The sequence below is a fragment of the Episyrphus balteatus genome, chromosome 1 (genome assembly GCF_945859705.1).
Source record: "Episyrphus balteatus chromosome 1, idEpiBalt1.1, whole genome shotgun sequence".
Lineage (NCBI taxonomy): Eukaryota > Metazoa > Arthropoda > Insecta > Diptera > Syrphidae > Episyrphus > Episyrphus balteatus.
Window position 1 is genome coordinate 162729084 of NC_079134.1, and position 144179 is coordinate 162873262.

The 144179-nt window shown below is 31.5% G+C and overlaps 11 protein-coding genes across 20 annotated transcripts in view; 5 read left to right on the forward strand and 6 right to left on the reverse strand.

Moving 5' to 3' along the window:
- Positions 1-9444: 9444 nt before the first annotated feature.
- On the forward strand, positions 9445-9789 carry LOC129911776 (kunitz-type serine protease inhibitor textilinin-3). The gene has a single exon (XM_055989694.1). The coding sequence runs from the start codon at positions 9445-9447 to the stop codon at positions 9787-9789; it is 345 nt and encodes a 114-aa protein (XP_055845669.1).
- Positions 9790-10416: 627 nt separating this feature from the next.
- On the forward strand, positions 10417-16936 carry LOC129911784 (uncharacterized). Its single transcript, XM_055989706.1, has 2 exons — positions 10417-10462; positions 16362-16936. Exons 1-2 carry the CDS (start codon positions 10417-10419, stop codon positions 16934-16936), a joined length of 621 nt encoding a protein of 206 aa, XP_055845681.1.
- A 5710-nt stretch (positions 16937-22646) lies between these two features.
- On the reverse strand, positions 22647-29990 carry LOC129905773 (dymeclin). Its single transcript, XM_055981342.1, has 8 exons — positions 29566-29990; positions 29277-29423; positions 28907-29215; positions 28735-28839; positions 24261-24888; positions 23707-24204; positions 23524-23646; positions 22647-23466 (listed from the first exon to the last, which is right to left on the reverse strand). The coding sequence occupies exons 1-8, from the start codon at positions 29706-29708 to the stop codon at positions 23317-23319; spliced, it is 2103 nt and encodes a 700-aa protein (XP_055837317.1). The 5' UTR covers positions 29709-29990; the 3' UTR covers positions 22647-23316.
- Positions 29991-34835: 4845 nt separating this feature from the next.
- LOC129915413 (ATP-citrate synthase) lies at positions 34836-56808 on the reverse strand. Of its 6 annotated transcripts, XM_055994951.1 has the most exons (10): positions 47732-47775; positions 47439-47652; positions 47048-47238; positions 41120-41305; positions 40601-41050; positions 39939-40539; positions 37491-37674; positions 36190-37423; positions 35791-36131; positions 34836-35730 (listed from the first exon to the last, which is right to left on the reverse strand). In XM_055994951.1, exons 3-10 carry the CDS (start codon positions 47198-47200, stop codon positions 35562-35564), a joined length of 3318 nt encoding a protein of 1105 aa, XP_055850926.1. In that variant the 5' UTR covers positions 47201-47238; positions 47439-47652; positions 47732-47775; the 3' UTR covers positions 34836-35561. The 6 variants fall into 6 exon arrangements, with proteins under 6 accessions (XP_055850926.1, XP_055850933.1, XP_055850942.1 ...); XM_055994958.1 differs by lacking the exons at positions 47439-47652; positions 47732-47775 and adding an exon at positions 56567-56808; XM_055994967.1 differs by lacking the exon at positions 47732-47775 and having other exon boundaries at positions 47355-47695.
- Positions 56809-62877: 6069 nt separating this feature from the next.
- On the forward strand, positions 62878-72597 carry LOC129920536 (transmembrane protein 131 homolog). The gene is made up of 4 exons (XM_056001855.1): positions 62878-63879; positions 67801-69114; positions 69174-71814; positions 71870-72597. Exons 1-4 carry the CDS (start codon positions 63268-63270, stop codon positions 72304-72306), a joined length of 5004 nt encoding a protein of 1667 aa, XP_055857830.1. The 5' UTR covers positions 62878-63267; the 3' UTR covers positions 72307-72597.
- Positions 72598-76006: 3409 nt separating this feature from the next.
- LOC129905657 (ubiquitin-fold modifier-conjugating enzyme 1) lies at positions 76007-76892 on the reverse strand. Its single transcript, XM_055981186.1, has 4 exons — positions 76670-76892; positions 76477-76608; positions 76252-76419; positions 76007-76184 (listed from the first exon to the last, which is right to left on the reverse strand). The coding sequence occupies exons 1-4, from the start codon at positions 76790-76792 to the stop codon at positions 76104-76106; spliced, it is 504 nt and encodes a 167-aa protein (XP_055837161.1). The 5' UTR covers positions 76793-76892; the 3' UTR covers positions 76007-76103.
- A 2529-nt stretch (positions 76893-79421) lies between these two features.
- Positions 79422-96707, reverse strand: LOC129921284 (PTB domain-containing adapter protein ced-6). 4 transcript variants are annotated; one of them, XM_056003033.1, is made up of 7 exons: positions 96508-96707; positions 83554-83833; positions 83019-83458; positions 80306-80532; positions 79889-80236; positions 79715-79824; positions 79422-79649 (listed from the first exon to the last, which is right to left on the reverse strand). In XM_056003033.1, the coding sequence occupies exons 2-7, from the start codon at positions 83701-83703 to the stop codon at positions 79584-79586; spliced, it is 1341 nt and encodes a 446-aa protein (XP_055859008.1). In that variant the 5' UTR covers positions 83704-83833; positions 96508-96707; the 3' UTR covers positions 79422-79583. The 4 variants fall into 4 exon arrangements, with proteins under 4 accessions (XP_055859008.1, XP_055859012.1, XP_055859011.1 ...); XM_056003037.1 differs by lacking the exon at positions 96508-96707 and adding an exon at positions 96376-96443; XM_056003036.1 differs by lacking the exon at positions 96508-96707 and adding an exon at positions 95711-95967.
- Positions 96708-102293: 5586 nt separating this feature from the next.
- On the forward strand, positions 102294-119668 carry LOC129905749 (endoplasmic reticulum junction formation protein lunapark-A). 2 transcript variants are annotated; one of them, XM_055981310.1, is made up of 7 exons: positions 102294-102376; positions 115945-116174; positions 116243-116375; positions 116446-116515; positions 118607-119023; positions 119087-119275; positions 119340-119668. In XM_055981310.1, exons 1-7 carry the CDS (start codon positions 102317-102319, stop codon positions 119591-119593), a joined length of 1353 nt encoding a protein of 450 aa, XP_055837285.1. In that variant the 5' UTR covers positions 102294-102316; the 3' UTR covers positions 119594-119668. The 2 variants fall into 2 exon arrangements, with proteins under 2 accessions (XP_055837285.1, XP_055837286.1); XM_055981311.1 differs by lacking the exon at positions 102294-102376 and adding an exon at positions 108138-108458.
- A 3512-nt stretch (positions 119669-123180) lies between these two features.
- LOC129905596 (cuticle protein 1-like) lies at positions 123181-124159 on the reverse strand. The gene is made up of 2 exons (XM_055981110.1): positions 124004-124159; positions 123181-123931 (listed from the first exon to the last, which is right to left on the reverse strand). Exons 1-2 carry the CDS (start codon positions 124016-124018, stop codon positions 123449-123451), a joined length of 498 nt encoding a protein of 165 aa, XP_055837085.1. The 5' UTR covers positions 124019-124159; the 3' UTR covers positions 123181-123448.
- A 5138-nt stretch (positions 124160-129297) lies between these two features.
- On the reverse strand, positions 129298-130165 carry LOC129906412 (uncharacterized). The gene is made up of 2 exons (XM_055982174.1): positions 130076-130165; positions 129298-130020 (listed from the first exon to the last, which is right to left on the reverse strand). Exons 1-2 carry the CDS (start codon positions 130088-130090, stop codon positions 129439-129441), a joined length of 597 nt encoding a protein of 198 aa, XP_055838149.1. The 5' UTR covers positions 130091-130165; the 3' UTR covers positions 129298-129438.
- Positions 130166-143482: 13317 nt separating this feature from the next.
- LOC129905867 (glucose-6-phosphatase catalytic subunit 1) overlaps positions 143483-144179 on the forward strand; it is a 1539-nt gene continuing 842 nt past the window's right edge. Inside the window, exons 1-3 of the mRNA XM_055981490.1 lie at positions 143483-143690; positions 143782-143946; positions 144002-144179. The exon at positions 144002-144179 is cut by the window's right edge and continues 270 nt beyond it. Of these exons, the coding sequence (XP_055837465.1) occupies positions 143623-143690; positions 143782-143946; positions 144002-144179 (411 nt within the window). The 5' untranslated portion in view covers positions 143483-143622. The remainder of the gene's footprint in view (positions 143691-143781; positions 143947-144001) is intronic.

A 144179-nucleotide genomic window follows, 5' to 3' on the forward strand; every position in this document is an offset into this window, starting at 1 on the left:
GGCTCGCATATATTAAGCTTCTTGGTAGTCTGTGCGGAGGTTGAGTTTTTTGAGTTGGAGAGCATCATCGTATATCACAGTGTTTTGTGTTCAACTTTTGTGTGATACATGTAACCACACCATCGTTCTCATGGTGAATCAACAGGTTTGCCCGTTTGCCTTTCGTATCATCATCGTTTCACATTTTTGCAATATCTTTTGGAATCATCGTATCCTCAACCCCTCACCCTAACCATCCCGTATAAAATACAAACTTTTCACTATACCCACGTACCGTATATATTCTTCCGTTTTTGATTCACGTCCTTGTTGGATGTGTAAACTGAGTTGTCCTTGTCTAAAGCAAAAGACATTGTATGAATGTATGTGAGTATGTGGTTGGTGGTTTTATATTGACGATGACACTGCCAAAAAGGATGTTGTATTATATTAAATATCTGTAAATCTATTTTCAATTGTAAACTCTGCCTTTGGTTTTTGCCAATCCTTCTCTCGTTGTAAAAGTCGTTTCTCTTACAACAATATAATTTCCTTGTTGTGCTTTGAGTTGCCATTTAGAATGTGGCAAGATACATAGTAGGTACGTGCATAGAGGAAAAAAAAAACAAGACAAAACAAATAAAAGACTTTATAAAGATGTACAACTTGGTGTTTATAAGTTTATAGTTAACTTTGTTAAGTGTTAATTTAACTTTGGATAGATATTTTTTTTAACAAAGTTAAACGTATAACTTGGTTAGGTTTTTGTCATGGATATGTGTAAAAAGTACCTGTGTGTGTGGGTGTATTTAACCGAAATTTAATTTTCTTACTAATTTAATTCTTACCGTGATTTACTTTTCGAATAAGTTGATGTTTTGAGTTTAGTAACAATGAACATTCGTTTTTATTGAAATGTACCTATACATAAATGCAGATAGAAAATTGTCTGGACTGCCTTCTGCACCTACGCTCTATAATATCAAATCGATAAGCTGAGAAATATTGTTTTAACTTTTCAACGAATTTAAAAAGTGCGTGTTATACCTAAGACCTGTCCTAAGTTACAGAAGGGGGGTTCTGCTGCTCGAATAATAAGTTTGTTTTTTAATAACACACCTATGCAAAACTGATCTGTATCTGCTTAACTGAGTAAAAATAGAATTCCGCCGCACGGCTTTTTGACCGCCGCATTTTCCGTGTGGTGGAAAATTGCGCCGCACCACCGCCGCACTAATTCCGCACCATTTCATTTTTTTTTTATATGAAAAATTCGCCGCACCACGTCCGCACTATGATCAAAAATTCTATTCTCGTACCTATACAAATGTTTAAGTCGTCTTCAAAGCTTTTTTGACATAAGCTTGATTACCCAAGTGCCAAGTCAACCATTTTGGAAAGATAGGAGGTCTCCTTAAGACTATCTAGAAGTGTTTAGACGAAGCTTTGTAAATTTTAGTTAAAGAAGGCATTTGTAAGACCTTTTCAAACCGTTGTTCTAAGGAAGAATCCTATTTTCAAGTGACAGAAGGCCTCTATAAGTCCTGCTCCAAGAGGTTCTTTTAAGTATGCAATGTTATTATCTTTAAAGTATGCAATGTTTTTCACCTGTAAGTATGCAAAGATTTAATCCTGCAGATATGCAGTGTTTGTAACGCATTAAAAAAAAACATTGCATTTTAATGTGCGAGGCTTCAATTAGCTCCCAATTTTCCACTCATCTTTAATATTCGAGAATGGTCTACTGGTAAGGTGCTGGCTTGGTATGCAGAGGTACGTGGGATCAATACTTGGCCGGGCCATGTGAAAATAAAAAAATGTGTTCTTTTTCAATGAAAATAATATTCTCATCATCTCAGAAGTCAGAACAACAGAAAAAGCAGTGGAATGTCCAAAATAGGAGAAAAAACAAAATAGAAAAAAAAAACAAAAGAAAACAAAAATAATGAAATAAAATTCAATAAATTCTTTTTTGTATGCATAAATTCAACATCTTATAACAACTTCTATAAGGCCTTATTATAACATTCTACGCAAGTAATCCGGTTCGTGCATTAGATAAACCCTCTGCAGGAAGACATCCGTAAGGCAATTTAAAACTGTTTGTCACAAGCTATTACCTGTGAAGGAAAGTCCTATGCAATTTCGGTAAAATGCGCCAAAATGATTTGTATAAGACCTGTCCTTCTTCTAATGCAAGCCAAAAAATAGCTTGCATTGACCCTTATGAAAGCTAAATTGCTACTTGGGCAATAAGTTTATAATGCTCCAATGAGGTGATTTAGACTAAGAATACTCATGCGATTTTGGTCGCGCGATTATTCAGTCGCAAAATAGATCACAACGATATGTGTTTACAGGCATTGAAATCTTTGTGATCCATTTTTGCGACTTAATAATCGCGCGACCAAAATCGCATGTGTGTCCCTAGTCTTTATATCGCTTGTTAGAATGCGAATGAATGAATTCGCTATTATTTGGAAAATCATTATTTAAATATCTATGGTCTATAAAGAAAAGTCAATTTAGCAAGCAAAACTAGGCCTCGTATAAACGAAAGAGCTGAGCAGCGAACTTTATTTTATTTAATTAATTTTTTTTTTGCCGTGCTTTTCAGTATGCTGATTTCGAATTTAAAGTCAGAAAAATTTATTCTGCTCCCGTTTTTAATATATTAGTGCTAAAAAATGCAAAAACCAACCTTTTTTTACTACTTTTAGGTTAAAAATGATTTGTTGTTGAAAACAATTAGTAAAACTTTTTTGAAGGTTTTGGTGTATTGAACTCGATAAGGCAGTTAGAAATATTCTAACAGCTCCCTTTTTTTTAATTCTACTGTTAAAAAAATAATTCGAAGAAATTGTGTTTTCTATAAAAAAAATACCAAATTTTATATGAAATTATTTTAGTGATAACTTCGATGTTTCTGTTGTAAGGATCCAAAAACGAATGTGGTTTTGTAATCCAATAACGAATATTTTATTCGGTTAATTTAAATTATTTTATTATTTTATTATTATTTTTCGATGCAATTTTCATATTCAGTGGGATCAAATCTATCAAAATAGGAAACAAAATTTTTTTTAGTAAACTATTGTAGTGGAAGCTTTTTGGAGCGAGCAAAAGAATATGTTTTTTTTTTTGAAGAGTTTTTAAGAATGTAGCCAACGAAAAAAAAAAACAATCGAATGCAAGAATTAGCTTCCGAACATATTTCAGAATAAAATTATTTCTTTGATTTTGAATATATAAAGTTCGGTGCTCGGCTTTTTTGTTTCAACTTGCCTGTAAAGCCCAGTAATATGATATAAAATATATTTTTTGTGGAACAAGAACCTTATTGAAAATATTACATTTGCTTATAACGTGCTGCCAAACAACATCAAAATTGATGTTCAAAAACGAGTGCCATAGCTTGTAAGGTGTTGTATAATGTAAAATCTGAGAAACAGCCAACTGGTTAACTTAATTTTCACAAGAAAAAAACCTTGAAGCAAAATTCAACATGTATCATTAGATTTATAATTATTATTTAGGTACTTTTTCACATTGAAGAAAGCTATATAAACTTCCACGTTTTCCGTATTTTGTACTGCTTAATCGGCTTCAAATAATAAAAGTCTTAATTTATATTGTATGAAATTTTAGTGCATAGTAACCTTCGTTGTATCATTTTACGGAAAACGAACTTAGGTAAATAACATTTTTCTACCACAAAAATTCCATTTGAACAAAAAAAAGAGAATAAACAATAATTCTGTCTTTATGTTGCACTGAAGATATAGGTATAGCAAAATCTTTCGAGGCCAAAAAGCATCAGCAAAACCTAGAAGAAGACACGCCAAGACGTCATCCTTGCAGTGTCGTTACATTTGAAATAAACAATTTAACTGCATCATTTGGGAATATGTCCCATCCCTCTCTCTTTTTGGTATATCTTGACTGGTTTGCTGCAACATTAAGAGTCTGACTCTCTGTGTCTCTATGTGTCTGCAGCAAAAACGGACCAAAGGTGATATCTTTCCTGACGATGACTTCTTCAAAAATTCATGAAGGATCCTTTACTCCCACCACACGGCACAGAACAGCACAGGGAGAAACCAAACCGAACCGAAACCGAAAATTTTCATTTTGCACACGTATTTCGATTAAATTCTCATTTCGGCCATAATTTTTCCAGTTTTAGTACGGCACAGGTACTAAACCATCTGAAGCAACAGACACATCCCATACTCGACAAAAAAAAATATATATATATCTAAGATCCTTTCGAGCTGAAAAACTATTACATGATGAGTGTATTCCCCTGATGACTCCTGCAAAAAAAAATAAAGGAAGAAAGGATACAGAAGGAGCAAAGTGGTGGCAAATGATGATTTTCCTTCTTCGTTTTGTTTTTCTTTTATTTCACCGTGCCTCGGCGGGTGGTGATGGGAATGTGGATTCTTAGCTTCACCACAAGTGAATAGGTGCAGGATGGATAGAACAGAGGTTGCATATTCTTCTAAAACTTGCTACAGTCATTCTGTAGTGGTGGACATGTGTTTATAAATCATTCGGGGTCTTAAGTTTTCGAATTTTCTCGCTGATTTAGAAAGTTTCCGTTCCGAGTCCGTTTTGCGATTGTGATATTGCGATTGAGGAAATTTGTGCGTTTGTTCTCGTTTTTTTTTTTTTGTCTGTCGTTGGGTGTCGTTCGGGGGGACATTTATCTTCATGGAGACAGCGAAGTGTCGTATCTTCAGGTGGTGCGGTAGTATCCATTTCATGTGGCTTGTCATGCAGCCGAGGTCTGCAGCAATATTTTCCAATTTATTGGAATCATGTAGTTTACGATTTAGTCGGGGTGTGTGAATAGGAAAATAGTTGAAAAGAATCACACAAATTGAAATTCTTTCACTAGGGAATTTCTCAAAATTATTCCTCATATAGTGAAAAGATAAAAACAAACAAAGAAAAATTCTGTGTTTTTGTTGTTGTTCTTGTTAGGAATTACCCTTCTTAGAAAAGGTTTTAAAAGAGTATTTGATCGAGTATCGAAAACAATAAATCAATATTATCGTTTTCAATTATATCACATCTATATACTTTGGTCAACATCTTAACTTTGTACAGAGTTTAAATCGGTTGGGAATAGTTTTTTTGCTAAATTGCCACTTCTTTGCATTGGGGTTCCAAATAAATATTGGTATAATAATAAATAATATTCTTCTAGATTGGGGTTGCATGTTTTAGAAATTGGTGAAAAACAGTGCTCAATTTGTAATATAAACCTATTCTTACTCAGACATTGGTCTATACTCAACTTTCTTAACTAGAAAACAACATTTTTGAACAGGCATTGATGTTTTGCAGGGTTTACTTTCTAACCACGTAAATAAGAGTTTTGAAAAATATATGAGAATAATAATTACACCTTCAAATATTGGCACACACTTAGTTAAGTTCTCACCGCTACTTCAAAACAAAGTCTGCGATCTTATATAAAAAGGAATATAAAAAAGAATATAAAAAGGAATTACAAAAAAAATAATGTGTTGTAGGTACATATATAAAAATTTTGTATCATTTTCAAAAAAAAAAAATTGTAATGCCATTTTGAAGAAATAATTAACTAACACTTAAAAACGATATTTCAAAATATTTCACTTATCCGTTTTGAAATTCAAACTCAGATTTATTGAAACTTATTTTTTAATACAATATTGTTGTTATTTTTTAAATACATTGGTATTTTATTTTTAAATGCTGACTTAGAATATTTAAATTAATGCACTTGTTAATTCCATAATTAATACAGTAAAATAAGGTGAAAAAAGGGGTAAATCTCGGAATGAATGCTAATAGAAATTTTTTTTGCTCTATATCTTCGTTTTGGCATTCTATAACATACCTCAAAAGTCTAGAAAAATCTAATGTCCGCAAGTCGCGATTTTCAAGGTCAAAGCGCGAAAGGAGATTTTCAAAATTAGCAATAATAGACAATGGTATTATATACACATATGATACATGTCTTCGAGGTATTTTTTAATGTTGATGCCAAAAAAATCTAAAATCAAGACAATCTGACGTCTCTGAAAAAAGTTATACCAGTTTTTCATCTGTCAACCCATATTATTATAACAGTTGCAAACTTACTACCGAAAAACCCTTAAAAGTTATGGTAGAGGGACCAAATTTGGTATGAAGATTTTCATATCTATTATCATTAAGAATCAAAACAAAGCAATGAAAAAAACATTCGTATCTATGAAAAATTGGTATTTTTTGAGAAAAGGGAAAATTTTTATATGCACTAAAAACCATCCTGGTACAATCTTGGAATTAGTGCTAATAGGCTAATTTTTTTGTTTCTATCTTTTTTTGGATATTCTATAACTTACCTATGTCAAAAATCTTATAAAAATGTCATATCCGCAAGTCCTAATTTTCCTGGTTGCAGATTTTAAAAAATTAAAAAACAATTCTTCAGATATTTGTGTCAGATCAACATGAATAAGGTGCATTACTTTTTAGGGGTGTTCAGGTTGACTTATTGTGAGTTTTGTTGGAATAAGTGTTAAAAAATACCTTTAAATCATGCCGCTTATATTGGTATACATAGGTATACAAATTTAAAGTTTTCTTATACCTTTTTTTAAGTCTGTATCTAATTTAGTTTAACTTCCAAAATTAGGACTTTTTCAGAGACGTCAGATTGTCTTGATTTTAGATTTTTTGGAAACAGCATTAAAAAATACCCTGATATCATAAATCATATATTTATATAAGACCATTGTCTATTATTGTCTATTATTTCTAATTTCGAAAATCTCCATTTCGCGCTTTGATCGTGAAAATCGCGACTTGCGGACATGAGATTTTTCTAGACTTTTGAGATATGTTATAGAATGCCAAAACGAAGATAATGAGCAAAAAAAATTTCTGTTAGCATTCATTCCGAGGTGAAACCCTTATTTGACTGGATTATATATGTTTGGGTAAGAAAACTTATCCGTTTTCAAAAAATTGATTTTTGAAAAAAAAAATTTTGAAGTATTTTTTTTTAAATCCAAAAATGTGTTTTTTTGAAAATTTATATTACGCTTTTGAATAAAAATTTTAGTTGAAATCGGGTTAGTCGTGTAGGTACAAGATATTCAAAAACCAAAAAACCGGTTCTATGGCAGGTACCGTTAATAACTGTTCAAAAAATATTTATTTTTTTTTTTGTTTCAAAAGTTGAATCTTATTTGTGAAATCTCATACAAAAATTTTATTAAAAATCGTATTAAAAAACGGGTGTTTTTGAAAAAAAAAAATGCACTTTCCTATTTCCTTCATGTCGATTTTTTTTTTACGAATCCTTAACTTGCCCCATGGTACCTACAAACATTATGTATATCGCATGCAAAAAAACAAATAATATTCATAGAAAAAAATTATTTGTTTGAAAAAAAAAGTTTATAAAATTTCAATCACTTTAAACTTTAAAGCCAGTTGTTTTGTTTTAGCATGTTTAATTTTGTTTGCGCTTTATTTGCCCTGATAAATTGAAAACAAAAATTTGATATGCTACATTAATTCATTGAAATTAGATTCATTTTCGATTTTTTTTTTAATTGCTATTTATTTCTAATTGCTATTATCAAAAAAATCTATTAAACTACTTTTTAGACTTAAAAAAAATGTTTTTTTTTATACATGTAGGTACATTTCTATATAAATGTAGGTTATTCTAAATTTAATTTTGTTTAATGTTTCCAAAATTAAAAATTTAAATTTTTTTTTCCAATCATGCATTTAAATAATAGCTATTTATGTACCTACTGTTTTTTTTTTTTTTTGTTGATTTCCGCATGAATTGAATTCGCAAATATTAAAAAAAAACTAACAAATAAAAACCCAAACCGGATTCCAACAGCCAAAATACTCTCAACTCACAACAATAAACCGGAATTAAAAATTCAAACAAAAAATTCACAAAAAAAAAAAGTGGCGCCCAACAATACCTCACAAAACATAAAATCTAATTTATACCTAAAACCAATAAAATACCAGAAAAAAATAAAATTGATAAATCAATTTTTAAAATAAAACTCAAATAAATATGTGAGTGCCTACATATTCACGATATAATAATAATTTACTGAAACCTGTCACTTAAAGTTATCATAAGCATAAATAATCAACAATTTATTTTAAAACTTCCATAAACACTCAATCATAAAAAAAATAATGAGTTGTAATAAAAAAAATACGAAACAGAAAAACAAACAAACAAAAAATGTAACGTTTCATCTAAATGTCATGAAACTCCATTCATCCATCCAATTAATTTAAATGCTCTGTGTCTGTCCTGCCCTTTAATCATAAACAAATAAACATTTTTTGATGCAATTTTTTGGCTGAAGAAAAATTCTACCACATGTGTAAAAACAGATTAATGCAACATTACCATAATTTCATCCTTAAATGCATCCTTTTTGTCCACCAGAACACAAAAACTAACACCCTCTCTCTCATCTCTCATCCACAACATCCACCAACAAATAGAGCATAAATGCGTTAATTATTTATTAAATGCCCCCCCAACGACTGGTAAAAGATACCCACCACATCAATTCAATTAAACTAATTATTCATTTAATTAAAAAATGTCAACAACATAAAAAAAAAAATAAATCGCTCATATGGGTCGATATAAATAGGTAATTGAACCTTTATCTTTTTTTGCCTGTCATTTTATTTCCATATGACACATTGATATGGTAATAGGCATCAGCAGCTTCAACCTGTTGGTTACCTCATTAAATTGATGTGTGCTTTCCCGATGGCTTTGTGTATAGAAATAATAAAATGAAAAATGGTGATAGCCGGTCCCAAAGCTTGGCGTGGCGGCTTCGTGTGAAGTACCAGCCCACAGAAGCGCATATTTAATTGGTCTTGTTATTTACTATCCAGAGGATTTCTGCAGGCGGTCGACACGCGGCGGATCACAATGTCAACTTCGGTCGATGCACTTCGAAAATGTGCATCAATTTCCACGAAGACTGCAGATTTCAAAAGCTTGACATCATCCGTCAAGCTGAAGGCCATAAACGCCTCTGAGTGGTTTACCTGCAAGTCTGCATGCAGCAAGAGTTTAGAGCTTGCCATTCACGCATTGGGGTCGTGTTGTGAGTGTTTTCCCTGGCGGCCCGCATGTAAACACTAACCGACGAAACGTCATAAAACTACGCGGACTGAACGTCACTCTTTTTGCGTTTTGTTTGTCGTGCGTGTCGGAGTGGTTTTACCAGATGATGATGATGAGAAACTTCCAGACTTTGTGTCTTTCGTTTTTAACCAAACAACACTTTTGGGCTGATGTATATATAAAACCGGCTTAGCAGTAAGTCAAGCCATCAGAGTACGATCAGCTACGATCAAGTGAAGTTCAAAACTAAAAAGTCTCATCACACATAAATTTATATTCACTTCAAAATGAATAGCAAACAATATTTAACGGTATCCATCGCATTGTGCACTGTGATTTTGGCCATCACTGAGTTTACACAAGCAAAACCTCTTGATCTTTATGATGAAATGAGTGACCTGTTTGAGGAAATGGATTTGGATGATATTGCACCTAGGACATCAGCTCGTCATCAGCCGGAGAATTTTTGTAAGATGCCAGCTCGGAAAGGTGTTTGCAGAGCTTTAATTCCAAGGTGGAGTTATGACCCAGTTGCAAAGGAATGTCGTGAATTCAAGTTTGGCGGTTGTGATGGCAATGATAACAACTTTTCTAGTTACAAATTGTGCATGCAAACTTGTGGTGGTTACTAGAAGTTTCTGTTGATGCCGAAAAGTTGCTTTAAAGAAAACAAACTAGATTAAGCTAAAAAGTGTGATTGTTTTTAATTTAAATTTTGTGTGAATGCGAATTATGATGATTTAATTTATTTTACAAAGTAATTATTGTGTAAGCTGTTTATAAATAAAAGAAAAAAAAGTAGTTTCAATGTATAAACAAGTTGTTAAATTTTTTTTTTTGATTAAAAGTTAAAAATAGACTTTTAGTCTTTCGCAAGAGGGTTGGTGCTTTGAATAAAGTTTGAAGCTGAGTATTTCCTTATACGTATCAAACATTTGCAACAAGTTTTTGCAATGATGTACAAAAATGATAACTAATTTTGAAATCTTTGGGTTTGGAAATTTTAGCTTGTCTTGAAACCTTTTACAACTCAACTGAGAATAGTACCTAATGCAAAAATTATGATACTTGTCAGTGTATGTTGATGTGTTGATTAGCCATTTGAAATTAATTAATTTACAAACTATGAGTTAACTGCAAAAGTTAATCTTTATTTTGATTAATGAACAGTTAGACAGATAAATAAAAGTCAATGCTAAATATGGCGTTAACTCTTTGTTTTATTCACGAAAAGGTACTTAATTATAATTATGGCATAAATGAGTGTGAATCATATGAAACTGAAAGAATATACTGATGAACCACGTAAAGTAAGTGTAACTACGAATGGAATTCATAGCACTCAAGCAAGTTAACATTTCTCTCAAGCACACTTCTGAGAAAAATTTTCAGAGTTTTTGCTCAAGCATTTACTTGATGATTTCCTCAGTTAGTATTGCTTAAGCTATAGAAATGATTTGTTTGTTCTTCACGTAATAAGTAACTAAAGTGGCCAAACGCAAGAGAAAATCTTGAAAAAATTTTTAACTCGAGTAACGACATCATAATAAACTGAAACTTAAAATATAGTCAATATTGATGTTTAAATTGAATCATTTATTTTCAAAACATGATAAGTCCATGATTTCAAATTTTTCAGTAGAAGAAAAAAACGTTCTATTTTCTTTTGTTAAGTGTAGAAAAATGTATAAAAAATATATTTTGTAGAACTTTTACCTAGCTACAGAATATCGTTTGGTATTTACTTTTTGGACCGATTGTTTAAAAGATAAAAAATAAAAACGATTTTGGACTTATCATACTTTGAAAATAAACGAATGTGAAATTAGTTTTAAAATGAATATACAATTTTTTTATGACTTTTATGATGTTTTGACAATAAAAATTTTTTTCGCTTAGCTGTAAAATCGAATATAGACTGAGTAGATATGCTTCTTGTTTTGAAGGGAGGTGTGGTTATCCCCCAAGAACATATTCATTTAAAAAAAAGAATTTTGAAAAAAAAGTGGACTTATCATGTTTTGAAAATAAACGAATCAATTGTCAAAGTGAATTTTTCATTATCAACTTAAAAATGTCATAATGATATATCGTCGGTATCCTGCAAAAAGAGCTCAAGTCCATTTTTTGATTTTAGGACTTTATGAAAAGTAAAAATGTTCAGATTCATAGTTCATGTCGTGTGAAAATGGTTTCAAAACAATTAATTCCATCTTAAAAACAGCCCAAGTAGACTTGGGTCCTAGTAATTTGAAAATGTACTTGAGGTCTGATAATCATATCAAAATTGATATTTTAATTGTTGTTGTTAAAATAATGTAAAGTAGCGGTTAGCATTCTGTCGAAATAAAAATTCGATTCGCTATCGATCTGGCACTTAGTCTAAAACAAAGTTGACGAATGATATCTTTTTATCATGGACAAATAAAGACAACAATTTTCTCAAGTCAGATTACTTTAACACTCAGTGAAAAACCTCTCTTGGCTCAGAAATTTGAGAACAAACTACAGTAAAACCTGTTTAATTGGACCACCCTTGGGACCGAAGAAAAGTGGTCCGATTAGGAGGTGGTCCACTTATAGAGGTTCCTTTTTAATCGGACCGGTCCATTTAGAAAAAATTTTCTCTCATTCATTCCTCTAACCCACTTAAAAATGACAATAAATATAGGTACCAACAAATTTCAAAAGGCTTCCACAAAACAATCAACTTCAAAAACTCTATTGCACTGTCAAATTGTTTCCTTTGCCAAGAAACGAAAAATAAAATTAAACATTTTGAGGAATCCCCGCATATAACAAATTTAACTTTGCAAAATTGGCCAAGAAAAAAAATGGGATGCATATGTACATGAACATTGAACACACATGTTTCATATTTTTTACTTTTGGTCCAATTAAACAGGTAAAACAATAAGCAAAGAATGTTATAAAGGTGGTCCATGGTCCGATTAGCAGTTGTCCCGATTATAGAGGGAAATTTATATGAAAAATAGCAGGGAGAGCATTAAGTGCGGTCCGATTAGGAGGTGGTCCGATTATAGAGTGTCCCAATTAGCAGGTTTTAAAACTCCTCCGGGTATCGACAACAACGTTCAAGTCAAGTTACCCTTTATGCAATCAGCTAAAAGTTTTAAATTAAGTCAAGAACAAAACAGAAGAGAATTGGAATGAAATAAAAGATGATTTATTGACCAATTTAGAGAAGATTAAAATCTTGTATTCCTTTGGCTTTTTTTGCTCAAGTGCTGAGATGAGATCTGAAACTGCTTCGAAGCGCGGTCCATTCCAATTCTCGAAAAAAGTGGAGAAGATTAAAATCTTGTATACATTAACTAATACCTAGATTAAAGAATATAATAATAATAATTTTTAGTTCTTAATCCTAGTAGCATAGAACTTCTTAGAAGCTTAATAAAAACACTAGAAACCCGATTGAAAATAGATCTCTGCCTACATTCTGTAACTCTCATATTGAGAATTAATAGAGTAACTAAAGCTCTATAGGGCAAGTATTGGTTTCGTGTAGAAAAAAAAAATCGAGGTTTTAATCAAAACCAACATTACGATGATGGAGAAGATCAAAAAAGTGGTTTTCGTCATGCCGTCCGTCGGTCTGTGCGTCTGTGCGTGTGTGCGTCTGTGCGTCCATCTGTACATCGAGCTAGGGCCTAAACGTATGGATGGATTTGCTTGAAACTTGGTACAGATGATTTTTACGTAATTCCCTAGACCCGTTTTTTTAATTTTTTAATATCTCCATTTTAACGCATAGCTTCCATATAACGTTTTCGAGGTATTGCAAATTTCTCGAAAACGGCTCTAACGATTTCGATCAAATTTGGTGTGCGGAATACTCTTATTGATTCTCAAAAAATGCGGAGAACGGAAATATGGCGTTGCCGTTTTTCAAAAATTGACATATTTTTTAAGTTCATATATTTCATCAAAGCATTAGTTATTTTATTTAAAATTTACAGAGATCATTAAGTATAAAATGTTAAAAAAAAATATTTTTAAAAACATTTTTGAAAAAAAAAATTTTTTAATTTAATTTTTAAACTTTTGTTTTTTTTTTTTTTTATTTTTTTTTTTTCTACAAAATCTTAAATTTCCAATAGATATTTAAGATAAAGATACTGTGAACTACAAGAGCAAGTACGTGCGACCCAGTCGTGCATTTTATTTTTCAAACGTAGGTAATTAAAAATACTTTAAAGTCTATAGATTAAAAATTGCCAATGTTGCCGTATCGTTTTTTAAAATTAAAATTAAATTTTTTTTGAACAAAAATATTTTTTTTGATTAAATTTAATTTCATAAAACAAGTGATAGCAAAAGATTCTCTAGGTAATTTAAGGAAAAAAAATATAAAGGAGTAAGGGACAATCTTCCATCGTTTAAGCGATAAATGCAATTTTCTAAAATTCTGACTTCAAACACAAAAAAAAATATTTTGAAAACAACGGTAACACCTACAATATTTTAAAATACATTTTTAAAAAGCCAGAAGCTCATTCTTATCTCTTAAATTTAAATCCACTAAATTTAATTAATAGTTTTTGAAAAAATGGTCCTCAAACTCAGAATTAAAAAAAAAAATGTTATTAAAAAAATTTAAAATGACTTTTTTCCAAACTTTTTCTAATAAAATATGAATTTATTTAAAAAAAATTTTTGGCCATAAATATTATCAGTTGAATTCCGGAGCAGAAAAGGTAACATATATCACACTTTTGAAAAAAAAATTAAAAATTACTTCAATTTCAATGGGTTTTTTTTTTGGATAAAAACTGAATTTTTGCATTGACATAATTAATTTTCTCAAAGGCTTTGGTAAATAAGAACTTTAAATTTTTGCTATTTAACTTTCAACAGTAAGGGTTATTAAATGAATAAAAAATAATTTTATGTTTATATGTTGAACTTAAAAAAAAAAATAAGTTAAATTTTTTTTCAAAACTTTTATTAAATAAAGTTCTTCGAAAATGAAATACTTTTTAATTTTTTTCATAAACCGTAATACATATTGACATTTCCTTTTATAATTTGAAATCATAATAAATGCGGCCAAAATTTTTTTAAAATAAATGCATTTTATTTGCACGACATATTAAAATTTTTTCAATAATTTTTTTTTTCAAAAATCTGAGTTCAGTTACCATTATTTCAAAAGCCCTTATTTCAATTAACTTAATTTTAATTTTACAAATATGACTAGGCTTCTGGCTTTTTAAAAATGTATATTTGAATATTGTAGGTGTTGCCGTTGTGTTCAAATATTTTTTTTTGTATTTGAAGTCAATTAATAAGAAAATTGCATCTATCGCTTGAACGATGGAAGATTGTCCCTCACTCCCATATATTTTTTTCCTTGAATTTCCTAGACAATCTTTTGGCATCAATTAATTTATGAAATTTAAGAAAAATTTTTGAAAAATCAAATTTAAAAAATCAAAACGGCAACACCGGCAATTTTTAATATATAGACTTTGAAGTATTTTTAATTACCGACGGACGTTTGAAAAAAAAGATCATCAAAATCTAAGCTGTTCGGCCGGGTTCCCTAATATTGCCAATTTTTGAGCTTTAGTTACTCCACTAAATAGTGATGAGAAATATTGTGAATTAAAATGGAATTAATTTTTCTTTTATGAACTTCGTTTTGATTCAAAATGTTTCTTGAACAATTTTCTCATTGCTAGAATTATAGAATGTAGCCAATGTACTAATTTTAAAATCCTAAAAGCTTGCCTTTCTAATGGTCTAGATATCCCTCGTTCTACCTTGATTTTTCTAAACTACTGGTTTAAGAAAATGTTGGCTACTGGGAACGTTTCTAAATCCATGTTAAAAATAAATAAAAATAAATTGAACAACCCTCTTCACTTCTCATCTTTGCTGTTTCAAATAACCAACGTAGCACTTATCCGTAGATTTCAACACAGATCTTTATTTGAGATACTTGCTGAGTAGACTCATTTCTTGCTCCTATTATAAGCTTTTAGCTAATATCTAACAATGTTTGCTATGATTTATCCATTATCATTGTGACATCTCAGTACCCACAATTTGTACACTTTTCTTTAACTTTATTTCTTAATAATAAGGTAATTCAAATAGCATTAAAAAACAAAAAAAAAACAAAACAAAAATGAAAACATAACGAAAGCAATAAGTGATGCTCAGACTCTTTTCAATAGTTTCACTATGATACTTAACTTACATCTCCAAAGGCAGAGGTTAAGTTAAATAATAAATCGTTTTTACACTCCAACTCTAAAGTAAACATATTTAACAATAAAATTAAAAAAAAAAAAACTCAAAAAGTGTACACAGACATTATTCAAGATTCAAAACAATCATTATACGGTCCCTAAATAAACAAACAAAAACAAAAAAATAAACAAACAACAAATCATTATTGTGAAAGTTTGTTGACCTTTTTCTTGACTTAGGCAATGATTAATCATAGATAGTTGAGTTTGGTCCAAACTACATAAACATTACGTTATACCTCCTCTTACTATCTTTTGGTATTTAAATAAAATTAAAGAAGAGAGGCTTGTTTTGCTAAAATTTAAAATTTCACCATAACAAAGAAGAAAAATAATAATGATAAGTAGTAATTGTTATGCGATCATAATAATGAACCCCTCTGGAACTGACTCAGAGCTATCTTTCATAAATTTACAAACACAGCAATTTTTTTTAGCGAACATATTGTGTGTAGTACATTATAATACAAGAAATATGGAACCGCATGTGCGAAATACAGTAAAGCCTCTCTAGTCATAAATAGAAGATTGGATTATATAATCTTTTGAAGGTAGAAATTTGAGTAAAGATTACTGACGAATAAGAAAATTAATCCTGAAAATAACAAATCCTTTGACCCAGTTTTCAGAACCAAGATGATTAAAGTCAAACTTGTATCTAAAGTTCTTTGATAGAGAATGAATTTACAGGAACAGCCCAACCAACAATTTTGCTTCTATAAAGGATTACGGAAGTTAACGCCGTATTTGTAAAGCTTTGTAGACGCCAAATCGTTTGTTCGGATCAGTTTTAATCAGGCGTTTCACTTGGTTTTGAATTTATCCTTTGGAAACAAAATTTCGGTCTGACCGAGAAAAAATTAAAATTAATTTTAAAAGAATTAATATTTTTTGACCGCCGAATCACCACCGAAACACCACAAAAGCACCCCTGAGGCACCACCGAAGCACCACCGATGCACCACTGAAGCACCACCAAAGCACCACCAAAGCACCACCAAAGCACCACCAAAGCACCACCAAAGCACCACCAAAGCACCACCAAAGCACCACCAAAGCACCACCAAAGCACCACCAAAGCACCACCAAAGCACTACCGAAGCACCATCGAAGAACCACCGAAGCACCACCAAAGCACCACCAAAGCACCACCAAAGCACCACCAAAGCACCACCAAAGCACCACCAAAGCACCACCAAAGCACCACCAAAGCACCACCAAAGCACCACCAAAGCACTACGGAAGCACCACCGAAGCACCACCGAAGCACCACCGAAGCACCACCGAAACACCACTGAAGCACCACCGAAGCACCACCGAAGCACCAACGAAGCACCACCGAAGCACCACTGAAGCACAACCGAAGCACAACCGAAGCACCATCGAAGCACCACCTAAGCACCACAGAAGCACCACCGAAGCACCATCGAAGAACCACCGAAGCACCACCAAAGCACCACCGAAGCACCACCGAAGTACCACCGAAGCACCACCAAAGTAGGTCGATTTCCCTCAAGTTCCTGAAAAGGTTACTTATGTGCCATAGCGCCTGATGGATCTAATAGAACCAATGTTCATCTTAGTCCACGTTTCAGTCGCTCAGTTGCTCCATGTGGTGTTTGTTTATTTAATTTTGCATCATGCTGAAAAATGCAATTTCTTATCCGAATTAATGGCGCATTACTGTAAAACGGTTTATTCTGCATCATAATAATGACTCTTTGTATAAATATAACCCACAGAGGGAGTATAGTTTTTAATGGTCATGAAATCATGGAATAATATTTCGTCACGGAACTCCATATTATTGCAATTTCGGGATGCGCCTGTGCGTGCGTCTCTGCCAAAATGCATTTTAGCTACGTGACTTTCATCACCAAAAGGCTTCACTAAATATACTTCAGTACGACTAAATTGTGTACGGGAATCCCCGTAAATGGACTCGATATAATGTACATCAAACCAAAACAGTTAATGGAATTTCCATAGACTCCATGTTGAAATAAGTACGTACAAAAAAATTCGTCAAATCAACCATCACCATTCGGCCACCACAGCCGGACCAGAAAGAGGTGTGCAAAAAATATATATATATATAATTGGAAATTCCATAAGACATGGTCAAGAAAACAATGCCATCGGCTCACTGAGCTGCAAATCGATGATGACAACACTGACAAAGCGCCACACACCGGGCGCTCCTCATACAAAAACCCCAAAGGCACTCGTGCACAGAGCTGCTGCCTCGCTGCTCATCTCTGTCTCTGTTTACCGACCAGCGAGTGGCTGCAGCGGGCGGGCGGTAGAAACGCGGCAACTACAAAAGCCTACCTGGTGAATTTCACTTTCAATTTACGCCACACTTCATGAATCACACGGATTCGGAGTCAGAGTCGGAGAGTGCCCAATCGCTTTCGTGTCGTTGTCGTTGCTTTTGTAGGCTGTGTCGTAGAGTTGTGTCGTCGACAATGTAGTCCACACAAGCAAGTTTGCTGGTTGTACCTTTGCTTGCTGCCTATAAACCCACCTACACACGATATATAGAGGGTTCTTGTACCCTGACAGGTGGTGTCATTAATTATGATTGTAATCCGGTTCAGTGCATTCAGAAGTGTCTGCCTACACAGTTTCGTTTTTGGCGACTAAAAATGAGCCAGGCTTTTTTTGTGCGGGTGGTTGCTGGAGCTAATTAGCTACCATTAATTTTATTATTTAGGATGAAAGTGTATGCCTGAAAAAATCTGAAGAACTCACCCTTAAAACCCATATTTCTCTTCTGTGTGCATTTCAGCATAGAGCTTTGTAGGCATAGGCATCTCAGTGTTCGTTGCCGCCGCCTGCCTTATTTTTTTTTTCTGGTGGCAATAATTAGGTCATTAGACCATATTTCCGTAGGTAATTTAGGTTTATTTCCATTTGAACACCATGTGGGGTTTGTTTCATCGGAAAAAAAATATTATGCACATTATTCATTTATGTGGTATTATATGGAGAGAAGAAAGAGGTGTTTGTTTTTCGTTATTATTTATTATATTGTTGGTTTATCTGTTTCATTAAATATATTAATATGATGACATTATTTTTTATTTTATTGAAATTGAAAATGCTTAATTAGTGAGAATGTTTGTTAAAAGCATTTGTTGTCCACGGGGTTACAACTTTAGAAGACACATTTGACAATGAGAATATCAACTCATCAAACAACAGACGGATCTTTAATTTCTTATGCATTGAAGATAGTTTTTATTTTGTAAACTATAATCTTTTCCATAAACATCATAAAAAGTACGTATACGCCATAGTGGAGAACGAAGTTCACATTTTGTGTGTGTGTAAAATTTTTTATTTCTATTTTATATATGAATAAAGCAATTATGTCAATGAGTAAAAAAGCATCTGCTCATAAATATGAAATTTAAGAAATTGAAACAATTTATACTGTAGGTTTCAACTCAATGGTAAAAGAATTAGAAAAAGACTTGAAGACTCCTTCGGACCACTTTTATCTGCAACCTTGTCAATACAGGCAAGTCCCAGATTTTCGACTCGAAACTTGTCCCCGCAATTGGAATCATTGGTCTATTTCACCAAATACAAACAAAATCACAATCATCAATTAACGACTTTAGTCGACGACTTTTGTCGACGACTTTTGTCGACGACTTTTGTCGACGACTTTAGTCGACGACTTTAATCGACGACTTTAGTCGACGACTTTAGTCAACGACTTTAGTCAACGACTTTAGTCAACGACTTTAGTCAACGACTTTTGTCGACGACTTTTGTCGACGACTTTTGTCGACGACTTTTGTCGACGACTTTTGTCGACGACTTTTGTCGTCGACTTTTGTCGACGACTTTAATCGACGACTTTTGTCGACGACTTTAGTCAACGACTTTAGTCAACGACTGTTGTCGACGACTTTTGTCGACGACTTTTGTCAACGACTTTTGTCGACGACTTTTGTCGACGACTTTTGTCGACGACTTTTGTCGACGACTTTTGTCGACGACTTTTGTCGACGACTTTTGTCGACGACTTTAGTCGACGACTTTAGTCGACGACTTTTGTCGACGACTTTTGTCGACGACTTTTGTCGACGACTTTTGTCGACGACTTTTGTCGACGACTTTTGTCGACGACTTTTGTCGACGACTTTTGTCGACGACTTTAGTCGACGACTTTAGTCGACGACTTTAGTCGACGACTTTAGTCAACGACTTTAGTCAACGACTTTAGTCAACGACTTTTGTCGACGACTTTTGTCGACGACTTTAGTCAACGACTTTAGTCAACGACTTTAGTCAACGACTTTTGTCGACGACTTTTGTCGACGACTTTTGTCGACGACTTTAGTCGACGACTTTTGTCGACGTCTTTAGTCGACGACTTTAGTCAACGACTTTAGTCAACGACTTTAGTCAACGACTTTTGTCGACGACTTTTGTCGACGACTTTAGTCAACGACTTTAGTCAACGACTTTAGTCAACGACTTTAGTCAACGACTTTAGTCAACGACTTTTGTCGACGACTTTTGTCGACGACTTTTGTCGTCGACTTATGTCGTCGACTTTTGTCGTCGACTTTTGTAGTCGACTTTTGTCGTCGACTTTTGTCGTCGACTTCTGTCGTCGACTTTTCTCGTCGACTTTTCTCGTCGACCTTTGTCGTCGAATTTTTTCGTCGACTTTTGTCGTCGACTTTTGTCGTCGACTTTTGTCGAAGACTTTTGTCGAAGACTTTTGTCGTCGACTTTTGTCGTCGACTTTTGTTGTCGACTTTTGTCGTCGACTTTTGTCGTCGACTTTTGTCGTCGACTTTTGTCATCGACTTTTGTCGTCGACTTAGGTTAGGTTAGGTTAGGTAGAAATGGCTGTCAGGAAAACAACTGACACACTTAGACCATTTATTGGTCCGTTGTGATACCATGATTTTGTGAGGAAATTCCTCACTAATTAAACCAGTTGGAGCTTTTAATAAAGCGGTGTTTGTCGTCGACTTTTGTCGTCGACTTTTGTCGTCGACTTTTGTCGTCGACTTTTGTCGTCGACTTTTGTCGTCGACTTTTGTCGTCGACTTTTGTCGTCGACTTTTGTCGTCGACTTTTGTCGTCGACTTTTGTCGTCGACTTTTGTAGTCGACTTTTGTCGTCGACTTTTGTCGTCGACTTCTGTCGTCGACTTTTCTCGTCGACTTTTCTCGTCGACTTTTCTCGTCGACTTCTGTCGTCGACTTCTGTCGTCGACCTTTGTCGTCGAATTTTTTCGTCGACTTTTGTCGTCGACTTTTGTCGTCGACTTTTGTCGTCGTTTTTTGTCGAAGACTTTTGTCGAAGACTTTTGTAGAAGACTTTTGTAAGAGACTTTTATCGAAGACTTTTATCGAAGACTTTTATCGAAGACTTTTATCGAAGACTTTTATCGAAGACTTTTATCGAAGACTTTTATCGAAGACTTTTATCGAAGACTTTTATCGAAGACTTTTATCGAAGACTTTTATCGAAGACTTTTATCGAAGACTTTTATCGAAGACTTTTATCGAAGACTTTTATCGAAGACTTTTATCGAAGACTTTTATCGAAGACTTTTATCGAAGACTTTTATCGAAGACTTTTATCGAAGACTTTTATCGAAGACTTTTATCGAAGACTTTAGTCGAAGACTTTAGTCGAAGACTTTAGTCGAAGACTTTAGTCGAAGACTTTAGTCGAAGACTTTAGTCGAAGAATTTAGTCGAAGACTTTAGTCGAAGACTTTAGTCGAAGACTTTAGTCGAAGACTTTAGTCGAAGACTTTAGTCGAAGACTTTAGTCGAAGACTTTAGTCGAAGACTTTAGTCGAAGACTTTAGTCGAAGACTTTAGTCGAAGACTTTAGTCGAAGACTTTAGTCGAAGACTTTAGTTGAAGACTTTAGTCGAAGACTTTAGTCGACGACCTTAGTCGAAGACCTTAGTCGACGACTTTAGTCGACGACTTTAGTCGAAGACCTTAGTCGTCGACTTTAGTCTTTGACTTTTGTGGTCGACTTTTGTGGTCGACTTTTGTGGTCGACTTTTGTCGTCGACTTTTGTGGTCGACTTTTGTCGTCGACTTTTGTCGTCGACTTTTGTCGTCGACTTTTGTCGTCAACTTTTGTGGTCGACTTTTGTCGTCGACTTTTGTCGTCGACTTTTGTCGAAGACTTTTGTCGAAGACTTTTGTCGTCGACTTTTGTCGTCGACTTTTGTCGTCGACTTTTGTCGTCGACTTTTGTCGTCGACTTTTGTAGTCGACTTTAGTCGTCGACTTTAGTCGTCGACTTTAGTCGTCGACTTTAGTCGTTGACTTTAGTCGTCGACTTTAGTCGTCGACTTTAGTCGTCGACTTTAGTCGTCGACTTTAGTCGTCGACTTTAGTCGTCGACTTTAGTCGTCGACTTTAGTCGTCGAATTTAGTCGTCGACTTTAGTCGTCGACTTTAGTCGTCGACTTTAGTCGTCGACTTTAGTCGTCGACTTTAGTCGTCGACTTTAGTCGTCGACTTTAGTCGTCGACTTTAGTCGTCGACTTTAGTCGTCGACTTTAGTCGTCGAATTTAGTCGTCGAATTTAGTCGTCGACTTTAGTCGTCGACTTTAGTCGTCGACTTTAGTCGTCGACTTTAGTCGTCGATTTTAATCGTCGACTTTAATCGTCGACTTTAATCGTCGACTTTAATCGAAGACTTTCGTCGTCGACTTTAATCGCCGATTTTAAACGAAGATTTTAGACGAAGATTTTAGTCAAAGATTTTAGTCGAAGACTTGGAGAAAATGTTTCTTTACGTCTTGACCAGTGGAGATTGACCAATGAGAAAGATGCACCATGGGTTAAGCTGTAGATCAAGATATAAAGATAGACAAACACATACTCAAACAGACAGACAAAATTGCGACAGCCATTATACAAATACATACATGGTTACGGTTCGACATCGTAACTTCATGGAATAACCAGCAAGGGGTGATTTCTTTCCACTTATTAAATGTTTACATGAAGTTTTTAAAGAAAAAAAAAGCAAATAAAATATTTCGATTTCCAAAGCATTTTTTATTGTTTTGCTTATTCTTCATTTTTATATTTTTACAATTAAACATATTCATACGAGAAATATAATATTAATAATAATTATAATATTATAATAACAACACAAATAATTAAAAATTATTATCATAATTTTATTTATTTTTTATTTATTTTAAATAACATTTAAATCTGTATTGCCAATATTTTTGAATATAATAATAATCAATAATAATAATGTGTTTTGGTTTTGAAATAATTAGTTTTTTTATTATATTTTCTGGACATTAGAGGGGGATTAAATAATATTCTCGTACATATCTCTTTGTATGTACCATTTCTTTCTTTTTCATCGTAGCAAAATATTTTCTTTTGTCTTCTTATTTTTAATTTTATTGTTTTTTTTTTTTGTATTATTTTTGTCTTTAATTCGTTAGCAGGGTATTAATTTTAGAAAATCTTTTTTACCATTTATACCGAGGAACAAAAAAGGATGATCACCGGAAATATATATTTTAACAAATAGATAAAATTATTACACCAATTTGAAAGGGCAAATAAATTTAAAAAAACACAAAAATTAATAAATCGTTAGCTAAGGACTTAAATTAAAACATATATATTTATGTATATTATGTATGTAATGTGTGTGTTGTTGCATGTTTGCAGGGTGTGTTTTGTGTTTGAATGTAATAAAACTTCAGTCAAATATCACTCATTCATTCCATGCATTTCTTTAAGAATGTTTTTTTTTTTATTTTTATTATTTTGATTTTTCTTTGTTTTTTCATTTTTATTTTGTATCGTTTAGTTGTTTCTTTTTTATGCTATTTATTAATATTAGCAAATTATATCGGTCGTCACTCCTTTGATACTCTCCGAACTAAAGTGTACACATCCATATTTGCATACTAGCGTCCAAACGTAAGGAATGAAAAATTCTTCTGGTGCATCTTCCTCGACATATTTGAATTTAAGATCAGGGAATTTCTACAAAACAAAAAAAAGGTTAACGACAGTAAAAATAAATTGAGTTAGTTATTTTACCCTTAGACGATCGCTAGACCATTGACTAGCACCTTTCGATATAACTTCGAAAACTTCACTCACTCCAAGCTCCCCGCGTTGATCTTGAACCCTTTGCAGGCGAGATGAGAAGAATCCAACGACCTATGAATTAAAAAAATATTAAATATTGATCCAGTACCAAATTCATCATCCAATTCAAACCATATCAATATTCTGTATGATATCCTGGAAGGCATGATGACTTCGAAAAGCTTCAAAGACACTCCGTTTATAGAGCAACGTATAAACCAAATTCGGACAATAGACCAACTGATTTGACAGGCAGGAATTCAAAATCTCAAGAACCATTCGAAGAACTTCTTCCAAGACCGTTAGATCGGCAAGCATGTCTTCGGGTGTTGTTGCAACATTTACTGTCACAGATCCATTAACGGGTTCTTTGAGCTGAGCATCAACACGAGCATGTTTGCGGGCAAGGGTTTCAAATAAACTTATTAATCGTTGAGCCACATACGGATGCAATGATCGGAATTGTCCAGACATATTGGCCAAGGCTGCCAAACAATTTGTATGGAGATACTTATCTCGCATTTTAAGCATATTATATTGAATCGTTCGTATGACCACCAATATGAGAAGGCCACCAAGAGAAATTTCAGAAATTGTTCGCTCTGTATACCAACCAATGTTTTTAAGGAGCTATCAGAAGAAACAGTTAAATTTAAAGACTTTCATGGAACAGAAAAAATACTTACAATAGTGTGAACATTTTTATTGAAAGCATCATCTTCACTCAAAATCAAAAGGACAATCAGCGACATGTAAATATGATGAGACGTACTATCGGGAGCATTGTATAACGTCTGTAATATGGGCACCACTAAATGTTCCAAATCATTTTGTACCATCACAAATCTAAAGAATCTCTCATTTCTATGCAATAGCAAGTAGAGCAAAAGTGTTGCTTGATCAATTGTAACAATGCGACAAAGTGTATCGTAGACGGCGGTAAAGTCAATTTTAAATGTCGCTCCATCTTTGGGTGAGTCCTTCGAATCGGAACAGCCAAATAAACTAGTTCGGAATGGATTGTCTTTTGTGGTACAATGATTGGTTAGAATAAGTATTAGTAGAAGACTTTGATTCGCCAAAGGGTAGTGTTCTCGGAATTGTTGTGATAATTCAGCGCCAGCCAAGTTTGGTGCTAAAGCATCTTGGGGTTTACGGAAAGTAAATATCGACATCAATGATTCAGCAATGCCATAGACAAATGATCCAGAATGACCGGCACCAAACATTGTGCTAGGCACTTCGACCATGCGTGACACGAAATGAAGGAGAGCACTCATCAACACATTCGAATGTTGACATTTGAAAATTGTTCTGTAAGAGAAGGCAAATAAAATAACATTTCAAATAATGTAATTAAATATGGGCTAAATATTGAACTAAAAATTCATTCAAATCTGAAGTTTTCCCTGAGCCTGTAGACCCTAATATTTTAATTTATAACCAATAGAACTAAGGAACGGATCTTTTTTGTAGACTTTTTTGTTTAATTTTGTGGTTCGTTTGATACATTTTAAAACTCTCCCAGAAAATAGCGCATAGACCGTAAAATCTGGATTTTCAGAATTTGGCTATACTTTCATCCCCAAAATTAGCTATTGCTGGACTATTTTTTTTTTTTAATTTTTTTCAGTTTTTCCCAAGCCCGAGGTGTAAGCTTTTCTTATTTATTTAAATTTCAAAGTTTGAGTGATCCAAATTTTCCAACAGACAAAAGAGCTCTAAAAATAACTTAAAATTCCATATTACTTACGTTACTTCAGTCACTCTTTAAATATAAAAAAAAGAGCTTATCTATTGAAAATTTATTTTAAAAATTTTTTAAAAAGTTTTGTTCTCTCTATGCGTCCATCCATTCAACAGTATTAATACTGATTCTACTTCCATCAAAAAAACATAAGAGTGCTGCGATAAATATTTTCATATCCGGTGTTAAAGATGGGATGCACGCATAGAGAGAAAAAAACTTTTTAAAATTTGTTTTTAAATTAATTTTCAATAGACAAGCTCTTTTCATTTATATTTAAAGAGTGACTTAAGAATAAAGCGGAAATTTTTAAAAACTTTGTAGATAACATTTGTTTAACTATAATAAAGGCAGTTGTAAAATTTACCATAAAAAAGTAATTCAAACCGTAAGATTAGAAGACAACTAGGGCTATGTGCTAATTAGTTGAGAGCTGAATCTTTTACAATGTGCTTGCGTTTGTAAAATTTAGTAAAAGTTAACTAAGAAAATAATTAATTTAAATTAAATTACAGCATTAGATATTAATTCCTATGGAAAACTATACAAAATAAACCGCAGGTCTTTGATCTTAGAGATCAAGTTGATAAACTTTTTAAAAAGTTTTAAATCAGTAAGTAATTCATTTTTATTCTATTTTTCTTAGCATAGTTAACAAAAACAACATCTTCAATTAATAAGAGCTCTAAAAAATGTATGCAATTGGATTTTGTCTTCTTCTTGTTCGAGGTTATCCTCGATGAACTTGGATGTGTTTAGGCTCGTTATCCTGTTAAAATACGAGTCTTTCGCCAATCATTCATAGTCCACAGATCAAAGAGCTGTTATCGTCCAATATCGATTTTAAAGCCCCCTTGTTCATTCTATAAATGACTCGAGTCAAATTTCTCACTGAGCTTAAAGAGAATTAAACCCTTAGTTGAAGTGAAGATCGCAGAATATTTTGCAAATTCAAATTTTCTCATTTTGAACAAAATGAATCAACATAAGGCGTGTTTTTTGGCAAAGCTATCCGCAATAGGATTTCCCAAATATTAACACTTATATGCAGGCACCAAGAGAAAGGAAAACGTAAAGTTATACACTTCGTCAAAATTCTAACCGCAGCTTGGTTTAGTCTTTAGTTTCTATTCTAATCGGCAGCTGCGTGTTGTTTTTGTAATGCATGTAAACGTCAGCTGCGGATGCGGATAGTAATGGCAAAAAATCACAGATATAGTCATAGAAAAGTGCTTTATAAACAACCAAAGGTCGTAAACTTGTATCATGGCAAAAAAAAAAAAACTTTAATACATAGGATAAGCGATTTTTCGACATGATTTAAAAAAGCCCCTTTAAAAAAAATATATATGGAACCATATTCAGGTATTAAAATGACATGAAAAAAATCTCAATTCCATTTTCAAACTTAATACCAAATAGTAATATTTGGAAAAATCATATCTTCTCCTGAAAAATGTTTTTTTTTTTACACCCTTTAGCACATTTACACGAGTACCCAACTCATATTCTAGCTCCTTTTTACTTGCTCTATAGGGCAAGTATTGGTTTCGTGTAGAAAAAAAAATCGAGGTTTTAATCAAAACCAATATTACGATGATGGAGAAGACCAAAAAAGTAGTTTTCGTCATGCCGTCCGTCGGTCTGTGCGTCTGTGCGTCCATCTGTACATCGAGCTAGGGCCTAAACGGATGGACGGATTTGCTTGAAACTTGGTACAGATGATTTTTACGTAATTCCCTAGACCTGTTTTTTTAATTTTTTTAATATCACTTTTTTAACGCATATCTCCCATATAACGTTTTCGAGGTATTGCAACTTTCTCGAAAACGGCTCTAACGATTTCAATTAAATTTGGTGTACGTAATAATCTTATTGATTCTAACAAAACTGCGTTTTTAGTTTTTCCCAAAAAATTCGGAGAACGGAAATATGGCGTTGCCGTTTTTCAAAAATTGACATATTTTTTAAGTTCATACATATATTTCATCAAAGCATAACGTCGGTCTCACGAGAAAACCTCGTAACTCCCAAAATCAAAATTTTACAGGAGAGACGAAAGAGTAAACAAACAACAGAATAGTTGGGAAGAAACGCGCTGTGCAAAATTTGAATTTAAGTCTATTTAGAGCAGGCATGTCAAACTTGCGGCCCGCGGGCCGCATGCGGCCCACAACGCATAACTCTGCGGCCCAGTCCACATTTTTAATAATTTTGAGTTTAAGTTTATAATTTACAGTACCTTGCCATATTATTAGGGCCAAGCGAAAAAAATGCTAGGTATTTTTGTTTCATGTTGCTCAATTTTTAAAGTTTTTGTCGATTTTAAATTTTGATAAAAAATATCTTACAAAAGGGAATAAGCTGTAAACGACGTTATCCATGGATTTCATGACCGGAGAGTTTCCAGACCGATCCAATACTTTAATTTTTGTATTGAAGTATAACGTGACATTCTTAATTTTATGGCAAGGACCCAATTATGCACAAATAAAGAATCTTTGAGCCTCAAGCGTCAAGCCTATTCCGAAATCGTAGTATCAAAACGAAAATGTCTTTAAGAGCTTAATCTCTTTTACACGTTATTATTTATCGAAATTTATGAATTTTTTTTTTTTAAGTTAATCCGTATCTATCCTTATCGGTCGTATCAAAAATAATCCACAAAAAAGTATAAACTTTAATACTGAATATGAAAAAAGGCTTGCAGATTTATGTCTTTGAAAGACAAGTTCTCTTGATTTTCTTCGCTTTTTTCCTGTTAAATGTACCTGTTGATGCGAGTTGTTATTTAAGTCATTAAGAGGAATGAGTTACCTATAAGATACATCCTAACTATTCTTGGTCTTAGAAAAAACATGGTAAAAGGAATACATTAATGTTATCATTTTTCCTGTTTTTTCATAAATTTGTTTTATAAAAATTTTAGTTCTCCTTTTTTCTGCGGCCCATACAAATTTTGATTTCGCTGTTTTGGCCCTTCGTTACCATTGAGTTTGACATGCCTGATTTAGAGTTTTCGGAATGACCCCAAATTTTCTGGGTTGCTCCGCTGACATATTTTCTAAAGAATGGCATTCAAAAGTCATTTTTGAAAAAAAAAAAAACGACGATGAGTCAATTTTATTCAAAATTAACAGAAATCATTTTAAAGTGTCAAATGTAAAAAAAAAAAATAAAAAAGTTTTTGAAAAAAAATTTTTCTATAACGTTTTTGAAAAAAAAAAATTTTTTGACTTTCAATTTTTTTTTTTTCATTTGTTTCTCGACACTAAACAAAATCTTAAATTTCCAATAGATATTTAAGATAAAGATACTTTGAACTACAAGAGCAAGTTCGTGCGACCCAGTCGTGCATTTTATTTATTGTTATCTTCATTCAGCTCAAATCTAATTAAGTTTAAACTCCTTACCTGAAAACAACAGACTTCTCGACTGGTTGTGTCGAAAATAGATGCACCGACAGAAGTGTAATAATCACATTAACTGCTTCCAAATGCAAATGGTAGGTAAATTCCCTTAAAAGAAAAACAAGAAAAAAAAGTCAATTAAAAAAGAACTTTTTACTTAAATCTCACAACTCACTTGACTGGAATTACCACAATAATATTAACAATGGCATCAAAGAATGTCTCAAATTTAGAACCATCAATGGCAATCATAGCATTCGTTTTCTGTTGTTGTCCATGTGAATCGTCTTTAGCTTCAATTGCAATTGCTGTACTTTCAGTAGCAGAAGCATCTTCAACATTACCCTCGCCACTAAGTGTTTCTTGAGTTGGAACAGCTTCGAAATGCTGTAGCAACTGAAACTCAGATCCAGTTTCGTTGATATACTTAACCAACGATCGAATAATAAACAATGCATTAAAAGTTTGCCAAATGTGCATTGTACTAAAATCAAAAGAGATTATTTGAATTTTTCTTAATCAACAAAAGAAGAGGGTAATCTTACCTCTCTTGATCTGAGAGTGATAACAATTCGGTAACTTTGTCAAGAAATACCAAAATCAATGAACCAAAATTTCCCGTCTTCAAATTGTTGGCTAGAAAAGCTTGACATAGTGATTCTATGCGTGAATCTAGACTCAATTGATCTTGACTAAAAAGAATAGAAGACAAAAAATATTTAAGGTCAAATGGGATTTATCTTCAATAGAAACAAATTGACAAGAAACTGCCAACACAACACAACTCGCTTGTTGGGTGGCGACATTTCTTTAAGAAAACCCTTTAAAACTAACCTAGTCGTCGGAGTAATAATATTATAGTTTAGAATTCCATTCCAAAAAGTTAAATCATCTGTTGGAATATGTTGGCGACTGACGAATTTCTTGAGAAATTCATTTTCGCTTAGATCTTCGTGCCGACTTACGTTGATGCCCATTTTTTTTTTTTTGTATTCTTCCTGTGATGTCGTCGTCGTCAAAGTCGTGTCGTATCTGTTTTATAGGCCGGGTATATTTTTTATTGTGTCTGGATTTTTAGAATTTCATTGGATATCTTTCAAAATTTAATCAATTTAATAAAGTAAATATTATTGTATTGTTTAATAAACAAAATGCCAATGCATTTGTTGAATTTAATAGGAGAGAAAATTTGTATTTTTATGGTTTTAATTTTGTGTCTTTTCTTTTTTTCGTTTTTTTGTTGGAAAAAAGATAAATGAGAACGATAATAAAGAATTTTTTGACATATGAAACGTCATTTATAATAATTTTTCTCTCATGAGAGAAACAGCATTTTTGTATTTTTGTACAGCGGATGTTTTTTTTAGACCATTTGTAAAGTGACGTGTGAAATTGAATGCGTTCACGTACTCATCTTAAGGTATCCGGACACCTTTTTGTTATTGTAATCCCATGTATAATCACAGCTGATCATGAACCTGTGTTGAAAAGAAAAACAAAAACCAAAGGTATATACTAGGTGTGTTTTTTTGTTTATCTATAGGTGTGTTTTTTTGTTTATCTATATAGATTTTGTGCAAAAAAACGACATCGAGATTTTTGAAATCAAAACAATTTACGTGTTAAAAACAACAAAAACTTTATCTGTATAGATTTTTGAAAAATCCAGATAATTATCCAGATTTTACTTTCTCTCGATAAAAACAGTAGTGCCAAGGTACTTTATTAGTTGTGTTCATACAAAAATATCTGAAAATATTAACAAAAAAGAAAGCGGAGAAAACGAGGTTTGAAAAAAACTCTCATAGAAAAAAATAATCAAAAATTAGTTTGACATGGTTGCATTGAAATGTTAATATCTCGAGATATACGCAATGCACTTTTCAGATAAAAGTCTTAAATGGATCCTGATAAGATTGTTGAACAGATATGCATATAAAATTACCAAAGTTTTTTCGAAAAATTAGAAATAAAAATAAAAAAGTTTTCACATTTGATTTTTAAAAAATCGAAAAAAAATTCAATATGGCTACCTTTAAACGCTTATAACACAAGAACGACGCAACTAATGTTAATGGTCATCACAGTACACATAAAAAGGTAATATATTCCGAACTGACATTGGTCGCCAGATTGTCAAAACATGGCACTTTGGCGACCAATGTCAGCTACCGAATTCTTAATTGTTTAAAATACCGACGAAAAACGCACAAAAACCGATAAACCACGCACACCACTAATTTTTAAACAATTATTTATCATTTTCCGCGATGAAACACGAAGAAAATTTGTTATTTTTCAATTTATAATATTTTTAAATGACATTTTATAAATTAAAACAAAAACAAATTTCCTGTTTACTGCGATTGAAATATAAAAATTAAAGGCCGACCTGACAGATTGGTGCCCATTTTTGACAAACAAATTTTGACAACGTTCGGAATATATTACCTTATTAAGGCTTGGCCACACCGGAGGGTATGCGGTAGAGGTACGGGTAGCGGTAACGATATTTGTATGAACAAAATTCCACATCTGAACGTTGATATGTCAGTTTGGAATTTTTTTCATACAAGTACCGTTACCTCTACCCGTACCGCTACCGCATACCCTCCGGTGTGGCCAAGCCTTTATGTGTACTGTGAATGGTCATGGTCTTAAAATGTAGCTAAGAATATAGAGATAATTTTTGGTTTTTTGTGAAAAAACAATTTTTTTGAATACAACATGGATGCCATGGCCATATGAAAATTTTTGTTTGCAACCAACATGGATGTAATGGCCTTCCCACTTCGGAGTTAAAATAAAAAAAAAACAAAAGCAACATTTTTGACAGACAGCTGCCAAAGTATATGTACAGTGGTGCCAAATGTTTGCATGGATTTCAAAAATCCCGATGTCGTTTTTTTGCACAAAATCTATATAGATAAACAAAAAAACACAGCTTATATAGATTTTGTGCAAAAAAACGACATCGGGATTTATGTCTGTCAAAAATGTTGCTTTTGTTTTTTTTTTTTTATTTTAACTCCGAAGTGGGAAGGCCACATGGTATAAAAAGACAAGGTATGATCATTAGAGCCGCCATCTTACAAAATGGGGTAATAGTGTTTTGACGTTTGGCATTTGGCAAAGTCAAAAGCAACAACAATTTCCAAGACAAATTTGTTTACAACAACAATTTCAATGGGCTGGGCTGTCAAAACCTTAAGTAGCCATCTTTTTTTCTTTCATTTGACAGTTCTCGATACTGAGTTTTTTCTAATGATCATACCTTCTCTTCTTATACCATGGGAAGGCCATTACATCCATGTTGGATGCAAACAAAAGTTTTCATGGCATCCATGTTGGATTCAAAAAAATTGTTTTTTCACAAAAAACCAAAAATTATCTGTATATTCTTAGCTACATTTTAAGACCTGTTAAAATTAGTTCAAAAGTTGAAACTACAGGCTAGTAGTATGTGCTTCAATCGCCAATAGAAAATCACAATTGAGAACTTCCTGTAGTGGTCAGGAGTTGAACTGAGTTGCTAGAGCATACGATGCGAGAGCCTCCAGGCCTTCGGAGTACGGAAAATGTTTGGGTTACTTTTTGTATTTCTTAAAATGACATCCTTGTCATCCAAAATCCGCATCCGTCCTGACCTACGCAGTCTGGGAAAGCAAACAAAATAAAAATCAAAATGTCGGATGGCTTGACGTCCGTTGAAATTTCTCACAACAACGCGGCGGCGCAACCGAAGCGCATTTAAAGACGTTCCGAAAAGAAAAGTACAGATTTTTGCTGTTCATTGAGGTTGTCTGAAATAGTAGAATAGGATTTTCGTATCTTGCTTTTGAGTCAGAATACACTCAGAGAAAACAAATAGTCATAATAACTATTTTTTTTTTAATATTTCCATTGTTAAAATCGGGATAGTTTAAAATAGTTATTTGTGACTATTGAAATGTTTAGATGGAGGAACTTTATACAAAGCATTTTTAAAGCGGGAGGGCAAATTATATAAAAAAAACTTCTTAAAATGAAGAAATAGTTTATTAGTCTTTCTTTTTATTTTAAGTCATTTCTTATGCAGGGTGTCTCAAAAGGAATGGCTCAAACGAAATATGCTGAAAGGCTAATTGGCTAATTTAAGGGCTCTCAGAATTTGTTAGCTTGTTTATCCCAAATACTTACGGTTTTTGATTAAACGCAGTTTTTGTGATATTTCGAAAAAGGGATCGGGTCAAAATTCTGGCTTCAAAATTCTGCTTTTCAAAATTCTGCCTTTTTAGCGCGCGCTTTTTAACATTTTCCAAACCCTTTTTTAATTTTTTGCAGAATTTTGAAAAGCAGAATTTTGAAAGCAGAATTTTGATAAAAGAATTTTGACCCCGGCAGAATTTTGACCCCAACCCTTCGAAAAATTCCTAATTTGGAACAATTACACTGGTCTACAAAATTTAATATTTTTTTGGTGTGGACAATAAAATATACTTTTCTATAGGTTTTTGATGCGCTGATTTCGAATCTGAAGTCAGAAATATCCTATCAGCTCCCGTTTTTGAAATATTACCATTAGAAAGTTAAAAAATAATAGTTTTTGACTTATTTTGAAATTAACAAGATTTTCCCCACATGAATTAAAATATACTTTTCTATAAGTTTTTGGTGTGCTGAACTCGAATCTTAAATTAAAAATATTACCGTTAGAAAATGGAAAAATACCGTTTTTTACCACTTTTGATGTTATGCCTTAATTTGTAGAAGTTTTTTTTTAAATAAATAATAACAGTTTCTATAAGAACTATTTTCCTTCTTTCAAGACCTTAAAATAAAATAAATGTGTTTGGCTTAATTTATCAAAAAGGAGATGAAAACGTGATATTATTACAATAAGCCAAAAAACTGACGATATCTCGAAGAACAAAAAAGATATCGAAAAGATTTAAAAAGATCTTGAAAGAAGGAAAATAGTTCTTAAATAAACCGTTATAATTTATATTACAAAAAAAATGTCTTCACATAAAAGCATAACCTCAAAAGTAGTTTTTTTTTGCATCTTCTAACGGTAATATTTCAAAAATGGGAGCTGATAGGATATTTTTGACTTTGGATTCGAGTTTAACACACCGAAACCCTATAGAAAAGTATATCTTAGTCTCGGCACCAAAAAACCTTGTTGACCTGTGTTATCACTAAAACATTGGTTAATAATTAATTAGAAACTATTAATTAATCAAAACATTTTGTTTTTTCTTCGCCAATAATTCTTTAATTCTTTTTAAACAAAATCCCCAAATTTTTGTCCCACACGACTTCAAACTTGTACTCACGCTGGCTCATTTGCTTCTACAAAATATTTATTTGTAATAATACAAAATAGTTACTTTTAGCTTTTATGCTGTGACTATTATAATAGTTATTTCTAACTATAAAGCCTAGTATCTACGCAGCTGAAGCGAAATGAAAAATTTTTAAGTCTCCAAAGTCAACAGAGAACATAGCAAAGTAAAATAATAAAGGAAAAAATCAAAACATTCAAGAAAAAACATCTGAAAATAAGTTTTAAAGCAAAAACAAAACAAATTTAATTTCGTTCAAAATTTCGTTAACGAAATTTTGTATGGGAAATTTCGTTTCGCTTCAGCTGCGTACTAGGCTTAAGAATAATAGTTAATAATGAATATTGTAAAATTTTCAACTATTTTGTTGTGACTATTGTAATAGTCATTTTAACTATTTTGTAACTATTTTCTATTCAAAAAGTTCTATCAAGTGACCATGCAATTTTTTTCTTAACTCGCATTATCATAACCTCAGAGTTAAAAAAAAAAAACACTTTGCACACACATTTTTTAACGTAATATTACGATCTATGTATGTACTTGGTTTTGATAGAATTTGAGAATGTTATATGCCTGCCATAGCATCTTTCAATTGACTGGACCCCTTAGTTTCCATGTTTCCTCTTAGTCTTAGTCTTAGAATTCCTCTGTTCGGATGAAACGTTAACTTACTTTCGTTTAAGGCTACAGGTATTCTTTAATGCGTTCGAAAAAAAAGTTAAATTAAATCTCGTAATTCTTACAAAACAGAAGACAGAAAAAAACAAATTCAAATGTCTTTAAAAATCTCCAATCAAGGTGCTTTTTTTATTATTACATACTCTATTGTGCATTAAGAAGTATAATATTACTTTTTAACAAATCTTCTTACATCCTCGTTTTCTTTTTTAAATATACATACATGCAATCATTATTAATATTTTCTTCTTATTCGGTGTTAACAGAACAAATATTTTTCAACAGCAAAAGCTTTTTCGTATTTATTTTTGTATAAGACATAACTTATCCCAAGGATATAATAACGGCGGTTAAGCGATCAGTTATTTTTTGTTGTAGTTTTATACCGAGTGGCTGTAAAATCGCCAACATTTTTAAATAATTTATTGATTTTAATTTTAATTATTTAATAATTTTTTTTCTTAAATTTCACCCAAAAAAGATGGCATGCTTTTCACACTCAGTAAATATTGAAGGGAAAAAGGACAGCAGAGAGAGAAGATAGAAAACAAATTTTTAAAAAATTAATAAAAAATATTAAATGCAAATAAAAAAATAATAAAATAAAATCTGAAAACCAATTTTTTTATGTTTTCTTAAATATTATGGAGTGTAAGATTTTTTTTTTTAAATATAATTTTTTTTTACAGAGTAACAATGTTTTTCGGATTAACCCGAAATTAAGCAAAGAAAACTTACTCTTACTAAATACACAGATTAAGGTTTTTTTTTTAAATTTTTTGTTTTGATTTTTATAAATAAATATGAAAAGAAAGATGGAATTTAGTTAAACTGTTCTGGCATAACATAAGAGATATCGTCCCATGGATGGCGGTAGAGTCCTTGCTTGAGTCGTTTCTGATCCATGTAATGTCCAATAAAGCCTATGCTGCGACCGAGAACAAACAGTGAGTTGATGGCACCGATGTTGATGTACTCCTGTGCTTCCTCACTGAAATTCAAAAAAGGGAAAATTAATTTGGCTCCAAAAAATTCAAGGATTCTCAATTACCTTGTGAATGAACCAGAATTCTTCAACATATCGACAAAACTAGTAGCAATTACACCATCAACGTTCAAAATCAAATTGGGTTTCTTGCTTGTTGTGATTTTCTCAACTTCCAAAGCATATTTCAACAACGGGCAAGATGGGAAGTTTTCAATAACAAATTCCTTGATAATTTTCACTCGAACATCAGGATTGTTGATCGACTTGACACGATGTCCAATACCCATAATCAGTTGTCCCTTTTTACGCATTTGGTTGACAAACTCCATAGGATGCAGATTTGAGTCGTAAGCCTCAGAGAACTGTCTTGCAGCTCCATCCAAAGCTCCTCCAAATCGATCACCCTAAAATATTAAGATTCTCATTTTTTTGCAAACATTTTAAACAAAGAAAATCACTTACAATTGTCAGCAAACCGCTTACAACAGATGATACCAAATCCTTGCCAGCTCTCGCGCAAACAATTGTATTGTGAGCTCCCGATACAGCTGGTCCATGATCAGCAGTCACCATGAGACACATTTCGAAGAATTTACATACGTATGGTGGCAGACAGCGTTGGAACCACAACAGCGAAATAACACCTCCAATACCAACGTCTTTACTGAGAACTTCACTGATTGGCATGCCAGCATATCGCAGCTCTTGACCTCTTTCGTCACAGATCGATGTCATGAAACTGGCTGGTTTACGAATAAGTCCCAATTCACGGGCCCACGAGTAGTCCATTGGCACGGTTGGTGGTGGAACCTCTTCCTTTGGTACAATACGTCCCGATTTCACCAATTCATTGTAGACACTGCCAATCAAATCACCCAGTGAATCGAAGGAATCTGGAACATAAGCACCAGCTTCCCGTAGTGACTTATTCTTTGCGGTGGCAGTTTCTCGGTCAGAGTTGGCACACGAACCCGCATGGCCAAACTGTACCTCGGCGGTGAACATGCTAGCACAGGTTCCAATACACCAAGCAACCATTGGTTTTGTGATTCGGCCATCCTTAAGAGCTTTGCAAACATCATATTCCTCAGTTCCTCCGACTTCACCAAGCAACACAATCAATTTGATCTCTGGATCGGCTTGGTAACGCAAAATGTGATCCATAAATGTAGTTCCAGGGTAACGATCACCACCAATAGCAACTCCCTCTAGAACGCCATCTGTCGCCTTGGAGATAATATTGTTCAATTCGTTGGACATACCACCGGATCTTGAGACGTAGGCAACACTGCCGGGACGGTAGAGTTTCGAGTGGAGAATATTATCCAACATTCCTCCAGTGTTTCCGATCTTGAAACAACCTGGCTTAACACCTCCAACTGTTGCTGGGCCAATAATAGATACACCCTTCTTATTGGCTGCCAATATCATCTTCCTAGTCATGTTTTCTGGGATACCCTCGGCAATGATAGCAACTGTGCGAATTTGTGGGTACTCTAAAACTTCCATAGTCGAATCGTAGGCCGATCGCAACGAAGCAAAATTGACCAAGACATCGACATTTTTGTGCTTATTGACAGCATCTGACATATTCTTGTAAACTGGCACTAGGACCTCTTTGTGTCCCCAGTAGAATTTCTGCTTGTGATCACCAGTAAATGGATAGACCATGGCTACTACAGATGGTTCTTCACGTCTGCAAATTTGATATGTTGGCATATTACAAAAAGTTCATATTTTTGTGTACTTGTTGCCAATCTCACCTGCATATAAAGTCAAAGTCCATCATCGATTGCACTGCCCTTGCTTGCATACCCCAGACTATGGCAAAAGTTTTGTTCGAGAATAACGTCTTGGAGAGTGCTGCGGCTTGACCGCCATCAGCCTCATCGGCTTTCTGACAATCTGTCGAGATAGGGGGTAGTTTAATGGAGTGTTTCGTTGAACCTATAGTTTTTTTGTTTTCACACCAAATGCACACAAAATGATCGCGCCAAAGATGGTTTTGTTTGTATTTTATTTTTGTCAATCAAATTATTAATTTTCCAAACAAGCAATGCATTTTTATTTTTCATTACAGCATCCAAACAAAATTTATAAAAAATAAATGATATTGCAAAGCGATACATATAAGTATTTTTTGGTGTTTTTGTATGTATTTGTGTTTTTGATGCAAATTTTGTTGTTTTGTTGCCAATTTTTGTTTTTGGATTGGACGGAAACGAAACAATAACGTGGACACAAAACATAAATTATTCATGACGATGATACGTGACACATGCCAATACATGAAATACATTGAGAAAAAAGATGCAAAATAGTTATATATTTATAATTGATAAATTTTGATAAATGTATGTACAGTAAGATATAATTTATATATTTTTGTGTGTAATTGTGAATATAGTTGAGCTAGAGCCATGCATATTTTTTTTCCTCAACAAAAAAAAAATGAAAACTGAAGAACTATCAAAATATAAACAGATTTATACAACAACCAATAACTAATACGTCTTTCCTTAAAAAGATGATCTTATTTGGAATTGTCTATGCTTTCGCTCATGTTCCGCAATTCGATCGATTCAATTTCATGTGAATTTCAATCGATTGCGAAATTTTCGAAATTGCTTCGAATTCAATTTTGATAGAAAAACGAAGCAGCAGACCTAACACCATTTTACACCTCCGGAGTTGTGCATTTTGGATCAAGTTTCTTGCCTATAAAGATTAATCCGATTAATTATCGCTTCATCACTCGACAACAGGTAGTGAAAAATGGTGTGAGGTCTGTCTTTGTTTTCAGATGTTTTTCTTGGTATGGCGTTGGACTAATTCATTGTGTTAAGGGTAAACTGAACAGAGAAAAAATGCGCTGACATACTGAGCTCATAATTCTACCGTCAATCGAAAAAATATGCCGGTAATTCCGTCATTTCTACAAGATAATAACCCAAGTCTTACCGCGAAACTTAGAAAACAGATTTTTGAAAAGGATTTTAAGCAAGTAACTGACTGGCCATCGTCAAGTCCTGACCTCATCGAACATTTGTGGAAAGTCGTAAAAATGAAGATCATTTAAAAAAAATTCAAATCTGGAAACTTTGTTCGAAAGAGTGAAAGAAGCTTGGTGTTTGATTCCTGTGAAGAAATGCCAAGACTGAATCGAGTCTATGCAAATCCATTGTGGGCAGTATTGAAACACCAAGGGTTCACAGTCTATCATTCACCGTTTAAGAATATAAGACCCCAGTTAAAATACTTTTTGGTACGTCTTTCTAGATTTTTCTTTTGCGTTTCTAATTAGTTGTCTAAGTTTTTAGGTTAAGGTGAGCGTAAAACGATGATCTTTTTTGAAAAATGGATACGTTTTGTGGAAAAATATCGAACAAATATTAATTAATTTACTAACTAAAATTAATATTTGAAAATGATTAAGATACAGTAATTTTTTCTTGATACACAACGTCGTATATAATTCTGGCTTTTGAAAAAGTTATCATAAGAGTTGTAAGTGTTGCCGTTGTTTTTTAATATTTTTATATTTCGTCATTTTTTAGAAAATTGCCCCTCCCGCCTAAACGGGGGCAGATAGACTCCTTCCCATAGTAAAAATTATTGTATTGAACCTCTATACAAAAAAAAGTTATCAATTCTTGTCGCCTAATTAATCGTACTCGTGCTATTAGTTGAATTCATTTGAGAAACAGAACTCGTTTTATCATTTTGCAGTCCCCGGAATTTAAATAACGAAACTAATTTATTTATTTAGCTTATTGCAACCGGATAACTTAAGTTTTATGTGACCAACTAAAGTTTTACAAATTATTATTAAACAAAAACTAACTAACTAAACGTCTACTTCAAAAGTAAAGCCAACTTTATAGGTCAGAAGCCTAATAAGTATATAAAGAGTATGGGTTCTAAAACTATACGATAGGTTAATTTAGATAGCTCCTTTTGAACAATGAAACCAGTAGATTATTTAATCGATAAACTTGTTCACTTCAGATAAAACCCAGTATACAAATTTAAAAATGAAACACAAAACAAAAACCAACAAAATTCCACAAAATTCTTCCCAAAAGCTATTGCTCCAATAAACACATAATTCACACAAAACAAATGTTCAACAAATTGGCTGTTGCATATTTCACACAAAAAATCATAGCAAAACTAAGAAGAAAATAAAAACAAACACATATTTCTCTTACCGTTAGTTACTTCAGAATCTCCCAATTCTGGAGCCTTTGCACTTTTACTTTCAGAATCTTCTTGCTGTCCACCAGGTAACAAGAAATTAGCAGTTGAGAATTCAACATTGCATGATTTGGGAATTGGTCGCTTGCCCAATGCCATGCCACAAATAGCAGTCATGTGCGTTTCTGGGCCAAACACAAACAATGGAATACCCAATGAACTACCAATTTCTCGCATTTTCCGTAGACCTTCTTGATAATTTGGTCCAGCACGTCGAACATAAATGGAAACATTATGATCGACCAATTTTGGTTGGAATTCACGCAAAGCAGTAATGATTCCTCTAAATGTAGCTGCGACATTTGTAAAGTTGGCAATTCCTCCTCCAGTAATCAAAATCTTGCCATCTGGATGTTTTGGCGATGATGTCATCAAATTCAAAATTGTCTTTGCATATTCATAAGTCTGTTGCTCTGATGGAGCTCCACTGTATTCACCATAATTGGCCAATTCTTCTGAACCTCCCAAATCACAAATTGTATCGGAATAGATAACACTTGCACCACCCCCAGCTACCATTGTCCAAATTCTACCATTCCTATTCAAGATGGTTAACTAAAAATGTTGGGAACAAATGTCAGAAAAATATCAAACTTTTTTAACAAAAAATTCTTACCTTCAATGAAGCTCCACTCTTTGCATCCAAATCAGCAATATATGCTTCTTCGGGGTAAGCATCCCGACCGAATGGTGGTGGGTATTCAATTTCACCCCACTTTGGACGGCAAATGAAATCGGCTGTCGAGTCCAGCTTGGCAGCCAAATCAAGAATATACATACCATCATCGGTCACAACGAGTGGATTGATTTCAAGGTAAGTAAAGTACAAGTCCATGTAGGTTTGATAGAGAGCATAAACAAAATTGGCAATGCGATCTTTTTTCGCTGCTGTCACATTGACCAATAATTTTTGTTTGATTTCATCAACTGAAATATTTTGACCAACGGGAATATCAAGCTTAAGTGCTTTGGCATCAACATCGCCAATATCTACACCACCCTGATGATGGAATAATATCGTATCAGCACTACGATGTGAATAGATACACACATAAGCTTCTTCTTCCTAAATTATAGTTAAAAAATAAAACAATTTAAATGTCTGTTTAAAGTAACAAAACAAGAAAACTCTTACATCTTTGTGTGGAATAAATGGTTCGATAATGAAATTCTTTATCTTTCCACAAGCAGCTCCAATTTGCTGATCTTTGTTCATTCTCCCTTGGATCCATGCTATACACTCATCAATTGATTTGTTTACAGCGATAAGACCTAATTTACCACGACGCTTTATCAGTTGATCGGGTTTAACAACCAATTTCTGAAATTAAACAAATGAGCGATTAATTTATTACTGGAAAATTATTTAATTCTTAAAATGGAGAAAATTTCCGTAGTGAGAAAGATAAGATATATAAATTATAAATAAATTTGAATATAAGAAATTATCTTAACATTTAAAACTGTACTATAAGAACATACTTAAGTATATTTAGGTCAAAGAAAAAATGGCTCATAACTCCAACATTCTTACATGCATGCAATCAATATTAAAGAGTGCAGAAAACCTACAATTTACCGGCGACTCCGAATGACTAAAATAACAGAATTACATATTCATGAAAATGATACTCTTAGAGGCTATGTTTTGGGAAGGTTCCGCATAAGCGCGGTCTCTTAATCGATTTGAAAGTCGCCTATAATAGCTTAAGTAGACACCCAAACTATATAGAACCATGCCGCATTTCTGTCAAACTCGTACACTTGTGCAGAATGACCATGGAGACTTTAAGCATCACCGAAACATTTCGATTTCGAGAAAAATTTACAACAAGGCGATACGCTATCAAAATACGCCGACACGCCGTCAAAAAGAAGAAGGGTAGTACTGCTAAAACACAAGGAAATGCTAAAACACAAGCATTCAGTTGGCGTCAGAAATGGAACAATAAAAAACCGGAAGGCTTTTCACCGCTTTCTAATGTCAAAGCTTTGAATTGCACAAGAGTATCACTAGTGTTAGGCACTAGATTCTGTCGACGCACGTAAAGATCATAATAAGATCCGAATAAGAAAAATGAAGAATCAAATAATTTCTACTCTGATGGCTTAAGAACTGAGATTGAGTGTCTGCATGTTCTGGCGATCAAAAAAATACCGTACTAACTCAAAAAATCGGTAAAATCCAAACTTCGTTACTATCTGAAACTTTCGAACATATTTCATAGAAAAATTCATTGTTTTTTTTTTTGTGCAGAGATACATACAAATTCCGGAAAACTGTTTAGCCAACGAACTAGACTGGAAAGGAGATGTAACTATTAATTATGAAGTTTCAATGAGTTGCTAGAGCGCAAGAGACTCGGAACAAAAGCATTTGCGGTGTTATCAGTCCTATGGGTAAAGTTTAATAAAACTTAAAGAGGAAGCTAGCAAACTGCCTCGCTTTTCATTCTTGAAATAAAATTTTACAAATTTTGAATCAATAGGATTGACACGTTTTTTCCAAAGCTCTTATAATTTATTACTCTGATATACTCGGACAATAATGACAAGTAATTAGCGGAATCGGGACGCGTTAGTAAGTTAAAAGGTGCATAAGGGCAAAACCAAGCGTTATAAAGCTATCAGGAATTTTAACAAAAAAAAAATTAGCTAAACACTCAAAAGTAAGTGTAACTTTACTAATCGAAATTATACTATAGAGCGCAATGTCTAACTTGCATAACTCAATTTAAGACGTATTTTTCTTGATTTAATTTTTTTTAGAATTAAAATAAACAAATAAATTTTAAAAATTATATTTCATTTAAACTGAGCATTTGAATTGTCTTAAAATCAACAAATTATTAAACACTTTCTAAAGCTTCTATCTTACATATTCTTATCCCGACCACATTAATGCATTTGCAATTCAAATGAATTAAATATAAATAAAAGCTCTATTATGTATTTGGGAGTAAAGTGTGTGAGATATTTTGTTTGAGTTTGTCACGACCGACACAATGCGAATATGTTAATAAGAAAATTTAATGTCATCGAATCAAGAAAAAAAAAGGAACAATTAATTCAAGCTCCAGATGCAGTTTACATGTTAAATTTAACTTTTTTTTTGTTGACTCGTGAATAAAGTTCAAATTTTGAAGATCGATTGGATAATAGTCAAACCAGATAATCAAGATTTTGTTCAAGCAGCAGTGGAAGTAAGGAGAAAGTTATATTTTTTGCTCTCAATTTCAGTTCTGGTCATGGAATCTTTTTAAAAGTGAAAGGTCAACCTTTTATTTGTGGTTTTTGGAGGAAAACAAATAAATAAAAATTGTCAAGATAATATGAAATGGAATTCGTTTAAAATATTCAATTTTTTTTTGTCATTCTAATGTGAATTTGGAATGTAGTACGAGTAAGTGTTAGTATTTTATAAATAGGAATCAAAAGGTGAAATAGTTTCCTTAACTTCGACTTAAGTATTTTTCATTTCGGCTTAGTATATGCATATAAATTCCAATTGTTTACTTGGAGACTTTTTGCGTCATACCTTGTAGTTTCAATGGTACTATTCCATCTATTATATTGAATTTCTAGGTTGAATTTATTTTATTTTGAAATGTATTTTGTGTTAGTTCGACTTTGGTATATGACGTAAATATAAACAAAACGTGCACGGTGTTTTTAGAACTTTCGGTGATTTATTAAGCATTTTTGTCAACAAGGACATTATTATTAACTTCGTGCAAAAATCGATTTCGAACCTTTCGCTGAGGCTCTGATGATGAGCGCCAACAAAGCATTCGAAATGCATTCACGTTTAAGTTTTTATTTTGAAAATTTCCATAATTGTATTACAAATCGAAATGAACACATGAAAACAGTAACTGCCACACAAAATCAGAAGACCGTAATCACGTTTCAATAGACAAACACAACAAAATAAAAGGAATATTGAGATTGCCTGTGATGTAGTTAATATAGTGCTTGTTTGTTACTTGGAGATTGAAGCGATAATCCAGCGATAATAAAGCGAAATCCAGTTCAATTTCTGTTCATCTTACTACACACATCTCTGAGAGTTGCATTCAACAGACAGATCTCAGATTCAAATAGTTAAATAAAAATTAAAAAAGACAAAAGTTAAAATGAGTAGATATTTTTGAAAAAGTAAATTAGATGATATCAAAATTAGGGCCGGTTTGTTCACACTCGATTATCTTTTAATCAAGGATTTTTGTATGGAATAATCCTTGATTAAAAGATAATCGACTGTGAACAAACTGGCCCTTAGTCTCCAATAGAATCAATCCAAAACAATCGGTTTTGAATTCCCGCCTTTCAGAATTAATCAATCAAACTTAGAACAGAATGATTCAGACGATAATCAGTATAAATTTTCTTAGAGTGTATTTCACCTTGAAACAAAAGTGAAATCAAGAATGAATCAATATGAATAAGATATTTGTTGTGTTCAAATGAGAAATAATGAATATATCATATTCCCATCCAATTAAAAATGAGGGAGGGTGATCGAAGTTTTATTAGGTCAATCACACTTTCAGTTCACTCACTTGAAATTAAAACCAAATTAAGAATAGTATTGTAGGATTGGTGAGAAATATTATTCAGAAAGTAATTAAACTGTTCTCCGATTGAAAGTTTTTTTTTTATTGTTCCCTTCCAAAGTGGGTAATTTTAGCTTTTATACCGGTTGTAAAAATAAAATACTGTTTTATTAAAGCACCATTTATTATTTAAGTCTGAACTTGACAACAGATTGATGAAGAATGAAAATTAAAAGTTTTTACAAAACAAACATTGCGCACAAAATTCAATATAGAACTTAAGGTGATTTGACATGCAAATGAATAATTAAATAGAAAACTATCCACACTGATTTTGAAATTATGTATTTAATTATGCAAGTCATTTTTCAATTACACACATTTCTTGTCAACCTTAAGATTTCGCAATATTTTTATTACTTTGAATATTGTTTTTTTTTTCACAAAACTGAAAATGGTAAAAAGTCAACCAACAACATGTTCATCCCGCATTTATACGGTTTTCGATTAAATGCATTTATTTTGAAATTTCGAACAGTATTTTGTTTTCGCTGCCTATAATAGATTTTCGTTTTTTTTAAATTCTTTCACCAGAGACCCCATAAGATAAACTATTACCATGTCGATTCTTACTTAATTTAAATAACTTTATTTTAAACCAAAAGGCAAGAAAAAATTCTCGTTTATTAAAAACGTATGTTTTATTATTGTAGGTGTTACCGGTGTGTTCAAATATTTTTTTTTTTTGATTTTTGAGATAGTTGTTCTTGCCGCTAAACTGATGGAAAATGATCTGTACCTTCATTATAAAAAATAATGACCCTGTACTTTGTACAGACAATTTGACAGCCGAACTCTGGACGGACAACAACATAGTTAAATGAACCGATTTTCAAAAAATTATAGCAAAGTTTTGACCAGAAGAGTCAGAAATGCCCTTAACAAAATAGTCTGGAGCTTTGGACAGCGCCGTAAAAATGAACCGGTTTAAAAAAAGTACAGCGATCCTTTCGTCGTCCCGTCAAAATATTAAAACGCCATGTTTATTTTTTTACAATACAGTCAAAAAATGGTTTGACAATTTTTTAGTTTAATCGGTTTACTTCGGACTATATTTCGGAGATTTTCTATAACGTTAAATAAAATACATTACTGAGTCGCACGGCCTTGCTCTTGTTTTTCAAAGTACCTTTATCTTAGCTATTTATTGGAAATCAAAGGTTTCCAAAAATTTTTTTTTTTAAATTGACGGTCAAAAATGTTATAATTATTATTTTTTATTTTGCCCAAAACTTTTTTTTCTTAATTTAAGTAATTTTATCCTTTAAAATTATAAGAAATATCTGTCTATATATTTTGAAAGCATAAAAATGGGTTATCCAACAAAAACATTTGTTTAAAAATCAAGCCATAACCATACTATTGGTTCTGTTTTTCGAGCCACTGCTGCATTCAGCATTTTCACTCGGAAAGAAGGTTCTATTTCATTTAAAATCAAAATTGTTTAATTTTCTTCCGATTGTAAAATCTATCATTAATTTAGCAATAGACAGATTTTAGTTTTTTTTTCCTACGTAAATTAATTTTTGTTTTTCGGAGAACAAAATAATTTATTTACAGCCTCAATTATTATCACTTCTCTAAAACAAATTATTGTAGGCAGATTAAACGAGTTTTTTTTATTGATAATTAAGCAGAAATAGCAACAATTTTTAGCTAGAACTCTATAACAAACCTTTTAACCTTTGGTCATCTTACAAATTTCTTTATTTTAACCTTTTTTTACCCTATTAGGAGGTATTCACCCTCACTATTCGTCTTTGAAGACGAAGCTGTAGCTATTAATAACAAACCTTTTAGGTTCAATAGACGGATATTATTTATTTTTTTTTTTTTTTTCAGCCATAACTCACTCATAAATGGATGGATAAGTTCATAACAACAATATTTGACTGTCCTTAACCCAATTTTTTCTGTTCATTTAAGTAAAAGAAATTACTTTCGGAGTCATTACGCACACTCGCATATAAAAGACTGATCAAGCCAGTGAAAACTAAACGAATACCCAGAATCCCTAACAATACAAACAAACAAAATCTCATCACCTCATCTACCATTTGTGTAAACAAGCTCAAATCGAAAGATTCTATTCTTTTGTTTGTCGTATAGGTACTATCGGTTCATGCGATCCATGACGTCGTAATCTTCTAAACTGCCTTTGCCATATTGTTGTCGTTATTTGTGTTTTGTATAATCTTAGTGGCCTGATATCAACTTAGTCGTGTTTGTTAATTCACTACAACACCACATCATATTTTTTTATTTATTTTCTATGCACAAGCACGACAACAACCATTAAATAGGTCTACCTATCTATCTACTCTAGCAACTTAGCTACTAATAATGATTGTACTTTTAAATCAGTCTAAGTAATCGATTTGATTCAACTTGTTGAAAGTGCTTAAGTAAACAAAATAAAATTAAAAAATTATTATTAAATCACTTACTGTCTCCTTCAACCATGGATGGGTGTCAACCAGTTTGGATATGTCCGTGTCCAAGTTGACCGTGGCAAAGCGACATGTGCTAGCGACATTGTTACCCAAATGCCGGTTTAGTATGTCCTTTCCAGTTGCTTCGTAAATAGCTTTTGCTGACATTTTTTCTTCTTCTTCAAAACTATACTATACACACCCTCCTGAAACGAGACAACAAGAAGAAATTCACAATATTGTTAAAGTTATTTTTGCAGCAGCAAACACATGGGCTGAGGAATTTACAGCTAAAAAAACATATAACAGAACATACACACACTCAGACAGTCGTATAATATGGAAAAAGCAAAGACCCAAAACGATTGGAATAATCCAAAATAAGAATAAGCAACACCTTACTCACTTGCCGATTTGCACTTAACTGACCAGAGAAACACGACGAATATACTACCGAACGACTAGCAAGCGACTTCTAAGGTGTTTTTGTAGTATATAATTTTACGTGATTAATTTTTTAGTTGCGTGTACCGTGTACCTCAACTGAGGTTCTCTGCCGAAATGTACTCTGTAAATTGGGAAATAGGTATTCCAAGTATATTTATACTTTGTGAGTATATCTGCTCGAGAAACAGAAACAGAAAATGCAAAAAATAAAAATTGATATGAAGAGTTTTTTATCAATTCGTTAGACTAAACTTGTTCTGTTGAAATAAAAAGCTTTTTGCGAATTATCGCATGATGTCTGTTATTTTTTTTTTATGAATTTGCTTTGAGTCTCCTCTCCGTTGGTTGGCGCTCTCTTGGAGGTTATGAATGTTGCCGCTTGCCGGTCGGTATATTGATAGCTTTTTTGTTTTTGTTTATATCAGGGTTGCCATTATGATCAGCTTGATAATTCAAAATAAATGATCGTGCAGATTTAAAATTATTTACTGTTAACCATCAGAGTTGATTAACGTCCTTGAGATAACCTTCGTTGAAGAATATACGTAATTGATTGATTTAGATAAGGGAATAATATCTGTTTCGCAGGTGAGCGGATATGATTTGATTTGGATATTTTGATCAATCTTGACTTAACGGCGATAGAGAACACGTAAAAAGTGGGTCTTCCCCTTTTTGTTGGTTAAAAGAAAATTATAAGTACGCAAATCCGAGGAAGTCTACATCTCTAATCTAAGTCTAATAAAGTACGACCGACTCAGTTGATGATATTACTGAAAAGAGAGACCCTGAAAATCTCACATGTTGATACCAAGTGTGGAGCAGATACGTGGGAGAGTTAACATCGCCACTCGTAACTGCGTCGATTTTAAGAATCAAAAATATTGCATCAACTCAAAATTTTATAGAAATCATTTGAGCTTTTTCGAGACACCGTTTCATAAGAGTAATAAAATCGTAATATTGGTTCGTTCTTAAAGCTACTAAAACATCTTTCTAAGCGGTTTTGACCTCAACGAAGCTGTGCCATTTCATGTATAAAAAAATATTTAAAAAAAAATTTAATTTTAAAAGTAATTTTGTTAAAAAAATAGTGGAATTGGTCATTTTAAAAATCTTATAACTTACAAGTTTTGCAGAAATCAATACAAACTATTTTATTCACAAAGAAATGGGTTTGAAATGATTTTTTTTTAGCTGAATATTAGTTTACCCATTCTGCACACAGCTCAAAATTCTTTAAAAGACCTTAGGTCTTATTGTAATACTTAATAGCTTTTAGAAAAGACCAATTTAAAATTTCGAAAACATAGTACCCGTTTCTATCAAATACGATCTTATTTTCTGCATGCAAATTTTAATCAAAATCGTGAGAACCATTTTAAGGTAAAGTATAAGATATTTCATAGAGGGTACCGTTGGTTTTGACCCTGAAAAATCAATGCAAAATTTTATTAACCAACCACAAATTCTTTGCAATATTTTTTTTTACGATTTTTCATATTTCTCGAAATCATTTTGTTTATTTTCGATATGCGAGGTTTTGAAAGAAAATCGGTGTTATAATTTAGGAAAAAAACAAACAAACAAACAAAATGGATCAGGGTTTTACGTTCCAATTTACGATTCATTTGCAGATTATAAAATATTTTACGTTTCTGACGCACTTCTTAACACATTATTTTGAAATAGATACAAATGTATCAATTTGAAAAAGGAAAAAACAAACATTTTTAACATTAATAACTCGTGTCTTTAATTGAATAGATTTTGTTTCCTTATCACTTTAATTAAACGAAAAAGATTGAAATAGATTACATTCAGCAATAAATTGAAAAGAATAATAACTTGACACTTTTTTTTCTAGAATAGTACTTTTAAGTTCGATAAGATATATTCCATCCAATTGATTTTAACTAAAATTTTTCAATGACCTATTCAAGAACAACTGGTATGAAGGAAGATTTAATATTCTATTTTTGATTAAAATTGGTAATTTTGTTCAAGCTGATATGATAACAAACAATTTCAGTTTTACCTGTGAGCAAATAAAAACATGAGTGAATGATTGTCTATTAAGAAAATTAACTTAAATCTTTTAAACAAATAAATTAATAATCGAGATATGAAAATGATCGAACTTTTTTGTTATGTCTATGAGTAAGTACAACCATTGAATAATTATATATAGAAGTGACACCGATAGTTTCTAGCGCTACAGAATTTTATTTTTTTCGGCAATCAGATGTACTAAAAAATCCCCAGAGAGAATGGGGCTTGTCTTAGAAAATTATTTTTCCAAAAATTTGTTTTTAAAAAAGGAAATTTCACAAATACAAACGTAACAAAACAAATATCAAATAAAAATAAATTGTATCAACACGTCGACATCCTATAGTAGAAAAAAAAATAAGGAAATTTTACTCACACATAAAACATAAAACAAATATCAAACAAAAATAAATCGTATCGACACATCGACATCCTATAAATGAAAAAATAAAATAAGGAAATTTTACTCATACATACAAAATTACACAAATATCAAACAAAAATATTGAAAAGTTAGTTGACATTATAAATGTATCCATAGTAACTCGAAACTAAAAACAAGAAATTTTGTATTAACGACGAGAATTTGAACAAAATTAAATATTATTGTTGTATATCCTAGGCACGTTATAGCTTATAGGGCATGAAAGTTACCCTTGTTTCAATAGTCCTATTAGCGTAGGTGACAAGGTGATTGCTGTTTAATTTTGCTTTCTGAGTTCGTATCCCCACAGAGATTGCTATTTTTTTTATATTATATTTTGTTTTGGAATATTATGAAATGCGTAACAATTAGAGTCTTTTTTTGCTGAATCGAAACTTAAGCATTTAATTACAACATAAATCCTTATGTGACAGTTTACGCCGAAGTCAAAATAGAGCCTTAAAATTTATGTTCAACATGAATTATTTAAGGTTCGTTTCAGCTAATGGCCCTTAAAGAAAAAAAGAAAAACGTTAAGAAAAACTCAATGTAATAATTTAAATGAGGTAAGAGCTCAAACCAATAAGTCGTTTTGGCTCAAACTTTTTGTTTATTTTTGATTCCAAGGAGGGAAATTTGAAATTTTTTAACGGCACCAACTAGAGATGCTGCAAATAATGATTCGGTCGAATACCGAACATTCGACCACGCTTATATGTACAGTGCGGTTCACTTGGTTAGACGCACCAATTTTCGTTTACATAAATTTCATTTTTTTTTGTGTGTGTGCAAGAATAACCAAAAAAATTGTATTTATTAGAATGGTTATTTAGTTCTTAATAGAAAAACAAAAAGAATTAGTGGGTGAGTGGAAGTTAACGGTACTTTTTAGTCCTTCTTGTCCTTGATGTAAGAAAAAGGGCAGCTTTTTTCGGTTCACATGATTAGACGCACACCTTAAATTAGTTAGTTTGGCGAGATCTATACAACTGATTTTTAAGATATAGTAGTTTTTTTTGAGATTTTCAAAATACTTTAATGCGAATATCTCAGAATCCTGACGTGATAGAATTTTTTTTGACTTCGGATTCTAACTCATCACATCAAATACTATAAGACAAGTATACTTTTGTTTCTAGGAGAAAAAAAAGCATTACAAGGCGGTTTAGTGAATAAGATATTTATAATTAGAAAAATAGTATATAAAATTACAAAACACGTAAAAATTTTGTTTAATGTATTTTATTATGGTTTTCTTTACATATCCCTCTGTAGGCACACCTCTTTTTTTTGACGTGATAGGCACACGGGTGCGAATTTGGTTTATGCTTTTTCATGTCGCTAGAACTTTTTTCGGTCACAATATTTTATAGAGAATCAAGCATGAAATTAATGTAGAATATTCCGAGGAATTCGAATATTGTATTCACATTTCCGAAAAAAAAAAATATTTTCACCCTTATAAAGAAACTTTTTTGTGACTACTTTTTTGAAAAATCGTAATTTTTTAATTTTTGTCCTGCCATATTATGAGGAATAAGTACTTCAAATTTGAGCTCAATGCGACAAGTAGTTTTAATTTTATACAAGTTCAAATGAATCTAAAAGGATGATTTTTTAGAAACTACCCACATTTTTCAAAAATCATTTTTACAAAAATGGTACCTGATAGAATTTTTCTGAAACCAGATTTAGATTTAAGAAAATCTAATCTTTCATAATATCAAAAAGTTATTTGAAGGAGAAAAAAATAGTTAAATTTTGCAGACCAGTGTAATCAAATTAAAGGTTCACTTAAATATTTAACTGAATTATACATATTTCTCTCAACCAATATAAACAATTTAATACTCAGATTAAAGGCTAAAGCTCGGCTAAATTTAATACTTGAGTTTCATAACCATACAATTTAACCGAGCATTAGCTTTTAACCTGAGTTGTTTTTATACACTAGCCCAAAAAGTTTAAGGAACAAAGGAAAATTCGTGATAGCTCCAAAACAAGTACCAATTCGATTTGATTTTTTCTACTAAGATAGATTTTTAGAAAAAAAAAATTTCAAAATCGTTGGAACCTTATAAATTAAAAAAAAAAAATTCAAAAATAAAATTTGTATGCAATTTTGTAGAAATTACTAATCCAAAAACTATTATTTTCCCAAATTTTCTTTCTGTTTTATATCTAAACTATATAAATGCTTTTGTATAAAAAATTCGTTGAAATTAAATTGGTAGTTTGGCACGGTTCTACGGTAGGTTAATAATAATTTTAAGAAATGTCCATGATTGCCCAAAAACTATTATATAATTTTTTTAAACAAAATCACTGGTACCGTTTTCGAGAAAATTAAACATTTCCTAAATTGGTTTATGACAGGTATCGTTATTTTTGATAAAAAAAAAAATTAGTTCTAAAAACCCCTATGGAGATTCTGCAAAAAAATGCTACATACCAAGTTTGATGTTACTCGGTAGATCCATTTAGCTGTTCCTTTGGGAGGTGGCAAAGTACTACTAATAGTTAACTAGCGATTTTCAATGGAACGCACTTTCAACGAATTCAATACAAATCGTATCCACTCGGGAAGAAGAGCATGAGTAGGTAGATGATAGTACTAGATTAAACAAAAAATCTACTATTAGCAGACTACCACCTCCAGTGGAACAGGGCTATAGTAATCCCATGTCTGATTGTTATCTCAACTTTTTTTTTGTACGAATGCATAGCTTGACTATATCATGACAAAATAAAAAGCATGTAAAAGCTACATTCTTCTAGTTTTAGAATCTTAGAACCAAATATGTATTTTATTTCAAATGGTGAAATAGAAAAATCATTGGAACTATCCCAAAACCACATTTTCTTGCATTTGCGATCAAAATATGCCCTTTTACCTTTTGAGTTTATTTTAACATTTTATTTATAAATATCGTTTAAATTTTAGATAACAAAAATGTTTTAATTAAAAATAAAGAAAAGTATACAAAAATGGTACGAAAAGATTTTTTTTTTCAAAATTTAATATTTTATAAAAACTTTTAATTTTTATTTGCAGTTGCAAATTTGAACAAAGCCGTATATCCAGAGTCCTTGTTCGCAAACATAAATCAGTTTAAGCAAATAAACGAGGTTGTTTCGTATTGTATTAAAATACTTTAAAATAATGTGAAATATGGCCATAGGTATTGTATGAACTTGATCCCTACCTACTCTTGCATTATGCGGTTTAAGAAAATAGTAAGTATATGCCACAGTGCATGTGGAAAACATTCAAACAATGTGAACTACAACTTTGGCCTAGATATTATTACAAAAAGCACCCTAATCAAAATAAAATAAACACTTCTATAACTGAAGAAAATCTTCTTCTTTTCGTTAATAAAAACAAAAAACAAAATCCTTCCAAACATACATAAGAATCAAACATTCAAAAATAAATATTCAATTCAAAATAATACAAAAATTTAAAATAAATTCAATTTCAATATTACAGAAACAAAAATAAACAAACACACTACTAGCACAAAACAAAACTAATACAAATACACCAAATATAAATAATATTGTAAATGTGGTTACTTAGTAACCAAAAGTCCTTTTCAGGGATTTTTCGGCCATCGAATACACAATCCTAAAACGATTGTGGCGCCACCCCTCAAACGATTGTGGCTCCACCCCTCAAACATAGCGGACGTTTTTTCCGGTGTCACTTCTATATATAATTATTCAATGGTACAACTCTAAAAAAAAAAAAACAAAATATTTCCTACATGTTTTTGTTATTAACGATATTTTGATACGAAAATATATTAAAAAATTTTGTTTAGTCACTTCAAGAATTTAATGCCATCCAATCGTAGAACATTTTACAATTTTCAGCGTTGTAAAAAAAATTAAATTAAAAAAAAAAAACAACTTTTGTTTGGGTATTTAAGAAGTTGATTTAAAAAATTCCGTGAGAGTCTAAAGCAAGATGTTAAACAGGATCACGCGGAATTTGAAGAGATTAATAAATAAAATCAACTAAAAATCTGCTTGTAGACTTAGGCTTGGAATTAAATTATAATGTTAAAGATTGGAGAAGACGTGATATAAATGGAGGATCCAGTGGAGGAAAAGTGACCTTTTGATCAAAAATAAACTGAGCACTATCTGATGGCATCTTTACTTTAAGAATACAAATCTTAACCTTGCTTAGAAAAAGCTTGCATAGAAACAATGTAAAAATAAAGCACAAATGCGAATTTTAATTGAAAGCTTAAGTTTTTAACAAATATTTCTTGATACAGTTTTTGTAGGAATGATCAGGTAAATGTTCAAAATTAAAACCAATCGTATGGCATATCAGAATTTGTTAATTTTCAAAATTTCCAAAAAAAACCTTCTTTGAACCAATTTGTTTTGCTTTTCTGGTTGCGTATATGGAAACCACCTACTATTCAGTAACTTAATAGATGAAGGAGTTTTTTGAATAAGTATTTGTTGAAACCCTCAGTGTTTTCTACTTTAATTAATTTATACTTGTTTATAAATTTTGTTAAAACTAAATTTGCTTAGTTTGTTTTTTTATGAAAAATCGAATTAATATTTTTATTATTAAAAAAAAACGTTTGACCTGAAACGTTCTCGTTTTTATTTCTAAGGAAAAAATTCATAAAAACAACAGCATAATTCATTAGTATTTAGGTATGATAACGCTAATTCGTTTCAAGTAATTTTTTTCTGAAAAGAGGATGGGTTTCAAATACTATTTCAAAGAACTAAAAACTATTTATTTTAAACGCTTGCCTTCCCTTTTCTAACATTTACAATTTGAGTAAGTAATTGCTTTGGACTTTAAGCTGCCATAAATGAAATTGAAAACAAAACAAAAATAACTTGGAATAACTTTTACTATTGACGTTTTGCTGTATTCCATTAGGATTGTAAGATATTGCAACATCTGCAACATCTTGCAACGTGTGAAGGACTAATAGAGGCCCCTTTTATGACTTGCGAATCGCTAGAAAATTTTGCTTAATCAATGATATTTTCACATCATTTTCTTTATTTTGACTGCATTGCGGGCATATCGTCGCAGTTTTTAATTCGAAATAAGACGATATGAGTGTTTTCCAAATCGTTCGACTTTAGCCGAACGATCGACTCGCGAGTCATAATGAGTCCCTTTACATTAGTCTGAAGACTTCAATTTTGAATAATCCGACAAATAGAACTTATTTTCTAGACCTTTTAAACCAACAATTTCTAGACCTTTTTGAGTGTTATCCGTATTTACATATGTAGATTTTAGATTTTTTTTAGATTAGAATTGATTTTATTCATAATAATTAATAAAATTAATAACCGTATTTATGTACATATATGATTATAAATACTCTTTAAAGTTATTATAATATTGTAAAAAACTATGCAGTGTTAAATGCGAAAATGCGTTTTATCTATCTTAAAAGTAGGTACTTCACAAGAATAAAATTTTTGCAAAACATGTGTAAGATTAAACTACCTACACTCAAAAAAAAAAATCAATTTTGGCCGCAGAATATCCAAGTTTTCATACAATTGCCAAATGCCCTTTCTATAAATTTCATTTCTCATTCTAAAAATGTTGACCTGCAGTAATCAAATGTTTGTAAATTTGTAAAAGACATAAAAACTTAAATTAGAAAAACATGGATTTATAAAGAATATTTCAAACGCACAAAAAATTGATTTAATGAAAAACTACATAGCCACTTTTCTAGTTCGCTTCATACGTTCTTCCAAACTATCTACTTTGTAATACCTACTTTAGAATTATTTTTATCACAAAGTAGAAATCCTTGAAACCAACCAGGTACTTCACAGTACATACTTAAGTCCAACGAAACACACCTCTTATTGAAAGTGACACTTTCAAGTGTTTATTACATAACCCCGAACTGGGTTAAGTTATAAGGCAAAACATCTTGAATCGATTGGTGTACAACATTTCTCTAAAACAAAACACATGGCAACCCTTTGACAAAACAAAAACAACTTAAAATATCTGTTAATTTATTAAATACCACAACAACAAAATTAATTGGTTCCCACCAACAAAATTTCGGTGATTTTTTTTTTCTTATTAGATTGAAAGTATAACGAGAAGGGGACCAATTCCAACCAAACCCCACTAAATGCTTGCTGCAAAGGGATAACAAACTGCGCATTAAAAAAAATAAAAATAACCTTCTCCTTTAAGGATTCCTGAATCAAAAGCTAAGGTTTTTAAAGCTCTAGCAACAAACCCAAATTATTTTAATCAACAATAACGAATCAAGTGAAAGTGAAATGCAGAAGAAACCATTAATTCCACCCAAAACTGGCTTTCATCAAATCAAAAGAGTTAAAACACAAGAAGAATGAGCTAATCCCAATCGGACAATAATTTTTTGATGTAACATAAAAAAGAGAAAGTGAATTTTGATTAAAATCAATATGCAGAATGCATCATATACATTTTTTTTTCTTTCGAGGGCTTTATGAACACGTTTTAACAAAATGCATGAGTTATTTCTAATATAAACATTGAAAATTATTAATAGTTGAGTATTTTGTAGAAAATTATTTATGTTTAGTTGAGTACTTACGTTGTTATTTAAGTTTTTTTTAAAACTATTTCAGTGGGACGAATTTGATGTTCAAAAATGATAGATAGTTAAACCGGAAATTGTTTAAGAAAACCTTCCTGGGTCAGCTGTTTATGTTTGTACGACTATTTTTTATTATCCTTTAATGGAATTTATAAAAAAAAATAGAGAAGTTTTTATTTTATTTCAAGAAAAATTTCTTTCGTGGAAAATATCCACACAACATACTTCGAGGAAACACCAAATTTGACTGTCATCGCCAATTTGTAGCTGTCATAAATTATGGAAAAGTTTGGCAGCATTTATTTTTTTTTTCAATGTTGAATTTTTTTTAACAGTTGTGTAGATGGGTGAAAAATATTTGCAAATTTAGGTAGTGTGTTCAATGCTACCAAGAGAATTTTTTTTTTTGTATGATCGGAACGTCAAAGTTCAGGTAAATATTAGCCATTTTTTGATCCATATAGATCATTAATTCAGACGTATTACAACAACTACATGAGATCTTGCTTTTCATCAAGATCACGATTCCTGATCCCGATGAAAAGCAAGATCACGATTCGTGATCCTGATGAAAAGCAATATCTCATGTAGTTGTTGTAAAACGTGTTAATTAATAGGGGTATTCACGATTCGATGCAAATGGTCTTGTATCGTTGTAAAAGTGCAAAAGTGTAACATTTTCTTAAAATAAAACAACCAAATATACAGACTACAATTTTTTTACACTTTTACACTTTTGCTATACCCCAACCCTATTGCAAAAATAAAATACAATAGGGGTATTCACGATCCGATGCAACTGGTCTAGTATCATTGCAAAAGTGCAAAAGTGTAAAATCTTACAACACTACAACAACAAAATATATGGATTGAAATTTTACATTGTCTTGCACTTTTGCTATACCCTAACCCTATTGCAAAATAAAAATACAATGGAGTAAAATTATTTTTGACAGATGGCAGCTCACCGTCGCGTCGCCCATGATAAACAAAACAAAGAATTAAATTATAAAAAATGAAAAAAAAGAAGAAGCAACGGTGGAGGAAAAAAAAAACATCATTCATGCTTCAATATTTACTATAGATAAGAAAAGGGGCGTTCACGAACTATTGTAAAAAAATAAAATTTTACGTTTTTACCAGGCCTGTTGCACCAGATCGTGAATACCCCTAATGGTGCAAAATTTGTCTATTGTAGTTGTAGTAGTAGAAAACAAAATTTTGCATTTTTACACTTTTTTGTTACGATTTTGAAATAGATCGATATTCACAAGGTCAAAAGATTCATACCAAATAGAAAAAAAAAAAAAAATTAATTTGAAATTTGAACTAAGCGAAATTATCTCATTTGCGCTATAAGGCCTGCTGATGCGAAACGAATTGAATTGAATTGAATTGAATTGAATTGAATTGAATTGAATTGACTTGAATTGAATTGAATTGAATTGAATTGAATTGAATTGAATTGAATTGAATTGAATTGAATTGAATTGAATTGAATTGAATTGAATTGAATTGAATTGAATTGAATTGAATTGAATTGAATTGAATTGAATTGAATTGAATTGAATTGAATTGAATTGAATTGAATTGGATTGAATTGAATTGAATTGAATTGAATTGAATTGAATTGAATTGAATTGAATTGAATTGAATTGAATTGAATTGAATTGAATTGAATTGAATTGAATTGAATTGAATTGAATTGAATTGAATTGAATTGAATTGAATTGAATTGAATTGAATTGAATTGAATTGAATTAAATTGAATTGAATTGAATTGAATTGAATTGAATTGAATTGAATTGAATTGAATTGAATTGAATTGAATTGAATTGAATTGAATTTAATTGAATTTAATTGAATTGAATTGAATTGAATTGAATTGAATTGAATCATTGAATAATTATATATAGAAGTGACACCGGAAAAAACGTCCGCTATGTTTGAGGGGTGGAGCCACAATCGTTTGAGGAGTGGCGCCACAATCGTTTTAGGATTGTGTATTCGATGGCCGAAAAATCCCTGAAAAGGACTTTTGGTTACTAAGTAACCACATCTACAATATTATTTATATTTGGTGTATTTGTATTAGTTTTGTTTTGTGCTAGTAGTGTGTTTGTTTATTTTTGTTTCTGTAATATTGAAATTGAATTTATTTTAAATTTTTGTATTATATTGAATTGAATATTTATTTTTGAATGTTTGATTCTTATGTATGTTTGGAAGGATTTTGTTTTTTGTTTATATTAACGAGAAGAAGAAGATTTTCTTCAGTTATAGAAGTGTTTATTTAATTTTGATTAGGGTGCTTTTTGTAATAATATCTAGGCCAAAGTTGTAGTTCACATTGTTTGAATATTTTCCACATGCACTGTGGCATATACTTACTATTTTCTTAAACCGCATAATGCAAGAGTAGGTAGGGATCAAGTTCATACAATATGGACATATTTCACATTATTTTAAAGTATTTTAATACAATACGAAACAACCTCGTTTATTTGCTTAAACTGATTTATGTTTGCGAACAAGGACTCTGGATATACGGCTTTGTTCAAATTTGCAACTGCAAATAAAAATTAAAAGTTTTTATAAAATGTTAAATTTTGAAAAAAAAATCTTTTCGTACCATTTTTGGATACTTTTCTTTATTTTTAATTAAAACATTTTTGTTATCTAAAATTTAAACGATATTTATAAATAAAATGTTCAAATAAACTCAAAAGGTAAAAGGGCATATTTTGATCGCAAATGCAAGAAAATGTGGTTTTGGGATAGTTCCAATGATTTTTATATTTCACCATTTGAAATAAAATACATATTTGGTTCTAAGATTCTAAAACTAGAAGAATGTAGCTTTTACATGCTTTTTATTTTGTCATGATATAGTCAAGCTATGCATTCGTACAAAAAAAAGTTGAGATAACAATCACACATGGGATTACTATAGCCCTGTTCCACTGGAGGTGGTAGTCTGCTAATAGTAGATTTTTTGTTTAATCTAGTACTATCATCTACCTACTCATGCTCTTCTTCCCGAGTGGATACGATTTGTATTGAATTCGTTGAAAGTGAGTTCCATTGAAAATCGCTAGTTAACTATTAGTAGTACTTTGCCACCTCCCAAAGGAACAGCTAAATGGATCTACCGAGTAACATCAATCTTGGTATGTAGCATTTTTTTGCAGAATCTCCATAGGGGTTTTTAGAACTAATTTTGTTTTATCAAAAATAACGATACCTGTCATAAACCAATTTAGGAAATGTTTAATTTTCTCGAAAACGGTACCAGTGATTTTGTTTAAAAAAATTATATAATAGTTTTTGGGCAATCATGGACATTTTTTAAAATTATTATTAACCTACCGTAGAACCGTGCCAAACTACCAATTTAATTTCAACGAATTTTTTATACAAAAGCATTTATATAGTTTAGATATAAAACAGAAAGAAAATTTGGGAAAATAATAGTTTTTGGATTAGTAATTTCTACAAAATTGCATACCAATTTTATTTTTGAATTTTTTTTTAATTTATAAGGTTCTAACGATTTTGAAATTTTTTTTTTCTAAAAATCTATCTTAGTAGAAAAAATCAAATCGAATTGGTACTTGTTTTGGAGCTATCACGAATTTTCCTTTGTTCCTTAAACTTTTTGGGCTAGTGTATAAAAACAACTCAGGTTAAAAGCTAATGCTCGGTTAAATTTTATGGTTATGAAACTCAAGTATTAAATTTAGCCGAGCTTTAGCCTTTAATCTGAGTATTAAATTGTTTATATTTGTTGAGAGAAATATGTATAATTCAGTTAAATATTTAAGTGAACCTTTAATTTGATTATTGGTAAGGCTCGTAGAAAATCAAATTTACTAATGATAAGCTTTGTTGAATTATAGTAATAATAGCCTAATAGTAAGTGAATGTACATATAAGCGTGGTCGAATGTTCGGTATTCGACCGAATCATTATTCGCAGCATCTCTAGTTGGTGCCGTTAAAAAATTTCAATTTCCCCTCCTTGGAATCAAAAATAAACAAAAAGTTTGAGCCAAAACGACTTATTGGTTTGAGCTCTTACCTCATTTAAATTATTACGTTGAGTTTTTCTTAACGTTTTTCTTTTTTTCTTTAAGGGCCATTAGCTAAAACGAACCTTAAATAATTCATGTTGAACATAAACTTTTAGGCTCTATTTTAACTTCGGCGTAAACTGTCACATAAGGATTTATGTTGTAATTAAATGCTAAGTTTCGATTCAGCAAAAAAAGGCTCTAATTGTTACGCATTTCATAATATTCCAAAACAAAATATAATATAAAAAAATAGCAATCTCTGTGGGGATACGAACTCAGAAAGCAAAATTAAACAGCAATCACCTTGTCACCTACGCTAATAGGACTATTGAAACAAGGGTAACTTTCATGCCCTATAAGCTATAACGTGCCTAGGATATACAACAATAATATTTAATTTTGTTCAAATTCTCGTCGTTAATAAAAAATTTCTTGTTTTTAGTTTCGAGTTACTATGGATACATTTATAATGTCAACTCACTTTTCAATATTTTTGTTTGATATTTGTGTAATTTTGTATGTATGAGTAAAATTTCCTTATTTTATTTTTTCATTTATAGGATGTCGATGTGTCGATGTCGATACGATTTATTTTTGTTTGATATTTGTTTTATGTTTTATGTGTGAGTAAAATTTCCTTATTTTTTTTTTCTACTATAGGATGTCGACGTGTCGATACAATTTATTTTTATTTGATATTTGTTTTGTTACGTTTGTATTTGTGAAATTTCCTTTTTTAAAAACAAATTTTTGGAAAAATAATTTTCTAAGACAAGCCCCATTCTCTCTGGGGATTTTTTAGTACATCTGATTGCCGAAAAAAATAAAATTGTGTAGCGCTAGAAACTATCGGTGTCACTTCTATATATAATTATTCAATGATTGAATTGAATTGAATTGAATTGAATTGAATTGAATTGAATTGAATTGAATTGAATTGAATTGAATTGAATTGAATTGAATTGAATTGAATTGAATTGAATTGAATTGAATTGAATTGAATTGAATTGAATTGAATTGAATTGAATTGAATTGAACGCTGATGATGCAAAACGAAATTTCCCGACAGGGAACTGCTTGCGAAATCTTAACGTAAAAATATTTACGTAGAGTATCACAAATTGCAAAACGAAAATAATTAAATAAACCCAAACACAAATCTCAGAACGACTATGCAATGACAAAATGAACTAAGCCTAGATGCTGCTGAAGTGAAACGAAAATTCGCATACAAAATAACTCAACAAAATCGTAAACGAAAAAGTTCGTTACGCTTTATTCGTTTCACTGTATTCAGCTTGTTTTTGCTTAAATACATTCAACTTAAAAAAGTAAAATGTTTTGTCCTGTACCAACACACTGCGAAATTCCATCTTTTATCTCAGAAAAACAAAAGTAAAATCTAAAAAGGTTTTAACTTTCACTTTTTGAAAATTTTTCACTTTTTGAAAACATGATAGCTACTAGATGTCACTTTATTTTATTTTTTTTTAATTAATTTGTTTCCCGATATTTATTTTTCTTTTTTAGTTTATTTTTGTATTTTTTTTTACCTTGACAGAACACTCGATATAATTTTTACGTAGCTTGAACCAAATTCATCTGCAATTAATCCACCAAAATCGGCGAGTTAAATTCCTGATCCGAGGCTGAATCACGTTTGTACAACTATCCCTTACGGCCATGTTAAGCCATAACTACATTGGCTCAAAAAGTGAAGATTAAGATTCAGAAGATTAAAAAATACATCTGGATGTAAAATTGTCAAAAATGTCAAAAATAAATCCAAATCCAAAATAGTTATCCCGATTTTAATTATGAAAATAGTATTTTTTTCTCTGTGAGATAGTGAATATTATGGAGATTTTTTAAACTAGTGAATAATATGGCCATTACAAAAAATTTCATTTCACTGGATCAGGCTTCAAGGCTTGGCCACACCGAAGAATACATGCGGTAGCGGTACGGGTAATTGTATGAAAAAATTTCCACACAGCTGAATTTTGATGATTTTTGACCGCTGCCGCATGTACCCTTCGGTGTGACCAAGCCTTCACTCTTGCAAATAGTGTCCAATGGTTTAAAAAGAAAACATGACGCATCATTTTTTATTTTCCTTCAAATGCGTACTCTACCTTAAAAACAAAAAGTACCTACTTTGTGAACACACTCACAGCTGTCAGAAAAAAAAACCATTTTGCGTCACCGCGAAATATCAGCTTTTTTTTTTGAGAACAAACGACACAAAAACGAACAGTGCTAATTAGTTGTTGCAGAAATTGCGGAAACGCATTCAGAGAAAAAAAATAAAAATAAATAAAAAAATTCTTATAAAATAAAATCCAACAATTTTTCAACTTGAATTTATTTACAAAAATAATAATTCTCAATATATATTAAATATCCAAAATCAATTTGAATTGAAACAACTCGAAATAAGTCCGCAAAAACTGCAATGATATTGAAATTTGCTATCGCACAACTTTTCACCATCAAATTCAATTCCAAAAAAATTCGAGCTATCAAAATAGTCCACAACTAAAAATCGAGATAGAGGAGACAAATATAAAGAAAAAAAGACCCCACGCGTTGTTTGGAGAAGCCCACAATCATCATCGTCATCATGCTGTTGCTAACTCTTTTATGCCTTTTGCATACTGCACTTATCGATTGTCAACTGGATGTGGCCGATAATAGTTATCAGCGTAATCAGAACATTTATGTGGAAACCATTCCATTGAGTTCCTCCTCCTCCTCGACAGATGGTGCTTCAACAGCATCCATCATAGATGCCCCCACAGACATTGCCTCCGAATTGTATCGCAGTTTGTCATTTCAGCCGCCAAGCCTTGACTTTGGTGCTTGGTCGATTGGCACTGCCCAATCACATGTGGTCACTTTAGTCAATAAGAATGAAAATAGTAGTGTTTACTTGAGTTCTGTGTCGGGCAAGACAGCCGACTTTTATAGTTCGTTTTTCCAGGACAAAGTTGTGCCGCCGCAAGGGAATACAACATTTAATGTTGTGTTTTTGCCGCGATCACATGGCGCCGTGGAAACGAATTTATTAATACACACATCCTTTGGCCAGGCGAGGCTGTTGGTTAAAGGAGAGGGGAGGGAATGTCCCTATCGACTGAAGCCGTTGGTGGGCATACGTGCCCCACTCAATTCAACGTTATCGCCTGAGATACACATGTATAATCCACATACGAAGCCACTGCAGATTGTGGAGGTGAGTATTTTTTTTTAATGTTCTTTTATTTTCTGTTTTTTTTTGTTTTTAGATTTAAATACATAAATATATATGAAGTAGGTATCTGTATGTGATTTGAAATGCACTGTTTCGAGTGGTTCAAGTTGTTTGTGGCTTTGCTGATAAGAAATTTAGATCTTATATTTTTAAGGCTTATCGTTTCACGAGGTTTCTTCTATCGTCAATAACATAACAAAATATAATTAATCAAAAATAAAAATAACAAGCCCCACACCGCAATGTTGTTATGATTATGAGACTTTTTTTTTTATTTTGGTGACTATTCATTTTATAAAAAAAAAAAACTTGCCATGATACTGTTATACGAATAATGACTACATATAGTTAGATATATTTATATATGAATATATTCAGTAAAAAATAACAAGGTCGTATCTTGATTTGATTTGAATATCAAGTCAAACAACATTTTGGTTGATAAAGATTATGTTTGCTCTAAGCATATATACAGATTAATCATGGTCAAAATGAAAAAAAAAAAAAAGAAAAACTAACTGCAAAATTCATGATTTTTTACATACCCACTATTTTTTTTTCGACCAATAATATGTAAAATATAGTTAAATTTATTTGATTTCGAGCAATTTAAAATTTTGTTCTCCATACAACTTAGTACTCTGTCCATAATCTCGTAAAGGCCCTAACTACAAAATTAGGGCATTGTGTCTGATTTATCCTCATTTATTTTTTTAGGTCTTCAAATACGTCAGAAAATTCAAAATGTACTTTTGATTTTTTTCATTTTTATATGCAAATTGCGATATTAGATTTACTGTTTCCCTCTATAACTCAGAAGTAAGACAAATGTAGTTAGGGCCTTTACGAGATTATGGGCAGTACTGAAGTCATATAATTTTTTTGTTTATTAGCAAGACTTAAATTTAATTTCTAAAAGTAAGAATGCCATCCGATAGTGGTCAGTAAATACTACAAAACCTCATCACTAGTTATATTTGACTAAAAGTGGACATGTGCCGTTTTTCCTCTGGATCCTTCATATGAATAAGGACAGTAAAAAAGATTACTTACATACTTATAGTAGCCAGTACTGCTAGGCGGTGCTACAATCCATGGTGGATTCGTGTGTTAATAAGGTAGCCTAGGTAGCCGAAGTCTTTTACTGCCTCAAAAATATGTCTGTCCATGGTGATAATTTTTGTTTGTTTGTTTGCTAAGTTTTATTTAGCAACTTGTACTATTAAAAAAGAAAATATTTACAATTTACAAAAAATTTTTTAGAGTAAGTTACATTTTTTGATCTTTTAAACATTTTTTTTAAATATTAGTTAACATTTGTGCCCTTAATTGAATCGTTTATTTTCAAAACATGATAAGTCCACTTTTTCTCAAAATTCGTTTTTTTAACTGAATATGTTCTTGGAGGATAACCACACCTGCCTTCAAAATATGAAGCATCTAATCATTCTATATTCGATTTTACAGCTAAGCGAAAAAATTTTTTTACTATCAAAACATGATAAAAGTCCCGGACTTATCATCTTTTGAAAATAAACAGCAACTTTTTTATGAGTAATTGACTACACATAAAGAAGCTGACTATTGACTCAAATTCTTAAGTTGAAAGCGCCTTTCAAGTAAAATAACTACTCGAAACATTATATTCTGTTCCCAAATGCAATTGTTTGATAGACTGCGGCTTTAAAAAAAATTTTATATTCATTTTAAAACTAATTTCACATTCGTTTATTTTCAAAGTATGATAAGTCCAAAATCGTTTTTATTTTTTATCTTTTGAACTATCGGTCCAAAAAGTAAATACCAAACGATATTCTGTAGCTAGGTTAAAGTTCTACAAAATATATTTTTTATACATTTAGCTACACTTAAAAAAAGAAAATAGAACGTTTTTTTCTTCTCCTGAAAAATTTGAAATCATGGACTTATCATGTTTTGAAAATAAATGATTCAATTATGAAAGTGGACTAAGTCACTCCTAAAAATGCCATCAAATCTATCCCAAAAATAATTATTATTTGAGGGATAAAGTTTATTTTAAGGCGAAATTGCAGTAAATAAACTTCTTTATTGCTCCTCTAGATATTTCATAAAAGAAATATAATAAAATCGTTATAAGAAAATTATTATGTAAGTTTTTCTTTAATCGTATATAATTCAAAATTCTTTTAAATTTTGTACATCGTAGGTAGGTAGGTAGAGATGCTGGTCAAAGCAAACCGTGCTTGATGACCAAATACCAAAACTCATGAAACCTGTGAGTGATAAATGGATATATTTGAAATAAATTTTAAATTGGTTTTAAAAAGGGGAAAAACAAGTGTAAGGCAGTCCTAAATCCACTTTGTTGCATTGAGGAACGAGATCAAGTCTTTGATCTTTGATTCTGAGATGTTATCTATGACATTAAAGAATTTACTCCTCAGAGAGTGCTCTATTCCTAGCGAGGGCAGGACATTGGCATAGAAAATGGAAGACCGTTTCATTTTCTTGCTGGTATTGTGCGGTATACCCAACTTTGCTGCATGATCCCCTATTATATAGGTACTTGCTTTTGTCCTCATTGACCGTTAAACCCATTTTTGCCGCTTTCGTTTCGATACTCACAAAAACTCGACTGAATTGCTGTGTTCTTCCGATTATGTCAAGCAGACAGTGCTGAGGTTCCATTCTGGGGGCATGCTATCTCCCGATCATATTCGATAAATGAGTTAGAAAGATAGGAAAAGCATTTACGCTTGGATTGAAATATCAAACTTGGTGACTAGCCTTTTGGGATATTCATCATTACTCGTCATCTGTATCTTATACATATACTTATTTGTACCAATCAAGAATAATTTGAAAAAGATTTGTTAATGTAGTTCTGAGAACACAGTCATTTAGCGTTGTTATGATCTCTAAATCGGGGAAATAACACTAGATTAGTTACCCGTACTTAGAGTAACTCATGGCAAGCATTTCTCGCACAGGTGTATTATTAAATGGGTTAATTGCTACTTTTTAATACTTTCTTTAAATGAAACTGATTGATGGGTTGGCGTAACACTATATAGAAAATTGTATAACCACCATTTAAAGATATTGGGCCAAATAATATTTCACATTGCACAAAAAGCTGTATTAAATTTGAAATTTTTATTAATTACGAGTGCCATAATACATTCTTCCAGGTGAAATATTATTCAGTCCAATATCTTTAAATAGTACTTATATAATTTCTACGGAGTTTGGTATTAACAACATATGTCTTCTTCTGATATATGTATTTTTTATTTTTGTTTAATTTTGTATGTATTTAAACACCATATATTTTAAAACATTTTCCAACAAAAAAATTAAAAATTTGGAAAACTAGTTTTTTCTTAGAATAATCTTGTAGTAGAAAATCGCGCAATGGGACGGCCTACCCTAATCGTATACTAGTTGAGAGTTATTTCATCCTAAAAATAATGACTAAAAAACATTTTTATAATTCAATTACTCTGTGTAACAAAAATACAAAATTTTAAAATAGTTTTCTCGGAACCGAGTATATTTTTGTTTAACATAATAACTTTTTGTTTAATATACTCCAAGGATCTGGATTTCGGGGTAAAAACGGTTTTTTAAAATTTCAGCCATTGCAATTTACTTCGCAATTTTCAACCAATTTTAGTTTTAACCCTGAACAAATAAATTCCAATTATTTATTAAAAAGCCTGAACTTATAATCGAGTTTAATGGAACTGAAATTGAGTGCTAGAGCAATTATTCTAAAGTAAATTTCTACATGTTCGTAATTAAAATCAAAGCGCTAAAAGAAAAGAATATATATTTTTTTGCAAATATCTTTTTTTGTACAGAGCGCAATCAGCATATTTATTAATATCACACATTTATTTAATTTAATCTTATTCACAGGTTTACAGCAGTGGAGGTCAATTCCAACTCGAATTACCAAGTGGCGGCCAAGAAGGACCACAAGACCTCTGGGAAATTCCACCTCACTCAACAAAACCTATTATCCGCATACGTTTTAATGGCATCAATCCAGGCAATCACACTGCCTACATACGCATCAAAATTTCCGGCAGTGACGACGATAGTCTGGGTACTGACAATATTTTGGTAATTCCTGTGGAATTCGAAATATTAACCACCTACGGATTATTCTCACCCACACCGGTCTTCGATTTTGGTCGACTTACCACTCAAGATGACATGCGAACATTTAAAGTAGAATTAAAAAATTCAGGCAAAAGTAAAGTCAATATAATTGACTATGAGCTACGAAACATTGAATTCCCAATTCGAATGAATCGAAATGTCTCACAGTTATCTCTTGATCCCAGCACATTTACAACTAGCACAATCATAAATGGCGAACTGGTTGTAAAATCCGCCTTGGAAACAAATCCCAAAGAAATTTTTGAACTTGTACTCTATGTCAGAGCTGAGGTCTTTAATGGTGCTCTTGAATTCAGCAAAAACATAACCCGCTTCATAACGAAGTCACAAAACTTCTCATCACCACAAAGAAACTTTTGGGTTGTAAATACATTTTCATTACCTGTCGCCGTACTAAATGTCACCACCAGCGGCGAAGCTAACGTATCGACAGCCTTCAAATTATCGAGCTTTGTCCCAATTGTCCTTCAACCAGGACAAAATCATTCAATATTCGAAATCACACTGCTAAATGAAACAGCAAATGTTCAAACATTTCTACAAATTCTTACCAATGTGACGACCTACCAAGTTCCAGTGATTGTGTGCACTGGTCTATTGGATTTTTATACAATTGACACGGATGATATTAATATGAAGACAACAAATTCGGTGCTAGATTTGGGAACGGTTCCTTTTGGAGAGATGTCTCATTCAGGTTATGTTGTTATACAAAATTCAAATCCTATACAATTGGAAGTTGCCTCATGGGATTTTTCCAGCCCTCAGGGAGTATATTTTCATTCGACTTTTTTGGGATGTTTAAAAACAAAAAGAGAAGAGAAAAAATTAATAAGTGAATCCAAATTTGAGCTGTGCTTTAAGTTGGATCAAAATGATGTGGCTGTCTATGAGATTGGTATACAATCTTATCAAGCTAAATCACTGTCGGGTAATTTGAAAATCTGGACTGAACATGAACAGATTGTTGTGACGGTAAAATTTGATACAATAATGGGACGTCTTGAGATTGATCAAAGCAAACTTCATTTTAACGATTGCTTTCCGGTAAGTTTTTTAAATTGTTTTCGGAAACCAAAGATTAATCTTTGAATATATCTTTCTAGGGTAAACGTTGTTCAGCTGAAATATCGTTCCATTCAACATTTATCAAACCGATGCGAGTTAATTCGATAGTATTTAGTGATTCTGGACTACAATTCGAAGACAGCGATATCGATGGAACCTGGATTATGCCAAATACGGTAACGAATGTTGGAAAAATTTATTTCGATCCCAGATCGCTATGCCAAACGCGATGTTACATCCCCTTCAATCAAACTCTCGCACCTCTATTTACCTCTCTAGAAAGCCATTTGAATTTCGATGAGACCGAATTACGGCGGCGAACAGAAATATTTCGCCATTTCAAGTATTACTTGAAAACAATCACCTTTACTGTCAACACCAGTGAAGTTCGCTTATTCAAATTTAACCTAACGGTTGATATAATTTGGCCAAAGCTAGTCAGTGGCGTACAAACTTTTCCCACTGTCGAAATCGGTCAGGTGTATTCAACAACGATTGTTCTAAACAATCCATCCGATACACCGTTGCTTGTTGACTTTTTCATATCAAATCCAACGGTTTCAAAGAATACAAAACTTTCACTTCCCTTGGAAGTGGTTGAAATATGTCCGCATTGTTACTTAACAGATAAACATGTTTTTACCTTGACTGGAGTTCATAAGCCACGAGTTATTCCACCCCGTTCAAGTCATTCGGCAACAATTGAATTTATGGCCAAGGAACCAGGAGTTTTTTCTACTATTATGCACATTAGGAATAATTTGACATTATACGAGGCTGTTTGGGTGAGTGCCAAGGCTGTGAGATCTCAATTTAAATTTGGCAACAAAAAACCAGGATCCTTGGCTGCGTTAAGTTTTGATGTTGGCGAAAAACACATTACAACTTGCCTTAAAGAACCAACTCCAGAAAACCCATCGAATGTTGTCAGTGCAAGGAGGACCTTTGTGGCTCGAAATACTGGTGAGGTGCCAATTTTAGTAGAGACATTCATGATCGATGACCAATTTTGCGAGGGTTACGGATTCAAAGTCATAGACTGTCAAGGATTCGAACTTAAGTCAAATTCTTCCAAGAAGATTGATATCGCATTCACGCCAGACTTTACACTGGCGCGAGTACTGAGGCCGTTGATTATAAAAACAAATCTATCCTACTTGGTTAATTATACTTTGATGGCGTCTATGACACCAGCGGTATTGGAACATTGTTCCAAGACAGTTCAACGTCCACCTTGGGAATCTCGAATTAAACAAATTGCCATATTCATGTTGGCAACTGCTTTTGTTTTTGTTTTGGTTGCTGGGCACTTGGATTCTGATAAAGTTTTGACCGATCATGTACAGAATATATCTCGCGATAAGGGTCCTCTGCAACCGACGCTAAATCTGCGGAATATCGCCATGCAAGCGAGTTCGTACGATGAGGCAAGTGATACATCCCGAAATAATAGAGTGGGTGTCGGCAAAGGAATCAACAGTGTGATCAACTTTAGAAAACGTTCCAACAAGAAAGGTTTTCCTGTGATGAATAACAATTTACCAGATCGTTCGTGGGCACAAGAACTTGCAAAACTTGGTGTAAGACCGAAAGAAGTTGCTCCAATTAGTACACCACCTAAGCAGCAATCAGTGGCGGCGGCTCCCAGCCGGATCTCGCCAACAGATAAACTAAAGTCGAAAGGATCTCCAAAAGAGTCAGAGAAGAGTTCAACATCTGCGATACCAGAGAGTCCCAGTGAGAAGGAAAAGTTTTCTCCGCCGAAGATGAATCCGAAATCTGACTGCAGCATGCAAGTGAGTCCAACAGACATCAAAAAGATACCCAAGCAAAGTGCAAAGAAACCCAAAGCTAACTCAAATCAAACACAGAATTCTCCGGAGGCGGCTGCAGCTTCCAGTGAAACTTCGCCTACTAAAGAATTGTCTGATTCAAAACCAACAGATGATCGGCCATCGCAAGTGAGACGCACAAAGAGTCCAAAAACGGCAACAAACAAAACTGATCCATCATCGGCGGAAAAAAAGGCTGAAGCTATGGTTAAACTGCAAACGACTCCTGAGATTCAAAATATCGATAGTAGATCCACGAATGGAAGTTCTACGCCTGTTAGCAGCACTCACAGTGGAGGAAAGAAATATGGAAAAACTCCTGGACGCGAACGAAAGAAGGAACAATCCAATGGAAGTAGTCAGTCAAAGAGATTCGATCGAAAAGTATCAAAGTTTAAGCCAAATGCATTCCACTTTTCTTCGCCAGTAGCAAATAGTGGTATTGCACCAATGTCTTTATGGGATCCTAATCAGCAAGCAAGTTTCTCTGATGTTGTAGCTGCTGCAAAGTTGCCAACAAATGAAATATCTACGTTGGATTGTGAGGAACCTTTGAGTGAATATCTCCCCCTGGACAATGGTACTGAATGGAATGATGCAGATTTAAGAAATGATGAGACTTTTGGCGATAGTATGATAGCACCAACCGCACCAATGGCAAATAATTCAAATGGAATTCATAAGATTTGCTCGAATGAGTTGGGACCGATTGGTACAAAGCGATCACCTGCTTCAACACCAAACTGGGAACCATTTACTGTTTTAAAGCCAACTGTTTGTAATAATTCGAGTTTCTTTTCGAATGTTATGCCATCGTATATGTATAGGGATGCTAATCAATATTTAGGTAAGTTTTGATATTCTGTCCTTGTTCCCTTTTTAATGACTTTTTTATTTTGTAGGAAGAAACCATGCAAATTATGATCAAGACTTTGCAGCCGGACACTTGCATAATCAATGGAATTCGAATAGTGAATATTTTGCCTCGCAACCGCAGCAACTAACAGAATCTCATAAAAATCCAACAGTCAATTGGTCAAATGGTAATGGTGGATCTTCGGGTGGACAGACTTGGGATCCAATGGGTTATCAACAAGCAGCAAATGCTGCTTCATCATGGCAACGAGTGACAACAATTCGTCCTCCGCCAGGATTGGAATTCCCAAAGCGTGACAGTCCCATTGTCAGCTTACAGGAACAAATGTCTCCGACGGCTTTTGGACAGCAGCAACCACAACAACCAGATTCAGATCCACCATTTAATCCAATATTTAGTTCATTGAGTAATATTTGGTCGGATAATTGGAACAAGAATAAGAACAATAATAACAATAATTAAACACAAAAAAATAAAAACCCACAAATTTACTGACCCTGAATACTAACTAACTTATATAACATGCAGGATACTCTTGTTCTCTCCACCTTACTGTTGCTACTGCTGCTGTGCTCTCGCAATCCCTTAATAAGTTTAACACGACCATGAATTGGATTGTCTAGATGCTCAAAAATATCATTCGTAGATTTAACTACCATAAAAAAAATTGTTATCTTAATCATTGTGTCATATTAGTGGAAAGCAAAATGAACAAAAAAAATTTCAAAGAAAAAAATACAAAAAAAAAACAAATGAAGTAACACAAAGAAAAAAATGAAGTAATTATTTTTTTTAATTTATCGATTTTTTTTTTTGAAAATGATGTTTGTAATGCACTGATTTGAAGTGATAATAATTTTGAAGAAATACTCTCCACATTAAAAACGAACAAAAATTAATTTTACTAAGAATCGTTTAAGATGAAGGATAATAGGTAAGTCTGCACATATTAATTATTTGTCTTCGAGCACGATGCACATGAATTTGAAAACATCATTAAAATCGTACTTAGGATCAACATTTGCTAAAAAAAAAACTACAATTAAATGAATAAAATAAAACCTGAAATGATGAAAAAAGCAGCTAAAATGTCTTTCGTCAGTCGAAACAACAATCCGTTAAGAAAAACTTGAAAAAAAAAAAACAAAATTTTCTTGGTGAGTGAAGAATGTTAATGCGTTTCATCATTACATAAGGCTTTTATCCATCCAAGTGATAAATATAAAGATTCTTCTTAGAAGAAAATGACTATAATATTCGGAATGTCGTTGCTTAACAACAGTTAGAACTACCCAAGTGGCATACTTTTCTGCAAGCAAATGGACTTTTCTCAAAAGTCTGCTTCTATCTTAAATTTGTTTCTAAATAATTGCATATTATTTTTTAAGAATAAAGAATCAAAATAAATAAAATAAAATTAATATAGTATTTGCTTTAAAATCCTGAAAATAAAATAAAATGCACGACTGCGTCGCACGTACTTACTCTTATGGTAAGAGTTAAATCTATTTTTGAAAACAGAAGGAAATAATAGACCTTTTCGTAAATCTCCTTGGGAATTTAGTTTTTATCCTGGGGTCGAATTACGTCATACGTTCGTTAACGAATGGTTGCTATGTGTCCCTATCGTTTTCTAATAATACACTGTGCGGTCCTGAATCTCCCTCAAAATTTTTGTTTGAACAAAAAATCTTTTGAAATGACAGCTTTATTCCCGTGAAATCTGGGTACCAATAAATTTCGAGTCAAACTTTTCATGGTTATTTTTGTTCCCTTGTTTTTAACAAATCAGCTGTTTTTTTTTTTTTTTACAAATATGATGCTTTAACACAAAAATTTTTAAACATTAACAAGACAAATTATATTAACTAACTCATAAAAACGTAGATTTAAAGTTAATACTTTGATATAAAGATGTCGTTGTGACACGGTCGTACCGTCAAATAAAGAGATTCTTTCTTTAGTCGCACTAATTGAATGTATAATGCATTACCCGCCTCATTTTTTCCCTCCCTCCCTTCCCTGTTCAAAACTTTAAAACCAATGTGCATCGGTATCTCCTTTTAAATCCTTTCCTCTTTTCCTAAAGCTCTTACTGTGTTTAGATACATATTAAGGGTACTCAAAACCCCTTTAGTGCGCGCTAATTATATAAAAAAAAATCAAAATCCTTTAACTTTTCTTCTTTGGTTATAAAAAAATCAATTTCCGATTTTGATATTTTTTGCACGAAAATTTAAAATTTGATAGACTTCATTAAAAGTGTACAAAGTGAACAAAGTAAAGTGCTCGAGAGATGGAATTGTTTCCTTTATTGATCACCTGTCACATTTACTTAAGCTTAAAAAGGCACATTCACTCTGATATGAGAAATACTGTAGCAATAAAAAAAAAAAAACAACAAGTTTCCATCTGCGAAGGAAAACTAAGTTCTTCCCCGCAGTTTTGGTGGAATTCGAATATGTTGTAGTTGTAAGATAAGTGACTACTAAATTGAAATGCACATAACGAGAGTAGAAGCTTATTTATTCTCCTCCATGGCAATTTTATGGACAATTCATGTGCTGTACAGGCTTTTATAATTCAGTTCGCAGAAGTGTTCTCTCACGAATAACATAATTGTTCTAATTATCTCCAAAACATTGGAGAATAAAACTTGTATCACAGCATCCGGCACTGTACGGTTAGAAAATTTTTGAGTGATATTCTTTTTTTTTTTTTTAATAAGTATTTTCCAAAAAAAATTATATTGGACTTAACAGAAAATTAAGTCCACTTTTAACCTTGTCTAAAGGGTAGAGAAAAATCATGCGCATCGAATTTTAGATATTAGGAATGCTTTTTATAATTTTTTTTTCTTTTGGTTATTGTCGAAATAAAGTGATGGAGACAAAAATATCTTAAAAGTACCGTTATTTTCTATATTTATTTGCACTAGCAATATAATGCTTTTCCTGTTTCTTTCGCTGGTGGACACAGAAATAGCACACATTTGTTTAACCGTTAAATTTTTATTTAAATGATGGATAAAGCCATTTATTTAGAAAGAGCAAATAGAAATTTAAACTCTGAAATTAAATTGCTTTAATTTTTTCCCCGCAAAACTTCCATACGAGTGGATAGAGCGATCACAAAGAAACGCAAACCTTTTAAGTCATCTCGCACGATTTTGCCCGAAGTAAGTATAGAATTCGGTGAAAAAAGTGTCAAGCAGACTTTTAAGAAGGATACTTAATGATGCTGAGTTGTATAGACGGGTTAGCAAGAAAAATCCAATGATATAAAAATACACATCAAAGATGATAGGATTTGATGGTCTAGGGCGCATTTTCCTGGCATGGTTAGGACCCATTGGTTAGGTGGATGGCAGAATTGATAAATTCTTTTGTCTTAATATTACATTCGAATACCAAAGAACCATATTTTTCGCCAGTTAATTAGATATTCATAGATGACAATGACCCAAACATGCATAAAAAATAGTACAAGATAGGTTTTCGGACGAAAAAAATAGATGTTTGCACCTAGCCATCTCAAATTCACGATATTAACCCCATAGAAAATGTATAAATTTATATCAAGGAGAAACAAAATTCGAAAATTCAAACGATCTTTGGGCCATCAAAGAAGCGTGGTACCGTACTCCAAAAAGTGAATACCAGACGTTAGTTGAAAGTTTACCAAAGAGGTGCCAAGGAACTTTGAAAAACCGTGGTCTACTAACAAGTTACTAACTTAGTATTATTGAATTTATTGAAAACTCTAAGAATTTTTGCTTAGAAATGATTATTTTTATGATTCTCGGAATGTGTGCTGTTTCCTTGTCCACAAGAAAACAGGGTATTCTCTACAAATCATAATTTTTTAAAATTGAATTGAAATAATTTATAATTATTAATTTTATGAATCGACATATAAAAATTATAATATATAAGTTAAAAGGTAAGAAAAATCAAAAGTGTGCTATATTTGCTGTATAAGGAAGCGTATCTGTTATGACTGCTTTGTAAGCTAAAACTAAGGATGGCATGATACCAAATTTGGAATTCAAGATTCATTTGATAGAATGAAGGCTTGTAAACCTTGATAAAGTATCAAACGCAAGTCTGTCAACGTCAAATGGATTATTTTAGAAGAAAATTAAATTAGTAGGTACTTCATGTTATCACTTTTAAAAAGCTAATAGCTACAGTTTATTAAAATATTTAATTACAAAAAAAAAGCACTAACACAAGCAATCAATAGAAAACATATACAAATTAGGCGTTTGTTTTTTCTTTGTACTGTATGATTCCTTTTTCTATAAGATCTGGTACCTCAACAGCAAGCCATGGTGCTAACTGAAAAGACAAACAAATAATTACGATAAAAACAAAATAGCAATTGTCTTCGTATTCTGTTACTCACTCCTAAAGCCATTGCATGAGCTATACCAAATTTGGGTACATTTCTCGCCCACAAAGGCTTAAAATGGTCCGTGAGACAGATTTTACCACCACGATACATTTTAGCTGTTTTGCCATCCAATTCTGGAAGTGCAATTTCAGGTGAAGTTGCAGGATAAGTTACAGGCATCTAAAATATTGATATTTTTTATCAGTGGACATTAAAAACTTTTTAGAGAAATCTTACATCGAATTCCACATCAAATTCATATTTCAACAGGTTGTGCATGTACCAACATTTGCCAAACCATTTTGTGCCTTCTTTGTTCGATTCCAAACGGAACCAATCAGTTCCAGATTCTTTATTATTTTGAACATACTGTTGACAACTTATTTTTAATTTAAAAAATTACAAGATGATTGAAAAATTAGTTGATTACCTTGATTAAGGATTGGTATTCTTCTTTGAGACGTTGTACCCATAAATCTTTGTCTCTAGGTCCAGCTCTCACACTTAAAAGTGGAATACCACTTAGGGTTTTTTTCGTATTTGCATCAACCATATTTATTAAAATATTTTTATAAAAATTTATTAAATTAAATAGATGAAGAAGTTGGTTTGTTTTGAAAAAATGCAAATTACCAACAAGAAAGAGTGAACAAATGACAGCTGACACGTTAGCAAAACTGTCAAAATATAAAATGAACAGAAATGAATCTGAAATGAATTCTTGATAAAATAGTTTTCGGATGTGTTCAAAGAGTAGGATATTGTGGTTCCTCAAAAGTTCGCAAAAGAGAACACTAAGCGAGTTTTTTTTTTTTTTTTTTTTGTGCTAAAATTGTTTTTCTGGTATGTCAGTGTTGACATTCTGAGTATGTTTCTATATTTTTTCCGGATAAGGTATGGAATAGACCGGCAAGACAAAATAGTTTATCCAGAACGCAAAAATAAAAGGGGTATTCATGAAACTGGGTAAACGTGGTAAATGTGGTAAAAGTACCTTTCAAAATTTGTATGGAAAAACTTCCAAAATCTGGTAAACTTTCCCCCACAATTTTGGGTGGAAAAGTTTACCATCTGAATCTGTAAATGTGGACAACTTTTAATGTTTAATTTTGATGATAAAATAAACTAAAATGACTGCATGAGGTGTGAATATATATTTACAAAAATTATAATAAAATAGAAACAAATAATTTTAAATACCTACCTATTTTTTTTTTCGGTTTCTAGCTCCAAATAGACTTCAAATAAATCGCCGTCAACCGCATTTACAGCATAAAACGTGTTTGGTAAACTTTTCCATTTTTCGATGTATTTAAGTTTTCCAGGTTGCATGTTCCAGGTTGCAAGAATACCCCTAGTATTCTTCAAGCGCTCATTACTTAAGACCATGTCCTGACTAACAATTTTGCTTCTGTAAAGCCTTATACATGCTTCTTTTGCTTCTATAAAGCTTTATAGAAGCTAAATTGTTAGTTGGAGTGCTAATTGTTTTAAAAATTGGGTTACTATTTTCACCTTGGTTAAACTTAAGCGTTCTCTACAGTAAGATAAATTTAAGCCTGTTTTATGCACTACGAAAGTGTCAAAATTTAACCAGGGTGAAAATACTAACTCAAATTTTAGCGCAATATAAGGCCGGTATTTCTAAACAAAGCGCTCATGTAATGAGAATGCGCTCATCCAGAATAATCACCACTCAACTTATGAGTTATCTCGACCATTGTGTATATATATATCGAATCTAGTATTAGTTCAAGTCACTACTATTTTGAGGTGGCGCTCAGTGTATACTCAGTGGTAACTGCCCGACCAGAAGTAGGATGTAGTTATGGAACGACGACAAGCCTGGGAGAGAAGGTGCAGCGCCTGAGATGGCTAGGTCACGTGGAGCGCAAGGACAACAATGCTCCGGCCCGGAAAGTTTCCGACTCCAACCCAGAGGGACGGCGCAGTAGAGGAAGACCTCGTCTGAGGTGGCGCAACCAAGTGGAAGGGGACCTCAATCAACTTGGCGTGCGCAACTGGAAGCAGCGAGCTAAGGATAGAGCTGGCTGGCGAAGCTTGTTGGTTGAGACCCAAATCCACAGCGGATTGTAGCCGCCTTACGGCGCTGGTCACCCTAAGTAAGTAAGTAAGTATTATGAGCAATTGATGAATACGGGCCGAAGAGTAAAAATATTATTATTCACCATACCATAAGCCCTGTTTCTTTGGGAGGTGGAGTACTACTTGTAGTTTACTAGCGATTTTCAATGGAACTCACTTTTTCAACCAATTCAATACAAATCATATCTACTCGGGAAGGAGAGCATGAGTAGATGATAGTATGTACTAGATTAACCAAAACATCTACTATTAGTAGACTACCACCTCAAGGCTATTAATTCAACTTTTGAGTGGTCAATACCATTTATGAAAAGTGTGGTAAATAATCTTACAAGCTGTTTTAAGTTCTGAATGCTTGAAGAATATCGGTTTTATGTGGGAAATAAATTTTCCAAAGTATTCTTTGTTTCCTAGAATTTATTTTCGAAGGAGATTTACGCTAGAATTTCAGATAGATTAGGCAGGGTGATTCCCTATCGAGGTTTTCCAATAAAAATAACATGCTTTCCCAAAAAAATCACAGACCGCGATCCGATAAAATCACGGATTCATTAGACTATATTAGTCAATATGAAGGAATTACTTATGGAAGAGGCTTGAGTCGCTCAGAAACAATTTTTGGTTAACAAGAAGTACCTTCATTATTAATGGGGTTAAGTCAATAATCGAAAAGTTTTTTTCCATTTTTATTGTGGCAATGTCATGTTAGTTTACTGCCAAGAGCAGTAAGAGCTGTGTAATTAGAATGTTTAATTTAACTAGGGTTAGAGAAACGACTGATCCTATCTTGACAACTGCCATTACAAAACCGTTAGTTTTTACTAAAAAGACTTGCTTTTCAATTTCATCCAAATAAGTCCCGATTATACTACATAATTATACCACACTAAACTCCATTTTTTCTGTTGTTGCAAAATGTTCGTAATATATGAAAAAAAAAACAAAACCAAATAATTTACACGTATTTATTTATCTATTTCGATATAATAATATAATTCTAAAAATATGTATAGGTATATATATATATAAATTTTTTTTTATATTAATCATTTACTTCATTTAGAAATAACTTTACTAATATATTTTATGTATAATTTATAGCTTTATCACTTTACTTACATCAATTTTCAACAAAATAATAATAAAATAAAAAATAATAATAATAATAACATTACAAATATCATTTAGCAAATATTTCATCAAAATACATTCAATTTTTCTGGCTAATAATAATATAATTAGTTTCTCAAAGGATCCAAACTTTCCAATGAAAAATCATCAACGATTTTTGATTTAAAAGAGCTCTGCAAAAAATTAAGTAAAATAATATTAAAAACCAAAATCATATAATTATAAAAAATATCCTTACATCAAAAACATCAGGTGCATTTACACTAAATGGCGTGGATCCAAATAAGTCCTGATGGCCATTTGGAGTAACTGGATTCCTTCTAGGACCTGCTTTTGGTGGTGGAGCCACTAAAAAAAATTGAAATTGATTAAAAACTCTACTCTGGTCACACTAATCAATTTCATATCATACACAGTGGTGGGGGACTTGTATTCAGGATGCTTCCATTAAATTCAGTACCCAAGAAATTATTATTGTTAAGTTTATCGTTGTTATTCGTAAACAATTGTTGGCCTAAGCTCTTTGGTGGCTCAAATCCAAACAAATCGTTATTAATTTTACTTCCACTTCCACTGCCATTGCTACTATCATGTTCCTCTGCTCTAGGATCAAAATCACTATCCGAATCTGAATTCAGAAGCAGTTCTCCCATTTTATTGTCAGATTTGAAAACATCGCTGATTTGACTATGCAGATTACGTGGTGGCACTATTGGTAACGATGATGGTTTGTTGGAGGTCTCAATGAGGTTTACGTTTTCTTATTTAAAAAAGAATAAAATCCAATTAGAGAAGTTTGAAAAACTTCTTGTTTTCAGTTATTTCTTACCACTCTCGTTGGTATTATTAATATTAGCTACTGGATTGCTGCATTCACTTGGAACTTCAAGAATATCCTTGATTCCTAACCTAGTCATCATTCGCTCTAATTCAGCTTTCGAAACTATATTGGACAATTCTGTTAGACGTTGCTTGTAGATACTAACGGTTTTTTCTAATTCTCTTATTTGCGGTTGATCTTTAGTGGCGGCAGTTCCCGTGCTGTTCACGTATTTTCTGTAAAAAGTGGTTTATTAAAAAGTGTTTCAGTAAAAAAGTCAAATTAAACAAGAAAAAAAAAGAGAAGAGTGCAGCTTTTAAGTTAAATTTTAGCATAGAAAAACGATTGACGATAAGCATGAACAATGAACATGGTGGTTTACTATCATTAAATTTTTTAAATTTGAAAAAATATATCGGTCTCAAAACGTTGGCGTTTGATCGTATCTCAGCAGAAAGTAGAATCAAAATATCGTCGAAATTGTAAGAAATTCCTCGGCTGTGTTCTTTGTCAACCGATCCTTGTTTTGAAATATTCAACTTTTAACTTTAAATGGCTATTGATTTGTGTTTGAATGTTTTTTTATGAAGAAACTTCTTTCTTATACCAATTTTTGTATTTTTTTTTTACAAATTTCTGAAGTAATCTTAGAACCATGTAAGCATAATATAGAGCTCTTTAAATCTTTGAAAAATTTAAGTTTTTCTATTATAAAAAGCAACATAAACAAATATTCTTATTGGATATAAAATAAAAAGCTGATTTTTATATTTTTTTACTAAGGGTATTTATTACACGGTGTAAACTCTGGGTAAACGTGGGAAAATGGTAAATGTGTCAAAATTTTTTATGGATTTCGCAGTTAGTTTACCACATTTACCATTTTACCAGGTTTAAGAGTGTACACCGTTTCATGAATACCCTTATTTAGTAGAAAAACATTTTGTTATATTTAGTGAGGTTGTGAAGCCAAAGTGGCCTAACTAATTTTAAAACCGTTTTTTTTTTAGCGGTTATTATTCGCGATTTAGTTTTGAATATCAATATATTTTAACATAACTAAATACATAAGATTTAAAAGTGAGTTCTGTAGAAAGATTAATTTTGATGTTGGGATATCTGAAAAACCTGTGGGCAGATTCTATAAAAACTGAAACCAAAACGATCTTCGTTTCTCAAAAACAAAAGAAAATCACAGATACAACAATGAAATGTGTTCCTTTTTCCAGTTGTATGAAGTTGACCGTTATCTCACAACGTGGTATTCGATGTGAAAAAATATATTTTGAAGACTAGACAGAATTTTCTATTTTGTTTTCTTTTTTTTTAACATGGTTACAGAAGAGTCGGAATTAGTACTATAGTACAACAGTAGTAACTTCGGCAGCACTGTGATGAACTACTTTGCTGTTTTGTGGCCTATTCACAGTAAAATAATGAAGTGAAGGATGTGTTCGTGAATTAAGGATTGAGACCCGAGCCTTTTTTTTTGCGTGGAAATTATTTATGGCTTGTTTCGAAATGAGATTACACTTTTAGGAAATTACCTGAAAAGAGCTTTCATTGCAAATTATCTCATTTCATTTGGCAGCTCATTTGCTGTTTTCTCTGTTCGACTCTTTTTCTTACATAAATCCTTGTATCCATGTTCTTATTTGTTTACTTCTCTCCTATGCAGATCTATTAAGTGATCTGTTCACAATAAAGTATTGGTTTTGTTCATAGAGTTGTGACTTATTTTCCTATCTCATTTCGTGGAAATAAGGTAGTACTTATCTCATTACAAATTTCTAAGGAAAATTATATTATTTCGAAGTAGGTATGGCAGATTTTTTATATACAACACAGGTTGCTAATAGAATTTTTAATTCGTAATGAAAATATTGGCTCATATATGGGTGATATTCTAAATAATGAACTCGAACTCTTTGCTCCCTTTTCAGAACATTTTTTTGAGATCGATCTCTGAAAAGTGAACAAAGAATTCGAGTTCATTATTTCGAATATCACCCATTGTCTCTGTTACCTAATGTTTTTCAATTAACAGTAGCCAATGTACTTAATATACTAGATCAAAACTAAACTCTACTGAAGAATCTATGAAAGGTGAAATTTTATTGATGCACATAAAATTTGAAAAAAAAACCAACAAAACAGAGTATTAAAGGTACATGCCCTACTAACAATTTTGCTTCTATAATGCTTTACAAAAGCAACAATTGCATCTGTAAAGCTTTATAGAACCAAAATTGTTTGTCGTGTGTTCAAGTCACCAATAAACCATAATGTGATTTGCTTTTTACAATTACTTGAATTCTTTTTATAAAACTGAGTCTAAGAGCACTCTTTCTTTTCTAATAAAAAAAAACTATCAAAAACTTAACGGAGTAAAGCAAAATTAAAATGAAGGGTAGTTGTTGATCGAAATTCGGTATTTAGACTCTAGTTTTTCGTTTAAAAATAGATATAAGTTTTCTACCTATAATGAATACTTTAAATTTTTAATAAAGAACTAATTATTCAGTACACGGAGAAAAATTAACGCCATGGATAACTATTAAGTTAAAAATACTAGACATTAGTTGAATATACCACAAAAAAAAAAGTAAAATATACTAGAAGTAAAGTTATCCCTGAATATGCCCTAAAACTCAATTTTAACACTTATTTTATCACAAAGTTTACGCGTAAATAATAATAGTATAGGTATCAATTCACTTACTTGTAAGCCAAATCAAATGCCTGTCCAATAGTCAATGTAATATCCGATGCCAATTTACTCGATATAAACACAAAACATTCATGTTTATCTTCTGTCGCTGCTATCTCATCACCGCCCTTATGAAAACCATTTGCCGACGAAGGCGGTTTCGGTTGCGTTGAATTGGAGGCGTTTTTCGCGATAAAACTAAAGAATTTCTTAACACCCTTTTCATCGGCACAGTACGAGATATTATACAAAGGAAATTGATGCAGTATCTTTTGTGTTCTCGGTTCTTGTATAGCAACACCATCAACGCTAATTGTAATTTCGACTTTTTTAAATTTCTCCTGACTTCCGCTTTCGGCTTTTTTCATTTCATGAGCAAATTGTAATTTTCTTATAGCATCTTTAACAACTTCAATACCTTTAGGCTGATCAACAGGGGTATTTCCAAAGAACTATATATAAAAATAGAAATAAAAACATGTTTAATTGCATTTGTATGTTTCCAAAACAAGTATGTTACATGTTTGGTTTTATGATTCACACTTACTTTGACTAGATAAACAACATGACCATTCATTAATGCATCAGGACCATGTAGCCACGTTCGTTTGCCATTCTTGCCATCACCATTTTGGGCATTATTGCCATTGCTATTGCTATTGTTGTTCTGTTTATTCCAAAACATCAAAGTGGACATGTTGGAGGGAGTTTATAGTAAATTACTATTTTTTAATACTTGTTTCTAGTCTTGTAAGACGAGTATTCTTTGCTGTGTTGTGATTATTAGTTGGGTGTTTATAATCTTGTGAAAACAATCAAATGGGAGTCTGAAAATAAAACAAAACAAACAAAACAATATAGACTTATTGACAAAAAACACAGTTTGAAGGCTTTCAAGTCATCTTTTGAGTAAATATGATTTATTCTTGGAAATCCCAAAAATAATGACTAATTAAATTTTTTTTTAATAAATCTGCAAGCTTTCACTGATAAACCCAAAAAACAATAAATCAAATTATTTTATTAGCGAAATTACCAAACTGATGGTCAATGAACGATTTTTATCAATTTTAATTACTCTTTCGAGCTGATAACATTTCTTAAAAACAATTAAAATATAATTTTTTCCGGGAATCTTTTTTTTTTTAACCGCCCTCTCACAAAGATGGATGGATTCATATTAAGCATGTAGGTATTTTAAAGCCTGACGAAGCCCGCAGAGAAACCCTGTATTATCTCAATTTGAATAAACAAAGCTGCTGAAACTGATAAACTCTGTGTTTCCATTTTCTATAGTTACGCGTCATTTCACTCAATTTAAGAGTCGTCGTTTGTTGGTTTGTCGCGAGAAAACAAATAAACAAAAACGTTTTCTCAGCTTTGAATTTGAATAAATAATTAGGTATATATGTTTTTTTTTTTTTTTTAGAATGTATTTGATATAAAATTAGTAGATAAGTACATTGATGTATCCTATTATGTATAAGATGCTTTGTAAAAAAAATAAGACCTTCAGAAAACAAAGTGTTTGCACGATTATTATAGACTCTGCCTATACCACTTTGATTGATGGGATGATTCTTTTAATATTAATTTTTTTTAAAGTAAAGTGCGCAAGTTGAACAACGTTAATATTCTTCAAAGAATATTAAGTATTTTTTTTTTTATAAACATTATGCGAATGATTGAGTATGATTTGAACTTGAAGGTCGAAAGCGAATGCATTAAAAATTGTATGGAAACAATATTTGAAATGCATTATTTAAACATAAATTATAAAAAGTTTTGTATCTTCAAAGCTATTAGACGAAAGAAACTAGTTTTTTTTAAAGGTAATTAGTCATTTATTGACTCCCTCGGGGTTAATTTAACAAAGAAGTAATAAATATAAATAAAAAACGAAACTGACAATATCGTGTTTTATTATTAAGTATAACGGATTGGATTTATGTGTGGTATTGTGGTTTATATTTTTATTTATTTTTCGTTGGTTTGTTATACAATTTTAAGCAGAAAGGCAACTTTGAAGTTGTCAATAAAACTTAAATGCAAGTAAATAAATTAGCGAAACATTGGCGGAGGTTAGAAAGCTTAAGAATAAAACCCGTACAAGTTTGGAAATATTTCAAATCTTAATACTAATAGACTCAAACATTCAAGTAGCGTACTTTTGCTCATTAGATATATCAGAAGTATGCATTAACGCCTTCTAATGAAACTTGACTGTTGAAGCATCATGTCAACTTCCTAATTTGAAATGCAATCAAGCAAACGATGACACCTTGGCCCTCAATCCAAGCACTGTCGATGTTTTCACCAATACCGAAAAATGTACCTACTTGTTTCAAAACACGCTAGCCAAAGGTTTTAGCCCCATCTAACTGCACTACTGCAAAAACATAGGTATGGAGTCTCTTCATTTGATAAAGGTATTTATCTGCTTAAGTCTAGTATGCCTTCGCAGATCAAGATAAATTTTAGCTGAAGTTTCTTTTTCTCCGTTTTTCTTGACTCTTACCTTGTCTTCTAAATTGTGATAGTTAATAACCAATGTGTGATTTTCTAGCTGAATCTGCGGATAACTCGGCTGAAATTCTTTAATAAATTTTATCTCACCTAAATTTTGGAGAGAATAATGTATGAGAGCTAAAATTTATCTCGATCTGCGTACTAGGCTTTAGAAAAAAATATAACATCAAATCTTCAGTGCGCTTTCCATGCAAATCACTCAATCATCGAAAAATTCATCGAATGTGTATGGATCAAAAAGGCTCATTTACAGTTGTATGAAACTCAGCTTTCAAAGATATTCCGTAAAAATAATCAACAATTTTTTTTAACTTTTATGAACAGGATTCTAACAAAAAATCAATAGTGGAGAAAATCAATTTGGAGTAGGTACCATTTTATTGAACAAAACTATTTTTATTGATTTTCTGAATTGTAACTTATTAATTTGGGTAAATGAGATGATTTCGATGAAATTATTCGAAATGTTATAATTTCCCATACAAATTTGAAATTAAATTCGCACGAAATCAGCGAGGAATTTCTACGAACACACCCAATGCTCGATTGTGAATGGGTCATTAAATAGTTTTTACCTAAACAAAGAGTTTACTAAAGTTTTCATCCAATATGAATATTTCTAATCCTTAAGCATATTAATTACAGTGGGTTGCCAAATTAATAGGGACAAGCGATTTTTTTTTTTTTTTTTGGTTTACTTTGCTCAATTTTTTTCGTTTTTGCCAAAGTACTTGAAATTTTGTTTGTCTTATTTGGTTATACTAATCAAGTAGATATGAATTAACATAAAACAAGTAAATAAATCATAATTTTGGTAGAAAAATAGGGGAAAATCGGGCGTCCCGCAAGGTAGTCACCTGGGACCTCTTCTTTTTATTTTAGCTATTAATGACGTACCGTTATGTTTACGTAAGAGTGAAATTCTTATTTTCGCAGATGATATGAAAATTTACAAAAGCATTAGCTCTGTGAATGACCGCATATCCTTGCAAGATGATCTTGATAGATTTGCTATTTGGTGTACAAAGAACGGTTTAAATCTCAACCTGACTAAGTGTCAGACGATGACCTTTTCAAAGAAAAAAACTCCTAGTCTGTATGATTATAAGATATCTCATCACACTTTACTCCGTGTGCATAGCTTTAAAGACCTTGGTGTTAACTTTAACTCCAACCTCGATTTCTCAGAGCATATAAACCTGATTGTAAACAAGGCCAATTCTATGTTAGGTTTTGTCAAGCGTTGGTCGAAAGAGTTTAGGGACCCTTACGTTACATTAGCTCTTTACAACTGCTTAGTTCGCCCCCACTTAGAATACGCATCTCAAGTTTGGACACCTTTTTACAGCATCCATATAGAAAGAATAGAATCAGTCCAACGTAATTTTATTCGTTTTGCCTTAAAAGGCTTACCATGGACGGACCCTTTTAACCTTCCTTCCTACGAGCATCGAATCAACCTACTGCAGATCCTTGTCTCAAAGGAGAGTAAATAACGACCTTGTATTTATTCATCAACTTATAACGGGTGTAATTGATGGCCCGGATCTGCTTAATTCTATTAATTTTAACTACCGGAGAGGTGCTTATAACTTTCGTAGCTTAGATTTAATAAAATTACCCCAACACCGTACTAGTTATGGTATGCATGTGCCCTTAACTCGCATGTGTAAGCTTGTAAATTTGAATACTAATCTGTTTGATTTTAATATTAATAAAACTAGTCTGAAAAAAATACTAAAAACCAGTGTACCACGCTCATAAACTTTTTTTTTTGTATTTATGTTCAATGTTTACTGATTCTTTTCTCATTTAATGTCTTTATACCTAATTGTATGTACATATGTATATTGAATTATTTTTTTATCAACACTCTTGACTATTAAAACATTTTTGTTTTAAAATTTTGACACTTTCTGAAAATTAAACATGAAATATTAAATTTATTTTTTTGTTCATTTTAAATTTCTTTTATTTTGCACAGATATAATAAATGCTTGTACTAAGCAGTCCCAATCTTTGACCTTCCTTTGATATTCGTATCACCATTCTCTTTACTTATTTAGTTCTTTTTAATTTGTTTTTACCTTCAAAAAACACTAAAAAGTGCCGATACGATAATCATCCGCAAATGACTTCGTACTCGGTGAAAATGGACCCCAGCGCGTGCGGTATCTGGGCGGGAAAGAGGCGTGGGAATTTAAAAAAAAAAGAAATATGGCAGAAGCACAAAAAGACATTTCCCATGGAATTCATATCCGGAAAATTGCCAGGCCGGTTCAATACTTAATTTTTTTTGTGGAGGAATAACGTGACAGTCTTTATTTATGGAAAAGAACCCATCTTGCATAAATAAAGAAGCTCTGCTCGTCTGGGCATCAACGAGAAAATAGAACGTTCTTGGAGTTGCAGTAGTGCTTTTTTTACCTTGAACACTAGGTGAACCGAATTCGTTTTTTTTAAATAATAAAACATCCCCTCATCATTATGGGCTAATCTGCTATCTCAGGAAAAGAATTGGGTTCTTTCCAAATTGTTGAAAACACCATAGCACAAGACCAACACAAAAGGAGCTTACGGATGTTTTTGTTCTACGGATTCGGAATGGACTCGAGGCTCGAAGCTTCTTTATTTATGCAAGATGGGGTATTTGCCATAAAGTACAAAACATCATGTTATTCCTCGATAAGAAAAAATAAGTATTGAACCGGTCTGGGAATTTTCCGGGCATGAATTCCATAGGAATCGTCTTTTTGTGCTTCTGCCCTATTTCCCCTATTTTTTTTTTACCAAAATTATGATTTATTTACTTTTTTTATGTTAATTCATATCTACTTGATTAGTATAACCAAATAAGACAAAAAAAAAATTCAGGTACTTTGGCAAAAACGAAAAAAATTGAGCAAAGTAAACCAAAAAAAAAAAAAAAAATTCGCTTGTCCCTATTAATTTGGCAACCCACTGTAAGATAAAAAATTTATTTATTAATTTGCTAAGGACTAAGGACAATTTTGCTTTCCGCCGGCGATATGTAACCATATTCATTTAATAATTCTGCTTAATTAAAGCTTTACAGACGAAACAGTAGCATCTATAAGGCTTTATACAAGCAAAACTGGTCGTTGGGTAATGCACACGGTTCCGAATCCACTCAGTTTTTGGCATTTTTTTTTTTTCAAAATTTACCGAAGAAAATAAGTGCATCTTCCGGATTTATTTCGCAATGTTTAACCTTGCTTCAAAAATTGCCCAACATTTTAAATATGCTCTTTTAGAAAATTATTTTGATACTTTTTGTTGGGCAAAGATTAAGACTCAAGGAGTTTTCTCCTACAAAAGATGAACCTCCAGAAGATTATTGGAGATTCAGATTATACAAAAATCCATAAAAAAATTTAGGATAATTTATGTTTATTTTTTAAGCCTAGTATGCTCCTGAAGCGAAACAAAAATTTTCATACAAAAGCAGCACAGCAAAATTGTAACCAAAAATGTAATGCTCATTATAATGGCAAATAAATGGGTAAGATAATTCTTAATTGTGGGTTCTCATTATTTTTGAAAAATATCAGTTTTTTAATGTCAGAAATAAAGGATGCAAAAATTGTGAAAATCCGTTACTCGTGTAAAAAAAATCCTTGTGGGATCTTTTCAAATACAAAAATATACCTAAACTTAAATTTAAAAAAAAATACTTTAACTGTAACTGTCGCTGTTGATCTAAATAATAAATTATTTACAATCCACGTATCTGCTGCTGCTCTAAAAGGGTTATCATTTATGCATAGTTTTATTATAAGCAAACCTTGACAAATTACAATAAATAGAGTAGACATTTTTTTTTATGGAATATAATGTTTTCCATATTAAGTCAGTCTTATCTCATAAAAAAATGTCGTTGTAGTTCTTTGTTCAGTAAAATGTGTTTTTTTTTTTTTTAATAATTGATAAGAACATACGTAGATTGTTTTACATATTTAATTTTCAGCGAAAAAAAAAATATTTTTAAATACATTTGCATGTCAAACCTACTAAATGAAATCAAATCAGTCTGACGAGTTTTTTTTTTATTTTGTCGTTTTAAAACGCCGCCGTCGATGGATTACGTTCACAATTTACTGTATACTCTTTACTCTTTTGTTAAATTTAATAAAAGTTTTTCTTTTTGTTGTTGTTGTTGTGGTTGATGTTGATATTGTTCTGTGTCATCAATAAAATGTATTACGCAGTAATACTGGTCTTATATAAATAAATGAATTTTAAATTAAATTGAATTTAAATTTAATGGTTCATAGAACTTTATGAGGAAATATATGTGTCATCATTTCTGAGAAATTTTGTTTATATATTCAAAATATTTGTTTTTAATTAAAACAAAATAAAAACAATAAGTCTTATAGGTCACAAGTTTTGGTCCTTGAACTCATTTTCAAAATAATATAACTTGATGTTCTTGAAAAATATCATCAGATGATTTGAACGATTAGATTTGAGGTCAGAATAAGAATTTAAATTTTATTAATAGCCTGAAATCTCTCCATAAATCGACCTAATCCCATCGAGTTTTTGTAATAGGTATATTTATTTTTAATTTATTTTAAGGTTATAATTTCTTGAAAAAATATTTGTAGAGACTGATCAGGTAGTTGTTCAATGCCTAAAATTTAGTTTAGTGCTTGGCTAACCGTCTGCTGCATTCAGAAGCAATAGAAAATACTTTGGGTCACTAGGGTGTATACGTACTTTTTTATGTATTATTTTTAGTGAGTTTTTATCAGCTCAAAGTTTTCGTAGCTTAGAAGTTATGATGGAACAGATGAACATACATATCGGGGTCGAACACATAAACCTCCTTTTAGACAGTTAAAAATGAGTATCGGTATTGCTTGTAAAGCTGTCATTCTTTCTGAGTATTTTCAAAACTAACCTGTTTTTTGTTTTTGTTAAAGAGCTCCTAATATGACTGTTGCATAAGAATATTCGTTTGAAAACCAATTCGTTTTGTGTTTGCTAACAAGGTTTCACCCCTGTTTCTTAGTAAATTTGAATAATTTATTTGTTAACCACAAATTTACCAAAATTCTTCAAAAGCACAAAAAAATGTTAAAAAATTGTGTAATACTGTTTTTGTTCTGCAAGCAAACAAATCTTTAAAACATTTCTTATTAAGTGAGTAGGTATTCATTTACTTAAAAAGAAAGCAGCAATACCGTGCGAATTTTTCGTGCATTTAATTTATGCAAACTAACTCTTCATTTTATAATAGTGTGTGGGAATATGTATTTCATTTGTAGCGACAAAAGTTTCACTCATTATAATTTTAAACCAAAGAAAAATCCCATCTTAATCAAGAGTAGGTATATTTTTCTTTTGCCAAATTTCAATTCAGGAAAAATTTATTTAAAACAGCTTTTTAAAAAAATAAATTCTAAAAAATAATAGAAGGGTATCTTATTCGCTTTTCTGACATTAATTTAAAGATTTTTATCTTCTTAAACAAAACCAATCCCAGTTTATTATAGGTAGACGATGATTGTCCCCATTTTTTCGCATTCATTCGAAAAGGTTACCTATGCAATACTGCAAAAACCTAACCTATAAGCCGGTTAAACCTACCATAAGATACATACCAATATCTCTCCTCAGCATGTATACCTAATATAATTTGGATACCTTAATTTTGTTACATAAATCTACGGTTTTTCCAAAACAACAATGAACAAAAGAAAGAAAGAAAAAAAAATCACTTACCGGAACAGCAAGAAAGATACAAAAGCAAAATTTTTGCAATTAAATCAACAACATACCTTTTTGCATATAATATATTGAAACGAACACAGGTGGGTACATGATCGAATAACGATCTGATCACTCACGAAACCTGTTCAATGCTAAAAGAACATCATCTCCTCTATTATCTCTATTGTATTATATTATTATTATTTTTTTCAATTTTATATTTTTTTTAATTTTTTATGCAAATATCAATTTACTTAACACGAAACGAAAGATTATTTCAAATGCATCTTGCGAGATAAATCAAAAATGCATCAAAGTCGGTACAATATGAAAAATATTGAAAAACAAAAAAAAAAATAAACAAAATAAAAATATGCATAATCATTAAAAATGGTTAATTAATAATCAAGAATTCGTTGGAGAGAATCAAACAAAAAAGCACGTAAACGAGCTCGAAAACACAACACAGACTTTATAATATAAACAATTCCATTTACTAATAACAAAAAATATCGAATAGAAAATAATAAATACAACAACAACAGCAAAATATAGCAAAGTAGACGTTTTGCTAATTTATTATGCAAACATTGCGCGATAGCCAATATCAGAGGCGCCTGTTAAGGAGGGACCAAAGTGGTACTCTGTCCCATTAGGTTGATTTTTTGTTTATTTTGTCATGTTGTATATCTAACTTGAAATAAATACACGTACAGATCTACAAAATTCCAGACAGGTCGCACATGTTCTTTTTACTTGCGATATAGGTACTATAGGGCAAGTTTAGGATTCGGAAAAAAATCGAACTCGAGATAACAATTTTACATTACATTACGATGATGGAGAATGCCTAAAAAGTGGGTCCGGCAATTCTGTCTGTCTGTCTGTCTGTATATACCTCGAACTACAGCCTAAAGGAGTGAAGTGATTTTCTTCAAAACTTGGTAGTTAGCAGTTTTTAGTGATTCTCTTGAGGGGAAATTGAAATTTTTTTTGTATGACCAAAACTAACGGTACCTGCTATATAATGGAAATAGAAAAGTTAATTTTTTTCAAAACGGCTCTAACGATTTTGATTAAAATTTTTGTGTGTAGTATTACACATAAGAGCCAACTTTTTAAATAAAAAAAATATTTTTTGTACCGTTATTAACGGTACCTGTCATAGAACGGTTGTTTTGGTTTCTGAATATCTCGTACAAAATTAACCTGATTTCAACGCAAAAGCGTTTAAATAAAGGTAATATTAAAATTTTAGAAAATTATCAAAAAGTGCATTTTTGGATTTTTAAAAAAATATTTCAAATTTTTTTTTTGAAAAATCAATTTTTTGAAAACGGGTTGGTGTAAAATTTTGAAATTTCGTTTTTATGTGTAAATTAATTATTTCTTTAAAATGGCATACCAACTTTTTTTTTGAAAAATGTTTGAGATTTTTTATATATAAAAAATTATTTTTTAAAAAAACGGCTCTAACGATTTTGGAAAATTTTTTTCTAAAAATACCTTTTTATGCAAGTAATAAAATGGCATACTTGGTTTTTTTGTAAATCATAATTTAAAACGGTGTTTCTTGAATAAAAAGCTTTAACATAAGAGTTACTTTTAGCATAAGAGCAAGTACGTGCGACCCCAGTCGTGCATTTTATTTTAGTTGTAGCTATAACGCAATTAGGTATATTGTAAATATTGTTGTTTAGTTTGTGATTAATTTTATAAATTACTTAAATCATTAAATGCAAAATCAATCGTTTGCTTGACTAAAGATAAAGATAAATCATATGTGAAAAAAAAAAACAAGTAAGAGTCGTTTTTGAGATCATTAGGTGAATGGCAGATTTTTCTCTTGAATATTAACAAATGGCATTTTGAAATTATTTGAAAATCATTTTTACGAAATTTTAAAATATAGCTATTACAATTTTCATTTCTCAAACAATCAACTAGTGTATTAGCTTCTATAAAGTGTTACACAAGTTGCATTTCTATACTAAAGTTCACTAATTCTCTTAAATTGAATTTACTTCAGTCCACTAAAAATAATCAAAATGTTTAATTTTTTTAAAGTATTTCTTCTTCGTTAACTTTGGCCAAACCACGGGCAATATTAGTTTTAGTTGCATAAATTTATACAAAATACTAATGAATATTAGAATTCACAGTGTATTCACGGTGTGATTTTAACGATTCGATTATCATCAACCAAAGTTTTTGCGTGCGTCATTGAAGGATTCACTATCTATTAGATTTTTGAAGAAAACTTTAAACAATTTTGTACAAGATATTAAAGAAGTTCAGAAGAAAATTACGTATATAGATACAATGTAACCTGTGAAATTGTAATCTTTGAACAAGAAAAACATCTTGAAAGTGCTACCGCAAAGTGTTTATAGCTAGAGTAACGGCTGTTTCACGGATGCCAATCTGATCCTTTATTCCGTTTTGTATGAGGTTTTATTAGTATTAGTATTTTATGGTTTTATTGGAAAAAAAATTTCCGTCACACTTGAGTATTGAACCTAGAAATTACAATTTGACTGCTGTAAACCAAGCTTAAATATTCTGCTGATATGAGAAGAAAAATCTTGAGTATAAAAAAATATCAATGCCATATTTCCGCTACCCGAAAACAATTTTGGTTCTATAAAGGTTTCTAGATGCAATTGTTGCTTCTGTAAAGCATTATAGAAGCAAAATTGTTAGTATGGTATTCGAATTTTTTGAGAATAACTACACCAAATTTAATCGAAATCGGTAGAACAGTTTTCGAGAAAATTGCAGTAACTCAAAAATTTTGTATGGAAGCTACACTTTTTAAGTGAGATATTAAAAAATAAATAAAAACCACCAAATTTAATCGAAATCGGTAGAACAGTTTTCGAGAAAATTGCAATAACTCAAAAATTTTGTATGGAAGCTACACTTTTTAAGTGAGATATTAAAAAAGAAATAAAAACAGCCTAGGTTTCAAGAAAATCCGTCAACCTGTTTAAGCTGCAGCTTCATGTACAGATGAAAGTGATGACGCACAATGGGGCAAAATGACAAAAAGCTGGCATTAAATCAAATCAAAAAAAAAAAGAGCTAGGCACTTGAAATTTGGAACAAATACAAATGTTAGTTCATATCCAAAATTTCGAATGGCCGGGCCCATTTTCTTACCACCCAAACACTTTTTTAAGATTTTCGAAATTGCTCGGAAAATCCTCAATCAGTTTTAATTAAAGTTTTGAATGCTTTTTATAAAATAGTAATAAAATTGCAATTATAAAAAAAAAAATTAAAATTAGGGTTGCCACTTTTGAAATTTTGTATGTTTTTTTAATATTATTTTTTAAATAAATTTATTAAACTCATTTTTTTTTAATATTTTATTATACATAAATACCATCCAACTAACAATTTTGCTTCTATAACGCTTTATAAAAGCAATAGAAACTTCTATAAACCTTTATACAAGCTGGAATATTGGTCGGGCACTTCCAATTGAACATGTCGAATGTATAAATTTATTTTCAAAATCACTTTTTATTTTTGACAAAATACATTTGTCTATGAAAAAGTGTTAATTTATTTTTAAAAATATTTTCTAAGTAATTTTTTTTATGAATGATTGAGTTTCTTTTTTCACGATTCACTATTCAAAATCTTTCGAAAAATTTCGTTTAACTTCCCCTCTTAAAAAAAATCCTGCACCCGCCTTTGACCAAATACAACAAGCAGATATAATAGAAAATATAAGTATTAGAAGTGATCAAGCAGTTATTGTGTTCTCTTTCCAAACCAGCCATCATCTTTACTTGTATAGCAGTGCAGATCACTAGCAGCTGCTGCTTCTAGAAAACAGGTAAAACCAAACCGAACAAAAAAAAAAATAAAAACACAACACCAAACAACAAAAAAAAACCTTCAATAAAAGGTAAAATCTTCAAGCCGCACCACAAACGCGCCAGGTGGATTTTGATGATGATCTTAGTGGGACAAGTTAGTAATCTCCACTCTGTGGTCTTTCACGATTAAGAAACAAAAAAAAAAAAAATTGCTTTACAGTGCAAAATCAACTTAAAGCAGGTAGATAAACCAAGAATAAAAATAATTTATTTTACCGCAAGTAGGTCAGAAACGTCAAAATATTTCGAAAACTCACGTTTTTGAATTAATTTTTTTGGAATATAACACTTTTGAGTTTAGTAAAACAGTTCGTTAAAAAAAATTTACTGCTTTCCTTTAATTCATGTGTTAAAAGATTTGTAGAGCTTATAGTGGAGAGTGCAGAAGACAAGTGCAATGCGACCACAGCGGAACACCGATCGTGATATGACTTGACGGATAGACAAAAATGAAAGAAAGCAAAGGAAAAAATAAAATTAAAAAAAAAAAAGATCGAGATGTATGATCAACTACTATGTTTCTTCACTTCCTTATTAACCACTTACGTTGTATATTATTGCACATAGAAGAGAGTGGTGAGTAGAGTAGGTACGTGTGTACGAACGTACTTATAGCTCTGAAATTAGATCAACGGCAGTTTTTTCGTAGTTGTTGTTGTTTGCTGGGTTCTCTGTTAAACCACTAGATGGTGGTTGGACGACGACAAACGACCTATAAGACTACTATAATGACACTTTAAACACAACTTAAAGAAATCACAAATTTATTGTACTTGAAATTTTTGATTCAAATACAACAACCCTGTCCAAAGCTATGACAATCACATAAAAATATGACAATGACGATCATTAAAAACGATCGCCATAATCAAAATGATGGGAATGTTTTTTTTTTGTGACTTTTGGAGAGTAGATAGGTAAAAGTAAAACTAAATCAATAAAATTATTAAAAAAAAAAATATGTTTTTATTTTCTACGACGCGTTTCTCAAACAAAAAAAAAAAAAAAATGATTGTCCGGAGGCAAATATGAAAGTTATACGTGATCGTACATAAATAGCAAGGCATAAAGGTATTATAATAGTAGGCAAGGTACATATATAATCGAAACGTATTAACATACGTCTACTCTACACAAATCACTTACTACAGCACTGTGTCGAGCGGAGATTGCAGTTACTTTTTTTTTCTCTTTAATAAATCTATACATACATTTTTACACGATTACGATGATATAGTTAGAGTATGATCGTACACTTTGGTATTTCTCTAAGCTTCAGAACACGAAATAATTAAATTAAAAAAAAAGAACAAAATTACACTTAATTTGAATCCAGTAGGTACCTTTTTTTGTATTATAATTTGCGAGTCAAAAATTCTTTTGTTTTTTTTTTTTTTATTGTAACGAGGCGATAGAGAAAAGAATTCTGATATATTTCTTTTTTTTTTTATATTATTTCGTCAAAAATGAATTCAAACGTAGAATTGGAAACTGCAACCAGATACCAGATTCATAGCTCTCGAACTGATCAACTGGATTTGAGCTATGAAAAAACTGAATCGGTTGGCTTAGTTCGTTTATGCTAGTGAATTCCTCCATAGAGATGGTATGAAATGTGAAATAGTAGTAGGTAGTAAAAAAAGTAGTATGTGTGATGGTTGAAGTGTGGCTTGAAAAAGTGTTTTTGTGTTTACTACCTTTCCGATGTAGGTATATTATTTTTGTTGTTTAAGAAAGTCAAAGAATCAGTTTTTCAGTGTTAGTTAAATCGATGCAAGGTTATCCTGCTACTATGATTATGGGTGAATTCATTGTTACGGGCGTGACTGTGTAATTTTATGATTTTTCAGCCATTATTCAATATCAATGAAGTTTAACTTGAAGTAGGTACTAATTAAAACAAATGTGTAATTTATTGAAAACATACTTGTTTTGTTTTCAATATTCAATTCGATTTAAGATGCTTTACGGTCCTTACCTTACAAAACAGTTAATTTTTGAATTGAAAACCAAATTTTGATCAATTACAAAATGTTGCGTGTGTGATTATGTTAATTCTTTTGCAATTGTATACTTGAATATTCTTAGCACCGTATCAATAATTGGACACAAAACAATTAAAAACTATCAAAACAGTGTTACAGGTGTGACATTTGATAAATAATGTTTTGTTTTGTATATTTCACAAATTATCTTGTTCAAATGTTTTGAATTACTATTTCCTTTTTTAATCAAGCTATAATATTGGGAGCTACTTCGAATAAAATTTGCCTAGAAATATGTATTTCGAGGGAAACAACATTTTTTTTTTAGATAAACGAAAAGTCGGGAGTAAGAACTTTGTTATTATGATTTTAAATGAAAGTGTGGTTAATGAAAAATTATTGAGCTGTTCTCTCTACTAATATCGCTAATTTTTTTTTTTATGTTTGATTCAAAATACCTAAAAAATTTTTCAGGTAATATGTATTTTGCTTTTTTTAATCCGAATTAGAAGTCACAAATTGAAAATTGTTTCAAAACAACATTTCTATTTCCAATATCTTTGAGAAAAAAGTTTATTTTGCAATAAAAATAATGTATTTTAGAGCATAAAATATGACTCTTTAGAGATTGAATAAGTAGTTTTGCAAAAAAAAAAAAATTACAGTCAAGAAATTCGACCCACGTTTTTGACCTTTTAATATTAAAATATTTCAAAAACCTAACGTCCCATTGAAATTTTGACTTCGGATCCGGTCTCAGCACACAAAAATCTTTTAGGAATATGTTTTTGTGCAAGCTCTAATTTTCGTTGCAGATCAGTTCTGAAAAAAATATGCTCTAGTAGTATCTGGTGCTCACCTTAAGTGTATCGAAACGAATGCTTACTCCAGCCTCATCAGAGAGTGTTACTTCATCTTTATTGATTACTTCGAATTCTGCCAGCCTATTACAGAAATTCAAAATGAATGTTATAGTCAAGAGTAACACTCCGACCTTAACAAATTTTGTTACTTTTTCTGTCTGTCCGTGATGTTAATTTTTACGATCAACGTAAATAGTTAATTCTTTTATTTTCTAGAGTAAAAAATTACATCAGAATCTTTGGTAAAGGTGTTATGTTGTATGATTGTCAACATAATATGCTACTAACGCAATGAGACTGGCGTTGACACATATTTTGTTAACGGTGATCACAGAATAAGAAATTAGCCGTGTTTTTTTTGAGAATTATGTAAAACAAACTTTATTCATAAAAATCTAATCTTATTTCAGCGGATTTTTTTGTATGGTTGTTGCATATCATTTAATCCAACTCATTTTTAATGAAAGAAAAAAAGATAAGTTTTTGTTGTTAGAGTCTGCGTAATATTCTTACTGACTGGACTTCAAAGTCTCACGAAAGCACTGCTAATATTTTTGTAATTGTACCTCATAGAGTTAAATTTTCTATGTTCTTCGAAAATGAATGATTTAGGAATTTTGGCCTTAAACTTTGCTGACTTTTCTAACGTAATAGTTCATATACTTTGCCTTTCTCTACGTGACGTTCCTCTCTTTTTAAATTAAGTCAGCTATTACATGAAGCCTCAAGAGGCTCGCCTCTTTTCAAAACTAATGAGTACAAAAGAGAAAGAAGATAAAACAAAAAATTATCCGACCGGAGAGTCGTGGGCCAAAATTCTGAGACTCTTTTTTGACGTTTCTTTTTTCAATATTTCCTTTCATTTCTTTTTGCTTCTTGGTGGAATACAACAACAACAATACTTAAATTAAAAGAGAAATGTCAAATTTGAGTCTTTGACTCAAGAGGCATCGTGTAATAGTACGCGCCTCACAGAATGATTATCAAAAGAAAATTCGAAAAAAGAGTCAAGCCTCTTGAGGCTTCATGTAATAGCTGACTAAGTCTTACTAAAAAAATGAAGTTCAATTGTTTATGTTTGTTGAAGATGAAAGATGTTTTTGACAAATACAATCTATATAAATATCTTCAGACGAAAAAGTCTAAAAATATGATAAAAAATGAAATAAATATGTCTGTAGGTGACGGTAGAATGAAGCCTAGTTAACAGAGAATCCCGCATACATCAGCCTTTGCTTTTTTACCGTTACTTTGGATGTTAAACCTGAAGACGCTCAAGCTTATTGCTGACTAGTAGCGTGAAAATTCAAGACTTACGTGTCTTTACTTTAAAAATCTTATATGTATGTTATTTAAGAGCAAAGCTCAATTGTAACTAAGCGAACAGTTAACGAAACAATGATTTAATCAATTAATGTAAATTACAGTTCCCTTCCACTCCCAAAATTCCGAGCAATTACAATTTACAGATTCCACTCTCATTCACTACAAAATAGTACCAATAATAATTATCCTCATCCAAATTTCAGTTTCTATTAAGAAAATACAGTTGTACACAGTTCTAAAGTGACGACATAAAAATTCAAATTAATTCAAGCGAATATTAAAAGATCTACTCCCTTTTCACTCCCATTCTACTCCCATCTCACTACTTTCTAATACTAAATTTACCCATCTCCATCTAAACCTGAGTTTGACAGATCGATTAAAATACACCAGCAATTTTCTTGATTAAAACAGGTTTCAACTTAATATAGTGTGTGTATTATTTTTGCGTATACGACACACACACATACACACAACAGAGATTTATTCTCTGTAATGCAGTCAGTGTTTGTTTACGGCAAATGTTCGTTTATCAGTCACTCTAACAGTAGAGAGGTGAAGATCCCCATTAGAGAGGGGGAATAAAGAAACAATCAGCAGCGGGCTCTTATTTGATTTTTTTTTTTTCTTTTTATACATACATTTTGATAGTGTAAGGTTTCAAATTGTAGAGTGTGATCACCACTACAGGTTATGGTTACTTATTTTTTTTTTTTTTGTTCTCAATATTTTCTTAATTTCTTGTTCATCTCGTGCAGCAAGAGCATATACAACATAATATGCAAAAAAAAATCAGAGGTGACAAAGACAGTCAATAGCGGGTAAATGATTCATCCCGCAAACACCGGGGGAGATTCTCGTTTTTGGAATTTTTTTTTTCTTCTTGTTGCTTTTTTCTTATAATTCGCTTGGATTAATAAGGTCTGAGTGTGATGACATATGAAGAGATTTTGACACAATTATTATATAAATTGGCAAATAGGTAGTTTTTTTTTTTTTATTTTTGCTGACTATGCTTTACTGTGTATAGAGTGTAGTTAATTTATGACAAATTTGACATATTTGTTTCAAGACAATAACAACAACTGTCATTTTTATGCTTGGGAAGTAGTTTCAAATTACAATTGAAATAGTAGATTGAGCCAAGTGTAATCGTTCATTATTTTGTTTTTTTTTTCCTCCGCCGTCGTCGTCTTTTCGTTTATCAATTTCTGGTTACCTAATTTGTGAACAATAGTTACATTGGCACGGCCTGGTACAGTAACAATAAGCTACTGTCAGCGGCCACGGCGCGGCGCAGTGGCAGGCGGTATGGCCTCCTCTCTTTCTGTCTAATGTTGTCGTTGATCGGCGATCGTCGGTCGTAGAGCATGCATATAGTGTGCGACGACGACGTTATCATTCATAATTTCTTGTTTCTTGTTTTTTTTTTTTGTGTGTTCATAGAGCGGGCGGTGGGAGTAGTAGTAGATTGAAGTATAGACGACAGCAACGACATCGACAACAACAACAATAACACAACAGCGACACCACACGGGGGAATAAAAAGCGAATGCGGTAAATGTGTGATGCAAGATGCTGGGGATGAGAAAATTCAGTTTTTCTTTCACAAAACTATATTTACTCGCATGAAGCTTAAACTTTGTTAGGCATTGTATGGGAAATGAAAAAATCGGAGCTAGAGCAGGGAGTCGGAGTATATCGTTTCGTTTTCGAGGAAAAACCTCATCCAGCAATAATAATGAGAAAGCTGTGCTGATATGGTTGATTTATATTTTTAGCTGTTAAAGTATCTTAACTATTTTCATGGATTTTACTTTACTTGTTGTAATGTAATGTTAGGTACAGAAACGTGACGATGATGGGGCGTAAATTTACTGTGATTATTATTGTTAATTTTCTTCTTTTTTTTGTATGAATTAATTGAAATTTAATGGGGCGTATTTGCATGAAGCATTTAAATTTATTTTTATAGTTAGTTTGTTTATTTTTTCTAAAGAAGAAAGGTAAAACCCAAAGAATATTAGAAACCTGTTTGCATTTTTTTAAAGCTTGAAAGGTGGAACATAGGCTTTATTTGCTTTATTTTATATTGTTTTTTTTTTTTTATTATTTTATTTTATTTATTGCGAAGTTCGTTTTCAACAGGTCAAGGTGAAATATTTCAAATACTTTTTTATCAATTACTTGGAACTGGTAAATTGGAATATTTCAAATTCTGTCAAATATAAACATATATTTTAGATAAATCGGATAATGCACTCTAAGCCAGATCAATGAATAATCATTAGGACAATAACTTTATGATTTTTTATTAAAGAAATATTCCAACAGAATATTAAACAACTACGTTTTAGGCGTTTTTTGACCCGCACCATCAACGTATTCAACGTTGAGTTATTTCTACTTGTTATGGTTGATGAATATGAAATAGGTGGAGGTATATGCATTTGAGGCAAGTTTTCTATAGACTATTTGGGATTTCCCCATTGTAGAAAATTAATCTTTTAATATTTAATTTTTAAGATTTTCGCTCTATAAATTTTCTTGCATTTTGAATCCGATTTTCATTTCGTTTATAAATACTGAATTATTCACAAGTTTGAAATATTTTCTTCTTGAAGTTAATAGAATTTAATAGTTTTTGTCTTTTACGGCCATATTATTCACTAGTTTAAAAAATACATCTGGATGTAAAATTGTCAAATGTGAAAAATAAATCCAAATCCAAAATAGTTGTCCCGATTTTGACTATGAAAATAGTTCAAAAATAGTTGAACATTACTATTTTTTTCTCTGTGTGATAGTGAATATTATGGATTTGGATTTATTTTTGATTTCAATTTTAATTTCTTTACATCCAGATGTATTTTTTAAACTAGTGAATAATATGGCCGTTAAAGTGAAAAAAAAAAAAATATTTCATTTTAAATTTAACAAAAATTCGATTTCAAATAGTTTTTAATATTATTTTTGTTATGCGGAATCAAGCAAGATATAACGGGCGGCGTCTTTCCCTTCAAGACGATTTATTAGCGGTAAGTTTTGTTACAAGTACATAGTGCAGTGATTTGGAGTGTTTTATACCTACATACATATAAGTTAAAAGTTTATTCAAAGTTGTCTTTTTTGTTTTTGAAATCGATATTAGTTTCTTATAGCAGTGCTTTCCTGGAATATGAGTTTTATTTCTAAGAGATACCTTAAGCAAAATAACAGGTGTATTTTTACAAAAAAAAGTTTTTCGAGTGTTATATTCTTAAATCCGTAAAATACCTATTATATTTTTCATTCCGCTCTTATAGCACGTACCTACTCTAATACAGCCAGTTTATACTTTTATAGTTAAATGTGATTCGAATTTTAAATGTTTAACACGCCCTAAGTAATGTAAACAAAAATTAATTATCTCAGAAAATTATTATATTAATTTCTTAAACGTGTTTAAATTTAAACTGCAATTGAAGCAACCTTATCGAAAAGAAATTAAAACATGAGAGCTGTTAAATTAAAACTGAAGAAATAATTCTTTTCTACTAATAAAAATTAAAACAAAAAAATAGCCGACTAGACCACACCTCTACTCTCTTTTATGATAAAAGTGGCTTTAAGTGTAAAGCTTTGTAGGTACATTTGTAGATTACATATAAAAAATGTAAACAAAATATACAAAGATGTTTTTAAAATTACGAAACCATATATATTTGACTTCTTGATTAATAAGGAAATTTTAGAATTCTTTTTATTTTTACACATTTCAAGAAAATTCATCGATCTGTTTAAAAAAAAAAGATTAAAAACAATGATATTTCAAAAAATAAATTTTTGAATATTTTATAAAATTTTAATGTTCTCCTCAAATGCTTGAAAAACAGTAATTCGTTGAAATCGCTCTAGTCATTTGCGTACGATTTTTTAAAAACGAATATTTGATTTGGGAAATAGGTTCTTCGGATTTTTAAGAGTAAGGTTTATCACTTGGAGGTATTTGTATTCATTATTACTAATTTTCATGAAAAATTGCACTTCTTAGAGAAATCTATAATAAAAATTGCAAATTTAAAAAAGTGAAAAAGTACAAAAGTGAAAATTTTCAAACGTATTTTTTATAGTTTTCTCGGGTGGAAAACTTAAAATAATGCATCATTATTATATTATTTTTTTTTTATTTTTTTGTCTAAAAAGCAATTCGTATAGGTGCTCTTTTTAACCAAAAACTTGCACCAGTGAGAATAAAATATTTTTACTTTTGTAAATACTTTTGCAAAGAGTGGTGAATGTAGTTAAGGCTTAATATTTATTCATAAAAACGATAAAAAAATCTTCAATTATTATTAAAACTATAATATAAGTAACTGTCCACAAATTTAAGCAAACAGTTTGGAATTGAAATCAAGACGAATATCTCCTTTTTTGAAAAATGGTAGTATTTTTTAATTTTTAAAGTACTTTACTTAGACATGTCGTCGGCTTACATTATTTTTATTTAGTTAGCGATTTGGTCAGTTTTCACGAGGTATACTTTTGTGGTTTGGATGGAAACTCAACTATAAAATTTAACCGAATGTTATCCCTTAATCTGACTATTAAACTTGTTACTTGGTAGGGTGAAATATTAAGAATTCAGTTAAATATTTAAGAGAGCTTTTAATATTATTATTGGAAAGGCCCTATAAGTTTGAGCAAAATCGCTTAGGTGATAGGCTCCCAACTAAGACAATAGCTTTTGTAAATTGAAGTCTCACGTACTATAGGTACTATATTTTTATACAGCTTGTATTAAGCTTGCTTCAAATTAAATTGCTTATAGAAGTTCGAACTTGTTTAACAACTTCTAATAAGTTGTTTATATACTGTTAAAGAAGTCTTGTTTTTCAGATAAGTTTCGGTTAATAAACTTATAGAAGCTTTACAGAAATTACCAATTTTATACCTATTTGTTTTGGTTTTGAAATTGAATTATCTAGCTCGGATATTTTTACGTTTTGACATTGAAATAATCTAGCTGGAACATTTTTTTTGGCTTCGACTGAATAATCTAGCTCAGACATATCTGCTATTTGAAGTGATAAGGTTTTTTGATTCTGTTAATGAATATTCTAAAATGGACGAGTGGGTAGCAGGTAAGAAGTTCGATTCCTGGGTGAGGTAACAAAATTATATTCTTTTAAAATTATTATTAATAGATAAACTAAAAACTAATGGAACGTTTATATAGCCCCGTTCCATTGGAGGTGGTCCTGACAAAAAATGTTGGTTCTATAAAGCTTTACAGATGCAATTGTTGCTTCTGTAAAGCATTATAGAAGCAAAATTGTTAGTAGGGGAAGTTTACTCATGAGTAGATGATCTAGTACATTTACTACTAAAACTAGCCATATTAGCCCTTTTCCATTGGAGGTGATAGTCTACTAATAGCCCTGTTCCATTGGAGGTGGTAGTTTACTCGTGAGTAGAAATCTAGTACAACAACTACACATTCCTATCTCCTCGAGTAGAAGATCATGTGTTAATTCTAGTACTAGATCTACTCATGAGTAAACTACCACCTCCAATGGAACGGGGCTAATAGTAGATGTTTTGGTTAATCTAGTACTATCATCTACTCAAGCACATACGATTTGTATTGAATTCGTTGAAAGTGCGTTCCATTGAAAATCGCTAGTAAACTACTAGAAGTACTTTGCCACCTCTTAAAGGAACAGGACTATTGATTAAAAAAAAATGTTTAATCAAATGTGGAAACTTATTTTTTTCTAATTTTTCGACAAAACTTGGATAATTTTATGTTTATATTTATTCAACAATCTTATCAGAATCCATTTAAGGCCGTGTGTGAGTTGGGTTAAATATTTAACTTCTGTTAAATTTTTGACACTAATGAGGTGAATAAAAAAATTTCAGCTGTATGGCTTATTGTTTAATATTTTTGTCTGCCTCTTTTCTGCCATGATACTCCTTTTTAATAATAAAAAGGAGACCATCTGCCAAAAAAATTTAACCTAAATTTAGCCGGGTCCCATAGCCCATTAAATTTTTAACAGCTGAAAATTTTGTATTCACCTCAATAGTACCGAAAATTTAACAGAGGTTAAATATTCAACCCAATTGTTGTTGTTTTTATTACGTAAATTGTTTTGATTTCAAATATCTCGATGGTTATGGTAGGTTTGTGTCGAAATAAGTACTAAATAGGGAAAATTAGTACTTTTTATCACGACAAACAACTCCATCTATTGATAATATAACTCCATCTGCTTAGAAAATAAACAAAACAAAAAATAACAAACACGTGAACAAAAGTTTTCGTACGATGTCATAACTAAGGAAGAATACCTCTAAAACAAAACACGATTCCTCACAACACACAATTTTTTATTTTTTATTTTAGTTCATTACAAATTTATCACTTTTTGTTCCATTGAAAATCGCTAGTAAACTACTAGTAGTACTTTGCAGAGATGAGTATTTACTTCATATGTAGTAGATCTACTTCATTAATTTATATTTGTGTATCTGCTACGTAGCAACGTATTTCTACTTCGTTTGACTAATTTTTTCTAACGAACAAAATTTCATTTAAGATGTGTTGTATTGATTCATTTTTTGTTAATCGAAAAATTCATTTAAGAAAATGAATTGTTGGTGCACTTTATTTTGGAATAAACTCACTAGGATCAGCAAAAATTTCTTATTTTATACATCCAAATCATGGAACTAAGAGCAAGTCAATCTGACTTTCCTGAAAATAGTTTTGCAATAAAAAACACTTCAAAATTTGAAATTAAAAATGATTACAGCAACTTCCGGGGATGTTTTTTTTTAAGGAAAAAAATCATATTTGTTATCTACGATTGATGCGCTTTCAACCAATGTAGGTCTCATATTTTGTTTTATTTGTATATTTTTTGTTTTTCATTATCTGCTACATATTTTCCAAATCTACTTCGTTTTTTTGGGCAATATGCTTCACTTTCCGGGCTAAGCATTCTCATCCCTGGTACTTTGCCACCTCCCAATGGAACAGGGCTGTTGTATACATTTTATATAAAGCAGTTTTCTGTTTACTGACATTATAAAGAGTACATAATGCTATGCAGTGTCTATAGCCCCGTTCCATTGGAGGTGGTAGCTTACTCATGAGTAGATCTAGTACTAGAATTAACACATGATCTTCTACTCGAGGAGATAGGAATGTGTAGTTGTTGTACTAGATTTCTACTCACGAGTAAACTACCACCTCCAATATAACAGGCCTTATGATGAGTTTATAAATACGGCTGCTAATGTTTTCTGAAACTATTTCTGAATACACCACAGTACAAAATAAAATGCACGACTGGGTCGCACGAACTTGCTCTTAGAGTTAAAGTTGCTTAAATTTTTAAGACTTTTGGCAAAAAAAAATTAAATTCGTTTAAAAAAACAAAATAAAATAAAATCTGAAATTAAATTGCCCTCCAAAACAAGTATGCAGTTTTGATTGACATATTAACATGCATTTTTAGAAAAAAAATTTCAAAATCGTTAGAGCCGTTCTTTAAAAAAACTAATTTTTTATAAATAATTTTTTGGGAAAAAAGTTTTAAAATAAAATTGGTATGCCATTTTTAGAAATCATTTAGAAATCACTAATCAACATCTAAAAACGAAATTTCAAAAAAATTCAATGTCCCGTTTTCGAAAATTTGATTTTTTAAAAACCCAAAAATTATTTTTTTGGGAATTTTATTTTTGGTTTATATTTAAATTGTATAAATGCTTCTTCACAAAAAGTTTCGTTGAAATCGAACAAGCAATTTCGGAGATAATCGGATTTGAAAAAAACGGTTCTATGGCAGGTACCGTTAATAATGATTTTCAAAAAAAAAAATTTTTCATTTGAAGATAGACCTTAGCTTAAAACTATCACTTGAACTTTTTAAACAAAATTGTTGGAGCCGTTTTCGAGATATTTCAATTTTACTAAAATCGGTATATGACAAGTACCGTTATTATTGGTCCAAAAAAATTAATTCCAAAAATCCCTCTAAAGGGTCGCCAAATAACGCTACATACCAAGTTTGACATTAATCGGTCCATCCTTATACAGACAGACAGACAGACTGACAGACTGACAGACTGACAGACTGACAGACTGACAGACTGACAGACTGACAGACTGACAGACTGACAGACTGACAGACTGACAGACTGACAGACTGACAGACTGACAGACTGACAGACTGACAGACTGACAGACTGACAGACTGACAGACTGATAGACTGACAGACTGACAGACTGACAGACTGACAGACTGACAGACTGACAGACTGACAGACTGACAGACTGACAGACTGACAGACTGACAGACTGACAGACTGACAGACTGACAGACTGACAGACTGACAGACTGACAGACTGACAGACTGACAGACTGACAGACTGACAGACTGACAGACTGACAGACTGACAGACTGACAGACTGACAGACTGACAGACTGACAGACTGACAGACGGACTTCCGGGATCCACTTTTTTGGCATTGTCTTTCATCGTAATGTCATGGAAAAATGACTTTTTTTTTTAGTACGCATGCACAACTTGATATATATGTATGTAGTACCTATATCGCAAGTAAAAAATAACAGCACACGATAGAACTCCTAACCTGAACCCCAACCTCAACTCACCACACTTTCAACACATGACACAAACACTCCAACTCACCATCACCAGACAACAATCTACGAACACATCCCATCAACCATTGTGAATTATCCATATTTCATATCCCCGCTTTTCTGCCAAAACAACACACAAAAAAAAAATATACGAAAAAAAATATATTTTATTCCGGACAGCATTTTTATTTCGCTCTGTGTGCGTTGTTCGTGTATATGCCTTTTATTATTTTTTTTGTTTAAAATAGTCTTTACTTTTTTATAATAAATAAAAAGCAACTCATGGTTGATAATAAAAATAATTCCAATGAATTAAAGAAGCATTTTAATTGAATAAAGTGAAAGTAACCTCCCAGTGTTGAGTTGAGTTGAATTGAATATAAGCAAAAAAAAAAAGTAGCAAAATTCCCATAGATCAACAGAAGAACCATGGGAGCTGTGTTGGCAAAATTCAGAGTAAGTCTTGGTTTGATGAAAATACGTGTGGGTTCCTCTTTTTCGGGTTTTATGCAACATCCAGTCAAAGTCTTTGTATCTCTTTTCTCTGGATAAGCCGAATGACAAAAATGTACGTCATTATGATGAATCGCGTAATCATCGCTCTTCTCTGGACCATGCAATATCATCATTTCACTGCCGCCTAATGTCTTTGTTTACTCTGCTGGTTTGTGTGTTTCTCGCTATGCCTTTTCTTGAGTTATTTTAAGCCTTTTTTTCTTCTTCAAATCCTTTCTATAAATAGAAATCGTGTGTGCACTTTTTGCATTACACATCGTCGAGATCCAACCTTGAAGAAGACTTCTCTCTCAAATTTGTATAATCCCAATAACGTAGGCACACATTATGGATTCACACACAATATAAAGGGCACCTAGCTGCATTGACCCTAATTCTATATTCATCCGAAATGCAAATTTTCTAAATGGTCTGTCCTCTGTTTCTGTTTGTGTCTGCCTCTGCAAGTCTCCGCTCCGCTAGAAGCTAGCCGGCTAAATAATTATTTTGTGTGCGATAAATAACAAATTCAATGACAGACAACAACCAAGTACACATCGTTTTCGTTGTCGTTCCCAATCAGAATACAAACCCTTTCGATAGTCAGCAGATTTTTGTAGTCTAGTCTAGTCATAGTTTTGGGCAGGGACGAAATAAAAATTATAATTTTTTGTATATTTTGTTGTTGTTAAAATTTCTCAATCAAAATAAAATACATGACTGGGGTCGCACATACTTGCTCTTATGGTTAAAGTAACTCTAATATTAAAGCTTTTTATTGAACAATATATTAAGTAGACCTACGTTGGGGTCGTTTTCGACCCAGAAAATTTTTTAAAATAGAATATTTTAAAAAGTTTTACGATTATCAGGCTGAATTTTTTTAAGCCCTTAAATGCATGGTTTTTCCAATTTTGAAAAAAAAGTTACTCAAATAATTAAACACTTGACCCCAATAACATGGAAATAATATTTAAAAAAATTATTTCGCAAAATTTCATAAAAATAAGAAAATAAGCATTTGTTTGCTCTTTTTATGACCTTCAAAAATTCTCTTTCATTTCAATATTTAAAATTTTTTGTTTCCGTATCTTATATCTAATAGCTTATATATTTACGATTCTTTTTCATATTTTTGAATTACAAAATTACGTCTAATTTTTCTAATTTACAAAAAAAAAAAGTTTGGGTTCCCAAAATCAAAGCGGTTTAGAAAAAACCTCGGTTTAGGTTTTAAATATTCTTAAAAATTAATACAATATTTGAAAAAAAATTAATAAATGTTTTTTATTAACAATATATGTATACCCCAAACAATTGATTCATTACCAAAACAATGCTATATTTAATCAATTTCATTTTAACCCTCTACTGTATGAATAAATATTAGCTAACGAAAAAATTAAAAAATGCTTTACATGGGTTCTTTGGGTTGTTTCAAAACGGTTTACATTAAAAAAATTTGTTTAAATTAATTAATTTAAAAAATTTGTTTATAAGCCAAATTTGGCTTCGTATGCATTAAGGGGTACTAAATTTTACTAATTTTATTTATTCAGATTATGTAAAGAATAAAATTAAAATTATAAAAAGATAAATATTTATCATTTAAAAACAAAATAAAGTAAAATAAATACATTGCATTACAAAAGGTTAAGAACTACTTCAAATTTGGCTCATTTTAAGCCATATAACCGAGAAAAGCAATTTGTTTTTTCAGTAATATGTATATATGTTTCCTAGTTCACATTCTTTCCACTGTCGAAGTAAGTCTTGCTCCAACATTTTCACCCACTGCCAGATCTTAAAAAAACTAAAAAGTAATAAAATGATTGAAAAATATTATAGTTAAGCCTCCCTTTCCCTAAATTTTTTGTGGTTACGCCCCTGGAAGTGGGGTTAACATAAAAAAAAATGTCTCTAAAAGCGAAGGGGCTCCATTTCTGAAGTAAAACATAGCTTCCAAGCAAAGTAAAAATGTAAAGGAACAAAATTTTCCAACAAAAAAATTTAACAAATTTTGTAGATTTAAAACCCCTTAATGCATACGAAGCCAAATATGGCTTCCGTACTTTTTGCCCTCCCAAGACCAGGCCAATAATTTGTTTAAATAAATAATAATAATAAAAATAATAAAAAATAATAATAAAAAATAATAATAAAAATAATAAAAAATAATAATAATCCGACTTTTTTTTTAGGTAATTTTTCCATATTATTCAAGTTTTTGTATTCTGAAAGGTTCTGAAAGGGTATAAAACTTGAATAATATGGAAAAATTACCTAAAAAAAAAGTCGGATTTCTTAAGAAAAAAAAATGTATCTCGGTTATTTATGGAATATTCCCAACAATGTTGTACCATTTTGAAAAGAGAATTGAACAAACCAACTTTTAAGGCAACTTGCCGAAACATCTTAGTGCATTTTTTTTACACTACGGCTCATTGAATTAGAGTCATGTAAATTTTTTTAGTACTAAGTTGGGTAAAAAAGTAATATTTTCTTTAAAACTGATGCAGCTGAGTTAAAATTTTTGAATGCATTTGATAGCAGGGTTATTCAAGGTTCCGTAACAAAAGAAAAAAATGAGAAAAATTAAGATTTGTAGTCACGGCAAATGAAAAACCGTCACAGGGTGACCATTTTTTCGACTTTTTTTCAAATGCCCATAACTCCCAAAATATATGGCTGCGATTTTTTTTATTATTTTTCTGATAACTGTCACCACCTACCCTATCTACCGTTTTCGTTTCGACGTTAACTTTTGGGACACCCTGTATGTACATATTTTCATACAAAATATATGAGTGTCGAAAACGACCCGCCAACGTAAAATTAGTCGTTTTTTTTAACGTAGGTCTATGGTTAATTAATTTTTTTTTACACAAAACCAAGTATGCCATTTGATTTCTTGTAAAAAAAAAATTTTAGAAAAAAAAAATCGAAAATCGTTACGAGTCGTTTTAAAAAAAATTTTTATTTATAAAAATTTTTCAACATTTTTCAAAAAAAAAAAAAAAAAAGTTGGTATGCCAATTTAAAGAAAATATTAATATTATTATAAAAACGAAGTTCCGATAAAATTCATCGTTTTCAAAAAATTGAATTTAAAAAAAAAAATGAAATATTTTTTAAAAATTCAAAAATGTGGTTTTTGAAAAATTTGTGAAATTTTTATATTATCTTTACGTTTTTGTATAAAAAAATTTTTATTGAAATCGGCTGGGTCATTTACGAGAAATTCATAAATACAAAAAAAAAACCGTTCTATGCCAGGTATCGTTAATAACGGTGCAAAAAATATTTTTTTAATTTCATAAGATGGCTCTTATGTTTTATATGACAGGTACCGTTAGTTTTGGTCCTTAAAAAAAATTCAATTTTCCCGCTAGGGAATCACCCAAAACTGCTAACTATCGTGTTTGAAGAAAATCACTTCATTCGTTTAGGGCGCAGCTCGAGGTATATACAGATACAGACAGACAGACAGAATTGCCGGACCCACTTTTTTTTGGCATTCTCCATCATCGTAATGTCATATCTGATTGTTATCTCGTCTCGAGTTCGATTTTTTTTCCGAATCCTAAACTTGCCCTAAGTACCTATATCGCAAGTAAAAAAATTCTATGTTTTGTAATTTAGTAGTTTGTTGTTGTTTTATTTCTCAATCAAAAAAGTTTAATCTTTTAAGAAATCTAAGGAATCAAAGGTGAATTTTATCAGTCGCTCGTTTTATTTATGGTTTTTTTTTTATTATTATTATTTTGGAGGAATGATGCGAGTTTCTATTTTAAAATTCCATTTATGGGTGAATGCCGTCACAAATGAGCGAGCAAGCTCAAACGCCGCTGTTAGGCAAGCAAGTGCATTCATTTAAAAGCTAGCTATTTTAATGTTTTTATTTTGTGTTAAATGCCTGCCGAACAAGTTTAGTCATAGTCATGCTTTGAAATGAAATTGTTTTTTTTTTTACAAAGTGAGGTAGGTACAACAGGCTTCCCAATTTAGGATTACTCATAAAGAGAGAGATAATAAATGTTGTCATTCGTGTGGATGTGTCTCTTTTTGAATAGAAGAAGTTTGTTGTATTTGGGTGAACTTGAATGACTGGTCTATGTTAGAATTTGGACTAGAGAATGAAATCAGCATTAATTAACATTGAAGAAACGAAGGTCGTTGTTTTGAAGTTGCAAGACGACTTGTTGATTAGATTTTTGATATCTTATAAACTTTTATATGCGATTAGTTATTCAAAATTTATATATTGTGGTAAACTTTTAAAAGAATGAGATGATTTAGAAGACCAAATAGGCGCCACATAAAAGTACAATAATTGCGGCTCTATCACCCTCAGTTTAGGTTTTAAATTTCGTTTAGATTTTTTAAGCCTCATGTTGGTTGTGGTTTTGTTTTCAAAATGTAATTTAATCAATTAGTGCGAGGGCAACAAATTGAATTTGTAATCGATTTGTGCGTAAAAGCGGGATCTGCTAACATATCATGTTTATTATATATTTTGCCTTGCCCATTATTTGTATTTGTTAAACAAAAATAATTAAATGACTTGGCATTACTATTTATTTAACATTTAATAATTTTTAAATGTGAAATAAGAATGTAAAAAAAGTGTTGAATTCGAGATTTTAATTACACCATTAGCAAAATGATGAAAAATGGGGAAAAGGGGGACTTACAAATTGTTTTACCGATTTAATGATTTTTTATTGAACAGTACACTCTTGCTCAAAATTAACGCAATCTTTTCACCCGCTACTCAGAATTTTAAGTCAGAATCCTTGATTTTAAGTCCGAATCCACTCAAAATCAATAATGCATATCGACGGTTAAACTTCATAACCTCGTAAGTCAAAAAATTCGAAAAAATATTATTAATGCAAACAATTCAGAAAATTCAGAGCTATCTTTTCTTATATTCAGTTCAACAATGTTGTTTTGAACATTTTTCAGAAATGACGAAATTCAAAAACTCGTATTGATAGATCCCATACAAAAACAAGAAACACAACATATTGTTTTTTGATTTCTGAAAAACTTGCAAAAACGACTTACGAGGTTATGAAGTTTAACCGTCGATATATAAAACAAACTAATGTCGTTTTCGAATGGTTTCATTCAAGGATTCACTTATTCTGAAATACAATAAAAATCGCTTCCACTCAATTTTGAAATTTGTTGTTTGTGAATAATCTAATAAAAATTATTTACTTTTTCCACCAGAAAACTTGGTTTGACTTAAGAGTATTTATGTATTAGTACTGAATGTGGTTTGAAATCGAGAAGAGAATAACGCGTTTTATATGTCATTTTCTTTCTAATAAAACGGTATGAAAAACTTCTGGATGCATCCGGACGCTTCTGTACGCCCAATCGAAAACGACATTATTCAATACTACTTGGTATTGCCTATCACATTTCACATAAGACAATTTGGAGTCGTTGGCCCGTTTTCCCACGAAGTTTGTCATTAGATATACGACTGGGCCTTTAACTTTGAAGGTATCAATTTTAAACTGATGGATTTCGATCATGAACGCATCTCTTCAGCATTTCCCAGATATGTTCTGGGTATTGAATTTAAATCCGTGTTTCTGAATGATCAATCTAATGTTGGTATAACAAAGGTATTCTGAAATCGCTCTTGCACTATGAGCTCTTGCTTTATCTTGCAAAAGAATAAACTGTACACCAATTCTAGATCAGTCACGTATCTTTGGCCACCTAACGCAGCCCTAGAAAAGCTTACTAACAAACATGTAAAGCAGATTCTTCCCTAGGATTATCATTAGTTTTTTTTTTTTAATCTGTTCATCTTTTTGCTCGAGGTAATTCTAGCAAAGTTTTGATGAGTGTTCAGTAGGGTGTCCGTTATTTCCCAAAGTGATGTTTTCGGGGGAGACACCCCCCAGATCGAAAGTTTAGGGCCTGAATAAGGGGAATTTAGCAAAAAAAAAATTTTGGAGGTCATTAACCCGTGCCTCTAAGGTCATACTTTCCCCATACAAATTTGTATGGGAAATTTTTAACTCATACATAAATTTTTTTTTCTCTCGAGTTAAATCATCTATTTTTAAAATGTTTGTTGATTCTGGTTGGAAAATAGTTCCATTAAAAGATTACATTCAAAATTTCCCGTTAAAAATTTTTTTTATGTTTTATTTCGGTTTTTGAAATTATTAGCTGTTTTCGTTGTTTTTGCTTTCACCTGTCACATAATTTTAAATGCAGTTTTATTGGTTTTTAATTCTTTTCAAATACTTCATTCAAAAATTTGTGTGTAAATCAAAAATTTTAATTTTTTAAAATTTTTTTTGAAATTTTTGCCGTTTTTATACGTTAAAATTTATTTTTTTCGAACTACAAAAGATATGTTTACAATATTTTTATTGAATTTTGTTTAAAAATTATTCACCTAAAAAATGACACCAAAAAAGTTGCAAACAAGAAAGGGTAAAGTATTTAATAATATTTATTTATTATAAAAACTGCAAAAATTTCAAAAAAAAAAATTTTTTTAAATTAAAATTTTTGATTTATACACAAATTTTTGAATGCAATATTTGAAAAGAATTAAAAACCAATAAAACTGCATTTAAAATTATTTGATAGGTGAAAGCAAAAACAACGAAAACAGTTAATAATTTCCAAAAACCGAAATAAAATATAAAAAAATTTTTTAACGGGAAATTTTGAATGTAATCTTTTAAAGGAACTATTTTCCAACCAGAATCAACATACATTTTAAAAATAGATGATTTAACTCGAGAGAAAAAAATTTTATGTATGAGTTAAAAATTTCCCATACAAATTTGTATGGGGAAAGTATGACCTCCAAAAATTTTTTTTTTGCTAAATTCCCCTTATTTAGGCCCTAAACTTTCGATCTGGGGGGTGTCTCCCCCGAAAACATCACTTTGGGAAATAACCGACACCCTAGTGTTCAAATTCATTATGCTGTTTAAATGTTGCACTGTCATCTCGAGCCCCCTTTTATAAATAATTTAAAAATCTTTTTTTTAAGTTATCTCGTTGAAGGGCAAAACCATATACGAAGTCATGTTATACATTAAAATGCTGTTATTGGATTCCTGGCCGTTTTCCCACGAAGTTAATTATTAGATATACGACTGGGCGGGCCACTTGCTACATCAAAGAAGCACGGATTCTACATTAGAGCGAAGAAATCGTTTTCATTTCCGTAAAACTTAAGTTTCAATTATTGTACGGTCCTCGGCAAAAAGTACCTCTTATCCAGAATTGAAGTACCCTTATTTATGTTATTTCTCTTAAAAAAAGGGATTGAAGAAAAATTTCTTTTTCAAATTTAATATTTGCAATTCAAAAACTTAATATCGAATAGATATTGAAGAATGCAACTAAATCAGTTTTGCATCATATTTTGACTTTCCTTTTAATTTGTCAATTCCAGAAAGAGAAGAGCTCGGCAGATGTCTTGGAGAAACTCGAAACAGAAATAAATACAATTGAAAAATACTCCATTAGCACACAAGAAAAGCAGAGGCGATTGGTTGGAAATTTTCTAGTCATATCCATCGGATTGTATGCGATTGGATTTTTTATTATATTCTTTGTTTTCTTTCCGACAACATGGCCGGATCGTATAACATACTCTGTGCCATTGCTCGCATTTCCTTTGATGTAAGTTAAAGCTATTTCAAAAAATTCAATAAATTTAATTAACTGATTATTATTTGTTTTGTTTGCAGAATATTTCTAGTAAGAAGATTACTGGCATGGTTTTTCCAAAGAAAAATCAACAAAAATCAAACGAAATTAGTAAAACTGCGAGCTGAAAAAAAGAAAATTTTAGAACAAGTTATGGAAAAGGAAACATACAATGTAAAGTATTTTTTAATTTAATTTAAACTTAATAAAAATGTTAATGTGTCTCATTTAAAAATAAATTCAGGTTGCATCAAAACTTCTCAGCAAATATGGAGGAGACAAATCTTACGGAATCAAATCATTAACAACAACTGGTAATTAAAATAACGAATACGTTAGACAATTTTGTATTCAAATTAAGTTTTTCTTATGGTTGGTGGGTTATTTTATTAATGAATTTATTAAACTCAAAAATATGTTCAAGTTTTACTCAACGGAAATCATAAACTGAAACGATTTTTTGGATGTTTTCCGGGCACAGTGTTTTAAACACTATCCCATCAAGAAAAAAAAGGCTTCAAATAAAATTGTTTCAAGACTTTTTCATAACTAAGTTCAGTATTAATTTAATATTATTGTCCACCAGAACCCTTCCATAATCCGTATGTCCCCCTGGCATTATACGCCTAGGAAAATTCAACACCAGAAATCTTAAATGTTAAAAAAAAAATTGAAAAAAAAACAGTTATTTAATATAGTTTTTAACGGCGATAGTCCCGGTGGAGCTTACTTGGACTCATCAGTTGACTTATCGTAGGACAGCTTGTAAATACGCAAATTTTGTTTATATTCACATAAGGCCGTAAAAAGCTGTATTAAATCAATAATTTAACAAGGTCCAAATATAGTGCTTATTCTTCTACTTTACTGATTTATTTCAGTAGTACATAGAATTTGTATTTTAAAACCAATTTTCTTCTTCTTTAGAAAATAAAAACATTTCAGTGGCTCAAAAGCCGTTTTCCTACTTGTATCTGAAATACATAAATTTTGAACAAATGGATAAAAACTAATGAAATTAATTACAAATAAACATTTATTTCGTGGTTTATTTTTTAAGTAGTGTAGAAGAATTTGGGCACCACAGCACAAAAATCTGATGTTGGAATATTTGTAAAATTGCCGGTTGGCACTTGAATTAAAAAATTATTGACTGGATATTTGCAAAAAAATAGTTTAACAATTTTTGTTAGCTGTGTTGTGCCTTCTGCCATACCTACCACAAAAAATCATCGTGAGTTGAACTCAGCTCATTCACTTTGACTATCATTTCGGTATCATCTTGCGGATATTGTTTTCAATCAAAGTGCAAGAAAACAATAATTACGCTGATTCTTTAAGAACTTTGCCGACAATTATCCACTGCAGAAGTTGCGCTCGCGACTATTGAATTGACACGACAAGTAGAGTTTTAATCTAAACGTGAAAAGAATAGTTTAAATTTTAATCACTGCTAATACCGAGACAAAAACTAAGTTTTTTAAAGCTATAACAGCTGTGTGATCGTGTAGATTGAGCAGCTATGCTAAATCTCCCAAGACTTATGTTTAAAAAACCTTATCAAAAACAAGTGATAATTTTAACAATATATGCCTTTAAGACCTATGGTCTTTTTTAAATGCAAATTGCACGGCACTAGTTAGAAGGAAAAGAAAGATAGGAAAGAATTTTTGTGAATTGAGAATAAGATGATTTATTATCTCATATAATTCCACGATTGGCGTGGGTTTCTGCCTAAGGTGGGCCTCGAACCCATACTTCTAGGTTAGCACCGCATCTACTGCACCGTTGCCACCCGCATTCAGTAATATATCTGATGATTTTTTGTATCAATTTTTAAATTCTCTAAAAATTAATCAGATCTGAGATTTTGGAGAGTATTTTGTATGGGAATTAAAATAATTAAGCGTTATCTAAATTTTAGGCTTCAGGAAATAAAAACTCGCTGTAGTACTTTAGCTCAAGTCATCTAATACTTTAGCTACAGAGTACACTTCGAGGTACGTACCTGTACATTTTAAGAGTAAAAATGCTGCGGGTATTCGTCAAACTCAAAACTTTGAAAAGATTTGAAGTATTTATGGGGTACGTACATAGGTTAGTAAATATTAATAGTGTAAACATTTTATAGTGTAAAACAATAACAAACGATTGTTTTTTTTTGGTCATCGTTTTTTTTTTTACAGGGCTGATATTCGTGATTTGTAAGTCCGAAGAAATTAGACGAATAGTAAATATACGGTGGTTAACATAAAGTACTTACATACAATCGATTCCTTTTTTCGTTCCAACCAATTTGCGATTACAGAAATCCATTTTATTTTCCAAAAAATACTTTTTACAATTAAATTACCAAATAATAGGAATAAAAATACATTAAAATAATAAACTATCTTATATTTTAGCTCCCACACCACAGCAAAACAAATCACAAACAACGGAAAATCGAATTCTTAATCTCAATAGCAGCCTAGCTGCTCTATCAAATCGCCCAGGTGGCGGTGGTCCAGGCCAGACATTCGGTAGTCAAGTGGCAATAAATCAATCACTGCTCTCAGCTGCTGCTAATAACGGAAGCCAGTCAACAATCAGTCCTCTGACACCTCGTTCTACCACAACACAGCACACAAGTGGCGCTCTTCGATACAGAGGAGTTGCTACACCTGCACGTAGTAATGCACTTGCGTTGCCAAATACACGGCCATATCCGATTATCAATCAGAAGTCACAGGGCTTACTCGAAAAAATGGTCGATTACTTAATCGGTGATGGTCCACAGAATCGTTATGCTTTGATTTGTAAAGAATGTTTTGCTCATAATGGTAAGTTGTTGGGAGTTAAAGTGATCCATGTTCTAAAAAAATAATTTGGTTAATTGATTGTAGGAATGGCACGACAAGAAGATTTCGATTATGCAACATTCCGATGTGCATTTTGTAACGAACTTAATCCATCTCGAAAGTCACGACCGGTGGCGCCGAAACTTACCAGCGGCATGAGTCCGCTACACAACCGAATGATTGCATTTCAAGCGAGAAACAGTGGCTCGTCGTCAGAATCAAGCGATGATTCAGGTAATTAAATTGATAAAATGGAAATTTAAGACACAAAATCTTATAAATCTTTTTTTTATCTTAGATGTTCCACGACGAATTGAGAATATTACATCACAGAAAGTTCCAGAGCAAACAGCTGCCGAGAAGAAGGAACAAGAATTAGAATCAGAAAATAATAATCAATATTCAAATACGAACGGATCGTCACTTCCGAGTGAAGAGCATGAATCCAAACCATCAAGCGAAACAGAAACAGAAAAACCAAGTCTTGAAGAAGAAGCTGAAAAAATCCCAGAAGTAGAAGAAGCAATCAAGGAGAGCGAGACTAAACAATAATTTATTAATTATATATATTTTTAAACTTAATAATGTTATGCATACTATTATTTTAAATATTATTATATCGTTCAATCTCCCACTACTCTTTATTCCACAATCCACACTAAAATTATTATATAAGTGATAAACCGCTGCACGAAATAACTAACGCTTATTTATAATTTTCCCAATTTACACCAAGTCCAGATGGCTTTTTGAGTTGATGTTTGCTCCAAATCCAATATTCTTTTCATAGAAAAGAATTGTGTTAGCATGAGTTAAAAATGTAGTATAAAAAAAAATCCAGTTGTTTTGCAAAGCAAAGCTGACTTCTGAAAAAATGAAGTTCAATTAAAAAAGCCTTTTGCTCAATATTTTTGTTTTTGTTTTAAACAGAAGCATTTGATATTTTTTTGTTTTGATGTTGCTTTTATCATTAAATAGGAACAATTGAAAAACTTTTAGCTATGTGGAATATATGAGTAAATGTAAAAACTTTTTTAATTTTCAAAAAAAAAAAGTAAAATAATTATTGTTTGTTCCTTATATTATTATTATAAAATATTCTTTTCTAGTGAATGAATTTTGTATTTTTGATTTTAGTGTTTAGTTTCTTTTTAAAGACACTTCTTCTCTCTTGTAAAATTTAATATTAAGTAAATTTAATTATTTCGATACATAAATTAAATGCCCAAGAGGAAAAAAAAAATTATTATAAAAAAAGTGTGTCCGCATGTTGAAATTTTTTAAAAAAATTAAATTTATTGAATTTGAGAAAACGTTAAATTTATGTTATTGTCTGTGTTATTGTTATTTTTATACTAAAAAAGACTTACAGGGGAAAAACTGACGAATGATCAACAAAAATAAGATTGAGGCACGAATTCAAAACAGAAAAATCAGGGGTGAGATTCTGTATGGCGAAAACGAACAAACGTTTTCGTGTGTGCGAAAGGTTTGATTCATACAACTTGAAAAACGAAAAAATTTGTTCTGTATCTGTCGCAAATTTTCTTTCGTTTTTCAAAAACGAACGATCGTTTTCGTTTCGTTATTTATAGAATGTACCCCCAGGTTTTATGTCGTACTTTTCTTTTTGGAAACAACTTCTACTTAATGACATTTAAATGGATTCTTCTTATACATACATATGTTTATAAAGTCCAGTTTTTTATTCACATTGGAAAACCTACCTGTTTTGTTTGTCGAATATTAAAATAATAACACATGTTTTTGAGGTATTTTTTAATGCTGAATCTAATTACATAAAAATAAAGTCAATACGATTGCTCTAAGAAAAGTTATTGCTGATTAAAAACAAGCGTGTTTTTTACTTCAACAGGTAAAATATAATCAAAACTCATGTGAAAAACATGATACACTGATGAAGTTTGGAGTGAAGGTTTTGGATAAAGCAGGGATAAAGGATTCATAAAGTGTTTAAAAATATTTTTGGTGAAAGGGTGTTTTTTTGATGGGTTGAATTATGTGTGAGAAACGTATCATATTAGCTGATATAAATTTTGTTAAGTTTTCAAACTTATTGAAAAAGTTTTGTTTCTTATAAGAATTAAGAATCTAAAGAGTCTACAAAAGTATCTTGAGTGAAAGGGTGTTTTTTTTATGAAATGATGAAATTCGGAATTAGTACAACAAAAACTGGGAAAATAATGTTACACCAATGAAAATTGGTACAAATGTTTCATTTATAACAGAAACCAGAATCTAAGCAGTCTATACAAATATTTAAGGTGAAAGGGTTTTTTTTGAAATAAGGGAAATCCGCGTTAATTCCGATAAAAACTATTTAACCCAAAGAAGTTAAAGTGCTATTCACTTCCGATATTTAAGAACAGACATCATCAAACTTGGATCTGGATTGCTTAAGTTACTCCACTAAAACATAATGAAACGATAATAGCTGTGTTTTATTTTCCTTGTGATCCGGATCAGATCATTGTTTTTATTAGCTTTACAACAAAAGCAGGATTTCGTTTTGTTATTGTTTCGCAAATAAATAAGTGGTCTGATCCGGATCACGAGGAAAATAAAACACAGCTAATATGTAAAAAAAAATCCAAATTTCTTAAATAAAAAAAAAGCTGAATTGTTAAATAAATTGCTCGAAATTGTTTATATTGTGTATTATGCTGGTACTAAATATAACGTTTGAGCAGAATAAATAGCAATATAAACAAGAAAAACGACTTTAAACCGGGCAAAATTCTTAAAATTATTGAAAAAAAAACTTCTGTAAAAAAATTTGTTTCAAGTCTTACCGATAAATCGAAAAACTAATGATGCCAATCGATTTCTCAGGTCCGAAATAGGGGGAAACAGTCAACACCAACAGCGCACATGTCTTAAAAATTTTTTTTTGAGTTTTAAAAAAACTTGCAGAGTGTATTTATTGGTCATCAAAAGAAAAGCTAAAGTATTTAATCTTCTTTTCTCCTTATTTAACTATTATATAGGTTTTATTATACTTTAAATAAATATCATAAATAATAAGACAATTTCTAAGAATAATTTTGTTCAAAAACAATACAGTTTGATTACCTGTTAAGACATCTTCAGTCCAAAAAAAATGAAAAAAAGTCACGTATACGTCACAGTGACCATTTAATTTAAACAAAATTGTGGAAACTGTCGGAAAATTTACTTGCTTGGCCGAAACAGAAATTTGGTAGTGTTAATTAATTATTTTAATCTATTTGTATACTTTAACATAAACCTTTAACATATAGGTTTAAATACTCCGATTGCAAAATAAATATCATGACGAAAAGGGGGCCTTCGGGGGTTGGAGGAGGAAATTTCTAAATAAAACTTACCTTAAGGTCCGAAATCCTTCCTTAATTTTAAAATTGTAAGCCTTTTAAAAAGTAAGCCTTTAAAAAAAAAAAATGTTCACATTGTGTATATGAACTCTGCAACTTTTAAAGAATGAAGAATTAATTCGGAAAATAAGGGGAATTTTGTTTCATCTCGAATAAATTTGAATGCAAACATCTAACTGTGACCTTCACTTGAATTGGATTTTTTTTTTAATAAAATAATATCTGGTCTCTCTTTTACAAGGGTTACCTACCAATTAGAAGTCATGCAGTGTAAGTTGCACCTAGCCTGTTTTTATGTTTTTTTTTTTAATTAAAGTTTATAATTTGTGTTTTTAAATCAACTCGTCGTGTAATTTATAATAATGATTTAAATTTTTCACTGATCGGAAACTGGTGAATAGTTACTTTTTGCTCATATCTTTAATTCAATCTATCAAAAAACACATAATTGCTTAGATACCTAACTATAAAAGCCGCCTCTTAGTCACCTCACCAAATAAAGAAACCAACATTTTTTGCGCCGTCTTGAAAATGTACACTATTTCTTCATCAAATTCAGGTCAATAAGTCGTGTGGGTGTTAACTAACTAATATTTATCAAAGAAAAAACTACAAGAGTGACTCGCAAAAACTGAATTTGCTAACCTTACAGTTTGTTTTGAACATAGTAATTTTTATCAAACTAACAAGCTGAAATTTCATTAAAAAAAATCACTTTCCTATTGCTATTAAAAATAAAAATAAAAATTAAATGAAAAAACTAAATTTAATTTTTTAATATTTTTATCATTTATTATTTTCTTTTGGGAAAACTTAAAAAAAAATATAAAACAAACAAATGAATAGAAAAGAAATTCGTCAACATATAGGAAAAAAAGAACAGAAAGTAAAAAAGAATTTGAAAATAAAAAAAAGGAAAACGGAAAAAAAAACTGGGGGAAATGAGTGAAATATTTAGAAGCTAGGCAGTGCAACAGCTGAGGCTTTTTTTATAGGACAGAAGACTAAAAACTGAATTTTAAATTTTTAATCCTTAGTTGCAGTATGGGAAGTTGGGGCAGGTGTGAGGTGACACTCCGGCGGGGTATTGTCTTTCAGTCCAGCCTGGCAATGGTGGAGCAGCGACAGCACCATGACCGGCAGCGCCATCACAGAATGGATAGTTGGGGCAGCTTTGTGGATTCACTCCAGCTGGGTATTTGTCACCGCCAACGGATGGCGCCTGATATGGAGCTGGGTTCCATGATGGTTGTGGCTGGTTCCATTGTGGTTGAGGTTGTGGATTCCACTGTGGTTGGGGTTGATTCCATTGTGGCTGAGGTTGGTTCCATTGTGGTTGTGGTTGTGGATTCCAGGATGGAGCTGGAGCACCCCAGCTGGGCTGTTGGTTATGCAGGAGTGCATTATCACAGATTGGGAAACCAGGGCACTTTGATGGGTCCACTCCAGCTGGGAATTGAGCTGCTGGCGGATGCTGAGGAGCGGCAACCGCAATTGAGATGAGGGCTACAAGGGTCTGCAAGGACGAAGATGGCGGTTAGTTGGCTTATCCGTGCCAATGTATATTCCAAAGGTTCTGGTTACTTACCAATTTTGAGAACATTTTTGTAAATTTAAAAATTAATAATAAAAAAAAATAAGAATTGGACTATAGAGTTGTGTATTCTAAACTTCCAATTAGGCTTTCAGTCTGAAGTGAACTGTACGAGTGACCGTTTATGCTAACAACTTATATACCCGGAATAGTTTTTGTCTCTCCTCCGAGAATTGTAACACATATACAAATCGGGGCTGTGTAGCTATACCACGCCTTTAGCTTATGCTAGAGTGTGCTTGCCTAAGAGGTTAAAAATGTGGTTGCTGCAATTTACATTAAAGCCCCGACACTAAGACATTGGCAAGAGCTGGCTCTAGGGGCCAGTGGTGGGATACTTTCATTCACTTGTGCTCTAATTACCCTACTCCAAGTTTTGTTGTTTTACTGGTCGCCAACGTGCGCCACAGCGCTGCATGCCGTAAGCTAGCTAGCGCGAGCCATAACATGCACAAAGGTAAATCTCGCCATCGTTGTTGTCGTTGGTCGGTCGCCGTCGTACCGGAAGACAGAAAGCTCGCAAGTCTTGTGGTAGAGTTTGTTCTGTTGCTGTGCACTGTGAGACTCTATATCAGAGTTGCATTATACTGCAAGGGAATCAATTCGATTCCAATCCATTAATCTACATGTCCGTAGGCATTTAGTCACAGGTATCCGTTGCGCAGACGTACGTATTGAGCTTACCATTGACCCATAAGAACGGAGGAGAGTGAGTTGTTACTCTCTTTTAGTTGTTTATCTTTGAATATATTAATTTTTTGTAGAATAGTGAGGCCAACCACTTCGAAAAGTAGAAAAAAAAAAAATAAAAATTCAAGAAATTCAAATACCTACTTATAAGGGTAGCGTAGTATAGGTAAGGTATAATTGGTAAAAGGATTGAAAGTTCTAATTTACTTCGAAAAGTAGAAAAAAATAAAAATTCAAGAAATTCAAATACTCGTACCCACTTATAAGGGTAGCAGTATAGGTAATGCTTATAATTGGTAAAAGGATTGAAAGTTCTAATTTATTCGAATAACCAACAGGTTTTTGTTCTTACCATAAGGCAAACAGATCATAACACCTTAACCTTCAAATATTTTGACAAAATTATTAACTTTTTTTTTAGTTTTTATGACACATTTGATAACTTAAATAATTTTTGTAAAATTGATTCGTTAAATGTACGAATATCTATTTGAAGTATAGTGTTCTTAAAAAATTTAGATATTAAAATCACAACAAAAACATTACTGTTAAAAAAAAGAGCCAAGTTCTCCTATGTTGAAATTATGCTGACACAAAAAGTATTGAGATGTAAAAGTTAACCAAGTTCTAAAGTTTGGGTTCAAATTCGTATCAATAAAATTTTGATTGTTCTCTTGACAATTTTTCTTTTAATTACCGATTTTTAAAGTTATTTCAAAAATTATTGCCAAGTAAACAATCAAAATTTTATTGATACAAATTTGAATCCAAACTTTAGAACTTGGTACACTTTTACATCTCAATACTTTTTGTGCCAGCATAATTTCAACATAGGTGAACTTGGCTCTTTTTTTAACAGTAATGTTTTTGTTGTGATTTCACTACTTTTTGCAAGGTATGGCTGTAGAATTGAAAATCTCTATATTTGATAAAAATTCAGTGAAAATGGGCGGTTGCCACGCCCCCTGGCTGAAATTCTCAAATTTCAAATTTTTTCCTTTGTATAAACTACCATCTCTATCGTTCTACCAAATTTCAAGATTCTACGATAAAATCAGAAGTGCTCTATAATATTTGATGAAAATTCAGCGGAAATGGGCGGATGCCACGCCCCCTGAATTGAAAATCTCAAATTTTTTCCTTTGTATACACCACAAGTGTAAAACCGTGTAAAATTTCAAGTTTCTACGATATCGGGAAGTTCTCCATAATTTTGATGATCTGTCAGTGAGTCAGTTACGGTTTTTGCGATTTTTGAAGCCCTATATCTCAGAAACTACTCATCGTAGGAGGCTGAAATTTTGTGAGGTGTTTGGTTTTGACCAGCTCAACAAATGTAGCTAGCATCTTTGGTGTGGAAGTTAGGCGGGGGTCCAAAATGGCCTGAGTTGTTTCCTGTAAAAAAGGGTGTAGTGCCAAAGTTGCTAGAGAACTTGGCTGGGCACTACCTGGCCCCTTGATCAAACATTGAATTAGAAAAGATAGTGAGCAGCTTTAAGGGGTTATATGTACCTTGTTGTAATTTTGAAAAAAATAAAATAATTTTTTTTTATTGATACATATTAAAAATTGATACAGCAGTTAGTTTCCGAGAATATACGTATTTGTGAAGACTTTTTAACTAAGTATACATGGTTCCCAAAATTTTTAAACGCGTTTTGTGTAAATTTTGTGTAAAATTTAGGCTTCTTTGGGAAGCCGCCATTTTGTCAAAAATCAAAATTTTGACTATTCCTTCGTTCATTGCCTGCATTCTAGTACCCTGGAAATGAATCTTTTGGTTTTTTTTTTTAATTTTAGGTGATTTGGATCAGAGATATCTTGCTCACCGCCAGACACCTTTTTTTGGAGGTCGTCTAGGAGATCTACTACTTTTTTTTTAAAACACAGCGAATTATTTTAATACATTAACTTAGCTATATGTACTGTACATGTATTCTTTATGTTTATATAATTAAATGCCTCTTCACAAAAAATCCATAAAAAAGAACTTTTTCCGCACTTACAACTAGATATAGCCCCTTAAGTTCTACAACAGTTTAATCTTGAATTCAGGTATAAACGTACTCAAATACAGACATTCTTTTCTAAGCCGCACCTAATGAATGTTTAACGCATTACTTTTCTTTATTTTCCCCTCTGACTTTAATATTAAGAACTTAAAAAATGATTTTGAAATAATTGCCAAAATAATTGTTTGTGTTTTTGTTTATAGCGACTTGAGGTATTACAATTTTATCAAAAATTCGAGTCCCTACCAATTAGAATTGATGTTCTGGATCTCCTCAGGAGTTCTTACTGTGTTGTTAATGGAATCACTTGCTAGATTTTTGTCGCTGAACCTAATATACTAATGATAGGACTTCTGCGCTAGTTAAAAAAAACAACCATAAGGCTTTAATCCTTGTCCTCTGGAAGTCACTGACATTAGAGTTCCTAAACATCATGTTTACACGTTTGAGTTCACAAGTTATTATTGCTGTTGTTAAACTCTTTTTGAAGAATCCTTTGTAGCGCAAAAAAAGCATTCGAAATGTTTCAGCATGGAGATGATGGGGACATCCAAAAAAGTGGCTTTTGATGTTCGTCGATCTGTTCGTTCAGAACTTTTCCCATCGCGGAATCGGATAAACGGATTTTTTTTTCAAATCTATAATCTCTAATCAAATTTTAAAATTTGTTTTTTTTTTTTTTGACCTGTTTAGAACGGTTACCTCCCATACATAATTTTTGAACTTCTGCATTGTTTCGATTTTTTCGGTTTAACGATTTTGATAAAACTATTTCATGCCATAAAACTGAATTTTTTTTACCCCAAATAAGGAAAAATTGGTCTTGCCTGTATTTGCTTAAATTAACATATATTTTGGGGTTTCGAGCCTTATACAATTTGAATTTATTTTTTTTTAACTCACATTTGAGAGTACGCGCACAGTATATCTGTTTCCTAAAAAATGTCCTGTCCTGTCCTGTCTATTTCACACAACCATCTGATTTTTACTTGCGATATAGGTACTATAGGGCACGTTTAGGATTCGTAAAAAAATCGAACTTGAGATAACAATTTTACATGACATTATGATGATGGAGAATGCCAAAAAAGTGGGTCCGGCAATTCTGTCTGTCTGTGTGTCTGTCTCTATCTGGAGCTGCAGTCTAAACAAGTGAAGTGATTTTCTTCAAACTTAATAGTTAGCAGTTTTTGGTGATTCCCTAGAGGGGAAATTGAAATTTTTTTTTTTATGACCAAAACTAACGGTACCTGCGATATAACGGAAATACAAAAGTTAATTTTTTACAAAAACGGCTCTAACGATTTTGATTCAAATTTTTGTTTGTAGTATTACACATAAGAGCCAACTTTTTAAATAAAAAAAATATTTTTTGTACCGTTATTAACGGTACCTGTCATAGAATGGTTTTTTTCGTTTCTGAATATCTCGTACAACATTAACCCGATTTTAATGAAAATTTTTATACAAAAGTGTTTAAGTAAAGGTAATAAGGAAAATTTTCAAAAAACGCAATTTTGGATTTTTAAAAAATATTTCAAAATTTTTTTTTTGAAAATCAATTTTTTGAAAACGGATTAATGAAAAATTTTGAAATTTAGTTTTTATGTGTAAATTAATTATTTCTTCAAAATGGCATACCAACTATTTTTTGAAAAATGCTAGACATTTTTTATATATAAAAAATTATTTTTTAAAAAAACGGCTCCTATGATTTTCGAAATTTTTTTTCTAAAAATACATTTTTATACAAGTAATAAAATGCCATACTTGGTTTTTTTTTTAAACATCATTTAAAACGGTGTTTAATTAATTATAAAAACAGATTTTATTTTTTTACACTACCTTCATAGGTTCTTGAAAATATCAAATTTTTCCTAATTTTCTTAAATAAAAAGCTTTAACATTAGAGTTACTTTAAGCATAAGAGCAAGTACGTGCGACCCCAGTCGTGCATTTTATTTGAATTAAAAATGAGAAAAAAAGAAGTATCAAACGAGCGAGTGTTTAACCATAAATTAACATTTCAAATATTAAATATTCCATAGGTACTTTAATGAATAAGAGCAACTCAGTCTAACATTTTATTTTTTAAAACTGACTGGTAGCAAAAGTTTAAAAAAATTTTAAGTTCATACCTAAGCGGTCACTGGGGCGTATGTGAAACATTTATTTTTAACAGAATTTTTGTTGAGAAATAAGTTTTATTTCCTAACTAAATTAAAGCTTTATTCGGCCAGATATTATGGTGAACTATTCGGCCGAATACCGAATATCAAAAAACTAGGCCGAATACGAATACCGAATAGTGGCCGAATATTCGCGGCATGTCTACCATTATACCACGATATTTCTGTATTTCCTAAAAAATTATACTTAACAAATTGGAACAGTATTAAAAGCCAAAACAAATACTTACAATACCAGAACAAGACTGAAAATAAAATTTTCGGGAAACCTGAACTGACTGAATAGATTCGATTTTCTATAATTGAAAGTTTTTGAAAATTAAATTAAAAAAAATTATTTTACACATTTTTTCATTTATTTATTTTTATAACAAAAAATATAAAATGAATGAAACAGATTAATCGATCAGCATATTAAGTGAAGAAATGTGAACTTGAAAAGGATAAGGACATTTAAATAATGGATCTAAGTATTCTAAGGTCTGATGCTTTATACATAAGGATAGGAAGTCTACAAATTAAAATAACATTATAATCCTTAGTTGCAGTATGGGAAGTTAGGGCAGGAGTGAGGTGATACTCCAGCTGGGTATTGCCTCTCATTGTACCCTTGTAGTGGTGGAGCAGCAGTAGCTGGAGCAGCAGCATTATGACTGGCAGCACCATCACAGTATGGATAGTTGGGACAGCTTTTTGGGTCAACTCCAGCTGGGTATTTATCACCACCAGCACCGGATATTTCGTCACTTGATAAATGGTTTGATGGAGCCTGATATGCGGCAGGTTGTTGGTGATTCCATTGTTGCTGAGGTTGGGGCTGATTCCATTGTGGTTGAGATTGTGGCTGATTCCAGTGTTGTTGAGGTTCAGGTTGATTCCATTGCTGTTGAGGTTGTTGGTTCCACTGTTGTTGAGGTTGTTCCCATTGTGATTGTGACGGTTGTTGATTCCATGATGGAGCTGGAGTACTCCAACTGGCTGATGGCTGTTGGTTATGCAGAAGAGCATTATCACAAATTGGGAAACCTGGACATTTTGAAGGATCAACTCCAGCTGGGAATTGAGCAGCTGTGTGGTGTTGAGGAGCAGCAACTGCAACTGAGATAAGAGCAACAACGATCTGCAAAGAAGCGATACTTAGATTAAGTTTATCCAATAAACGTAATATTACTTACCAATTTTGAGAACATTTTGTAAATTTAAAAATAATTAAATTGAACTATAGAGTATAATTCTAAACTTCCAATTAGGCTTTCAGTCTAAAGTGAACTGTATGAATGATAATTTTTGCTAACAACTTTTATACCCCAAAATCTTTTGACACTCCTCCAAAGAATTTGTTACACATAGAAATCGACTCTTTTGTCTCTATGCCATATCCTAAGAGTCTAAAAAAATTGTTGGTACAATTAACAATTAAATTTATTACCATGACATTGGCAAGTTGCTTTAGGGGCCGGTCAATGGTGGGATACTTTCACGCATTTGTGATATAATTAACGTACTAGCAACTTGTTGTCTCAGTAAAGTTGAATATCTGAGGTAGTTTGGTTAACTTGGTAGTAATTTTTAAAAACAAAACAAAAATGACGTCATTGCCAAAAATTAAGTAACATGCGTTTATGCTATATCATTAATCAATTTATTCATTCTTAGACCAATTCTAAGGTCGATTGTTATACGACAAAAATCTCTTTAAGCTATGTTAAAAGGGGGTGTAGAACTATTACTTCCGTTGCTAGAAACTAGAAACTTGCGATAAAAATCGGTCGAACATTTGTACACCTGCTTTTGATATAATTATGACGCCTATTTTTGCTCTAGGGTGATATCTTTTTGAACTTTAAAGCCTTGCATATTAGTATTTAATTAATTAATTTATCCGAAGAAGAATTGGTGTTACCATACTTATCTAAAAAAAAAAAAAAACATAATGAAAATCAAAATTACACTGGTCAACAAAATTTAACTTTTTTTTTGCCACAAGAACCAAAATATACTTTTCTAGTATTTTTTGGGGTGCTGAATCCGAATCTGAAGTCAGAAAAATTTGATTGGCCTCGGTTTTTGAAATATTACCGTTAAAAAACGTCATTTTGGCTGTTTTCGAGGTTCTGTTTTTATGTGGGGTAGTTCATTATAAACAAATTTGTAACGGTTATTATAAGAACAGATATTCTTTTTCAAAAACTGTTTAAATTTTCCCGATATCTCTTTTATTGCTCGAGATATTTAAAGTTTCATTTAATAAGGCAAAGAGAAACTAAACTTAATCTAAAGTTTTAGTCACTGGTCACAGCATTTTTGCCACAAGAACCAAAATATACTTTTCTGAAGGTTTTCGAGTTGCTGAACTCAAATCCGCAATCGAAAAAATTCTATTAGATTCCGTTCTTGAAATATAACCGTTATAAAAAAAACCCTTTTTTTGCATTTTTTTCTGATTGTGGATTCGAATTCAGCAACTCAAAAACCTTCAGAAAAGTATATTTTGGTTCTTGTGGCAAAAAATGTTTAATTTGGTTGGCCTGTGTTCTTTTTGATTCAAAGACCGATACTTAAATTTTAAATATCTCGGGATGTAAAAGAGATGTCGAACATTTTTGAAAGAATAAAACCAGTTCTTACAGGCACCGTTACAAATTAATTCATAATGAACTACCCCACATAAAAACATAGCCTCGAAAACAGCCAAAATGACGTTTTTTGACATTTTCTGATGGTAATATTTTAAAAACGGAGGCCAATAACAATTTTTTGACTTCAGATTCGAGTTCAGCACAGCAAAAACTACTTAAAAAAAGTATATTTTGGTTGTTGTGGCATAAACCTTGTTGACCAGTGTTATTTGAAAAATGAGTTATTTTCGTAAAAAACAATTACTGACAATTTAGGTGTTATCAGTTTTTAAGTATACGACTTTTGGTATTCGCTCAAAATATCATTTTGGTAATTTCTAATAGTTGCTGTCAAAATTTTTTTTGCTTAAATTCAGAATAATTATGTATTTTATTTTTGTATTGCTGAAAAAAAAAAATATAAATTCAGAATAGTTTTCAGCATCAAACAAAAAAAAAAAAACATTGAGGCCCAGTTTATTCACTCTCCATTAAATTTAAAGTCTCCATTAAAAATGAAAAATCTGTCAAATCGCATACATATTTTAAAATTTCCCTTTTTAAATGGTGACTTTAAATTTAATGGAGTGTGAATAAATTGGGCCTAAGTTATCAAATCAATCACATCAAAAATTTCCACTTAAAAAAATTTAACAAATGAGGGATAATAGGTATAATATAGAGCTGCTATCTCTTGTAGCACACAAAAAAGACCTCTTCTGGTCACACTAAATTTTTGGGTGGTGATTGGTAGGTGAAAACTTTATTGCTTGGCTTGTTGTTGGTTTTGGTGTCATAATTTGCGGTCCCCCAAGCATTATTATTTTTTTTTTTTAATTGTTTCTTTTTGTTTTGTCGAAATACCATTAACGTATCGATTGATGATTTGGCGTTGGTTATATGGAATAAAAAGACACTGGCGGCAGTGCTAGTGGCGAGGGAGGTTTGCAATATGGTGAAAAAAAAGTCGTTAGCTTTGAATTCGAAAGCATTTGCAATTTTTTTGTTTTTGTTATTATTATTTGTTCGATGTCAATCGGGTCAGTATGAAATGTAGAACAAACTTATACTCAAGGTCAGAAAACAGGCTTTAGGGTGGTCACCACTCGATGTGGTTGGTATAAGTTGTCGCGCTTTTTCCATTACTTCCTCGACTTGACCTGTGGTCAATTGGTAGCGGCGAGTGTGGTTTAAAAGTAAAAGTCGTTCAGGCCAGTATAGTATGTAGTATATATATAATGTCTGTAGGTACTTGGATTGTTCGAATGTGGCCTGCCTAATGGAAGAACAGGTCAGACGACATTCTGATGGTGTACCTATACTTTTGTTTGTTGCTGGACGCGAGTTCATGGTTTGTTGAAGGAATTGATTTAAAAATTAACTTCTTTTTTTTTATAAAGACCAAGGGTAGTTTACATTTTTTTGTTGTACCAAAGTGACGATACATTAATCATGTGATGAATGAGGAGGCACAACTAAAGTCAACAATCCAACATCATAATTTCATGGTTAAACAAGTTATTCAGTACGTTTCCGTTCGGATACAATTAATTTTACCTATATATAAAGAGTGTAAGGTGCAAGCTGGTTTCAGTTTTTTTAGAAGCAAGAAGCTAGGTGATTATATTCACATGTTACCTAAGGAAATTATTTCCTGACTAAATATAACTTTGTTTGGAGAAACTTTAATAGAAATTATATTTAATTGTGAATTTCATTGACATATCATATCTTTATCTAAATCAAAATATGAAGCACCTTAAAATAATCTTATATGAATAGCAAAATATTATTTATTAATGTTTCTTTCAAAACAAAAAAAAACATTGATCTTTTAAAATTAAAAAAAAATATTTAACCGAAAAAATATTTGCTCTAGTCAGGATATTGTGAGCTTATATTTGAGAGATAATTCCAGAAGTCGTTAATGACGAAGTTAATGAAACCAATGGTCGATAAAATAAGTAATAATATGTTATTTGTTTGGAATATACCTATTACCGAATTAATAATTTTTATTTTATTAACAAAATTCTTACTCTTCAAAATCTGTTCAAGGATAAATGTGTATTCAAAAGTATCCTTTAAGATATTTTTATGTGTATATTAGCTTTTAAGAGGTTTTAGATGTTTTTCATTTTCATTTGTTCTTGATTGTTTGTTTAAAGTCAAAACACTCCAAAAATAGGGAAGATGTGGTTGGTCTCAGGTTTCTTACTGATATGAAGTGCATTTTTTATCACAAAGCTAATTTGTTAATCAATTGTCGTCTATTTGTCTGTAAATAATATCTTACTGGCAAAGTATTCATGCGTAAGTCTAAACCACAAACTAGTGTTATAATTTTCTGCGAAAGTAGGTTGAAAGGACATTTATCCTTTTTTATTGTGCATTCTATTAACATCGTTATTAAAACACTCATTAATACTTTGCACATCCATAACAATCCACTTAAACATTTGCATTAAACACTTTTGAATTGAATACGATTAAGAGGTACGCGTACTAACTGAATTCATGTATTCTAGGGTCAATTTTTCAAAGTTCAGAGTAAGTTAAACCTGCAAATTTTTTAAGCCTATATTAATAAAAAATAAAATGCACGACTGGGGTCGCACGTACTTGCTCTTGCAGTTCAAAGCACTTTTATGTTAGTTTACTTGTAGATTTTAGGAGCTGGCCTTATATAAATAAAAAAAAATTGATATCGGAGAAGAGCCGACATTTAAGGCAAAATTTTGTTAAATGAAAAAAAAAAAAAATGTATTTGACTTTTTTTGGAAAAAATAAAATTGCATTTGCTTTGAATATTACGCCTGCAAAGTACTCTTTCTAAACGAGATATAAAAAAAAAAAAAAACAAAAAAAAAACAATTTTCAGAATTCCATAAAAATCATCTGTACCAAATTTGAAGAAAATCCGTCCACCCGTTTAGGTTGTGGAAATGTGTACAGATGGACGCACAGACGGACGGACGCAATTGCGAGACCCACTTTTTCGGAATTCTCCATCATCGTAATGTTGGTTTTGATTAAAACCTCAAAAAAAAAAAAAAAAAAAAACAAAGCGACAAATAAACAGGATTTTTTTACTTAACTCAAAGTTGACTCAGCAAAATAGATGAGTATACTCACGGCTTTTTAAAATTTTGGATTGAAAAATGGGTCTTAAAGAATCTCTTTTTAGAAATAAAACAAATTAGTAACTGGAAAAATATTGCACTACCATACAAAAATGCAATCATTTTTCTTCATGTTATTGCAAACAAATCTTTCTGATGCATTCAAGTTATTAACACTTGTCAGAGGCTTGCTAAGTTTGACATGTAAGAATTTTTGCCCCACCCCAAATGTCAATTCATTTAATTTTTAGGAAAACATCTACATTATGGTGTTTGATCAAATTAGATCATGTTGATGTTTTGTCGTGTGTATCAAAATGTTAATGTTAACTGATCCTATTATAATATAAACTAAAGCTTAAAAACAATTTTAAATTGAGGAATAAAACAAGAATGCATTTAATATCCAGCAGCAAAATTGTTTAAGCTATTTTTGTTTTAAAAACGTACATTGGGGTGTATACGTAACTTTTCTTAAACAATTTTTCAATTTCGAAAATTTACCATTTTAAATTTTGCGTGGATGGGTTTTCGACGGCATTTTGCTTGTTTTAGCTTTGGGCATTTTGTTTGCATGTCAAGCAGTGCCAGTAGATGAACCGTCTTAACTTTGTTAAAAATCTTTCATAAAAAACAACTGCTATTTCATTTTGACTAGTAGTAGCAAAAAATTCAAATTTAGAAAGCAAGGATAGACGTAACACCAATTTTGAGAATGAAGGTACGAGTATAACAAAAGCTTTCCGTAGAAGTCCTTTACTAACATAACTAAAAATATACCTACCTCTATTAGATAGTGAACCAAATTATATTTTATCTCATTCTTGAAAATACTAATTTGTTTCAACTGTTGAATTGAAAAAAAAAATCTGTTTAAGTTTTCCCTGAATAAGAAAATAATCCATGGTTAATGTATTTATAACTTCTCATTACTTTTGATTCTTATACTCTTTTTAACATTTTTGACAAAAAAAAAAACTAAAACAAATATTTAACACTATCAACCTTTCAACTTTCATGCTTTTATCACAAGTGATCAATTGAGTTCTTTTGTAATGCATAGACAAAGGCTATTCTAAATGAATTGATTGGTATACTGGGGCGTATACGTACTATTTTATTTTCCTACTCAATTATCAAACATGTCTGTTTTCTATCACGCTCATTGAATTATTATTCAAATTTAAAATATGTTTCCCTATTTTTGTTGCATATTGTACTCTATCCTAAAATTTTCTTTTATTTGGTCAATTTGAGACCTTTTTTTTATAAATATTATGGCTTTTACAGGTTAATAGTCAAGTTCAGTTCGTAATTTTCTTAAATATTCAAGAGATAATTAATATATATTATATATAATATAAATATATATATATAAACATTTCAACATAGCCGAAACGTTGAGAAAAAATAAAAATAGAAGATTGTTTTATCACACTGCAAAACTCGAAACATATTTATAAAAAAGGTCACCCGTTGTTAAAATAGAAAAAAATTTAGAAAAGAGTACAGTATACAATAAACCAGAGGTAAATTATCTTAGAATTTTAATCATATCGTTATGAAGAAAAAAAAAAAACGTTACACATACACCCCAGTGCACCAAACAAAAAATTCTTTTTTAAGTATTTTCGGGGGTTAAAATTTACATAAATTGGATTGGTATCACAGTAACACAAACTATCTATAAGTAAAATGATAAATCATAGCCTATGAGAACGAACTACAAAAAAAGAAAAAAATATTATTCTTGTCGATTTTAAATTTTATGACCATTTTTTTTTTTAATTTAATTTTTTTTCAAATTGAGTCTTAAAGAGTTTGGCACGTGACTGTAGACCCCATTTGTTTATTTTTTGTTTTGTTTTAATTAAAAAGTGAAATAAAAAAACCTACATTAAAAAGGTCAGTGCAAAAAAAATAAGCAAAAATTAGCATTAAACCCACCTTAATTCGATTAATTCAAATTCAATTAAAACATTCAATAAGACATTACCTCAATTATTAAAGAAAAAAAATGAATATTTGATTCTATAACAAAAGTTCATAAAAAAAACCTATTGAATTCAAAGTCTATTTAAAAAAAACCGATAAGCTACCTGTTACATTGAGGCAAAATGACTCTATCAATATGTCTAGCTTAACGTTAGTTTAATGGTGATCTGATCATAAACTTGAAAACAATTTCTATCTTAATATTTAATTGTCCGTTATAATGAAGTATAAAAAGCATTTAAAAAAAACTTCTAATGTGCCGCAGACTTAATAAAGCAACGCCATCGATTGGAAGTTTAAAATTTATGATACAAACCAGTTTTTTCAGCCCTCGTCTATGTTTTTTTTTTTACTAAGCGTGACCAAGTATAGAGTTCCAATTAGGTGTTCATAATTTTAATTTTAATGTGAGCGTACCTTGCCTTTATGTAGTTTAACTTTTTTTTTCTCTCTTAACTGAGCACCCATAATAACAATAATCCATGGAATGCATCAATACCAAAGTTTCAAGAACATGACGCATGCTTCTCCGTCTGTATACAATGATCCAGAGGTCGGCAGTCGAGATTCCATATAAAATTGGTTTTCACTGTCGTAATTTCTCTTAGATCTCAACTATTTGCAATGGCAACGCATATTTCGAATTCATGTGGGCTGAGAGCTGCACTGCAATGGTGCAACTTATTATAACGTTCTTAATGTTACTTTGCGTCGCTTGTCCCCGGTTTTGTGCAATTTTGTGTTTTTTGTTGCTATAACAAATCTGTGGTGGAATGTGTAAGTGGACGAAACTTGTGGTTGAATTCTGTGTGTGCAACCTCTATAAGGTGTAACAATATCTATCTACTGGAGCTGCAAAACACGTTGCCCTTGATCACTGGTCCGGAAAAGTTTCAAAAGATTTTTTTTCAATGGCTGGTTTTATGGAAAGTGCGCATTCACAGGCCTGGTTGTACGAACTTCCGGAAGGAAATTCTTTTGAGACATTTTTACATTTTAAACCTAAACAAAAAAGAATGATGCAAACGGTACCTTAAGAAAAAGAAATTTCTCCCTCTGGCAGTTGTTAGTGAAAGACAATCTGAAATCACTTAATATCCAATCCCACAATATTCAACATGAGCCCTTAACTAACACAACAGCTGTGAATTAAAATATGGCAGGTAGTAGCTTTTATAGAGCTTGTATAGAGCTTGCTTGAAAAAAAAATTGCTTATAGAAGTTCGAACTTGATTGACAACTGTTAAAATACTGTTAAAGAATACTTAACCAAAGAAATCTTATTTTTCGGATAAGCTTCAGTTAGTGAACTTATAGAAGTTAAGGGACTTGGTAAACAAGCTTCTATAACGACTATATAATTTTTTCGATAACACCTTAAAATCTCTTGATGAGGAAGCTTTAAAGAAATAAGAAATTACCAAGTTTTGTATTGCTTTTTTGATTTTGACCTTGAATAATCTAAAAGAGCTATACAAGCTCTTCCGAAGCTACCTGTCAAATCTCAAAGTTTCGATAGAACATCGGTAAAACTTCATTTAAGCTTTTTATAGACCTTATAAGGACATTGTTATAAAGGGTCCAACTTGTAAAGCGTTCTCTTTTTCCAAGCTCAACAACCTACTTAAAATTTAACAGAAACTGAAATATAGCTCCTACCGAAGCTAAAATGTTAGACCCTACTTCTTTGAGAGGTTGCAAAGTGCTACTTGTTTTTTACAAGTGATTTTCAATTTAACACATTTTCAACGAAATCAATGCAATTCCCATTTACTCGGGCAGAAGAGCATGAGTAGTTCAAGTAGTAAATGTACTAGATTATCTTCTCATGAGTAAACTACAACATCCAAAGGAACGGGGCCATTGAATCACAATACAACATTTGAGGTTAAGTATAGTCAAAAGTGAAAAAAAAATATTCTGTATGAAAAAAAACATAATACGCAGTTCATTCAGAGGTGGTAGATTTTCCAATGAGTACATCATTAGTTAATCTAGTACTAGCATATTCACATGGCCCTCCGAGTAGATGGGAATATGTGGTTTGAAGTACTAGATTATCTAAGTTTTCATCTATGTACTCCTGAGTACTTTTTCACTTTCAAAGTAACAGGGTTATTATTAGTCTAAATTGTACTAGATTGCCTTCAATCATTTTGTACGAGTAAAAAAGACACCTTCTCATTTGAAAGATGACAGCTGATCCGTCATTAATAAGTGTGGAGACTTCTCCAAATAATCTTGTGCAGTTCCCAACTTCTCCAAATAAGCTTGTACAATTGCCAACCTGTCAAATATCCGAACTTTTTGGTAATAGAGGAACATTTTACAACTTTTTGAGTCTGCAATAATAAATTCAGAACCAATTTTCGTAAAGGCCCAAATCAATACAAATCCACCCCTATCAAAATTAACATATCTGATGTCAGTCAAAAGCTCTAAAAAAAAGCCAGAAACCAGTGTTTTTCATTGTGCATTTCCCATCGATTTAGTGTCAACAATATATGACTGAGAGGTAAACAGCTAATATAGAAGAAAACGGGTATTTAGGAAAACATCCCCTCGCATAATGAGTTTATAACTTGGCCATATAACCGGTGTAATTGGTTAACATCAGCATCAATGTCTTTGAGGTTTTTATTTATTGCTACCGAATTAGGCATGCTATTTCATTCGGAACCAAAACAACATAAAAAAAACAGTTCCTCACTTAGTATATTTTTTACTGACCGCTATATGTACCTATGCCAACATACACCCCCGGGGCTCGTGCAACAGTCTAACTTCATTTAGCAATAAAATATAATCGGACTGGCTAATCTTAAGCGGAATTTAAGGCCTCCAATTACCTTATGGCCACCTCTTCGGTTGGATATATTGTATATTTTTAAACTTTGGTTAGAATGGAATTTTTAACGTTTTGTGTGTGGTATGGGTTCAAGGAGGGCGCTCCCATATATGCGACTCTTTTGGAGCTGTTGTTGTGTATAGTGCTGCTGCCAAAGTAACTTTGGACACTTTTGCTTTTTGGTTGGATTTGTCCGCATCACTTGATGCTGCTGCTTCATACCGCCACCGACGACGGACAACGTCCGTTGAAGTTGTCTGGCCATACATTATATTAAATTCAGCAGAGTTTCGCGGTGAATTATGACATTTTGATCGATGAAATGGTTTTACTGTGTGGTGCACTCGCTCCATGATGTTGTGTTTTTATAAGTCAAGTTAGTTAGTTTGTGCTGTAGAATAGATACTACACTCGCTGGCGTGTGTCTTATTCCTTCGCACAAAAGAATTATAATTTAAGAGGCAGAACGGATATGGTAATTGAAGGGTTAGAGGTCAGTTGCATAATAATTATTTAGTTTGTGCTAGAACAGAATAAGGCGTTTTGGGAATTTTTATATGATAATGGTGTTGTAAGCATGGGTTATGCGATATTGATGTTTGTTTAATATATATTTTTGTTTGATAAAAAGAAAAAAACTAATATTAATTTCAGGTTAGAAAAATCTGTGCCCATAGAGAAACAAAAGTGTTAATGGCTTACAATCTCATGCATTTTTCATAAAAAAAAAAAAAACACTTTTTGAAGCCATATAAATGTCCATGCAGTTTAAATGTACGAAGAAGAAAAGCTTGTACTGATTGTTGTACTAAATTATCTTTATAACCGTCTCACGTGTTCTTTGCCACCAATAATGGAACACATTTATTATAATTATTAGAATTCACTAATGTACCTCTCAACGAGTAAGTAACATTTATTCAGGCTTTATGTAACGTTGGTATAACCTTAAATTCTCTTGTGTTAGATAAAGTACCAACCACAGAAATCTATTACATTTCCCAAATAAAATTCTGAAATAAAAATGTGTCAAGCTTAAAATGTGTTTATGAAACATTAGCAGCTTTCCTTTGTTGGTAGACTAAGTAGATCTAGTACTATAATCTACAGATGATCTTCTGCTCGAGTAGACAGGAATGTTAATTTAGCAGTACTAGATATCCACTCATGGCTATAATCTGCCACATCCGAAGGAAAGCAGCTACTGTATGGCTTTTGTAGGTGGAGAACTATTCTCGAGTAGGTATATTTAAACAATAATCTAGTACATTTTACCATCTTTTTTTTATGCTCTCCTGCGCAAATAAATGGGAATTGTATTGATTTTCTTGAATGCGCGTTCACCAGTGAAAAACTCATGCCTTTTTTAATATCTCCAAAGAAACGTGGCTTGTGGAGAACTTCCAGCGAATGTCATTTCTGGACTGGTGAAGATGTAAACAATCGTTTTTGGTACTGACAAATAGCATTTTTGTTGTAATTAGCATTGGAAAAAATGTTTGCTTACCTCTTCAACAGTGGAGGTTGACCAATGAGAAAGAAGTTATTCTAGTACTTTTCCACTTGGAAAAGCCCCATAGGCTTATAATACACTCTACTACAATTTCTTACAAATCTGTGATATGCGTGTGTGATAAAAATCAACACAAAAAAAATAACATAAAGGGAAGGTCGGAATTGTCAAAAAGTCTAGCCCATGTATGTAAATGTTTAAAACGATCTATTACCTGGAATTCATTTCATAATTAAAGGGCAGTTATAGCAGAGGCAAAAAAATTATAATAAATCCAAGAACAAGAGGTTGTTTAAGCTGCTTACTATACTATACGTGGACCTGGAGTAAATTAATGCTAGGATGTATCATTTTCTAGATTGTTAGGTTTTTGGTAGGTATCACCGATAAATTCTATTAGTATTACGGGTTGTCTCGGTAAGTATTACTCTACTGAGTTTCAAGGGTTGTAGCTGTAAGTGTTACGGTTATCCCAATAAATATCACAGATTGCGCTGGCAAGTATCACGGGTTGCTGCACAGTCTACCCCAATTAGTATCTGACCCAGTAAGTGCCGGTTGCCATGTAAAGTATCACAGATTGCCCTGGTTAGCATAACTGGCTGTCCTGGAATGTATCACGATTTGCTCAGGTGAGTATCACGACAAGGAATCTGTTGAGAGTATCACCGTCTGGCTTGATAAGTATCGCAGTCCCTCCTTTAATATATCACAAGTATTGAATCGTTAAGTATCACGAGTTTGTCCCAGTAATATCACGGTTTACTCAGGTAAGTATTACGGGAAACTCCGGTAAGTATCAGTCGAAAGCATCACCTTCTAGGCTGTAAATATCGCTGACTGTCCTGTAATGTGTCAAAGGAATTTCTTTGGTAATTATCACGGGTTTGTATCATTAATATCACAGTTTACTGTTAGTATCACGAGAAACTCCGGTCAGTATCGGTCGAAAGTATCACCGTTTGGACAGGTTAGTATCACTGGCCAGTGGCCATCTTATAATGTATCGCGAGGATTGATTTTGTAAGTGTTATGGGCTTGTTCCAGTAATATCACAGTTTGGCATGCTAGTATCACGGGAAACTACAGACAGTATCGGTATAAAACAAAGGATTTTAAGGAGAAATTTTGTTTTTGGATAGTTGAATTGTAAACTAATTACCTACATTATTCTGATACCTTACATATCATTCAGAGATGTTTCTAAGTTGGAAGCCCGACAAACAATTTTGGTTCTATAAAGCATTATAGAAGCAAAATTGTTAGTAGGGAGTACCTTGGTAAGTTCCATGGAAGAGTATCACTAAGCTTCGTATAATTTATCATTGCCTGCACTTCAACAATGTTTAACACTAACACAATATTAACCATTAATCAAGGTATAAGAATAAAGAACACGCGCTATCTTTGTATACAATTCAGTGTTGCCAAGAAGCCTTATAAGCCCGTGGGACTTTTTTTTCCTTCTTTCAAAAAAGCACCCTAGTAGATAGTTAACAATTATAATTCTTTCTAATCAATCTAATAAATCAAAAACAAGTTAATCGACATTTTTATACATATAAACAAAGGCATATTTTCAACAAAACAACACAGTTTCACCTTTCAATCATAAAACAAAATTAAATACCTACTTGATTAATGCTTAAAAACCAATTGATTAATGTACAAGCCAAGCTAAAGACAGCTACCTGTCATATAAAAATCGTAACAAATCAGCTATAACCAAATTGTTTGACATACACTCGTACCAACATGATGACTTACCTACATGTTGTTAAATATATTAAATCCCTTTTAACCTTTCAACTGTCAAATAGTTAGTCACCATTCAAGTTTTTTTTTTATCTATATTCCATATAACACAAAACAAACACAACCAACAATTCTTAACTGTCACCTATTAAAATAAAAATGTCAAAAAGTCGTGCCAAGCCTTATGTGAGAAACCTACCTCAGAACAACCAACTAACACCTAATCAAATCCACATACATAGTAGGAGCCATATAGAAGACCGGTTTTTAGGTTAACCGCCATGCTAAATAGGCCATATATTTCATTATCTTGCTGTCTGTAATAACAAACCTTCAATCAAACGACCAAAATCGTAATAATACACACTATTTATCAGCCATGGACTCGTTAATGGCATTATTTCTTGTCATTAATTAATATTTTAACGGTCTCTAACTATGAATCAATGCGATAGTTAACATGGAATTTATCTTAATTCATTTGCATTCCAATATGCACTTAAGTAGTGTATTTTGTAAGAACGTAATCTTGTCTTTTTAATTTAAAAAAAAATATGAAAATTATGGCAAATGCAATTATGGGTAGTAAATTGTGATATCAGATAACGATAATACACCCTACGCAATACCATAATTTTTGTGGATAGTGGGTGGATGGTGTCTTACACTGCGCTTGTGTCAGAAATCAGGATAATAATACCACAACTGTCAAATGAAAAGAACTTGTGACAGTTGTTATGCTATTCAATAGACCGTGTGAATAGAATTTATTTCACTTCCTTGTTTTGCAAGTCGAAGTATTTTTTTGTTTTTTTTGCTTATTTCTATAAAAAAAATTCTTTGTGAGGTTTACTTAACTTCAGCACTGACCATGGTGGACAACTATGTGCAATATGCATTGCATTCTGAAGTAAAACTAACCACAAACGTGCAAGAATTGTTAGTACCACACATTACCACTCCTTTAATCACTTACATCATACAGCTGTCATCGAGTTGTTATTTTTTTGTTTGTCTTATTCTCCCACAGATTCAAGCCACTGGATTCGTGGTTGGTGGCATTTGTGGAGTTCTTGAATCCAGAATCATTGATTCACAATGTAATTCCAATTATTGGATCAACTGACATGCAGTTGATGGGTCAGATGACGTTTGCTTTGGGACTGTTGAATGTCATATCATCTGTCACTAAATGGTTTTTTAAAAATGCTTTTAAACTAGATTTTTTAAGGTGATTTTTGAATTTTTAGGGTCTTTCCACAATATCGTCCATTTTGGTGGATACGAGAAAATAACTTACGCTCAATAAAAATAAATCAAAGCTCAATTTCTTGTGATACAGCGGCAGGATTTCCATCCGCTCATTCAATGTCATTTACCGGATTTGTGTTCGTATTCCTACTCTATCTAAATCTATCACCTCGTAAC

Bases quoted from the DNA above. Each gene is read 5' to 3' on its own strand.
- LOC129921284 (XM_056003033.1), bottom strand. From the start codon at position 83,703: ATGTCCACTTTGATGTTTTGGAATAAACAGAACAACAATAGCAATAGC. The intron at 83,459-83,553 runs GTAAGTGTGAAT...TTTTATATATAG, and splicing joins ATGTTGTTTATCTAGTCAAA to TTCTTTGGAAATACCCCTGT. The intron at 80,237-80,305 runs GTAAGAAATAAC...TTTTTAAATAAG, and splicing joins TAATAATACCAACGAGAGTG to AAAACGTAAACCTCATTGAG.
- LOC129905749 (XM_055981310.1), top strand. From the start codon at position 102,317: ATGCGGAATCAAGCAAGATATAACGGGCGGCGTCTTTCCCTTCAAGAC. The intron at 102,377-115,944 runs GTAAGTTTTGTT...TGTCAATTCCAG, and splicing joins TTCAAGACGATTTATTAGCG to AAAGAGAAGAGCTCGGCAGA. The intron at 116,175-116,242 runs GTAAGTTAAAGC...TTTTGTTTGCAG, and splicing joins TTGCTCGCATTTCCTTTGAT to AATATTTCTAGTAAGAAGAT.
- LOC129915413 (XM_055994958.1), bottom strand. From the start codon at position 47,200: ATGTCAGCAAAAGCTATTTACGAAGCAACTGGAAAGGACATACTAAAC. The intron at 40,540-40,600 runs GTAAGAATTTTT...CAACATTTTTAG, and splicing joins AGAGTGGAGCTTCATTGAAG to TTAACCATCTTGAATAGGAA. The intron at 37,424-37,490 runs GTGAGATTGGCA...TCAAATTTGCAG, and splicing joins GACTTTGACTTTATATGCAG to ACGTGAAGAACCATCTGTAG.
- LOC129911784 (XM_055989706.1), top strand. From the start codon at position 10,417: ATGAGTGTGAATCATATGAAACTGAAAGAATATACTGATGAACCAC. The intron at 10,463-16,361 runs GTAAAGTAAGTG...ACACCACAAAAG, and splicing joins AGAATATACTGATGAACCAC to CACCCCTGAGGCACCACCGA.
- LOC129905773 (XM_055981342.1), bottom strand. From the start codon at position 29,708: ATGGGCATCAACGTAAGTCGGCACGAAGATCTAAGCGAAAATGAATTT. The intron at 29,216-29,276 runs GTAAGATTACCC...TTTTGATTTTAG, and splicing joins TCACTCTCAGATCAAGAGAG to TACAATGCACATTTGGCAAA. The intron at 24,889-28,734 runs GTAAGGAGTTTA...CTTCTCTTACAG, and splicing joins GAGAAGTCTGTTGTTTTCAG to AACAATTTTCAAATGTCAAC.
- LOC129920536 (XM_056001855.1), top strand. From the start codon at position 63,268: ATGCTGTTGCTAACTCTTTTATGCCTTTTGCATACTGCACTTATCGAT. The intron at 63,880-67,800 runs GTGAGTATTTTT...TCTTATTCACAG, and splicing joins AGCCACTGCAGATTGTGGAG to GTTTACAGCAGTGGAGGTCA. The intron at 71,815-71,869 runs GTAAGTTTTGAT...TTTATTTTGTAG, and splicing joins GGATGCTAATCAATATTTAG to GAAGAAACCATGCAAATTAT.
- LOC129911776 (XM_055989694.1), top strand. From the start codon at position 9,445: ATGAATAGCAAACAATATTTAACGGTATCCATCGCATTGTGCACTGTG.
- LOC129905657 (XM_055981186.1), bottom strand. From the start codon at position 76,792: ATGGTTGATGCAAATACGAAAAAAACCCTAAGTGGTATTCCACTTTTA. The intron at 76,609-76,669 runs GTAATCAACTAA...AGTTGTCAACAG, and splicing joins AATACCAATCCTTAATCAAG to TATGTTCAAAATAATAAAGA. The intron at 76,185-76,251 runs GTGAGTAACAGA...TTGTCTTTTCAG, and splicing joins CTCATGCAATGGCTTTAGGA to TTAGCACCATGGCTTGCTGT.